General features: G+C 41.1%; 1 long non-coding RNA gene across 1 annotated transcript; it reads left to right on the top strand.

The window, feature by feature from the left end:
• The first annotated feature begins 57,293 nt into the window (after positions 1–57,293).
• On the top strand, positions 57,294–142,318 carry LOC148107038 (uncharacterized). The gene is made up of 3 exons (XR_015723152.1): positions 57,294–57,450; positions 60,302–60,645; positions 142,176–142,318. It is a non-coding gene; the product is annotated as an uncharacterized LOC148107038 (long non-coding RNA).
• The last annotated feature ends 1,861 nt before the right edge of the window (positions 142,319–144,179 follow it).

Below are 144,179 nucleotides of genomic sequence, written 5' to 3'. Positions count from 1 at the left end.
GTGATCCCGGCGTTCTGGGATCGAGCCCCACATCAGGCTCCTCCACTGGGAGCCTGCTTCTTCCTCTCCCACTCCCCCTGCTTGTGTTCCCTCTCTCGCTGGCTGTCTCTCTGTCTGTCAAATAAAGAAATAAAAACAGCCCACGGAATGGGAGAATATATTTGCAAATGATACTACAGATAAAAGACTGGTATCCAAGATCTACAAAGAACTTCTCAAACTCAATACACGAGAAACAAATAAATCATAAAATGGGCAGAAGATATGAACAGACACTTTTTCCAATGATGACATACAAATGGCTAATAGACACATGAAAAAATGTTCAAAATCATTAGCCATCAGGGAAATTCAAATCAAAACCATACTAAGATACCACCTTACGCCAGTTGGAATGGCAAAAATTGACAAGGCAAGAAACAACAATTGTTGGAGAGGATGTGGAGAAAGGGGATCCCTCCTACATTGTTGGTGGGAATGCAAGTTGGTACAGCCACTCTGGAAAACAGTGTGGAGGTCCCTTAAAAAGTTAAAAATGGAGCTACCCTATGACCCAGCCATTGCACTACTGGGTATTTACCCCAAAGATACAGACGTAGTGAACAGAAGGGCCATGTGCACCCCAATGTTCATAGCAGCTCTGTCCACAATAGCTAAATCATGGAAGGAGCTGAGATGCCCTTCAACAGATGACTGGATTAAGAAGTTGTGATCCATATATACAATGGAATATTACTCAGCTATCAGAAAGAACGAGTTCTCAACATTTGCTGCAACATGGACGGCACTGGAGGAGATAATGCTAAGTGAAATAAGTCAAGCAGAGAAAGACAATTATCATATGATTTCTCTCATCTATGGAACATAAGAACTGGGAAGATTGGGGGCGCCTGGGTGGCACAGCGGTTAGGCGTCTGCCTTCAGCTCAGGGCGTGATCCCAGCATTGTGGGATCGAGCCCCACATCAGGCTCCTCTGCTATGAGCCTGCTTCTTCCTCTCCCACTCCCCCTGCTTGTGTTCCCTCTCTCGCTGGCTGTCTCTGTCTCTGTTGAATAAATAAATAAAATCTTTAAAAAAAAAAAAACTGGGAAGATCGGTAGGGGAAGAAAGGGATAAAGAAAGGGGGGGTAATCAGAAGGGGGAATGAAGCATGAGAGACTATGGACTCTGGGAAACAAACTGAGGGCTTCAGAGGGGAGGGGGGTGGGGGAATGGGATAGGCTGGTGATGGGTAGTAAGGAGGGCACGTATTGCATGGTGCACTGGGTATTATACGCAACTAATGAATCATCGAACTTTACATCAAAAACCAGGGATGTACTGTATGGTGACTAACATATTACAATAAAAAAACATTTTTTAAAAAATCTTAAAAAAAAAAAAAAGAAAGGTATATGGCTTGGCAATGGCCTTGAAAGTTGGATAGGATTTTGTTAGAAGCTAATGGAGAGTCAGGGAGGGAAAGATAAGATAGAAAGAAGCAATCATGTATAAAGTGCTCAGCGTAAGCCACAAAAGGCAGACAAAGAATGGAAGACAAAAATAGAAACAATGAACAAGTGTAACAAAAACAGTCACAAATATGGTAGCTATTAATCCAGCTATATCAATAATCACTTTGAATATCAATGGCCTAAATGTACCAATTAAAAGAGATTGTCAGAATGATCAAAAAATAAGACCCAACTATATGTTGTCTATAAAAAAATCCACTTTAAATATTAGACATTTATAGATTAAATGGATGGAAAAAGATGTACCATGCTAACAGTACTCAAAAGAAATCAGGAGTAGCTACATTAATTTCAGATAGAGCAGACTTCAAAGCAAGGAAAGTTATCAGGGATAAAGAGAGTCATTACATACTGATAAGAGGAGGGTGTCAATTAAAGAAATAACAATCTTTAATGTGTGTTCATCTCACAACAGAACATCAAAATATGTGAGCAAAGACTGACAGAACTGCAAGGAGAAATAGATGAATCCACTACTTTAGCTGATACTTTAACACTCTTCTATCATAAATGGACAGATCCAATGGGCAGAAAATAATTAAGGATGTAGTCGAACTCAGCAACACCATCAACCAACTAGATGTAATTGACAACTATAGACTACTTCATCCACCAACAGCAGAATAGACATTCTTTTCAGGCTCACATGGAACATTCATTAAGATAGACCACATTCTGAGCCATAAAACACAGTTTAACATTTAAATTTAAAATTTAAAAGAATATAAATCATACAATGTTTGCTGTCAGACTGTAATAGAATTAAACTAGAAATCAATAACAAAAATAACTGGAAAATTCCAAAATACATAGAGACTAAACAACATACTTCTAATTAACACGTAGGAGAAATCTTGAGATAATTTTTTTTTCCTTCGGTTGTCTCCACACCCAGCATGAAGCCGAACATTGGACTTGAACTCACAACCCTGAGATCAAGACCTGAGTTGAGATCGAGTCAGATGCTTAACCAACTGAACCACCCATGTGCCCCTAAATCTTGAGATAATTTTTAAAATATTTTGGACCAAAAAAAAAAAAAATATATATATATATATATATATATGGCTAAATGAAAATGAAAAAACTTATTAAAATTTGTGGGATGCAGTGAAAGCAATAATGATTAGAAGAGAATTTATAGCATTGAATGCATGTATTAGAAAGAAGAAAGATATAAATCTAAGCTTCCACTTTAGAAAACTAGGAAAAGGGAGCAAATTAAATCCAAAGTAAGGAGGAGAAAGGAAATAATAAATATTAGAGCAGAAATCAATGAGAGACTATGGACTCTGGGAAACAAACTGAGGGTTTCAGAGGGGAGGGGGTTTGGGGGATGGGTTAGCATGGTGATGGTATTAAGGAGGGGACGTATTGCAATGAGCATGGGTGTTATACGCAAATGATGAAGCATGGAAGACTACACCAAAAACTAATGAAGTATGGTAACTAACGTAACATAATAATAATTTTAAAAAAGAATCAATGAAATTGAAAACAGGAAATTGATAGAGAAAATCAATGAAACCAAAAGCTGGTTTTTCAAAAAGATCAATAAAAATGATAAGCTTCTAGCCAGGCTAACTAAGAAAACAGAGAGAGACACAAATTACTGATATCAGAAATGAAAGACGGATATCACAACAGATCCCATGATATTAAAAAGATAATAAAGGAATACTATGAGTACTCTATGCCTACAAATTTGATAACAGATAAAAATGGGCCAATTCCTTGAAAGACACAGTCTGCTAAAATTTATACAAGGAGAAATATATGCCTATATAGAATATGCCTATATCTAATACAGAAATTAAATGTATAATTAATTACCTTCCGAAACAAGAAACACCAGGCCCAGATGGGTGCACTGGTGAGTTTTAGCAAATATTTAAGGAAGAAATCTTCCCATTTTTCTACAATCTTTTTCAGAAGATAGAAGCAGAAGGAATTACTCCTCATGCTACAGGTCAGCATTACCCTAATACTAAAATCAGACAAAGACATTACAAGTAACACAACTATAGACCAATATTTCTCATGAGCATAGATGTAAAAATCTTCAACAAAATATCGGTAATTAAATTCTAATAATGTGTAAAATGAATTGTACATGAGGACCCAGTGGAATTTATCCCAACTAGGCAAGATTGGTTCAACATTTGAAAACCAATTATGTATTCCATCACATCAACAAGCTAAAGAAGAAAATTACATGATCATATCAATAGGTGCAGAAAAAGCATTTGACAAAATTTAACACCTACTGATGATAAAACTCAGTAAACTTGGAGTAGAGGGGAACTTCCTCAATTTGATAAAGAACATCTCCAAAAATATCTACAGCTAACATCATACTAATGGTGAGAGACTAGAAGTTTTCCTACTATGATCAGGAACAAGGCCACAGACTTGGAGAAAATGTTTGCAAAGACATATCTGTTAAAGAACTGTTACTCAAAATATACAAAGAAGTCCTAAAACTCAACAATAAGAAACCAAACAAACAACCCAATTAAAAATGAGCCAAGACCTTAAAATCCCTCCTCAAAGAAGATGCACGTTTACTAGAATGACCAAAACCCAGAACACTGACAACACCAAATGCAGGTGAGGATGCAGAACAACAGGAACTCTCATTGATTGCTGGTGGGAATGCAAAATGGTACAGCCACTGCGGAAGACAGTTTGACAATTTTTTAAAAACTGAACACACTTTTACCATACAATTCAGCAATCATACTCCTTGGTATTTACCCAAAGGAATTGAAAACATGTCCACACAAAAACCTGCACACAGATGTTTATAGCAACTTTATTCATAATTGTCAATACTTGGAAGCAACCAAGATGTCCTTCAGTAGGTGAATGGATAAACTGTAGTACATTCAGACAATAGACTGTTGTTCAGTGCTAAAAAGAAATGAACTATCAAGCCATAAATGACATGGAGGAAACTTAAATGCATATTACTAAGTGAAAGAAGCCAATCTGAAAAGGCTACATACTATATGATTCTAATTATATATCATTCTGAAAAAGGCAAAACTGTGGAGATGGTAAAAGTATCAGTGGTTGCCAGGAGTTTGTTGGAGGAATGGAGCACAGAAGATGTTTAAGACAGTAAAAATAGTCTGATGCTATAATCATGATACATGTCATTATGCATTTGTCCAAACCTATAGAATGCACAGCACCAAGAGTGATCCTTGTGTAAAATATGGACTTTGAGTGATTATTATGCATCACTGTAAGTTCATCAGTTGAAACAAATGTACCAAGCTGGTGGGGTATGTTGCTAACAGGAGAGATATGCATGTGTGGAGGCGGTGGATATATGGGAAATCTTTGTACCTTCCTCTCAATTTTGCTGTGAACCTAAGGCGGATCTAAAAATGTCTTTAATAAAAAAAAATTTTTGAAGAGAAGCAGTCATGTGAGCAAAGATATGGAGTCAAGAAAACTGGGGCTTTTTTCATGGAACTGAGAATTTGGCTAGTTTCTGCATACAAGTAGAATCCAGTGCTCAGACAACAACAAAGTTTCTGCATGACAACAATGGGCTGGAGCGAAGGAAGTTGATAGATTCTTTGGGGGACTTGAACTCTCGAGTTTTTTGCAGTTCCTTGTAAACCAACCACTTCACGCATCCATGTAACTTGTCCTGTGCATGTGGTCCCATGCATGTGGTAGATAAGAAAGAATAATTTTAAATGTGTTTGAACTACTGTTTTTGATTTTGGAGGATCTTGATTGTCCTGATTAAGCATTGGTGTTCTAGTTTTAAGTGTTTCTGTACACATAACACCCCACAGGCTACATACGCTATCTTGATTTTGAAATTATAGCACAGCAGCAAGGAGCTATCACTGGATTTCCAGAGCATAGGTGAGCAGACTGGATGTTGAGTTTAAAACTTTGCCCCATTGAGCTACAATCAACCATTGAGATAAAGAGGAAGTACCTTTCATCAGAGAATAAGCATCTTTGGGCACTAGGAATAAATGTATCTCACACTTACTTGGATCTTTCATAATTCCAACAGAGTTCTACACTTGGGCCCCAATCCATACCTTTACTAAGGCCTGTAAGACCCTAAATGACCTGGCCTCTAGTTATCACACCTTTTTGGATTGCTTGAGTTTATTTGTTTTCTTATATCATTATTTTCTCTCTCCAATTTGGAAGTGATGCTACATCTATTCTTATACTGGTTCTCAATCTTATCATGAATTGGAAAGTATAAAATTCATTAATATTTTAACCACTTTTCAGAATAATACAAGACTACTTTGATCAAATTACTCCCTTTCAACTGATGTAATATTGTTACTCAGAAGTATGGATGCTTTTTAAAACTCATTAGACATTATTTTTTTTATACAGATAAATAATTACATAGTTTACCAATTTCTTTGATCATTTTTCTTTCTTATATGTCAGACCTTTCTTCTGACATTATTTTCCTTCTTTCCAAAGAAAATCAGAAATTCCTTTTAGTGAAAGTTTGTCGAAGATAAGCTCTCCCCATTTCTATTTCTGCTTTTAAAATCAGAAAATATGCTTAATTTGTTCTCATTTTTAAAAGAGGATAGTTTTAAAACTTAGAAAGATAGCTTTGGTGGGTACATGATTACAGGCTGACATTTGTTTTTTGCTCAGTTCTTCAAAGAGATAATAATTCACCATCTCATGGTTTCCATTGTTGGTATTTACCTAATTGTTATTCAGTGGGGATGCTCTGTCCTTTCTCTCTTGCTGTTTATAAGATTTTGTTTTGTTTTGTTTTGTCTTCAATTTGTGCAATGTTTTGTTTTGTATTGTCACCATGATACATCTAGGATTTATTTAATATTATTAATTTGTTTGGTAGTAGCTATGCTTTTTATATCTACGGATTTACATCTTTCATCCATTTGTGAACTTCTCAGCTGTTTTCTCTATTGTGTTTTTTCCATTCCAATTCTATCCTTCTGTAACTTTGTTTAGACATATATCAGATTTCTTCTTTTCATTTTTCATTTCTCTTCAGTTCTATTAGTATTGTCCACCTCTTTGTCTCTATGTTGCAGTCTGAATAAATCCCACTGATCTGTATTCTACTACACTAATCTTGTGTTAATCTGTGTTCAATATGCTGTTTAATCCTAAATTCATTTTTTTCTTTAGATGTTTATTTTAAAAATCAACTTTATTAAAGTATAATTTGCACAAATATACCTCCCAATAAGTATACAGCTTGGTTTTTGACAAATACACTCACTTGTGCTGTCATAACAAAAAATAATATTAAGCATATTCATAACCACAAAAATTCCCTTTCTCTTTTGTTCTCTTTTCTTCCTACTCCAACCCTTGGCAACTACTCATCTGTTTTCTATAACAATAGTTTAGCTTTTCTAGTCTCATGCTTTACATAAAGGGAATAATATAATATATATAGTATGTTGAATTTCTTTCAGCAAAATGCTTTTGAGACTCATGCATATTACTGTATGTATCAGTAGTTCTATTTTATTTCTGAGTAGTATTCCATTCAATGGATATACCACAAATGGGTAGTCCATTTTCCTATTGATGGACATTTGGGATGCTTACAAATTTTTGGCTCTTATGAATGAAGCAGTTATGAATATTTGTGTACAAGTCTTTATGTGGACATAGTTTTTATTTCTCTTGGATAAATACATAAAACTAAGCATTACGTAGATATGTGTCAACTTGACTGGGCCACGGAGTGCCCAGACATTTGGTCAAATATTATTCTGGGTGTGTCTGTGAGAGTATTTCTGGGTGAGATTAACATTTGAATGGACAGACTGAGGAAAGCTGATTGCCCTCCCTACTGTGGATGGGCCTCATTCAATTAACTGAAGACTTAACTGGAACAAAAAGGTTGAGAAGGAGGGGAGCTCCCTGCCTTACTGCTGAACTGGAATGTTGGTCTTTTCTGGTCCCCAGACATGGGCTGAAACAGTAGCTCTTCTTGCATCTCAAGCCTGCTGGCCTTTGGACAGCAACTTCCATCATTGACTCTCCTGGTTCTCAGGCCTTCAGACTAGGACTGGAACTATACATCAGCTCTCCTAGTTGTCAGCCTACATGATCATTTAAGCCAATTCGTAATAACAAGTCCCTTTATTATACACATGTGTGCACGCACGTGTACATGTGCACACACACACACACACACACACACACACACACACACTGTATTGATTTTGTCTTTTTGGAGAACCCTGACGGATACAGTCAGTTATCTTACAGTTACCTTTCTTTTGGGAAGAAAGGAGTCAATATATGTGAAGACTTGGCTTAGTTTCTACCACATAGTATGTATTAAAGGTTAGGTAAAGTTAACTTTATTTGAATTATTTTTTGCTATTCACAAATTTTACATAGTCAAATATATTAATCCTTTCCTTTATGACTTTATTAGAAAATTCAAAAAATTTTCCTAGTATTTGTCAAATGCCTGTACTTTTTGTGTTTAAAAAGTTAATCCATTTGGAAATTTATGTGTCTATCTTGGGGTCTAATATTTTCTCCCAAATGGAAAGCCAGTCCATGCTATTTATTGAATAATCTAATCTTTCGATGTTCTCTAAAAGTACCATTGTCAAGAGTCTTTTAAGTCAAAGGGAAAACATTTCTGTTACCAAGATTATAAATTGTGTATCTGTATATCCAGATAGAAACATACTCCAAATAATCTGTTTCATATTTCTTGTCCTGACACCCTAGAGGGAAAGAAAACAAAGAGATATTAGTATTTTTTTGTTCACACACTTGTTTATGTAACACACAAGATGTTAAACCTGACTGGTGTCTTAAAAGCCACTCAGGAGTCAAACATAATCCGGGCAAACAAAGGCAGTGTAAAGACACTGATTGTGTGTTGTACAAATGTAGGTGGAACATCAAAGCCTTAAATAATGCTCCCAGGGCACTTTTGGTCTAATCAGACAAAGCCTGAGAACACACCATATTTAATGATATGAGAACTCGTTTCTCTGAGGTCAGTGATATGTGCTTAACCTTTATGATCTCGCATGGCCAGCAGCCCCAGTGGTTTTTGGAGTGGAGGCCGACATGATTGGGGATTTAGGGCAGTGATGACTTTGTCTCTCCATGCTCAGTGTTCTCACCCAGGAATGGTGAGCAAATCCAAGGCAGTGGCTGCCCTCTGAGCTCTTATGAGCTGCACATTCCCGTCTTTCATTTCAGACTTAACCTCTTGAGGTAGAAGGAGCACATGCCTTTGGAAAACAGGACTGCTCACTTCACTGTGAGAAAAAAAAAATGTTTGTTTTTAATTTAGCTTTTAAAGTCTTAAGCAGCCTCCAAAAGGCAAGCACAAAGTCTAGATGATTCTAGATCAAGACTGCTTTTGGTTTTATTTCTCATTCTGCATAAGTTTCCACCTTGTGCATTTAGTGTTTTCCAAAGCCGGTCTGAAAAATGCTAGTCCTTTGAGACTCTGCTAGGAAGGAGGAAGGAAGGAAGGAAGGAAGGAAGGAAGGAAGGAAGGAAGGAAGGAAGGGAGGAAGGAAGGGAGGAAGGAAGACAAGTGAAAGGAGAGAGGGAGGGAAGTTAAGCTAGCTGAGGTTAATCATGTTTAGGGCACAGGATACCCCTTTTTGGAGCTCACCATGCACATTAGCAATTAAAGGTTAACTCCATCAGTTGAAAAATGTGTTTTCTTTAAAATCCACAAGTTCATAATTGACCCTACAACCCGTTTTTTAAAAACATGTAATACCTATTCTCCTATTTGGTAAATGCTACCTTAAAATTGTGTGTAAAACAAAACCGCCTGTTGAATGCTGTTTACCATTAAATTTTTTAAAATATTTTATTTTTAAGTAATCTCTATACCCAATGTGGGGCTCAAACTCACAACCCTGAGATCAAGGGTCACAAGCTCTACAGACTGAGCAAGCCAGGTGCCCTTACCATTAATTTCTAAAATCAGCTGGTGACTTCTTAAGGAAGGAAAAAATCAACCATAAGACATAATTGAAATATCAGGGAGGAATTCCAGTCTCCATATTAAAGCTCGATATTCCACCTGTGTCAATGTGCAGTTAATGCTGCCCTGTGTATCTTTAAAAGTAGTTGGTCAAACAGAAGAAACATCGAACTGTGGAGTGGACCGGAACCTAACTAAGGCATAGAATAGCTTCTCCTTTCTTGGATGAGCACACTGAGGCCTAGAAAGGCTGAGCAGCCTGGCAAAAAACCACAAATGTATTTGTGTTGGTGTTTGGACCCTGGCTCCATTTTCCTGTATGTCTCTTCGGTTTTGTCCTTTTCTTTTTGATAGCATAATTCTTAAACTGGAGTCTTCCACAGGTATGGGCCACACCACTCACAACAATGCTCACCAGAAGTGTCACTTTGAGAGGCTTTCCCTGAAAAGCGAGGAAAAACAAATGCCCCATCTCCTGAAGCCCTAAGATCTGACAGACTGAGATGAAACCTCCCAGCCTCGCCAGGTTAGCATTACCTGACAGACAGATTGCTCATTCCCAGGGGGTGATGACTTCCTGAGCCCAGAAGGACCACATCTGATGAGTGCAACTATTTCAAGGGGGGAAAAAAGGCTTTTCAGCATCTAATGATATGAGCATGTAACTTTTCTCCTTTAATTTATTGATACCATGAATTATGTTGAAAGACTTCTTGATTCTGAATTATCTTTGCATTTCTGAAGTAAAACTTACTTGGTCATAGACCAGAGTTATTTTGATAATGCTGCTTGATTCTCTTTGCTAGTACTCAATTTAGAATTTTGCATTTAAATTTCTAAATGAGATCAGGCTATAGTTTTCTATTTTTATACCATTTTTATCAGGTCTTGGTATTAAGGTTGTGTTGGAATCATAAAATGAATTGGGGCACTTTCCAACTTTTTATTACAGTCTGTAATATTTTGAATTATAAAGGAATTATCTGTTTCTTAAAGGTGAGACAGAACTCAGCTGTGAAACTCTAGTTCTGGTTCTTTAAAAATGATAGATCTTCAATCATTTTTACAATGTCTTCTGTGAAAATTAGTCTGTTCAAGTTTTGTCCTTTTTTGTAGACCAATTTCTTTTACAAACTTTTTAAAAATAGCTTTATTGAGGTATAATTTACATGTCACAAAATTCAATTACTTTTAGTAATGTACCATTTTATAAGTGTACAATTCTATGACATTTAGTAATATAGATCAATTTTAGTCACTCGTATTTTTCTGTAAAATATCCATATCCTCCAGGTTTTTAACTACTTCCATCAAATTGCTCATAATATTTTTTAATAATTATATACTTATGGAAATGTTGGCTTTTCAAATGAACATGCCAGTGTGAGAGAAAGAGAAGGTAACGGGGATAATGCCAGAGGCAGTAAATGAACTTGTGGGAGCACATTTATTGAGACAGCTGAGCAGTATGAAGTCAGGAGCTACAAAGTGCCATGTTCTATGTCCCTGATTGGAAGGGCTTTCTAGCTGCGAGTCTAGCTTAGATGCTCAGAGTTCCTTGGATCAGAGCCAGGACTGAGAAGTTTCAGACCTGGTAGGCAGAACTACAACACCTGGCACTTACCATTTCTTTGTGGTTTTTATTTACTTTTTTTTCTTTTTTTAAAGATTTTATTTATTTGACAGAGAGAGACACAGCGAGAGAGGGAACACAAGCAGGGGTAGCGGGAGAGGGAGAAGCAGGCTTCCCACTGAGCAGGAAGCCCCATGCGGGGCTTGATCTGAGGACCCTGGGATCACGACCTGAGCCAAAAGCAGACGCTTAGCAACTGAGCCACCCAGGCACCCCTCTTTGTGGTTTTTAGTTGGCCACTTCTTCAATTAAGAATTCTCATAATAACGCCAGTGTGTTTTACCACTTGTGTCAGGAAAATTTCACTGTGGTTGTGACCATATGTCAAACAATTTTCAATATCAAAAATCCAACCTGAATCCTTCACATTAAAATTAAAGTTGTATATAAAATGCTTAATACCACTAAATAGTAGAATCATAATTTATTTGGACATGTTAGATAGAATGTAACATGAACCAAAGCAAGTGTAAATTTATTCCCTATTTTATTTTATTTATTTATTTATTTTTATTTAATTTTTTTTAAGATTTATTTATTTATTTATTTGACAGAGATAGAGAGAGCCAGCAAGGGAGGGAACACAAGCAGGGGGAGTGGGAGAGGAAGAAGCAGGCTCCTAGCGGAGGAGCCTGATGTGGGGCTCGATCTCATAACGCCAGGATCACGCCCTGAGCCGAAGGCAGACGCTTAACTTGCTGTGCCACCCAGGCGCCCCTATGCCCTATTTTAAAAATCAGTCTTATAGAGGTATAACTTACATATGGTAGAATCTACTCTTTTTGAGTTCAGTGAGTTTTCATAAATGTATTAGTCTTGTTACCATCAAAATCATGATACAGAATATTTCTCTCATCTCCAAATTTTCCCTTGTAGTCCTTTCTGGTAATTCTCTCTCATAACTCATAGTCTCTGGAAATCACTGATCTGATTTCTGTACCTATAGTTTTGCTTTTTCAAGATTATTATATAAATAGAATCATACAGTATGAACTATTTTGCGTCTGGCACCTTTCAGTGAGAGTATTTCGAGATTTGTTCATGTTGCCGCATGCATCAGTTTCTCTTCACTGCTGAATACTATTCTATTGTGCTGGTGTACCATAATTTACTTATCCATTGACCTTTTTAAAAGATATTTGAGGTGTTTCAGTTTATGGAAATTATATATAAAGCTGCTGTAAACATTAACATACAGGTTTTTGTGTGGACATTATGTTTGCATTTCTCTCAGGTAAATACCTGGGAATGGGATTGCTGAGTTGTATGGTTATAGTGGTTCACTTTATAAGAAACTTCCAACAGATTTCCAAAGTGACTGTACCATTTTGCATTCCAAACAGTAATGTAACAGAGTTAGAGCTGCTGCATCTTCTCAACAACCCCTCACGTTTTCAGACTTGTTAGCGCTCAGCCATTCTCATATGCATGTAGTGGCGTCTCGTTGTGTTTTTAATTTGTATTTTCTAATGACTTATGTGTCTATTTGCCATTGTGTCTCTTCTTTGGTGAGGTATCTGTTCACATTTTTGCCCATTTAAAAAATTGATTCATTTGTTTTATTATTATTGATTTATAAGAGTTTTTTATATATTCTAGATACAAATCCCTTATCAGATATTTGTTTTGCACATATTTTTCCTAGTCTTCTAGTTTGACATTTTATTTTCATAACTGAGTGTTCAGAAGAACAAACATTTTTAACACTGATAATCTAATTTGCTGATTTTTTTTTCTTCTGTGGATTGTGCTTTTTGTGTTCTAAGAAATATTTACCTAACCTAAGGTCATATATTTCTTCTAGAAGTTTTGTAGTTTTAGATTTCACATATATGTCTATTATTCATCTAAGTTATTTTTTTAAAGATTTTATTTATTTGAGAGAGAGAGAGAGAGCCAGAGAGAGAGAGAGCAAACAAGCAGGGGGGAGCAGCAGAGGGAGAGGGAAAAGTAGGCTCCCTGCTCAGTATGGAGCCTGATGTGGGGCTAGATCCCAGGACCCTGGGATCATGACCTGAGCCGAAGGCGGACACTTTAACCAAATGAACCACCCATTCGCCCCATCTCAAGTTAGTTTTTATATATAGTATGAAGAAAACATCAAGATTCATTTTTTGACGATCACTCCCACACCATTGTTGAAATTTCTCCATTGAGTTACCTTAGCACCTTTGTTGATTATCAATTGACCATATTTCTGTGGGTCAATTTCTGGACTTTCCATTCATCTACATGTCTATCCTCATATCAATACCACACTGTCTTGATTCTTGTAGCTCAATAAGTGTTGAGATCAATTAATGAATGTCTTCCAATTTTATTTTTCTTTTCAAAATCATTTTGGCCATATAAATTCTGCTTTCCCATATAAATTTTAGAATCAGCTTGATAATTTCTACCAAAATACTTGTTGATGTTCTGACTGGGATTTGGATGATCATAAAGATCAATTTGGAGAGAATTAAGATCTTAATCTTGAGTCTTGCATTTTGTGAACACGATACAGCGCTCTACTTATTTTGGCCTTTTTAAATCTCTCCCATTGATATTTGGTAGTTCCTGGCTTGCAGCTCTTGTACTTATTTTGTTAAATTTGTCCCCACTTTGTAATGCTACTATAAATAGTACTGTTTTAAATTTTTTTCCAGTTGATCATTGTTAGTATATAGAAACACAATTGATGTTTTAATATTGTCTCATCTCCTGTGATGTTATTAAGCTTACCTACTAACTCCAGTAGGGTTTTAGTAGCATCCCAATGCTTTTTTGAATGAGTCATATCCTGGTGCCAAAATACAACAGTGACCCTGGGGGTGGGGACTATTTATTTTTTGTCTGATACCCATGGGTGCCTGATTAAAAGTAATAGAGATTGTTGTAAGCCTTACAATGACCATGAAATACTTACCACCCTTTCAGGCCTGTTGAGTACATCCCCTGTGTATAAAATAAAGCATAATGTACATCTTCCTTACTGTATTAAAACTTGTTACTTCTCCCAAGTTGCTAACAGTTATTTCCAGGAACTTCTGGGTTAGGGTGATAGAAGATTGTATGTGTGTATAAGTATGATGTATGTGTGTAAAGGTAAGGTGTATAGGTATGGATGTTGATGCTGACTGTAAAATTCGTGAGGTAGAGGTGGGGGTGGCCTTCTTTCAATAGGTAGCAGAGAGGGGTGGTGAGGGCAGAATTTGGAGACCCTCCAGGAAAGATTTAAGATCCATTGATATATGTCCTAATTGTCAGTGTGAACCGTAAGCCTTGGACTTTAGATTGGCATCTCCTTTTCCCTTCTCAGTAAAAATTTCACAGTCAAATAAATTTTGGAAACACTTCATACCATATCCTCCTCTTAGAGTTTTACAGCATCCCTTAGTGTATTAAAGGCTATGAGAAAACCTAAAGTAAAGATACATATTTACACAGCTTTGTTTAATCCAGCATTCTCCAAACTCATTTGATCATGGAACCCTTCTTTAATATAAGCCCTCCTAATATCCAGAAGCTCTTTAGCTTATGCTCTGCAAAATCACTCAGGAAACGACTGCCATGAACAGTTCTAGGATCTCTTTTTTACCTTCAGTATGAGAACAACACTCGGGTTATTATATAAGAAATAGCCGATTGCTGCAAAATGCTCTGAGCAATAGAATGTGGGTAGAATTCTAGAACGGAGAGAGGATTATGTTTTAGGTGTCTTTATCTTTTTTGTTTCTATTTACAAATAATGAGCAAATATTCTCCCAACATATGCTGCTGAACTACGTCAAGGGAATGATCCTCCCACACACTTCAGTGTTTCTTGGTCTCCCCTGATGTTCTCCTTTGCTTGTACTTCAAACTCCCTTTATTGCTTTGCTCTGATTTGTTGCAAAACTGAGCCATCAAACTGTAAAAAAGATTTTCTACAGGAGGCATTATGCCACCTGCTTATATGCTTTGTGTAGTGATCAGAGCGATGGGAGAAAAACAAAGTAGATACTCTTCATTTTTCAGAGAAAATAATTTTCTAATGATTGACAGCATGCAATTAAAGCAGCACTAAAATAAACAACATTGCAGTTTTTAGAATGAAGCAGCTCGTGTTGTAATTGATCATATTTGACACAACAGCTGATGACAGGATTTGTGTTGATTCTTGATGCGAAGTTGTAGCTTTTAAGGAAAGTACAGCTGGAAACCTGCTCCAAATTGCCTTCCTTTGTAATTAAAAGTATAAATGTTTCAAGTCGAATACATCCTATTAGTAAGATTTTAGGAAACAAAAAGTTAATTTATTCACATTCGATATGGTCTGTAAATGCCACCATAATATGCCTTCCACTGGCCTTTGATTAGCTATGGATTAATAAAACTTTTATACCTCCTTTGTCAGCCTCATTTTGAACTCTGTTTTTGCATACTGTTACTATTAAATAAATGAATTAGTGTCCAGAAATGTGTCATGCATATTACCTAGCAGCAGGAAGCATAATACAGTGGTCAGCTCCCCAGGAGCGTTATAAATCCTAATGCGCTCGGTAACCTGCTCACGTGGACCTATTAAAAGCATGATGATTTAGTGGAGCAGTATTTGTGCTTAACAATGGAATTTTAGTTAATTCAAAACAATGTAAATCATCTCCAATTACAGTATTTGAATATTCACAGTTGCTTCACAAGTACATGTACTGTTGCTAAGGCAAAAAAAAAAATTTTTTTTTTAAAGCATTATACTGAGCTACTTGCCTGGAGTACCATTCAGACAGATTTTTGGTGGCTTATGTTAAAAGTAACCAACCCTGGAGAACAATGTTTATGTGGAGCAGCTTGCTAATTCTCAGACAAAACAATTTAGGGTGTCCAAAACACAGAAAGCAGGGAAGCAGGAGCAGAGCCCCCAATGCCGATGCCGTTGCACCTGGAGAGCTCAGGTGAGCGCCCTAATTGTGCTAGTGAGATGAGGTGGCTGCTTGCATTCCTAGAGGCGGCTGAGAGCTTTTTTGTGACTGCTGTTATCAAAGTCATCTCAGACCTGTGTCAGTAGCTTCTTGATACTGCGACTGCTGCTGCGTCCCTGTGGGCATAGCACAGACCAGAGAGGATCCTTTGGTTGGAAACAGCCTCTTTTATGTTCAAGGTCTCGAGGGGCCTTTCCAGGAAATAATGATGAGTTGCTGTCCGGCTGGCAGTGACTGCTTCCAGCATCGCAGGTCCTTGGTGCCCTGTCGGGACCAGCTTGGACCTCGGCAGCAGAGACAGCCCACTAGTCTGCCAGTCCCCAGTCTTTGTCATGAGGTGAAATCAAAGAGGAATTAATGAGTAACAGGGTGAGCTTTACTGAAGGAATTTATTCTGTGTGTTGTGGATCTGGCCATGTAGGGACAAAGCACAACTTTTCTGGCCTTCCAAATAAAGTTGGGATGAACCAAGTACTTTCACTCAGTAAAAAACAAAGCTTGGAGAGAATGCTGTTGCACACATTCGCCCAGTTTGCTGAGGCCAAGTCCACTTTGTGTGATGTGGTAATTGTGTGCAATGTCATCAATTTTTGTCAGTGATAGAGTTAGTGACTTTGCAATCAGCAAGCCTAGACTTAAAACTTGATGCTGTCTGTTATAAGCTGGGTGTCCTTGAGTGAATTACTTCCCCTCTCTGAACCTCACTTTATCCACCTGTGAGGGAGGTATAGGCTTACGGGCAATAACATGTTGCTCTGTGGTGATGAAGTGTAGATTAATTGAAGCGATGTACGTAAAACACTCACAGGGTAGTTCCTGCGGATTCTTAAGGTGTATGATTGTGCCGAGTAAATGCGGTCTTGGCTAGAGGTCGTTTGTATAGTCTGACCAAGTTGATTTTTGCTCTGATTTCATGTAATAGCAATAGTTCTCTATCGACTTTGTCTTATCCATTCCATTTGTCTGTTCATCCAGCCATCCAACCATCTATTCTGCACACATCCAATTAGCGATACATATTCATGATAAAAATGAATGAATGAATGAATGAAACACTACCAAACTCCTGTCTTCAGAGGTGACTGTGGTTACTAGGTGTCTCTACGTCCTTCCAGAGGTATTCCCTGTACATACGAGCACATATGGCATACCTCACAAGCAGGAGAATATTGTCCACGCTGTTCAGCCTCTGAAAAGTTAGCAATACATCTTGTGAGCCCTCCATATTAGCGTATACCATCTGCTTCACTTTTCTTAATAGCTGCATAGTATTATGTACTGTGGGTTTATCTTAATTTATTTAACCAGTCCTCTGTTGGTGGAAACTTCAGTTGCTTTTAATTCTTTGCAGTCATATAAAGTGCTGCAGAGAATATCCTTCTATGCACGTGGGTGAATATGGCTGCAGAGTATTTTTACAGCTGTAGGATAAATTCTTGGAGATGGATTATCTAGGTCAGATTTTTATAGAAATTGCCAAGATTGCCCTGCCCCCAAATTGTACCAATCTACCTACCCGCCAATAATATGAGAATACCAGTTTTCCCACACACTTGCCATTTTGTGTTGACTTTTAATAGAGACTCAATAGTGTTTTGAAACTTCATATAATATCCTGACTAAGATAATTTGCTTTTTTCCAAATTACTGACTCTTTTCAGAGCCTACAGATCTACACAACGAAGTGTAGCAGCTAAACGTTAAAATTACATAGAAATGAACAGAACCATACAGCTTTAGAAATAAACAGGCCTTTGAGATGGTTTAGTCCAGCAGAAGAAAAACAAGGCTTTCAGTGCTTATGGGACTTCTCTAAGGCCACATATTTAATGGCGTTTAATGGCAGGTAGAATGGGGGTTTGATTCTCTTGATCCTCTTTTTATCACATCAGACTGTTCCCAGTGTGTGAATACCCTTATGCAACATGGATCAGACTGTTCTCCCACATCTGTGACACTAATCCTGGTCACATTCAAAAGGCAGTTGTGATAAAATGAAATGAATGTTGAATTCAAAGTCAACTGACCCAAGTTCAAATACCAGCCCCGATTGTGTCTTTGGGCAACTTACCTAACCTCTCGGAGTGTCAGAATTGTCATCTATAAAACACTGATGGCACAATATATTCCACAGTAGTGCTCTGTGGTATATAAATGTTGAGTGTTTTGTTTTCTAATTGCTCATTAGCACAAGTTATTAGCAGTGTTTTTTTAATCCGTTAATATTATTTCTAAGCTATTGTTTATACTATTTTTTTAAATTCTAAAACAGTGTCCTGTTTCATCAAATATAGATCAAGAAGTAAAGGCAAATGATAAGCTCTCCCTCTTTTATTGATGGCAGTGAGAGATATAGAAGAAACTATACCTTATTTTAAGTAATGGAGGCCACCTATTTCTAGGATGCTTATTTTGCTTGAGAATGACCAATAGCCAGTACCCTCATCAGCATTTCAGGGAAGGAAAATCTAGTGAATTCTCTCTTGCCCCTTTATTGAGAGGTGGAACGAGAAGGGAAGAATCTCAAGTGTTATCAGTTTTGACTATGGAACTGGAGATACTTGGGTCAATTGGAAAGTTACCACAATCTCACTAAATGTTTATTCAGAACTCCCATGTGGACACGTTACATAGCTGTGGGCCTAGGGACAGAAAGGGACAGGTCAGCGTAAGAAGAAAAGGTTCTACTGAGACTGCTGCCACTCGTTAATCATGTGATCACTCAATAAATTATTTAATCTTTTAGCATTTCAGTGTCTCCATCAATGAAAGAGAAGATGCTACCGTGGTAATGACTTATAAATATTCAAGGTACGATGTATCAAGCACAGTGATAACTTTTCATTTATCAGTCACTTGCCTCAAGTTAGGCATAGGCCATCTCTGCTCTTTGAAGCAGGTACTATTATTATCATTATCCCTGAAATCACCCCTTCTTTATCGATAAAGAACTGGGAACTTGGGAGGTGATGTACTTTGCTTGTCGTCACATAGCCGGTCAGTGGCAGAGCTGGGGCTCAGACCCTGGGTCTCTTTTACCTCAAAGACTGTGATTAACTATCTGTCCTGCCTCTGGGGCCACTTTGTGGGGTATTATAGCATCATCCCCATTTTCTAATCAGCTGAGCTCAGCAGGATGGTGGGTCGGCATTACAGATCGGCTCACAGGCTTTGGAAAGGATTGAATGAAAGAACACCTAGGAAAATGCTATGTAGACTCAACCCCTTTATAGATGTGAGCTTTGTGTAATTAGACTGTCGCAGATGGGTCATGCTGATGGATAGAAACCCACACACTGTAAGTGAAATCAATTGGATAAAGGGGAGGGGCATTTACTAGTCATTTGCTTTGCTTGAACAATGCCTAGCAACAATTTTTATTGTGTTTTTATATAAATTTACTGGATTTTGTGACATGATGTAAACATAGCCATAAATGATTACTATAAACATTGTAAAGTACTGTTTTACATTTCAGATTGCAAATGACTGTGCAGAAATTAATATATATTCACACATGTATATACACATACACATCATTATACACATACGTGTATCAGTATACATATATGTATAAACGAAGATACAAAAAATCCCCATGGTGTCTTCTTTCTTAAACCTTCTTATAATTCCTTAGGTATAAAGAATAAGAATGTGTGCTAGTGCTTAAAAATAAAGTAGTAGGGAGTTATTAAGGCAGTAATTTACCACTACAAAATCAATCAATCAATAATCAATCAATCTCAGGCTGCCATTTCTTTGTGAAAACAACCCGTCCATTCAACAAATACGCTGCTAAATGTAATAGTTCCAGCTCCTAGTTAGTGTTTCCAATAATTCTGTGTTTTATTTTCAAATCAGAACACAAACTAGATAAACACGCAGCACCTCAAGGCAATCATACAATTAATAGTGTTTTCCAAATGAAAACATGGGAATTGAAAAAATGGACCTAAAAGTCATCCATTATCTGACCATCTACTGATAACTGCTGTTGATGTTGGTGCATTTTTTCCAATTTTCTTCTGTCAGTGAATCGTGAGCATCTCAACACTAGAAATTTGGTGCCGATCCAAGGAGAATAGATTGTGTATCAAATGCCACGCAGGGGAAAATAAAGGAGATGACGTTCAGTGACTCATGTATAAAGGACTCACATATAAGTGAGAGTGCTGGAAATCGTTGACCAAGCCTTGCTGTAGTCATGAAACAACGTGAAGTCAAACCATTTGTAAAATCTACATACAGTCATTTCCGTTCTTGGTTGTTAGAAACCTAGTACATTTCAGAATTCTCATAAAACCAGTAAGTAATTATAATAAATGTGAAACTGCCGGAAATATCCTGGTGGGTGAATTTGCTCACTTTCCTCGGTATCTAACTGCAGTCTCAGCCCGTCTTCATGAGATGTCCCAACTTGTCATCTCACACTTAGTGTGTCCAAACTGAACGCTGGCTCTCCCACCCCTAACCTGCTAGTCCCCTAGTCTCCCCCATCTGTTACTGACACCTCCACCCTCCCACTACTTGAACGAGAAATCTAAGGAGCCATCCTTGCATTGTTTCTCTCCTTCATTTCCACATCCAGTCAGTCTTGTCATTTCTGCACCTGAGCCCTGTCTCAAACATGTCCACTTTAACTCCTTAGTCCCTTAGTCCACTTTAATTCCTAGCCATGGTCATGTTTTGAACCGTGGAGATAGTTCACTCACTGACCTCTTTGCTTCCTCTCCAGCTAGCCTTCAAGACAAGCAGCCGGTCAAGGGCATTGCACTTCCTTAGTGGCTTCCCACTACTTTTAGGGCAAAATCCAAGGTCTTCAGTATGGCCTCTGAGGCCACTTGCTCACTTTCCTGGTTTTATCTTTTTTAAGATTGATTATTTATTTATTTATTTATTTATTTATTTATTTATTTATTTATTTGTCAGAGAGAGAGAGTGAGCACAAGCAGGGGGAGCAGCAGGCAGAGGGAGAGGCAGGCTCCCCACTGAGCAAGGAGCCCAATGCCGGACTCAATCCCAGAACCCTGGTATCATGACCTGAGCTGAAGCTTAACCAACTGAGCCACCCAGGCATCCATGGTTTTATCTTTTGCACTCTTTCAATTACTTTGTCCAGCCACACTGGCCCTCTTTTAATTCACTGAGATTGGCAAGTCCTTCCCTGTCAGGATCTTTGCATATGCTCTCCTTAAGACTTAATTCCCTTCCCCGTGGCCGAGCTCACTCCTGTTCCTGTTTTAGATCTCATTGTAAATGTCCCTTCCTCAGAGACCTTCCCTGAACTCCCATTCAAAAATGTCTTTTCTTATCCTTTCTTATAAAGTCCTGTAATTGCCTTTGCAGCCGCCATGACAATGTATTAATACATACTTATTTACACGAATATTTAGTGTCTATCTCCACATCAGACTATAAATTCCCTGAGTACAGGGATTCTCTGTTTTGCTAACTGTTGTGCCCTCAGAAGCATAAAGCCTGGTACATAGCAGGACTCAAATGTTCATTGATTAAGTGAATGAACAAATGAATGAATGGGTATTTTCTTCTGTTTCTGCATCTCTCTGGGACTAAAAAAAATTACACAAACATAGGAAGCAGAGGGGAAAAGTTTCTGGCAATTTTTTCCAACATTTTCATCTTAATAGGCTCCAATTATCTTCAAGAGTGAATTGCCGGCATATGTAACCTGTGATTGAGAAATTTCTTATGAGAACTCCCACTTTCCCATCCGCTTGTCTGCACAATCACTTAAGTCCCATGTTACTTCCCTGCTGCCCAGAAACTTAGTATTCTCTTTTGTGGTGCTTATGATCTCTCTGACTCAAATGGTATGCAGTATTCATAAAGCTCAGGCCTTAAGATGTGTACCTGAAACAATGATGTGGCATAAAGGACCAGCTAACCCCAAATGTCTTAGGAATAATACATGGTGCCCACATACTTCTTTTAAAATTCTTAGTATTGAGCCAGTATTATTTGAACAACTAAAAAAGTACACACTCACATGTGCTCATGAGGATACCTCCTAAGACTTCCTGTGGAATATGAAGCAGACCAGTGAGACACTACACCTGGCCTTTCTAAGGCCATTCATTTTCCTAATGTCTTTTTTCCAAGAATACCACCAATAATGCCATGTAAGGACCTCCATTATTCCCTTTCTCCAAGCTACAGGTGACTTCTATAGGAATATATGACCTAATGGGTTATATAATTATACAAATTGGGCCTAATACAAAATCTGGTGTGGACCCCGTTCTCCCTTTGCTTTAAGCCTAGACTCTCAGTGTCATAAGTGACAGAAACTCGAACTAGCTTGAGCCAAAAGGCAGTGTATTGGCTGGATCAGCTGGGAAGTCAGGGGGTACACTGAAACCCCATCCCCAGTGAAACAGGGGCACTGTCACTAGAAGCAAAATAGCCACAGTAGCCTGGGACACTAAAACCAAGCACAGTCCCATATAGATCCCCAGGCTACAACCAGAAGTTGATGTCGCTGAGCAAAATGAGATTCTTAGGTGGAAAGCAGATGTTTGTTTGTTTGGACTTACCAAAGATCAGAAGGAGACTGCCTCAAAGTCATAGTTTCTGGAGCTCCGGGTGTTACTTTAGGGGCTTCTATAGATGCCCCAGTTAGCTGGGTCTTGTACCTTCTCTGACTGGTAGGCACTGCAGGGGTGAATATGATGTCCAGATTTTTCCTAATAAGGCCACCATGTCTGGAGTCATGGGAGTTTTTCCTCAGCCAGGGAAGGAAGAAGAGGGAGCAGTAAGACTTTCATTCTTGGACACATTCCTGAGAGAAGGAATTGCCCTCTTGTGTGCCACTGAGTCAGGTACAAGGACACCTTCCCCAATGCTGTAAAATGTTGGGACACAGCAAGAGGAATTGGAAGTTGGTCCCCTGCCTTGGCTGCTAAAACGCACCTAATTGATAGAAGCTGGGGCCAAGGCTATCTGCACATAGCCTGTGCGTCTTCATCTGGAGGCTGCTGGTAGGGAACCCTCAGAGTTTCCGCCTCTGAGCGGTGTGTTGGCTGCTTTGGGAGGCTGGTTTCCCCCTTGACCTAGCCCATAGCAAACAGTATGGGGGCCTCTTCAACTCCAGGATGGGCGAAGCAAAGCCTCTCTCTCTATTCCTTGCCATATGCTGTTAACCTAAGCCTCTTTGTGCTTTGTAAGTCAGCGCCTGCCATAAAACGTGGGCCTGTCCATTTTCAGACCACAGGCTCTTCCCTGATTGGTGAGCAGCAGACATAGTCTGCCAGTCTTGCATTGGCCTTTTTGCCCCCTTCCTAGTCTGTGTGTGGCTGTCCCAGCTGTATGTGATTGCACATCCTCTTGGTGATTCCAGGTTTGAAGGAAGCACCACTTGAATCCTATAGATTCAGATTCTTTTCTTACCCCACCTTCCTTTCCCTCTTAGCTTATAATTAGCCATTTTTCTTCTTAGTTTTGAAGTCTGCTTATTTGAAATTCATCAGTGAGTTAGTCCTCTGGGAGTTACTCTCAATTACAAATTGAAGACTAATTGTGCCACAATCACTGTTGCTCTAAGATGCCTCCACTGTAATCACTTCCTAAATTAACTCTCGCCTCTTATTTAACACAAAGTTAAGTCTTTTAAGATGAGCTGTGATTCGTAGTAGGGAACACAGCAGCTGGCGAACTGTGGAGCCACAGTTATATTGTTTTAAAAATTCCTTTTCCTTTACATTGAAATTCTGGATTATTTTTAAAATCTAAAAGTAAAATCTGCTCAATGGAAACAGCGTATGTTTTGCTTTTACTGTGAATGGTTTATCAAATAAAATTGAATTTTTTTCCTGATTGTTGCCAGTCTTGTCCTGAAAAATAGTTTCTGAAAAACTTAGATCATACACGACACTCCCACTCTTTTTTATATTGCCTTCATGTATTTTCTTACTGGGTGTGCCTTTTTTTATTTGGGGGCCGGGTGGGGGAGGGAGAGGTTCAACTACTGATCTCCTGTTCTTTGAGCTTCTATCTGACCATTGCCACTCTGAGAATCAGGTGACAAGCAGCAGGCTGGAGAGAGCTCATTGTAAATGCATGGGAGAGGGGAGGTATAAAGGTGTGTACACAAGAGGAGACGAGAGGCAGTGGCTCTAATCAAGAAGCCACAATGGAATGAAGAGGGGCTGTTAGTACAGACAACATCCCAAATGGTTGAACAAAGATCGGGCCCCTCGCAGATGCTATCTTTGGGACACTTCCATCAAGGAGTTGAAGAGGTGACTTCTATAAGTTTGACCCGAACTTGAGCTGAAATTCAGACTTTGAATTAAGAATACACTTTTTTATTTTATAGCAAAATATGGCCATGTGATTTTAAATATAAAGTAAAAGTTTACTCAAAAGACTTCATAAAAAGGTCTTTTGGTCTTAACCAAGCGATGATGATATAAAAAGCTTCCAGTGGGCTTTCCCCAAAAGGACAGGCAGGGGTTAAGCCACTTGATCTGCTGTTTCTGCTAGTGTGCTCAGTTGCAAGGACATACTTGTTCTGCTTTAATCCTCTGGTTAGAGCACAGGCAACAGCTCAAGCTTGGCCTTGAAGACAGTTATCAGATGCCATGAAAACCAAAAGGAAATAGACAAAAGAAATGCAGGAAGCATAAAACCATCAAACTTCTCAGGGATAGGTTTCAGGTCTAGCTAAGCCCCCACCCAGGCTCTCCCCACTGGGACCCTGCTGGGATCCTGCTTGCTCCCTGTGGGCCTCTTCTTCATGGGCACCATCTGCCACTGCAGAGTCACCTTCTGGGTATTCTGGTCTCTTCTTTGCTGAGCTCCAAAGTCCTTACTTAACAGGTCAGCTCATTTGGTCCCAGATCTTCCTCAGAGGGACTCATCCACAGGCAATTAGAACTCTGTAATAATAGGCAAAGAATCATCTTATGTTCCCAGCTCAGATGATTATCCATGGACTCCTCCCTGAGAATTTTGATTCAGGTCAGATGCTCCCCATCCCCCACCCCATACAGAAAATTATTCAGAGTTAGAAATGGAAGGGTGATTTCCTTGAGCTGCCAACACACTAGGATCTGACCCTGGCCCTGAAAGGAATGTGACTAATATGGATTTGCCAAATGGTAAACCAGAACTTCTCTCATCTCTCTGCTGACCACCTCTGGCAGCAATAGCAAATGTGTTTGCCCATTTATTTTCCAAATTAAACTTTATTTCCATATTATAATCACCACTCATTGTGGATAGACCATTAGGAAACTATAGAAGAGTAGAAGGAAGTGGGAAAACTCACCCATAGTTTCAAACCTAGAAATAAATACTGTTAACATTTTGGTCCATTGATTTGCAATCTTTTTCCTGAAACATACTAGAGATTGCATTACTTACACAATTTTAATTCAACATTGTAATGCACGTATTTCCTCCTGTTAATATAAATTTGTAAAATATTTAATAAATATGTTTTATTTATATAATTAACATACTAGTAACATTTATCTATTACATATAATAATTATATACAAAATATAAAGTATTTCTAAATAGATTTACAAATTTACATTTGTAAAAAACAAATATAAATTTGTTAATGTACTTAATGTATTTGTAAATATATTTAATGAATCATGATATTTCATTGGATATATGATAGTTTACTTAACCTAAATGAGTCAAAATAAAGGAATCCATTTCCAATTTTCCCTATTATTATTAATACTGTAACTAACATCTTTTTTTTTTTTAATAATGATTTTTTATTATATTATGTTAGTCACCATACAGTACATCCCCGGTTTTCGATGTAAGGCTCGATGATTCATTAGTTGTGTATAACACCCAGTGCACCATGCAATATGTGCCCTCCTTACTACCCATCACCGGTCTATCCCATTCCCCCACCCCCCTCCCCTCTGTAGCCCTCACTTTGTTTCTCATAGTCCATAGTCTCTCATGTTTCATTCCCCCTTCTGATTACCCCCCCTTTCTTTATCCCTTTCTTCCCCTACTGATCATTCTAGTTCTTATGTTCCATAGATGAGAGAAATCATATGATAGTTGTCTTTCTCTGCTTGACTTATTTCACTAAGCATTATCTCCTCCAGTGCCGTCCATGTTGTAGCAAATGTTGAGAACTCATTCTTTCTGATTGCTGAGTAATATTCCATTGTATATATGGACCACAACTTCTTAATCCAGTCATCTGTTGCAGGGCATCTCGGCTCCTTCCATGATTTAGCTATTGTGGACATTGCTGCTATGAACATTGGGGTGCATATGGCCCTTCTCTTCGCTACGTCTGTATCTTTGGGGTAAACACCCAGTAGTGCAATGGCTGGATCATAGGGTAGCTCCATTTTTACCTTTTTAAGGGACCTCCACACGGTTTTCCAGAGTGGCTGTACCAACTTGCATTCCCACCAACAATGTAGGAGGGATCCCCTTTCTCCACATCCTCTCCAACAATTGTTGTTTCTTGCCTTGTCTATTTTTGCCATTCTAACTGGCGTAAGGTGGTATCTCAGTGTGGTTTTGATTTGAATTTCCTTGATGGCTAATGATTTTGAACATTTTTTCATGTGTCTGTTAGCCATTTGTATGTCATCATTGGAAAAGTGTCTGTTCATATCTTCTGCCCATTTTTTGATTTGTTTATTTGTTTCTCGTGTATTGAGTTTGAGAAGTTCTTTGTAGATCTTGGATACCAGTCCTTTATCTGTAGTGTCATTTGCAAATATCTTCTCCCATTCCGTGGGCTGCCTCTTAGTTTTTCTGACTGTTTCCTTGGCTGTGCAGAAACTTTTAATCTTGATGAAGTCCCATAAATTCATTTTGTCTTTTGTTTCTCTTGCCTTTGGGGATGTATCATGAAAAAGGGTTGCTTTGGCCGATGTCGTAGAGGTTGCTGCCTATGTTCTCCTCTAGAATTTTGATGGATTCCTGTCTCACATCGAGGTCTTTCATCCATTTGGAGTTTATTTTTGTGTATGGTGTGAGATAGTGGTCAAGTTTCATTCTTTTGCATGTAGCTGTCCAATTTTCCCAGCACGATTTATTGAAGAGACTGTCTTTTTCCCACCAGATGTTTTTTCCTGCTTTATCAAATATTAGTTGCCCAAAGAGCTGAGGGTCCATTTCTGGGCTCTCTATTCTGTTCCATTGGTCTATGTGTCTGTTTTTGTGCCTGTAACTAACATCTTTGTACATAAACAGTTTTTAGGTATTTAGGCTAACTCCTTTGCAGTAGTTTCCAGTAAAGGGGGATAACTGGGTCAAAGGTTATAAACCTTTTTAAGACTTCTTGACGCTCATTGTCAGAGTTCCCTGGACTTTTTTTTTTTTAAGATTTTATTTACTTATTTGACAGCGAGAGAAACAGCAAGAGAGAGAACACAAGCAGGGGTAGTGGGAGAAGGAGAAGCAGGCTCCCCGCTGAACAGGGAGCCTGATTGGGGGGAGGGGGTGCTGGATCCTAGAACCCTGGGATCATGACCTGAGCCCAAGGCAGATGCTTAACGACTGAACCACCCAGGCACCCCTTCCCTGGACTTTTTAAAGGGACATTAGAAAAATGTTTTGTGACAGTTATAGAGACTCTTACTGATTCAAGGGAAAGGATTTGCCCCTTAGCTGATTTAAAACAAAAGAGAATTAAAATTTTTTACATGCTGAAAAATGGCTTACTAGTGAGTGACCCGCATGCAGAAGTGCAGCCTGCTTCCTTCATTCCTGAAGGCAAATTAACATCTAACCAATCTACCAAGGACGGGCTTGTATGATTTCAAGATTTCCCCAGAGCTATCTTCCAAATGTTAAAAACAGTGATTTTTAAAATTTATGTCGGTGTACATTAATGACACTTTTTTTTTGTTATCTCACCTAGATAACTGGAAAACAGGCCTTTTGCAAAAACAGTCATATATATATATATATATATATATATATATATATATATATATATACACATGTATATACATATACATGTAATGTATATAATTTGTAACATATTTATATTGTAATGGATACATACACAGACTCAAATGAACTGAATGAAAATGCTTATCATATGTCTTTGATGAAGCAAACTTAATTTCTCCCTTTTCAACACACACAATGTTCAGTTGCATTTCCTTTAGAAAGGATAGGTGATGTTGCCTGCTGTTCCTGGAGAAACAAAGGCTCTTCTCCCCTTTGTGATGTTATGCACTGATGAATGGAAGCATCGGAATTTGCTAACAAATGACTATACCTGCTGCTTGGTGCTATTTCCCCCTCCTTCTGCCTTCCAGACAGACCTTTCTTCCTATCCAAAGCCATGTGAATTCCCAGTTCAAAGAATCTTTGTTAGATGGCCAATTTGTTCCCAAGAGCACTGGAAACAGCCATAAAAAGAGACTCACACTTCATGTGTGGTGGCATCATGCCAGTCTGAGACTGCAAACATTGCTTTTGAGAATGCTTGCCAGTGTGAACAGGAGGGCTGTGGAGGTAAAGGGGAGGGTGGTTTAATGCCTATCACAAGGTGTCTCAATCTTCGTGAGGTGTACTGAGTGCCCACTGGGTAGTTTGTATCTCTGTTAAGAGCAGACTGGTGGAAACTCCAAGGGAAGCAAACATACTAAAATATTGTAATCAGCCTCCTAGGGCACAGTTTTTTCCTGGCTCAGCAATTAGAGATTTCCCCATGGAAAGGTTATTAATATGAAAGTCTTCACATCAAAAATATTGTACTAGAAGAGGCAGGGGTTACAGAGAGATCTGCAGTCAGTCCAGAAATGTGTGTGTCTCCATCTGTGTGTGCGTGTTTTTGCGCACACTCACATATGCCATAAACTGCATATATACGTCAAACATACGCATTAGAGAGCAATGCTGTTTGTCCCACCCGTCTGTGCGGGCAAGCACAGGAAATGGCTTGTTCCCAGGTTAGATATCTCTGAAGGCTCTTTTAGCTTGGGACCTGCTCATATGCAGAAATAGGCTTTTCACCAAGCGGACAACTAATTCATTCATCTTGATTGATAATTAGAACCGACAATGAGCAGATCAACACAAATCACAAGGGCAAAAACATCTGGGACTCCGTTTAATGAGAATACCCCAAAACCTCTTTAGTGTAATTGCATTGCAAGCACCAAACAGCTTTCACAGTTGTTTTTGCAAATGAGACAAATTAGCACCCAAGATCTGAAAAGTATACTGACTATAAAAACATGGGGGAGTTTAGCAGGGCCCTGTGTAGCTTGGCCAAACATATGTATTGACCTAGATATACTCTGGCATATAATTTTGGGGATTTTTTGTGGCAAAAAAAGTTAAGACTGGAATCCTACCGCTATTTGCACTTGGAACTCCTAGGTGGGCAGTTTCATCTGTAAGGCAGTTTTCTCATTTCCCCACAGAATCCTTTACCAATTTCCCACAAATACCATGAGAATGTTTTAATATCCAAGATGCTTAAAGTCTGCAGTTTACATCTTTTTCTTTGTTAGGAAATATAGATAGCACACAAACAATCTGAAGGTTTTATGGGTACTTAGTGATACCTAAAAAGTTCAGGAAAGCTGTAACAATTGCATGTCTGATTAGATCTAAACATACCTAGTGAAACAATAAGAGATTTTCAAAGCAGTTGTCTCTGGTTTTGGTTTATTTCCTTCTTAAGGTACCCCCTGCCTGAGTCCAACAAGAAGTCAGGAGTGAGTGCTTGTTATACCAATCCTGCAGAAGGAAATTTCTGACACATATCCCAAGCTGGAGGAGGAAGCCTTCATTAAAAAAAGAAGAAGAAGGGGGGGAGGAGGAGGAGGAGGAGGTGGGGAAGAAAAAGGTTGTCATCAACTGTGGAGTGATGAAATGACAATGCCTTGCTCACTCCGCGACTGCTCTTCCCTCCTTCTGCTTAGCTCTTTCCTCCTACAAGACTTTCCTGGCTGCTGCCCACCAGGGAATATAGGTGTTCCAGCCTACACGGCATTTGCTTGCACTGCTTTTTAGCACTTAGCCTACTGTTCCTCCCCTTACTAATTTCTGCCTCCTAAGCTTAGAAGATGCTCAGTACACGTGTGTTAATGGAACCTCTTTAATGGAATCACTGTCCCTTGTACAAAGCATTTCCATACGCAGTTTTCCCGTGTGAGAATACCCCAAGGTCATCAATGCAATGTCCCAAGGTCAGCAAGGCACATTCTGTGAACCCACTTTACAGAAAGTTGTTGTGGCTCAGAGAGGTTGAATTACCTCCCCAGAGTCATCCACCCACTAAGATGCTATAAAAATTTCCAAACAAGCTTCCGTGGCTGCTAAAATGGTACGGGTTAAATCAGACTCATTTTTTTAAAATGATCTTTTTTTGTCTTTTGGAATTCTCTAGCAATATTAGTGGAACAATTTGAAATGAATACATTTTAGGCTCCTCATCTTTTACCTGTGGGGAATTTGTAGAAAATTAAGCGCTTATTGAAACATAGTTATCAAGCCCCATTGGCGATGGTTCCAGCTGCCTTGTCAGGGATAAAGGGAAATGAGTAATAATACCCAACTGTATATCTGCAAAACCTTCCTGAAGAGATTTGGGGGCTTAGAGTCATTCTACAGAATACGAATGGAAGAATTGCACTTTGATTTTCAACCAATTCCCCTTCCCACAACTATAGTATTTTTGCTTCAAATGAAACCAAGTTCAAGTAAAAATAATTTAGAACAATATTCAATAGGGAAAATGTCACCAAAAGTGTTTAAGTGAACGTAAGGCAGCTGAAGCTGGAGGGGTCCCAACTCTGCCCTGCAGACTCTTAAAGGTGCAGTAAGTATCTCATGCTTGTATATAAGTCTCTGACCTTTTTTTCTTTTTCTTTAACCCCGCTGAGCCCCCGTCTAAGTCCTTGCTGCCCCTGTGCCTTTCGGATCTAGTGTGTGAAGTGACTCTGTAAGCAAAGAGTAATCATTATGAAATTGATACGAAATTGTAAATGACAGGTTATAAAATGGACTTTGAAATGGCAGAGTTGGAAATGTGTCTCTACTAACTCTCAGAAGCTGCCTGTCCCATAATAACTGGGATAGGGGTGGGGAAACCATGGCCCAATCTGGTTGCCACCTGTTTTTGTACAGCCTGTGAATTAAAATGCTTTTAACCTTCTAAAGTGTTTGAAAAAAAAAATCAAAAGAAGAATATTTCATGACATGCAAAAATGATATGAAATTCGAATTTTAAAGGCCATAAAAAGTTTTATTGGGATACAACCATACCTATTCATTTATTTCCATATTGATTCTGACTGCTTTCCTGCAAAGCCTAAAATATTTAGTCTCTGACTCATTACAAAAAAAGCTTGAGTTGGAAGAAAGCATTGCTGAGGCAATATGAAGGGTTATAGGACCAATAAATATATGCTTTACATATAAATTCAACACTCTGGAGCAAAAAAGACCACACCCTTTTTCTAAACTGATGCACAGATTTTTAAAGTATGAATGACTGCTAATAGGACATGCACGCACAGGCTGCTTCCCTGCCCCGTCCCTAGCCTCTGTCTCAGCATCTAGTGCGATGTAAAAATTGTAACTAGGTGGCCCTATTCATTGTCTTTTGCATTCTTAACAATTTGATCAATTATTTATAGCACCACTCTTCCCCTAATGGTTTTTAATCCAGTTTAAACATGTCAGTAGCACAACTAACTGAATCCCAAAGTGTTCACATAATACTAATTAAACTTAAAAAAATCAAGCAAGGGTGTGGAAAATTCCAAAGAGGTAGCATTAATAGTGGCTCAGTAATGAGAAGTAATCTGGGAAAATACAGTCTATAAACAATTACCTTCCTACCTAATCCCTCCCTCATTTGCAATATACTAGGCAGAGATTTTAAATGGAAAGACTGTCTCATTCTATAGGGAATCTACCGAGGTTAGCACTTAGAATGAATTCACTTGGGGGTGTTTAAAGGGAATTTTTATCTCGTCGAATTTGTATTAAAAAACAATTAAATAGTGAAGAGGTATTTTGTATCACATGGTGTGTGCTACGTCTTTTGAATTCCATATTGTTAAAATAAGTAGACATGTTTGCTTAAAAAACTCAATTACTGTATTAAAATTTGTTTCAGGGAAGGTCTAAAATATCCTTTAGCAGGCAAACCTTGGCATATTAAAATTAACATGAAATTCAAATGTGAACATCCCTCTGAACATTAGAGTTATTTGAGCCAGCTCATTTAGGAAGAGATATGGAAAGAATTTGTCTTACAATCTTTAAAACACAATCGCTGTATGGTAATTGTGATATCTGTTAGAATTAGCTGGGGGGGAGGGGGAAGAGGTATCTCATAGCTTAGTCAATACTGTAATTACAATAGTACATTTCCAAAACATTCACCAGACCCTCTGAGGGCCTCTGCCTTGAAAACTTGCAACTGCTGTATTCCATGACAAATCCTGTATGTGTGGGTTTTGTTATTAACTTTGGTTTGAATTAGAATTCCCTATCTTACAGCTTGGAGCTAAACTCTGTTTACAAAACAGTATTTACACTTGACTAATTTTGCAGATCAAACTAATTAAATCAATTAAACTGGTGATTAACCAAATGAAGGCTGATTGCAAAAATTAGTGGGTTTATTTTGGAGGACTGGAAGTAAGCTAATTACTGCAGTGATTACTTGAACCTGGAGTACTCTAAATGTGGTATAAATTGAAACCTCATAGTGAATTAGACTGGGAATTCATTACAGTTTAAAGCACTGTTAATACTATTCAGTCTGTTCCTCCTTGGGGAAAATTTCCTCTCTCTGTGTTTTGTATACTGATAAACAATCACTTGGGTTATGTGCTTTTTGTGGTGGAACCTAGTAAAATGGGAGACACTAAAGAAGTTATTTACTTTTACAGTGATATACGCCAGTGCCTGTCAAACTTTAACATGCATTTGAATCCCTTGAGGTTCTTCTAAAAGGAGGATTATGATTCAGTATGTTGGGAGTGGAAGCAGTGATTGGGGCAGAGACATGGGGGCATGAGGTGTGTTCGTGTACATGGGTGTGCCTGGGCACGAGTGTGCACAAGAGCTAAGATCCAGACCATCAGGTTTCCAGGTAATGGTGATCCTGCTGGTTCTCGGACCACACTCTGAGCAAGAAGCACAAATACTGACATAGACATATAAACTGTCAGAATTACGTTTGATGTTTCAGGATGGGCTATAGAGAGCAAGCTATCATTACATTCTTTGGTGATGAAAACTGACCCACTATTGCTAGAGATGCCCGAGGCTCAGCTGATTTCAGTAATGGCTGCTACTGACGGGTCCTTATCGAGGGGTTTTTCTCCTGATCTTCTCATGCAGGCATGTGAGTAACAGAGTACTTATGTCCATACGTAATGCACTCTACTAATTGGTTCTTAAAGCATATCATTTTAACAAAATGTGAACACAGCTGAATGTGTGGTCTACATTTTGCTGATTTAAATATCACTGAACTTTCGATTCTCTGTTTTGCCTTAGTTTCAGATTTATGAGATGGTATTTACAATAATAAAAGAAAGACTTCAGGTTCTGTTCGAGGACACAATTAAATCTAGCAGAGAGATGCTGGTTTTATGGAAAATTTTAAAGGGAAGCAAGCAGCTTCACTTGGCAGCCAAACTGGAGGACAGGCATATCTTTATTTCCGTCGTCACATCCACTTTCAATGTTGGCAGAAAAAGTTAATTTTCCCGGTTAATCAATGAACCTGTCTTGACATTGGGTTTCCTGCGTGTTGCAGTTCATGGCAAGAAACACCTTATCCCTAGAGGAAACCCCACAACCTTTCGCAACAACTATTCATTGCCATTTGATAAGTAATGCCCCCGTGTGCCAGGGGCTAGAGAGTACAAATTTGAATAAATTAAGACCACAGACTGTGTTTTAATAAGGACAGATCTTGCAAAAAGTAGAAGGCACATCTGAAGAGTTTCAATCTGGTGAAAGAAGAACAATGGAATGGTTACAAGAAACAGCTTTAACACTACATCAAAAACTAAGGATATACTGTATGGTGACTAACATAACATAATAAATTATTTTTTTAAAAAAAGAAACAGCTTTATGCTAGGAATAGATTGCTCAGATTAGTTGCCTGAAAGTTAATCAGAACCACTTTTGATTGCAACTCTTATTGAAATGCTTCGTGTCATATTTTTCCATGTTATAGTCCTGTGAAAGTACTTCAGTTTTTCCTTGATGCTTGAGATATTTGCAAGCTGCTGGTTCCCCGGTCCCAGTGTGAACTAGCACCTCTGAGCCGGTGGGTGGGGATGCAGGAGGTTGAGCTGAATCTTTATAGATCCCAGAAGAGGGTTTTAAAAAACAGAACACTTGATATATGCTTCTCTGACTAGTTTCTTTAAAAAGCAAAAATAACCACCACCACCACCACCTAAAAATAGTAAACAAAAATTGTAGGCTGTCATTTTAGTTGAGTAAAGTTTAATGATGTCGTTTTGTAGATTCTGTCAGGTTGAATTAGCTGAAGACATTTGGCACAAAATTTGAAGGGTTTTCTTATTAAACAAAAACCAGAATATTTTCATTACTTACTTGTTGGCAGTCTGGAGAACTCCTAGTTATAGATAGTACCAAGAACAAATGACTTCATAATCAATTGAGAATTTGTGCAGGGGACACCTGTTTCAGTAAACTCACCACCGCTCAGGACTACGTGTTTCGATTTTATTCACTGCTGTGGAGTAGATCGCTCTCTTAGGGAGAGATGACAATAAATGAAAAAAATGATATCAGCTGGCATTCGGGTGTGTCTGTATATACATACCTCTTCTGAATATACACAGGAGTCCTAATTATCCGCTACAGTATCAGGAAGTCGGTTCATTGTTTGACAATGAGAAGTATCAGTCCGTTTGGGCTGCTGTAACAAAGTAACATAGATGGGTGGTTCATAAACAATAAACATTTACTTATCATAGTTCTGGAAAGCTGGAAGTCCAAGATCAAGGTACCAGCAGATTCAGTATTTGATAAGAGCTGGCTTCCTCTTTGGCAGCCATCTTATTGCAGTAACCTCACACAGTGGAAAGGGCAAGGGAGCTTTCTCAGCCCTCTAGAGTGAGTGCCTGCTCCCCTGTGGGTTACTTACCAAAGTCTGGTCCTTCCTTCTTTCTTATAGACACAAACTCAAGTTTGTTTAGGTGTCTACTCCTCAGGGAATGTGACCGCAGCTCAAGGGGAAATTCCGATTAGGCTAACTCAAGCCTGGCAATCTCCTTTCTATTGCCTGTGATTAATTTAGAGGAAGGCACGTGGCCGGGTTTCAGCCAATGCAACTGGAGCAGAAATCTGCCTCAGGCTTCTAGAAATGATGTCCTATCTTACAAATAGACTGGAGGAGGAAATGACCCACTTCTTCCCGTGAAAATGAACCTCTATTTGTTGGCCCATGAAGGGAGCCAGTCTGAAGGCAAAGCTGACATGCTGACATGGGCAAAGGGAAAAGATGGGAAAGGAATGGGGCTCTTCATGACAGCCCAAGCTGCTGAGGGGTCGCCCAACTCAAGACTTCCTCATCATGTCATACGCTTCCTTTTTTATTACGTGATTTGACTTAGGTCCCTGTTAGGTGCAGCTAAAAGCAACAGAAACTTTCTTTTCTTGATGAAGAGAGCTACATTTTTTCCTTATGCAGCCTATAATTTTTTATTCTTTCCATCGTCCTGGACAAGGACTGGGACTTACACGTTGCCTAGTGATTCCATCTCTCTACTTTTCTGATAAACAAATGGCTTGAATAAATGAATGCAGGGGGTAATGGATACACAAAACTGTACCAGAATTCTCTCAATTCTTGTCAGCCAAGGTGACCCTTCCCCAAATCTTTCCCTTGTTGGATCATAGTTCCTGAGAAAACGTTTTCTGTTAAAATCTGAGTAGGCTGAGCCGCCGTTCCCATGTCAGTTCTCTGCTGCAGAGGCCAGGTGAAGGACATACTTATTTTGGCCAGATGCAAACTCTGAAGTGCACTGCCAGTGTTTGGAATTAACAAAGCCTACTTAACATTTTAACCAAGTTACTTTTCCATATCTCTGCACCTTTGCTGGGTATGGCATTCAAAATGTTAAGCCGATTTGCATTTCATTATTTGATTATTTCAAAAAGTACACATTCAGGGACTGAATTACCAATATGAGATGTTAACACAAACAAGGGAAATAGCACACGGTAAATTATAGTATGGTGATAAATGGACAGATCCACAGATTAGAAGAGCAAACATGCTAATGAAATTTATAGTAATCTACAGTGGGAAAATTTACTGTTAGGAGTGAGGTCTCCTATAACCTGGCAGTTGGGGAGATTCTTTTCTGAGGATTGTTTCAGGATCTGACTTATGTGGAGTAGTCTATCCATTAGCCCACCTTGCAGCGAAGTAGATTAAATTATCTTTTAATGTTGCTTGATTTCAAGTGTGAAAAGAAGCAGAGAGAAATCCTCTTTTCTTGGGACCTTAAGGAAGGCTGACCTTTTGAAAGGTTTCACAGGAGCTTTTGGGTAGACACATTTGTGCAACAGTTTTGAACAGCTGATGGGTGAAAGGCATCAGGCATCCTGGGAGGTGCTGGGGAGTTTGTGAAGATGAGACGGACATACATTCTACTCCCAAGAGGATCCCAGATAAGATGTTAACTTAAGACAGTGACAGAAAAAGAGAAAAACGACTCCCAAGATTTTGTACTTGGAGAACTGCGGGGAGATGATGCTGTGGGGCAAATGGAGAAACTGGGAAGGGTTTCTGGTTTTAGATGGGCTTAGATTTCAGGTTGTTTAATCTCAGTTGTAGGACAGGTTCTGTGCCACTGGAGATCATCAGTCTGATTTTGAACTTCCATTTCTATGCAGTACTCTGATTGCCTTTGTTTTAAGAAGTTCTCGCTGCATTGATAACTAGACCGTCCTTCACAGGAAAGCCCTTTTGGTGTGGAAATTTACAGTGTAATACAATATTAGAAGAGGGGCATGGTTTTCAAATCAAAACTGGAAAGGAGACACCCAGCAGATCATTTTGCTTGACCTTTGGCAAGGGCCACTCCTGAACACAACATTGGGAAATATCACAACCCAGTGGAAAGAGCACTGGCTAGGGAATGAGGAGGTGTGAGTTCTGTTTCAGACGATCACCCTTGGACGAGTCACTTTCTGCACTCTACGATTCTCATCTGTAAAGGTAGATTGGTCTAATTAGCTCCAAAGACTCTTCTAGTAATTTCTATAATATCTTAAGGTATCGTTCATATGCCAGTTTTGCCCTTGTCACTCACCTTCCATCAAAGGTGTTAATAAAAATTTGTACCATTTTTTAGCTTTCTAAAGCTTAGTCATTATTTTCACATTTGTTCCTTTCTGAGCTCTGAAATGGTGGCATTATGGATGATATCTTCGGTCAGACAAGGAAATTAGGGTACAGAGAGATCAAGGAGCTTTTCCAACGTGCCTAGCTGGTGCATGTCACAGCCAGTACTGAGACCAGGCTCCTCCTCTCCTTTTCCTCCTCCCCCTACAAATCTCTCCCTCCCCCAACACACTCCAGTCTTAAGTTTGTCCACTCTTGAGTGGACTTTAATAGGAGAACTCTGATAAAGATACCACTAGTTTTGAGTATCACAGATAGAAAGATTTTTTAACTTTTTATTTTGAACTAATTTTATATATCTATATAAAAGTTGCAAAGATAGTACAGAGGGTTCCTATATACCCCTCATTCAGCTTTCCCTAATCTTTCTTTTTAAGATTTTACTTATTTATTTGAGAGAGAGAGAGAGAGTGAATGAGAGAGAGGGAGGGAGAGAGAATGTCCAGCAGACTCAACCACACTAAGCACAGATCCCGACATGGGGCTTGATCCCACGTCCGTGAGATCATGACCTGAGCCAAAACCAAAAGTCAGACGCCCAACCAACTAAGCCACCCAGGTACCCCCAGCTTTTCCTAATCTAATGTCTTATATAACCATGGTACATTTGTCAAAACTAAGAAATTAACATTGATATAATAATATTATGAGCAAGCTAGAGATTAATTTGGATTTCACCAGTTGAAATTTTTAATGGACAAAGTAAATTGGAGAGTGAAAATAGGGTTAGGGACATAAATCCTTCTGGCCCCCATCAGATAACACCATGTACGACATGGGTGCCCCAAGGGCTGACCTTACAGCAGGCACAGACTTCTAACACTGAAGCATCCCCATCCTTGATGAGAGAGGCAGTGGACGTTGTCAATGGATAATATGAGAAAACCAAAGGCCACAGGGAGCAGTGACATCCCAAAGTTCCAAATGCTTAGGTTTCAGAACTATATACCAGTTAGCAGACCAAAGACATGTCTCAGATCTGGTCTTTTATGGACAAGATGCTCTCAGTCACCATCCATCACTTTCTAAGTACAATCCTTTCCTGGAAGATATTGCAGTATTATTCAAAACGTGCCAAAGTGGGCAGGAGATCCCAAGAGTAATTGTGAGTTATGAGGTCATGGGGACCTCATTGCAAACTATTTGCAAAACTTAATTGGGGTAATAAATAAACTAAGCATGTAAATGAGATTGAAGACTATAGTGTGAATTAGAAGGAGACCATTAGCCTACACAGTCAAAATGCCTTCTTCCTGTTTGTAATATTTGCTGAGTTGAACTATTAATCAAAGAAGCATTAAATTCAAATATCCTAAAATTTCACAACCAAAATACCTTGGAAATAAAACCATTTAATGAGATTTTTTTCTGGACATGATGTGAACTTTATTTTTATGATGAAGTACTTCAGCACTTTTCAAATAGAGGATGGTCTGGCATTCACATCAGAATCTACCTGCCCACCCTGGGGTGTGAATTCATCTTAACCAGAGTACTTAGAAGCAAATGCAGAAGAAAAAAAATACAGCTCAGAAGAAATGAAATAAGGACACCATTTCCAATCATAGAAAACAAATAGATTTGTAGGCTAAAATGGGACTACCCTCTCCTTTTTCTTGTTTTCTTTTTTAAACTAGGTGATCCAAAATAACTTCAGGCCTGACATTTCTTTTTTCACATATCTGAAGAATGAGTAGAGGGGCCTCTTGCAAATAAATATAAATATTATATTTAAAAAATAAGAGAAACAAAGCGCCTATACACTGCATCTAATCATCCAGCCCAAGTCAAGTCTTACAGCAGCTTTTTTTTTTTAAGCAGTTGATTGAATGAATACAAATGCCTCTCTGTTGTCACTTGGGATGCCACTTGATATATCCCATTTTCTAGACTCTAATTATTCCATTTGTAGACATGAATGCCATTTAGATGTGAGCTAATTCAGCATGGTAACTCAATTAGATTTGTACCGACTTGGATTTATGAAACATCAATGGGTTCTTGGTGAGACCAATGGGACTGCGGGCGATTCATCCGAAGTCTCACCGACGCAACCTCTCAGGAGCTCAATTAAACATGCCAGCCACGAGGATGTTTTTTAACTGGAATGTTTCACAATTAAAATAAAAAAGATTTCCGTGTTCCTCAGCGCGCACAGCCCAGCAGAAAAGAAAGACCGGTAATGACACGGGCTGCAGTTTTCCTTGAGGTTACATGTTATCTCCATCAAAGAAGGCTCCCTGGCGGGCCGGGCTGGGAGCACTGGGTGGGTTGCGCTCGGCATGGCTGGCCTCAGCCGCTGACCCACGTGGCGAAGATCGTGGGGTTTCAGAATGCCTCCCACTCAAGGGCACTCAATAAATGTTGGTTGAACTAAATTGCCAAGTTCATCTTGGAGCCTGTAGCTGCACCTTGGTTCTGAAAGCCGAAAGGCAGATGCTGACTGCCAAATTAGATTTTACAAAAAGATAAGAAATCTCAAAGTGCTGAGAATTATGCTAACTATATTCTCAGCATAAAAAAACGTGGCCCATGGTCAGAAAATGAGGGAAAAGATTTTAAACCGGGACTGTCCCCTAATGGACACCTTGTAAAAAAAAAAAAAAAAAAAAAGAAATTTTTGAAGACTTTGTGCCACTGTGTCATTCTGTGTGGGGCTTAGGAAGGCAGGCAAACGCCTGTGTGTGTGGAATGCCCTTGCGTGGCAGAGACTTGCCTCATCTTGGTCCTCTTCACCGTGGGCGTGTGTGATGCCTAAAAGGCTTCGCTGGTTCTCAGCACTGGGTCTGACGCAGAGGGCAGACTTGCAAATCCGGTGGAATTAATGAAACAACATCGTAGGTGTGAACTCACTTTGTCAATGATGAGCAACCCCGACAATGTCTGCCATCATTTTCCTCAATCAAATCTTAGATAAGAAAGACAATTGCATTTGTTTTTCCAATACCTAGATGAGGGACAATGTAAAGGGGGAAGAGTCTCAATTTTATTGTATCTTCATATTTCCTTTTCTAATACTCTTGTATTTATATCTGTTGTGATGTTGTTATTAGTCGGAGAAGAGCAGTAGCAGTAAATGAGGAACATGTGCATGTCATGATTTTCAAAGTGCAGTTCCATATACCTTGTTTCATCGTATGTCCACAACACTCCTACAGAACAGACATTATTTCCTTCATTTCCTGGTTGATGAAACTGGTCCAGAGAGGTCTTGTGTCTTGCCTGAGGCCACACAGCTAAATCTCAGTGGAGCTGGTATTTCGACCTTATCCTTTCCTGTTAAATCCTTCTCATGTGGTGTAGTGGAAAGAGCATGGGTTTTAAATCAAAAGACACTGTTTTACTTTCTAGTTTTATCATTTTGGATCTTTTAAGCATCGACAGAAAGATGGATTTTTGCCTCAGCACATGATGAATCTGGGGGGCATTCTTGAGTTTGATTTGGATAAAAGTTCCAAAATTTAATCCTTAAAACTAATCCCTGGGACTGTCTGATTGTTCTGGCATAGATAGCATTAGCAGAATTAATGTTATCCAGGGAGAAGAGAGGCTCCATGCCTGTGCACCACCCTTTCTTTAATCCCATGGGAACCTTGATTTAAATTGGAAGCACAGGTTAGGACTTCCTTTTACCGTTCCTGTAGCAATTCCCTTTTTGGCTTCTGATTTCCTAGGGTAATGGTCTCTGCAAAGATTTTCTGAAGAGCCACCTGAAAAAGAAAGGCCAGGAGTTTATTTGTATTACGTTTGCATCCATTAACGTACATATAATTCGCTGTAGTCTTGCTATATCCACACAGACCAACCAACTCTCCTTGGCTCGCCTTTATTCCAGGAAATGTCACCTCAGGTAGCAGAGAACACTGGAAAGACCACAATGCCCGGAATCAGGGGATGCCTCGCCCCCACCATCCCGCTCTGTGGCTGAGCCCTGTGGGATGAGGTCAGCCATGGTGGCGGGTGGGGGGAATGATGTGTGCTGGCAGTGTTGGGCAATCCACCCAAAATCTCATCCTTATTTTCATCACCCGTACTAACAGTGATATCCTCCAAAGCCGTTGGAAGGTTTAAATAAAATATGTGCAGGATCATTTTGTAAACCATTAACTTGTGCTTTTTCCAAGAGACGCTGTACCAGAAGATGCAGTATGATTTTTTTTTTAATCCATGTTTGTAAAACACCACACCTTAGAAACTCACAGTGTGCTTTGTCATGTTAAAGGATCTGTGAAGTCCTTAGATGTGATTTCTGTGGAAATTTGTCTAATGCAGTGTTTCACAAACTATTTGGGGACAGAATCCATTTTTCATTTAATACCTGATGTCAAGCTGTGCTCTAGTGAGCATGAAGGCACTGGATCAACACTGCTGGTTCTCAGGGCTCTGTGATGGGCAGGCGTTCCAGCTCTGTACCTCTCTGGACTTTGGTCTGCCTCAGCTTTCTTCTGTGCTGGCAGGCTTCCACACCCATTAGTAAAGGCTGCCAGCAGCCCAAGACTCACACGCTACAACTGAGGAAGCCAGGAGAAAGAGTGCCTCTTCCCCAAGAATTCTAGACATGGACTATTTTTGAGTCACATGCCCAACCTTGAAGCAATCACGGCGGGCAGGGGGAAGTCATCTCATTGGTTAGGCCCAGCATGTGTGCCTCCTTCTAGAAGAGCCACTCATATCTAAGCCACGTGGACTGAAAAATAAGAGAGAGTGGTTTTTCAAAAGACTGATACTACAAAACATCAGTTTTGTCTTTAGTGAAAGAATTGAAGACAGGTTAAAAAAAAATATAAAAACAGGAGCACCTGTTATTCCTTCTCTGTCATTCCTTTTCCTAAGGGCAGAGGTTCAGAAACTTTGGTCATAAGAATCCCCTGAGAAATTTATTGAAAATATGATTTCAGGGCCTAACCAAGATTCTGATTCCATATTCTGAGGTATTGCTCCGAAATCTGTCCTTTTTGCAAACATTAGATACATGTGGTCCAAGTACCATATTCTGAGAAACATAGGAAATAGGTTAAAGACATTTCTAGCACTTCTCAATCTTTGCTATATACGAAAATTACCTACCAAATCAACATTTACAGGGGTTAGGCTGGGGAAGTCTGTGTTGACATTGATCCTCGGGCTGTGAAATAATGCTTCTCAACCTTTACTGTGAGTATGAATCAGCTGGGGATCTTCTTAAGACGTCGTCGATTCTGATGCAGTAGGTTTAGGGGAAGGCCTGAAATTCTGCATTTCTAAGAAGGTCTCAGATGCACTATTGTTTGTGGTCCATGTCCCACACTTGGAGCAGCAAGATCCTAAAGGCTGAGAACCACCTGTGTATTTGGCTTGCATTTTTAAAGGCTGTCTCCTTCAGGTTACTAGCCTGCTGGGCAAGCATGAAAGGAACTTCTTTTTCTCATAGGATTTGTTCATGCTGATATTTCTCACTTTGTTCTGAGCTGTAGAGATCATCTTTAAGAGGCTCAAAGAGAACTCTGCCCAGACCCTAAAAACTGGAGTGCACATCTGCATGTTTTCCACTTAACTGACCCTTTGAGACTCCAGATCTCATTTAGATTCTGGAAAGACAAAGAAAATTGATACAGGATTCCTTAGGGTGTTCACACTTAGGGTGACCAGTTGTCCTGGTTTACCGGGACTGTCCTGGTTATAGCACTGAAAGTGTGACCATAGCTGTCATACTTTATCAAGGAAGACTAAAGAATATTATAGGTCCATAAAAACGACACAAGGTAGTGAATACAGATAGGGAACCAGCGAATTCAGCCCTAGCAGTGAAGAAAAGCCAGGTTAGAACTAGCCTTGGAGGTTGAATAGGAGTTCCTCAGATTGGGGGCTGAGAGTGAAAAGGGAGGGGGCATTGAAGGCCAAGGGCAAAGCTTGTGCTGAAATACAGAGATACATGCATATGATAATATCTCTAACTGCTCTGAGCCTCATCCATATTGAATACAATCTTGTCTTAATTTGACAGGGTTCAGTCATCTACACATGAATTCTTCCCACTGACTAATGCACATGCCGCCTTTGGGAAGTGAATACAGCCCCATTCTGGGGCTCTGCTAAATGCCTGTTTTCTGATAGCCAATTCCTTTCTTTAGCTTGGCAAATGTATAATTTTCACTTGTTCTTCAATATTTCTCAGGCCATGTTTCTCAGGCCCTGTTTTGGTTCATTTATCTGTTCAACAAATATTTATCCTACACTTATTGTGTGCCAGAACAGTTCTAAGTACTTGCAGGATGTCACCCAATACCCCTGCCCTCAGGGAGCATGCATTCTAGAAGAAAGAGACTAGGAGCAGTAAGCATTTAAAAAGTAAATGATATCTGCTGGCAGGTATAAGTGCTGTGGGGAAAAAATACTAGAAGGTAAAGATTATCAGGAATATAACTTTTTACAGGTGGTCAGGAAAGGCCTTTCTAATTCAGTGGTATTTGAGCAGAGGCCTGAAGGAAATACAGGAATGATGGGTGCTTAGATATCTGTAGGAGGCCACTTCAGGTCAAGGGAACTACCGTGCAAAGGTCCTGAGGGTGCCTGACATATTCAAGGACCAATAAGGAGACTAATGAGTTTGTAGTGGAGTGAATGAGGCAGTTGTGTGTAGGAGGAAGGGATGTCACACAGGTGGACACATGGGGTGTGGGGCCAGTGTAAGGATTGACACTGAGAGGGATGGGAGCCCCTGGACGGGGTCTGAGCTGAGGAGGACCATGTTCTGACTTATATTTTTAGAGTATTACTCTGGCCTCTAGTTGACAAGCAACTGTTTGTGGGCAAGGGTAAACACAGGGAATCTGGTTATGCAGTGATTACAATATGCCTGGCAAGAGATGACAGTGGCTCTGACAAATGTGGGTGCAGTGCAGCGGTGACAAGTGGCTCTCTGGGTCCACCAGTTCCCTGCACGATCACTGGTCTCCCAGAGTCCAGAGAACTTCTCCAAGGACTTGAGTGATCGAGACAGATCTCTCTATTCTTCCAGGGCTTCATTTTCCCCATCTATGAAATGATGCCAGACAGTAATATCTGCCTCACCAAACTCACCAGGTTCTTGCGAGAATTAAATGAGATCATAACTTGGAAAGCATGGAGCAAAGCAGGAAGTAAAACACATATGACTCAGAACCCACCAGCTAGATAATCTGCCAGTACAGAAAAAGAAGTGCTATTGTCTCATCACAGGTTCAGCTAATCCACAAAGGGGTGCTACCAAATTTAAAGGTTAAACCCCAAGTCACAGATTGAGAAGAGACATTTATGATCACCTGATCAAAGCCCATATCTCTGAGATAAGGAAACAGAGATGCAGAGATAAAGGTGGCTTTCCCAGGACAGCCCAGTGAGTGGTGGAGCCACGCAAGGGTCCTCTTTCTGAGTCTTCTTCTACCAAAGGGCCCATTCAAAAGTGGCAACAAAGGTCCCTATCTTGAAATCTAATCCAAACACAATCACCATCAAGGGAAAAGGAAGACTGTCACTTTCGGGTATGCCATCACCTTCAGTCCTCCCAATGGCTGCTTGAGCTTTTGAATATCCCCATTTTAGAAGAGGCTCTGAAAGATCCAACTCATACAGCCAGCAAGTGGCTAGGAAAGGATTTCTGCTCATATGTCTGGCACCTAACCTGTCACTTTTCCCCTGGCACTTAGTGAAAACCTTTGGAGAGAGAAGAAGTTGGTTTAATTTGGGGAGTTAGTATCTCTATTCTAATTATTCTTCCTGAATCCTTCAGTGGAGGATTCAGAGAAATGTTTTTATTTGTGAGTATAGTCTAGTGCTTATTAGAATTTCTGAGCTTTTACATTGGAAGTTTCAATAGGCTTATTGCGATACTTTTGAAGTGTTGAGTGTAAATGTAAGCCTAAAAACATTAACAGACCAAGTGCAGTGACATATTTTTAGATCATGGTTGGAAGAGTTATAGAAGTGGATACTTTACAGAGACACATGCACTGAGGTTCACATGCTGCTGTTTTCTGAACCATAAGAGCCAAGAGGGAGAGAGTGAGACTGAGCGAGAGAGAGAGAGAGCTCAGGAAAGTACAGAGTGGGTGCAGAGATCACTGGCAAAGCTTCATTAGAAAAAGTAGACCTGAAAGACTTGTCCTTGCTATTCATCTGCAATATGGGATGTGTCCTGTGGTTTTAACTTTAAATTGATATAATTTTTTGAATCAAGAGGAAGATTTTAAGAGGCAAAATCTGCTAGAACACAAAACACAGGATAGGGAAGCCAAAGTTTGAGATGTCTGTATATTCTATGAAATCATGGCTAAGGTCGATGTAGACTTTTTTTTTTTTTTTAGATTTTATTTATTTATTTGTCAGAGAGTGAGAGAGAGCACAAGCAGGGTGAGCAGCAGGCAGAGGGAGAAGCAGGCTCCCTGCTGAGCAAGGAGCCCAATGTGGGACTCAGTCCCAGGACTCTGGGATCATGACCTGAGCCGAAGGCATATGCTTATCCGACTGAGCCACCCAGACGTCCCAAGTTGATGTGGACTTTGAATCCACTAAGTGAATACAGGTTCCTTCCACTCCCAATTTCCCTTGGTAGTAGAGGCAGATGCCCAGGAGCTAATGGCTCTTGGTGGGATATTCGGGTCCTCGGGCTGTGAATCTGTCGGGTGAGCCCCCAAGGCACATGGCCTCAGAGCTGTGGTCCTTTCTGCCCCACGCTATGATCTGTCATCACCACTGAGCTTTCACTCTGTTCCTGATTGGAACCCTAAACCCAGAGGACTGAAGTCCCCTCATGAACACAGTAAACCTTCCCAAACTCCTCTCCTCTGAGACTGAGCCATCTCACTGACCCCAGCTAGTGGCTCCAGTCCACTTATGGTCAGTCAGATCTCTCCAGGCACCACCACAGTGCCACCTTCTGGCACATCAGAGATGTTCACGGTCAGGCTCCGGCACAATCCCTCTCCACTCCGTAGCTAGACTGTGGAGCGATATGATGCCTGCCTAGGCTGCTGTAGCCTGTTGGGATGTGGGTGCTGGTTACAGCCTAAACTGGGGCTACACCCTTCTCTCACTCATTCTTCCAGTGGCCACTCTGAGGTTTCATTAAGTGTCATGACTAAAACTATTGGAATTAAGACAATCAACAAGATTAGTAGTAATTATGATAATTGCCACTCTTCAAGTGAAGGCTTTCTCTAGTCAGACTGGGTTCCGGTCCCTATTCTAACTTACTAGCTGTGTGACCGTAGAGTACTTTCTTTACCTCTCTGATCCTCTTTTCTCATCTATAAAATAGGGGTCATAACAGTACCTACCTTATTCTGAAATTGAGTGGCTACATGTGTGAGTTACAGCTTTAGTTTTAAGACAGTTCATGCAAGGTGCTTTGCAAAGTAATGTAATGTTAGCTGTGACTATCTGTAGTGGTAGTACGTACAACTATTAACTAACCAGTAGTAGTAGGTGCCAGGTACTCTTCCACGGGCTTTACAAACATTATGTTATTAATTCTGAAAACTTGCAAGTAAAGCATTATACCCATTTTATGCCTCAAAGCCACACACTTGGTACATGGGTAAATGGCTGAAATTTGAGCCCTGGTGAGTTTGACTCCAAGCCTGAGCTCTCTGGTCTTGAAGATGTGGATGGCAATGAAAGTCTTGAATGACAGCTCATTATTACAATAGAAGGGTTGGTGGTCATGTCCTCTGTGATTAATTACCTCAGGAGTGGAAGAAATAGTGAGTGTTGCAAATAGTAAATACTTCAGGAGTGCAAAGAAAGAGACGATTGTTTAGGCAGGCTTATTAAAAAAGGTTTAAGAGAATTTTCCCCTAGTTTCTTTAAACCTTCTTTTCCTGCTTTTCAAAGCAATGTATGTGCATTATGTGAAAATTCAAGACTTCCTTTACTCTCCTTTCTTCTTAATCTGTTTCTACAATTGCATACACACCCTCTGACCTTGCACTGCTGTTTTTGACTCTATTTTTTCAAAATAAAACACCAGTATGTGAGGATATATGCGCAAGTACATTTTTGTAGCATTGCTTATAGAGGCCAAACAAATGAGAAACAAGACAAATGTCTTTATTCCTGTCAGTAAGGGGACAGTAAATAAACTGTAACCCATTAATTCTAGAGACCATGATGTGGCTATTACAAAGGCTGAATTCGATTTCTCTACAATGACCCAAATGAAACTGTCTGAGAATCTTAGGAGCTTACGGACTCATGAGCCACACCTCCTGCAACACAAGATAAAGTAATACAGGGAAAGTAAAAGTTCATGTTTGCATGTGATCTAAAGAAGACTATTTGCACAAGTGCAGCCCTTGGGATACGTAACTCGTTAGTATCTCGTGTGACATGGGGATAAGGGTTTTTGTAGACCGCGAACTCAGTATGACCTAGCAGAATGGGGGCAAGGAAGCTCGTGGGCATCTTTGGCAGATTTAGAGTATTTAGAATTGGGAAGGATAGAATCCTGTTCTTCTCTAGGCTGACCACATCTAAAGAATCATGTTTAGTTTAAAACACATATGTTCATCAGAGTAGTGAGGTTGAAACCATGTCGTTGGAGAAATAGCTGAAGGAACTGTACTTTTTTATTCGGAAGAAGAGCAGACTCAAAGGGTGGACTGTTACTGTCTCAACTTCATGTTACAGGAAATATCAGATTGTTTCTGTGGAGCTTCAAAGCTAAAATAGGATCAGTGGGTGGAGAGCCAGCAGGAGCTGAGGTGTAGCCCAATATAGGGAAGACATTTTTAACCACCAGAGCTGGTCAAAAGTAGTAAAGTGGGGGCGCCTGGGTGGCGCAGTTGTTAAGCGTCTGCCTTCGGCTCAGGGCGTGATCCCGGTGTTCTGGGATCAAGCCCCACATCGGGCTTCTCCGCTGGGAGCCTGCTTCTCCCTCTCCCACCCCCCCTGCTTGTGTTCCCTCTCTCGCTGGCTGTCTCTCTCTGTTAAAAAAAATAAAATCTTTAGAAAAAAAAAAGTAGTAAAGTGGCTCGCCCTGGAGATTCCAGGCTCCTATCTTGTCTCTATAGGTGTTGAAGAGACCTGGTGGGAGTAGTGAGAAAGGAGCCAGGTCCTCGATGGCAGTGTGGTGCCTAATACCATCTCCCAACCCATCAGCAACCCGAATCAGGGAATATTCAAGTTAGGCATTTGATCCCAAGATCTGATTTTCAGTCCTGAGAGATTGGGAGAAGCAATGTGTAACCATGCCTTTAACCCCAGCTCTCAAGTTGAGCAGACGCAGGTATAAATCCCTCATGCCTGCTGTGTGACTCTGGCAAATTACTAACCTCTCCAAAGCTGTTTGCTTATCTGTAAAATAGGAATAGTATTGGTTCCTTCCTCAAAGAGCTGTTATGTAAGGACTAATTGAGATAATAATTCATATATAATGTGTTTAACATGTGGTAGCACATAGTGAATTCTCAATGGGTATTTTTGTGTTAAATTATGTAAATTATTATCTTTCTTATTATATAGGTTCATGTTTCACAGAGTAAAGCGAGTCTATTTTCTAATTAATCATGGAAAGTACCATAAATTTCCCCAAATTAAAATGTCTTATTTCCTAAGTTTTTCGAAGTCTATAAATAAGAGTGTATCTTGTTGACCTAGTGTATTTATTTGGTTGCTTTCCAGGTAGATCTATGCCAGAAAAAGAACACGGAGTCTGGAGTCATTGGATCCAAGTTCAAGGGGTCTGGCTGTCATGTCTTAGGCAGGTAACTCTAACATCTCTTTCCTCCTTCATGACGTAAGGATGGGCACCCAGATTTGTGTGGAAGAATAAGTGGTATAACAAATGTAGAAGTGCTTGTCAAGTAATAAAATACGAGGCACTTGGAAATTATTTTTATTGTCACGATTTGCAAAATGGGAAAGGGGTATGATTTCTGAAAAAACTAAGACTGCCAAAGGCAGAACCATTCTGAGAATTTAATCCTAAACCCTTTAGGGTATAGGAGTACATTTGCAAAATAAAATGAGACGCCATGTCCTATGAAAGTAGGCATTGTCAACTTTCCAGAAAACCTTATGGAACCTTAACTTAACTGTCCAGGTGGAAGAAGTAGAAAAGGAACTTGGGTATAATGAAGCACTTACCCAGGGTTTTTCTTGAGAGTAGTTTATTTATTTAGTTATTTACTTATTTACTCAGTTCCAACAGATCGAACTTTTTAGTTGCTGATTATGAAAGCAGAGAGGCGTGCACCTGAAGAAGGAGGGCTGGGGCAAAGCAGAGTAATTGCAGGTCTATGGATTCAAAGATCTTAAGCACTGGATAGGATTTTGAGATGATTTTACCAAAGAGGAGGATCTGGTCAAGAGGTAAAGTAGCTAGCCTGTAACTAGAGTGTTCAAGCAGTGGCACTGGTGGTGCTCTCCTAAGGTTTGTGCTTTGGTCTTTCTGTTTAGACTTCTAAGTAGATTCTGAGGGGGAAATATGAGAACGGAGAGAAAGAAAGGAAAAGAGAGAAAATACCCTTTAAGAGGATAGCATTTCTGTCACTCCCCTCTCAATAAAAAATCGAATGCATTCATGAATGTGTGTGAAATGCTTGAGTTTTAATGGAAGACAAAGCTTTTTCCCCAAGGAAATATAATAGCAAAATCTCCACCATAGAGTCCATTTGGACTCTATTCTAAGGGAAAATAATAGTAAAAGTTTAATAAAGGTTTCACGCTCCAAAATTTTTATTATAGTACCATTCCTAACAGTGAAGAATTAGAACAACCCAAGTGTTCAACCAGTGACAGGATATTTAAGTAAATTATGACAATCTATTATACATTATACAACCATTACAAATGGCATTACCAAAATGATGAAATAAAATAAGCAAATACTTTTGTTATAGTGAGTAAAGGAAGGAGGACAGCATTGGGTGGACAGGATTGATCACAGGGAGGATTCAGAGTAGGAATCTTTGTACTGTGGGAGGGAACGGGATATATATATGAATTAAATTAGTGAATTAGTAGACTGCATAAAAGGTGTGAATTTCAACAGGGCTTTACAGGGAGACAGACAAATCAAGGAAAGGTGAGCCAAGTTGGAACAGTTTGTACTTTTCTGACTGCAGGAGTAAGAAGGCCAAGAATGGAGTGGGAGCCTACAGGTTCAATACAGGCCACAGTGAGCACTCCCCACGCCCAGTGACTTTGACAATGAGCTCCTACCATATGATGAGAAATACCACATGTAAATTTGTTGAAGGAGAAGGGATATCAACATTATAGCCTGTATTACAGCCTTTTGGGTTCAGGCGATTCTCAACATCATGACAGGCAACTTTATAACTGTGAACAAAAAATTGTACGTATGTGCCAACTGACTTGGGATATTTAGTGGTTCTTTTAATTAAAATTCAGACAGGAATTTTAGATTTGTTACCAAATAACCATTGATAATGCCAATGAATAGTTCATTCTGAATTGATCCTATCCTGTAGGAAATTGCTATTTATAATTGAGCAATCGCTTTCCTCCCCACCTCTCCCCATCCCCATCTCTACTCTCATCTACTCTCATCTTAGCATGGACTTCTTTGCCTCTTGATTAAAAAAAGAGAAAGAAGACGAGAAAAAAAGCTTTGTTCACTAAATACTCCATTATTGTGAAGTATATTGAAAATTTATAAATATTATCATGGAACTGCTATTTCTCGATAAATTCAGTGTGATTCAACCATTAATATGAAGAGTGCCAATATGTGCCTTGCAGTGCACTAGGAGCTGGGGGCACAAAGATCATGCACAGTCCTTCCTCTGTGGGGGAAGTGTGAATTGGTAATATATAGTATGATGTGCGAAGTATAACAGAAGTGTGGGCACACTATAGGGAAGCGTAGGGAAGGAAGTGACGAGAGAGAAGGAGCTACGAGGGAAGGCTTTGTGGAAGAGTAGGTGTTTAGGTGGGTTTTGACGTATGAATAAGATAGGCAATTGCATGTATCTGCCATTTAGTGATAATGAAGTGTGAGGGGCAGGGGAAAGGGGGGTAGAAATGGGAATGGATAGGTTTTTAGGGGTTACACTGTTAGAACATGGTTTTAGAATGTTTATTTACACTTACTATGTACCAGACACTGTTGTTTCCCAAATATGAACTTTTTTTTTTGAAGATTTATTTATTTATTTTAGAGAAAGAGAGAGCAAGAGACAGAGAGAGAGAGAGTGCACCTGCACAGGTTGGGGGGAGGGGCAGAGTGGGAGAGAGAGAGAGAGACTCTTTTTTTTTTTTTTTAATGATTTTTTATTATATTATGTTAGTCACCATACAGTACATCCCCGGTTTCCGATGTAAAGTTCGATGATTGATTAGTTGCGTATAACACCCAGTGTACCATGCAATACGTGCCCTCCTTACTACCCATCACTGGTCTATCCCATTCCCCCACCCCCCTCCCCTCTGAGGCCCTCAGTTTGTTTATCATAGTCCATAGTCTCTCATGTTTCATTCCCCCTTCTGATTACCCCCCCTTTCTTTATCCCTTTCTTCCCCTACCGATCATCCTAGTTCTTATGTTCCATAGATGAGAGAAATCATATGACATTTGTCTTTCTCTGCTTGACTTATTTCACTTAGCATTAAGAGAGAGAAACTCTTAAGCAGACTGCTCTGAGAGCAGAGCCCAACACGGGGCTCCATCCCAGGACCCTGAGATCATGACCTGAGCCAAAATCAAGAGTCAGATGCTCAACTGACTAAGCCACCCAGGCACCCCCACATACAAACTCTTTTAATCCTCATAACAATTTAGGCGGACTGTTGGACTGCCGAATTGGAGTAAGAGCTGACCTCTAAAATCTGGGATGATTGATCGAGGGAAACAACAACAACAGCAGCATGGTAAATGTTATATTACAGAACCAGCCTCAGGAAATTCGAAATCTGTATGTAAACCTCCTCCAGCAATGAGTCGTCATGCCCCATAAGGAGATTTTGACTTGATTCTGGGATAGGGAAAAGGGGTTGTTGCATTTACTGCATACCTGAGCCTTTTCATGCATATGTCATTTAACCCCCAACATCATCTTGGGGAGTACATGGCACTCTCTTCGTGTTACACATGAGGCTTGAAGAGGTCAGCCAAGTTATCCAGATCACACAGCTAGTAAAGTGTAGGAGCTGCAATTTGTCTAACTCAACATCTGAGGTTTCTCCTTTCCATCCCTTCCTACAGAACAGCCAGAGAGAGCCACACACCAGAAATTTTCCTCCAGCTACTGGACCCTGGTATGACTACAGGTAAGGATCTGTGTGGTGCTTTCTTGGACATTTATTATAGAGCATGGCAAAGAGACGTGGGAGAAAAGGCTCTATCCTTTGGACACTTGGTATTTAAGACAGGTATCTGATGATGCTCATTAAATATTTTCTGAGACAGTGTGCTGTCTTTTTTCTGGAATTCCATCACAAAATAAACCTTTAGATAGGGACAATTTTATAACATCGACTACTTCTTCCCTCTCCCCCCAGCCAACCAAGTCCTGATAGATATGAGACAGAATAAATGAAATTAAGCTGTTCCAGAAGAGTAGGGATGCATGGCCTTGATAGTTATGATTTTCAGGACTAAAGATGAAAAATGTTGAAACCCACATCCACAGGGTAGGTTTTTGTTTTTCCTTGAAGTTCCTTATATTGTACCTTGGTGATTAAACAGCCTAGACATATATAACGTCTCTTCCTCATCGGTTCCATCTCCCCTTTCTACACCCTCTTTTATCATGTCAATACCCCTCCCTCCATTAATCGAACTCACCTCTCAATTATTGCCTTATATGCCCCTGGTACAGAAAAAAGGGAGCTGGTACATTAACTCACACAAGGCTTTGGTGACCAGTTCCAGCTTTATCTGGTATCACTTTTTAAGTTATACAACTTGCATTTTTTTTTTTTAAGATTTTATTTATTTATGTGACAGAGAGACAGCCAGCGAGAGAGGGAACATAGCAGGGGGAGAGGGAGAGGAAGAAGCAGGCTCATAGCGGAAGAGCCTGATGTGGGACTCGATCCCAGATCGCCAGGATCACGCCCTGAGCCGAAGGCAGACGCTTTAACGACTGCGCTACCCAGGCGCCCCTACAACTTGCATTTTTAAAAGGAATCCTAAGATGGTGGTGTTTATTCCAAAGGAGTGACTCTCTAATGGTAAAATTTCTGATAATCTACTTGGAAGAAATAATAATGATAATGATCACTGGCATTTTGTGCGGTCTTTTATGAGCCTGGCACAGTGCTAAACACTTGCATGTGTGACTAATTCTCCCAACAAACTGCCAAGGGGGCGTGATCATCCCCATTCAGAAAAGAAAACTATGATTCAGATAGGTGAAGTTATTAAGCTATTCACTAAGGCTGAGGGAGATTAGAATCTAGATGTATCTGGCTTCCAAGCCCTAACCTTTTCTGGTATTTGGGCTGCTTCCCTGTAAGGAGATTATAGGGTCCTTCTGGTCAGCTGGTCTTTTTGATGCTGGATGGTTTCCTCAACCTACCACACCTGGGACAGGTACGTCATGCACGTGGCAATGAAAGGAGAAAGAGGCGGGACTCTGCATGTTCCTCCCCAACAAGTACCCCAGAGTCTTGCCAGCAAGCCTGGTCACTTCACTTCACCCAGTTTGGAGGACTTTCTGCTGCTCAAGTAGGGTTTCTCACACAGAAGGATTTCCTCAAATGAAGGAGTCAAAAAGCAGGACCAGGGACCCAGGACTTTCTCTGACATCTTTACGCTGACCCGCGGCAGTAAACCATTTCATGGTGAGTGGTCTTTTCAAATTGCCTTCCGGTGTTAGTTTAAGAGAGCAGATTAAAAAAAAAAAAAGTTAAAAAGATTTTTAAGGTTTAGTAAAGGGAGCGATAGATACACATCAGGCCCGGTAATAATGCCCTACAAACCTGTCAGTTTGTAGTAAAGTGACAAGAGTAGCTGAGGGGAATCCTTGCGCCATGGTTTATGGTCACAGACTTGGTTCACTTTGATGAATCAACTAGTTTGAATTATTAGAAAAACGAAATGAAATGTTTGCCCTGGCTCAGAATTTCCAAATGCCCCTGCAGGATGAAAAGGTCCCTTTTCTGTGTCTGTTTAATTTTATAATATGCATAATGGTCTCCATGAAGCATCTTGTCCGGAATCTATCAGAGCTTTAAACAAATGCCATGATCTGTTTTAATGTAATGATTAATGTTATCCATTTAAATATCGTAAATCTTTTCTCGTCCTTGCTAAACTTGCCTACGGTCAGGACTTCCTCGTTGTAAATGCAGCAGACACCCAAATACCATTTAGAAAATAGAAGGAAAAAAATAAGCGTGTCTACAATAAATATTGCAGCCAATTAGGCTTCATCATAGGAATTTCTCTGGTTTTGTAGTGTTTGTTTACTGGGTTTTGTAGGGAAACTGTTGCCATTTCTGACATCCAGAATCATCAAAACTCCATCCTTGTGTTTTCCTACAATGGAAAGTTGCGAATATGGGAAATATCTTCTTCCTAACCAGACCCCATCTCAGTTCTGAATTAGACATTCAGATATCCAGACCCAAACATGTAAATCTGTTTGTACACACTCAAAGAAAGCTCTCATACATTTCTTAAAAACCCACACATTAATATTGCTTACTTTTCAGTGGGGGTAAATGGGGGTCTCAGAGACCTCCTCAGAACAGGCTGGAGTTAAATAATATTGCATGTTTTTCATTTTACTGTGATGAATGCAAAGCTATTAAATAACCTTTTAAAGAGTTGGTGTAATTATCTGTAAACAGTAATGTTACAAAAAAAAAAGGTCAAGTTGTCCTGCCATTAGATGTTTATGGATATAAACTGGATTTATGTTTCCATAAAACAGGCACCGACTAACTAGATTAATTCTCCACAAACTAAACCAACTGTAGTAATATTTAGACACAATAAAATGATACCAATTAAAACAATTTTATTTTTTGTGTCATATTGATGAATGGTGCACTAAAATTAACCAGAGACCTTAAACTCCGAATGGTTGGCAAAAGGCATCCACATCTCAATATTATTACCAACAAGAAGAGCAGTTCAGTGAGATGGCTGTGCAATAGTATGAATATTTAATTAATAATTAGTCATGTAATTTCTCCTCAGGAATTATTATCCCTCAAACTGGTTTGTGAATTTAATTATTAGCAGCCTTTTTGTTTCCATGTCCCCTCATTACTGTCAGGATTGATGTAACATAAACTTCATTAAAAATTAAAGCAAGAGTCTTAATTACAAGGCTACCCTGACTGAAGTTAGAATTAGCCAAGTCAGTGATGTGCAAATGAGTGCATTATTTAAGAAACATGCTGGAAGTAGTTATGCTAATGTACACGGTTCGCGGTAGCAGACCTTTTCACTTGCAGCTGCATATTCATTAAATGCACTATGCAAATTTAATGTAGCCGTCTTAGTAATGCGTTGTTAATTTATTCAGATTTATTGAGTACGACTTGTAAAAAAAAAGTACAAATTTAATTACTCTATCTAGTAGGGATGATATTAGGAGCTAGCAGAGGTTTAAAATGTGTTGATCTGGATTACTGCAGTTTGATGGAAGACGTGGTATCAAAGGACACAATTTTGATAACTGGGCTTGAAAGAATATTTGATTTACTTATGGAATGATCTAAGAAATCACTAAAATTGCACATGTTCCTTCCCAATAGGAAAGTAAAAAAGTCTCGGTTGTATTAACTTAAGAGCTAAAGCAGTGCTGAGTCCACAGCCTAATGGTCGTAATGACTCTACAGAGACCAGTAAAGGTTATGGATTGGGATCCGGGTGAAGCAAACTGTCTTTGTGGGAAGTTCATTGGTGGTTGCCGGTGCCTCCGCAGCACGCGGCCGCCTGGCGGGTGGAACGCCTGGAACGCTAGGCGCGCTCGCCCTCTCCAGCTGAACGCCCCGGTGCCCGGCCCGTGCCGCCTTTTGGGCTCCATTCGAGGGAGGCCAAGCAGAGCACACGGTGGAGAAACTGAGCTCTTTGAAAAGGGGAAGGAAGCTCTCCCCGCCCCCCCCCCCCCCCCCCGCCAGCGGCCTCCCCCCCCCAGCAGACACGCTGGCGCGGACACTCCCCGAGCAGGCGCACCAGGGCTGATCTTTACACAGCCGCGCTTATGGAGTTCTCCGAAAACTCCCGCAGTGTAGGTCTTCTCGTCCCATTTTACAGATGAGGAAACTCAGGCTGTTAGAAGAGTAAATGATGCAGGTGGCAGCGCTGGGATTCGACTCCAGACTGGTGTTCCTCCTGGAACCTGAGCCACCGCTGTCTTCCTTCCCCCTTCTCCCTCTGCCGCCTCTCCCCTCTCTGCCCTCTTGCCTCTTTTTCTCTACTCCCTCTGGCTTCTCTTCTTTCCTTTTCCTCCCTCCTTTTCCTCCTCTTCACTTGTCCCTTAGTATCTTCTTTCACTCCCTGATTCACGCATAATCAAGAATGGGACATATATATATATATCGTTTGTATATATAATTAAAACACTGAAAATGGCTGACCTTTTTCTGTTAAAACAAGTGCTACAAACAGGTTAAATTGGAATAAAACTGTTTAAAGTTCAACAAAGCAACCTTGACAACCCCATTAAGAATGTGCTGGGGGAACAAAACCTAGCATCCTCTCTTCTACTAGCAGCTTGGTTGGCTCAGAACTCCCCACCTATCTTTTAAATTGTTTAAGAGTTTCTTGGCCTTTATAATCACACAAATGAGTCCAGTATATTTTTAATACCATTCATATTTTATCTTGGTTTTGGGGGTTACTGCTTTCAATTGGTAAATCTTTTGCAGAAAAATCAATACACACTTTACTGAGCTCCAGCAATGAACAGGACAAATTACTACTAACCATGGTGACTTCCTGGTTCTCGGCACCCATCTTTGGAGGCGTTCCCAGCCCTCTGATAGATTCAGTCTGACCTGTACATATTGATCTGATGGAGGGAGAAGCTAAGCACCTCACCTGAAGGTAAGTGTACGAATTGATCACAGGCTGAAACTTGGTGCCGACATAAAGATCTTCCTGAAGAATTAATAAGGATGAAAAAAGTAAGTTAGGTGGCAAAGCAGATGCTCTGGGTCTCCTGTGTGAATCTTTTCATCTTATGTTCCACATCCAAAGGCAAATCAGTCAGATCCGAGCCACCCCCTTCTGGCTGCTGTCCGTTGCTCCATTTAATGCATGCCATTCTGCCTTGGATCACGCTTAACCGTGTGAGTGTGCGTGTGCGCGTGTGTGTACCCCCGGACTGCAAACTTCTGGAAATCGGGATCGACCTTGGTCATCTTTGGTTAGTGGCTGTCATGTACTGGTAAATCCTTCAAAATAAGCTCCCTAAAAAAATCAATAAGCCTTGGTTTGTACCATTTGCTGATTTCCTTGGTAAATGCTTCCACCATGTTGATTTCAGGCCCCCAACATGATGTCACTAAATGCAGAGTCGGAAAACGAGAAGCAGGTACACACCATTATACAGCATGTTCACCTATCACACAGATAATGATAGATGTAAATAACCTCAAGAGTGTAGGTAGTAGTAAAATCTCTTTACATAAATAGGGAGTGGTGAGTTTTGCATATTTATTACCTTTGCGTTTAATATAATTTACGTAAGTATATGTTTGTATAATTTTTAATAATGTCTGAGTCTAACACTCAGCTCACAGAATTCCCCAAAATTCAGCAATCTTCTCCAGGTCACCACCGGTAATGAGAAGAAAAAGGTTTGCTCTTAAAAACTCCACTACAACCAGGGCATCTGGGTGGCTCAGTCTATTAAGTGTCCCATTCTTGATTTTGGCTCAGGGCGTAATCTCAGGGTCATCAGCGGGGGGGGGGGGGGGGGGGGAGGGAATGTCTGCTTGGGATTCTCCTTCTCTCCCTCCCCCCACCCACTTACATGCACGCTTTCTCTCTCTCTCTCTCTCTTTCTCTCTCTCAAATAAACAAATCTTTTTTTTTTTTTTAAAAAGCCCACCACAAACAATAATATAAAAATTGACTGGTTATGTTTCTATTAAAGTAGTGCTTTATTATTTCTATCAGGGGAAGGCAACCAAACTCAAAAATAAGAATTTGAATTGGCTCAAGCAAGAGAACATCTATAATTTCATAGGCTCTACTGGGATTTTTGTTGCAAAAGGATGGCATCTTGGAGTAGATATAAAAGTTTTTTTAATGATGGCAGAGGTGTGGGTACATCTATTGCATGGATATTTGGCACAAGAGAGAGAAGGGAATCGATGCATTATTCAATATTCAGCCAAAATATCTGTGGTTCTGGTAGATGCAATGCTAAGTGCCTGCGATACAAAGATAAATGTGAGTGGAAGTCTTCTGGTCTGGGGATTGAGGGTAGACTCCCTGCAGAAGGGACAGTTAAGAAGTCTAGGCAAAAGGAGGGGCAGGGGTGGGGATAGAGTGTGGTCCAAAGTCAGATAAGAACTTGGTCTGTTCACTGAACAGCAAAGAAGCCTAGTGGTTGTCATGCAGTTGGCAAGTGGGAGAGGGATGTGAAGTGGACCTGGTGGGTGTTGCTAGGAACCAAGTGACCCAGTCCCTTGTGGGCTGTGTTGAGGGTTTGAGATGGAATTGGAAAGAATTTTCTGAGCACTCTCAGATTACCTCTGGTTATACTCACCACTCACACTGTGTGACCCTTGCTTGTTTGTCTGTGTTACTTGTTAGGTAGTAAACTCCTGAAGGGCAGGACCAGGTATCCAGAAGGCTAGCACAGGGTCTGATCCATTGCAGGGACTGAAAAAAAATTTTTTTGGAAGTGAATGAATGGATAAGTCCCCGCCGTCCCCCCACTTATAGGTTTACGTCCAGGGTTTAGGCTTGAGCTGACTTAGAGGTAGTACTTCTGACTGAGCCAGACCAGAGAGCTGCTAGAGAAGCTCAGACCCAAGACTTCCCAACTCTTGAGGTTAAGGGGACAGTCCAGCCATAAGTGGACACTCCTTCCTGGCTCTCTGCTTTCCATTACCTGTGGGAGCTCTTTAAAGTCAATGGACTTGACCCGAGTCCTCATAGGAACTGTGGTCACTCTGACAGGCTCAGATGGGACCTGGTGCTGCAGAGATGAGCTCTGTGTTCCAGGGAGAAGTGGGGGCCCATGCAGCTTGGAGGTCAGGTGAACTCTTCATTGCTTTACCTGCCCCTGAAGGGGTGTGGGGTATGATTTTAGGAGTACCTAAAGCCTCCTGAGACCTTCCCTACCAATTGGTTCTTGTACCTACTGCCAAAGGCTGAAATTTCCCCCTGAATCCTCTGGAATGTAAGTTTCTGGAGTACTAGAAATAACAATACAAGAAAACTTCATATTTATTGATCCATGCCTCCATGACAGGCACTGTGATAGGTACTTTATATGCTTTATCTCATCTACTCCTTGGAACAACGCCATGAGGTAGACACCATTATTATTTCCATTTTATGGAGAGGAACACTGAGATATCAAAAGGTTAAATAACTTATTCGAGAATGTATGGTTGGTAAGTAAGAGAGCAGGGACCAAATCGAGTGTTTTTTATATAAAGCCCATATATTCAAAGCCAGGTCTCTCTGACATTGTGCTGCCATTTAATTTGGGGGCTGAAGGAGGTAGCAAAAGATCATTTCTATCCAGCATTCCTAAATTTCCCTGAGGAACAGAATCATACAGGGGTACTTGTTAATCATGGTGCTTTCTAGGCCAGTTCCATGAGGTTTAGAAATGCTTGAGTACAAGCTGGGGTTCTGGAGTTTTGTGTTTGTGATCGTTTTCAAGGAAGTGTGGGAAACACTAGCAGGAATGACCTATATGTACTTTCCTCAGGACTGAAGCATATAACGATGTTGGCCCACACACCTGTTCTCTCTACAATGGAAGAACTGGATTAATCCACCCAGAACATTAATTCGAAAATCCATTCAGGAAATCGGTTTGTCAAAGTCACATGTGCAGTCAGAGAGAAGATGGGAGGGTGAAGACCATCGGAGAGAAAATACTGAAGAGCTCTGCAGGGGTAGCATCTGGGGACGAAACAGCTGAGGTGTTGATCTCAGGCCAATTCTTCCACTTCGCTGAGACTTGGTTTTCTAATCCGCAAATGGAGAGAATAATATCACCGTGATAGAAGTGTCACAATTCAGCGGGGACTAGCCTGGCCCAGCACAATGGTGAGTGTTCACACTGCCCCGGGTCATGCCTTAGCCATGCCATTTATTCTCTGTGTGCCTTTGGATAAGCTATGTAACTTCTCTGTGCCTCAGTTTTCTCTGCGTAAACAGGGAGTAAAAATAGGACCCTCCTCCTAGGGTTGTTGTAAAGGCGTATTGTAGGGGCACAGTGCTGGGGGAGTAGTGAGTATTCTGATCATAATGGCTAGATTACTCAGGAGGCTTGGCGCATGGGTGAATATTCTCTGTGTGCCTTTGGATAAGCTATGTAACTTCTCTGTGCCTCAGTTTTCTCTGCGTAAACAGGGAGTAAAAATAGGACCCTCCTCCTAGGGTTGTTGTAAAGGCGTATTGTAGGGGCACAGTGCTGGGGGAGTAGTGAGTGTTCTGATCATAATGGCTAGATTACTCAGGAGGCTTGGCGCATGGGAGGTGCCACGCGTGTGATGTTCCCTTCAGATGATGACATTGGACCTAAAAGCCAGGGTCGGCACGTCATCCGTCTACCCACTGACTGTAGTCAGAAGTGAAAAGTGCACATCGGCTTTTCAGTAATGATTTTAAAAAACAAAGCAGAGGCCACCCAGAGGTAGTTGTTTCAACCCTTGACTCATTCTGCTCTTGAGGCTGAAGTGGAGAGGAAGCTGGTCAAAGAGCACGCCTGCTTGTTGTCACTGTTGAACAAGTCATTTCTCCTCTCTGAACTTAGCTCCCTTGTTTATAAAAGGTTTATTCTAGCTTTGAAATCCTATGAGTCAATGAAAAATACTCCTTGAACCTCACCTTCAAATGTCGGTCGCTTTACTGGAATTCAGGGACTGGGGAGAAATCACCAGAGAGGTTGGGTCGTTATGACTTTATTCTCACAAGTAACCTTTTTGTTTAAGACCCTCACTCATACAGATTTTCCAAGGTGCATGGCTTTGCTTAGCTGGTCCCCCTGAAATGATGGTCTTAATCATAAATTCTAATTGGAACAGGATCCACCTCAATTTATTCCTAATGCCTCAGAAAAGCAGAACTGTTTCTAGGAATAAATTGAGGTGGATTCTGTTCCAATTAACAGTTTGACTCAGTTAAAGGGTTGTTAACCCACTGTTGTCCTCTGATAACCATCCAATGCATGGGCCTCACCAGAACTAGCAAGGAGATGAAAGCCGCTTAAATGTGCTCAGCGCTTTATGTGGTGTGGACTTGGTTCTCTCCTTTCCACCCCACTCCTCCCACCTCGGTGACTTAAAGGACGCTCTCAATGAGTTCGCTTTGAGCTGTGGTTGGACTGGGCTACTTTCTCTAAACCATAATTATGCTGTTCTCATCTCAGACAGATTTTGTATCAGTCAGGGTTCTCCAGTCAAATGGAGCCAAGAGGATGCATATATATAGAGAGATTTATTTTAAGGGATTGGTTCTTGCAGTTGTAGGGGCTGGCAAGTCTGAGAAATACTGTGTAGGCCAGATTACAGTCTCATCTGTAGAATTCCTTCTTCTCCAGGAAATTTCAAATTTGCTCTTAAGGTCTTCACTTGATTGGATGAGGCCCACCCACATTATGGAGGGTAATTTCTTTTACTTAAAGCCAGTTGATCATAAATGTTACTGACAACTACAAAATACCTTCACGGCACCATCTAGACTAGCGTTTGACCAATGGGGCCCTATCGCCTAGCCAAACCTGACACACAAAATTGATGATCGTAACGTCCATGGATTATATTTCCAAATCCAGGAGGGGTTTGCCTAAACTGGAGACTGGGTATAAAGAAAGGCAGCAGGCATGGGGCACTGTTGCTCTGAGGTCATCCAGTGCCACACAGAGGGCTCAGTATTGGTGTTAGATGCCGCTTCTCACATCACACCCTTTACCTTATGTCTTCAGGTATGTTTTTTTCCAAGGCAGGAGTCATGATGTTGTGTTGGGCAAAGGCAGGGCTGCTTCTCTTTGATGGCTCGTTGATGTCAGGTTCATAGCAGTTCCTAAGCCCGGCCAAAGAAGGGAGAGTAGACACTAACTGCAGATTTCTGTAAACAATAGGTAAATATGCATGATTGAACATGCAGCCAGGCAGGCACACTTGGGAGATTTTGGCCAAAATAGAGCCTCAGAATTCCCATTTCCATTGGGCAAACAGGAAAATGAGATGATGCAAAATTGATGTGTGTGGAAAGCAGAGTGATTGGGCATTTACATCTATTTAATTAAGGAACACGTTGTAACCTCTATTTACTTCTGTTTAATTAAGGGATTGCTCATTTCGGAGGCGATATCATGCTGGGCCTTCTACTACTTTTGTGATTCAAAGCTCAACTAGGATGGATGGGAAATAGTTTGGTGATCTTAGCTCGGTCCCTAATGGCAAGAACTTCATGTTACAAAGCCAATAAACCACACTGCCAGACTTGCAAAAAGAGAGTCAAGGGGCTTATCAAGAAAATGATCTCTTCAAGGCACAGGAGGTCATTTGTGAAAATGTATGTTATTCTAGAATAATTCTGATTGAAAGTTAGAACCACAATGGATTCCTTGTGGAATAACCAACCGTATTTGAGTAGGAAAAGAAAAAGCCAAGGAAACTTACTAGAGCTGTATAGGCTCCTAACTTACATGAAATTTATTTAGCATGTTGACCAAACAATTGGCCCTGCCTGGGCAGAGGCAGAAAAGGTAAGATGCCTCCACTCCCAAGGCTTCTGACCTCTGGCTCCGCTATCCTGGGTCACATCCCAGCTGTGCTTAGACTCCTGAGTCTCTCTCCTGTAGCTCCTGTACACTTCTGCCATGCCCCTCCCACGCTCGCCAGTTTTTACTACAAGATGTGTGAAAGGAGGGAAGGGAGGGAAGGAGGGGAGGATGGAAAGTCCAAAGTGAGGAGATATGTTCTTCTATATAAATGATAGTTGTCAGCTTACTGAAGTGTCGATTACACATTTCTCCTTGGAGGAGGCATTTCAGAACTAAGGTGACTCATTATTTCATCTGACATTTTATTATCCTTTCTGACATTGCCCTAAGAAATACCCTTTGGGTAACTCTATTCTTAAGTCCTGTGAGTCATGGTGAAGCAGCAAAGGAGATTGGAAGGAAAGCTATTCCATAAAGAAGGAGGGCAAGAGATTGAAAATAATTCTAGAGTGTAGAGTGGGGAGAGGAAAGTTTGGGATGTCTGTCCAACTTGCCAGGCCCTGATTATCTAGCTACATACACTATCCCTGTTGACCATCACCATTTAACATCTACCAAGGTATTAGCTGGCTAATGAGAGAGTATTCAGCTTCCTCAGTGTCATCCTTCCGTCACCAGGCAGCAAAGGTGATTGGTAAATGTGGTTTCCTGGAAACAATACTCTTTACCTTGTTTAAGTCAAAGCAGAGGATGGGATGACCTTAGGAGATGAAATGCCTTGATTGCTCCTTCTCTTTTGCACATGATTGTAACTTCTCTGCAGCAGGGGCCGCACATTATACCCACGTGATAACCTCCCAGCGCCTCGCCAGTGATCTGCACGTGGGGAATGCTAAATCAATACAAAAAGGATGGGGGAAGGCTTTGCTCCTGTAAAATTGGTTTGTTTTTTCTTAAGCTCACCATACATTCTTCTTTCACTTCCTGGAATTCCCGCCTACTCCCTCTTCTGCATGTACCCAAGCCCCAGCCACTCACCAAGGCCCAGAACAAGTCCCTCCAGTTCCACAATGTCTTTCTGTCTTACCTGGCTGTAGTAAGCAATACTGCCTCCAAAGACCTGATTTCCCGGTTGGTAAGGAGCATGATAGTTTGATTAACGTATATTGTGAAGTTACTGCCACAATAGGTTGGGCTAACATCCATCCTGTCATATAGATACAATAAAAAGAAAAGAAAGAGGAAAAGAAAAAAGTGAAAAAAAAAACACCCTCCTTCTTGTGATGAGAGCTCAAGATTTACTCTCTTAACAACTTTCCTGTACATCATACAGCAGCGTTAGCTCTAGTCATCTCATCCTGTTGGACATGACATCCCAACAAATGGAAGTTTGTACCTTTTAACTGCCTTCCTCCAATTCTGCCTCCTACCACCTTCCACCTCTGGTAACCACAAATCTGAGTTAAACAATAAGATCACAACTCCAAAAAGTCTGAGAATGATTGGTCTAATTTGGATTATTTGAAAAGAACTGATTATTTTGCTTCCAAGCCCATATGAATGGCTTTGGATGGCTTATAGTCTGTGAAGTGGGGTAAGAAAGGACTATTTCTCCAAACAAGCTGGATATTATCATACCACCTTATCATTACTCAAGCCCACCCCTCAGCCTGGTGTATCCTTCCAGTTCCCTTCTTTCTTCCCTAATGAAATTCTGCTCACCTTTAAAGCTCAGCTCAAGGGTGACCACGTACGAGAAGACTTCCTTGGTCTCCTCCCCTCTTCCACTCTCCTACTCTTCTTTATCCCCACAGAATTTGGTTCAAAGTGCTGGGAAAGCATCTTTCATAGCATTTTCCAGTTAGTTGCTGTTCCGTGCTAGATCAGCCATGAACTGCTTCAAGGCAAGGATAAGATCTGCATCCTTCGTTCTTGGTGCACACCTGACATGGAGCAAGTTGCCCATAAATAGTTGTTGAATTAAATGAATGTCCATTCCCAGGTCTGATCCACTCCCTGTACCCAAAGGAGTAGAGCCATTTGGGTGAGGGGAGGGGTAGCCCTGATGGCAGCCTCCTCTGGGTAATTATCCCCTTCCAGTGAATAATGGGGCTTCAGCTCTGTGTCTGATTCTTTGATGAAGATGAAACTATTTAATCAGGTTTGGTTGCTCATCTCATCATCTTCCCGTATCACACCCTTCCTGACGAGTTCATTAGCTGGAAGAAAAATTGATGACCTCGTTAGTTCTGCACATTGGTTCACTTAGGACAAATTGGAGCTTTAGAATGTTGCTCAACTCTGACCCATGGTGGGACAAAAATCTCACTCTCAGGACTGTTTGGATACGCTGTGTCCTTGGTGCCTTTGTGTGACAGGTTGCCCAGGAAATTTCCATTTGAAATAGTGTCTTTTCCAATATAAATATCCCTCTCTTAGTTTCTTCTCATCCTGCTCAGTGAGGAATACACCACTCTCCCACAGAGCATGCCTTTTCTCTATCTCCCACCTCCAATTTTTTTCTCTCTCCCACCCATTGAAATCTTACCACCTTCCAAAGGCTTGGTTTACTTCCTGGTCATGTCCCCATGCAGGAATCCTTCATTGCATCCTCAGAGTGATGACTTAGGTGAATTTAGAAGCAGAACCTGTTGGGATCTCAACTGAAGGACCATAGGCAAGGCCTGGAGAAAGGCACACACTAGCAAGGACTCTTAGCCAAGGATCCAAAATACTGAGTGCAGACATGGAAGGTGTGGCCAGTTCTGTTGTTGTCCAGGGGACCTGTTTTGGCAAGTAGAGCATAGCAGCCAGTGTAGCCCGATGCTGAGTGATCCTGAGGGACAGGGGCAGAGGTTGAAGGGTTATGGGCCTGAGTGATGCTCTACTCCCTCTTCCTCAAGTGATCATCTTCACCCTATTTTCCTGACAAACTCATTCAGTTTTCTAAAGTAAGCTTTTTTCTAGAAAGCCTTTCCGGTCATCCTCCCTGATGCTGTTAGTCTCCCCCATCTCGGTGCTAGCTCTCCATCTTGAACATATTTTAAAAAGCTGCATTTGTCATATAATGTTGTGATGGTTCATTAAAGGGTAGGTTTCTTTTGCTTTTCAGAGAGCTCTTGAAAGTATAGATTTGGTTTTTTCTCCCTTGCTTCTTCATGCCAAGCATGGGTCTACCATCCAATAGCCATTAAATAATTCCTGTTAAATAAAATAAGTGAATGTGTTGTGGGACACCATCTTGCAGCTGGGAGGTATGTCCCTGGAAGAGGGGGTGAGCATGGGCCCAATGGAGCCTCAACGTTCTTGCCAAAGTTCAATGCACAATTTTGGTAATACTGTCAGAGTGGAGTGTAATGCAGGGAAACGGAGGCAGAAGGCCAGTCTGATGACTTGGACCAGCACTCTATCTTCTAAAACTGTTGACTTGGGTTAAATGTTTTTGACAGATGATAACGTTGTTGACCCTGGTTTCAGCTGATTCTTTACGCCAGGGTACTGTTTATACTGGATTAGCTCTACAATAGCTTATTCTCTTACATGTTTTCCATTTTTAAAAACAGCTACAGCTTTATATGCTGCAGTACACAGACACATAGGTCATTTTTGGGCTAAACCCAGACACCTGGGACATTATAGGCTAGCCTGGGGCCAGTGCCCAAGGGCCATGCTTGTCTGGGAGAGGATGTCAGACAGATTATTTGTTCACAAGGAACAGAACCCCACTCATGCTAATGGAAATAAAACAGACAGTGCCAGGAGCTCTCCCAGACAGACAGGGGGGCAGCTCTGGGGACACACCTGTTAAAGTGACAAATTTCCATTCTGGACTTGGCTGTTTACAGGCCACCCCTTCATGTCCCTCCTTCAATGTCTAAGTTCTGAATTCCTGGATAGATGCTGTGTCTGGACATTGGCTCATCTTGGTTCGAGAATCTATCCTGGACCCAGGAATAGAGTCTCAAAGTAGAAGAGCTTCCCTTTTCAGGAATTCTCTTCAATAAAGATTAACCTGCAAGAGAAACTGGAAACTTCTCTGCTCTCAAGGGAAGCTCATTTAGAAGCCATACCTAGAAGTGAGTTAGAAGAAAGGAGTTGGGCCAAGAGTGAGTAGACTAACACTACCTAGAAGAATAAATCTAGAGGATGACCACAGGTTGTGCAACAGGAAATGGAAGTGGCTTCCCGTTGTGAAGTGCTCTTCTGTTCACAGAACACATTCCTGTATGTTGGTTTCCCAGTGAGTTCCCAAGGGTCAGAGGTGAGTCTAGTTCAAATCTGTATTCCTTCATATCCTTCTCACCTGGACACCCATGCTGATACAAAGAGGGTACCTGGCAAATGTCCGGCAGATGAAAACACTCGGTCCTTATGGTAAACTGTGAGGCAACGCATAGCATAAAGTTGTCCTTCGATGGTGAAGGAAAACAGAGGCTCAGAATAGATAGTGGATATGCCCAGGATCATACATATTATAGATGATGAAAACAGAACTCAAATCCAGAACTTTTGTTTCCTCACAAAAATGGTCTTTCCCCAGTACCAAAAGGAAACATGAGCTAGCATTAAAGATCAGGGAGTGTGAGGGGCGCCTAGTTGGCTCAGTTCTGGATACGCCGTGTGTGGAGCCTGCTTGAGATTCTCTCTCCCTCTCCTTCTGCCCCCCCCCTCCACTACTGCTTTCTCTCTCTCTCTCTCTCTCTCTACACACACACACACACACACACACACACACACACACACCAAACCAAACCAAACCAAAACAAAACAAACATTCAAATTCCCATCTGGGGCACTTGGGTGGCACAGTTTGTTGGGCCTCTGACTCTTGGTTTCAGCTCAGGTCATGGCTTCGGGGAGCTGTGAGATCTAGCCCCACATCGGGCTCCACGATCAGTGGAAAGTCTTCTTGAGTTTCTCTCTCCCACTGTCTCTGCCCATCCCACTCGTGCGTGCTCTCTCTCTGTCTCTTGTTCTCAAATAAATAAACAAATCTTGAAAAAAAAAGATCAAGGAATGTGAGAGAGAACTGGTAGGGGGTGGGGGGATAATTTTTACGGAATTACTGTTCTGACAAGATGCCATTTAATTTAATCTCAACCCTTACGTGGTACACTTAGAACTTAATTGTAAACTATTTATAGTAAGCACTTTGTCTTTTTTTCTGGGAAAGGGTGTCCTCAAATGTCTGTAAAGTGAGGGTGGAAGTTTAGGTTCATTAAAACAAATCTTCTATCCACCTTTCACTGGGCTTGTTACAAAGACACCTCTTTAACACTTAGTGCCAGAGAGTGACATCTGCTTGCATAGCTTTCTTGGGAATTGCAAGGACTTTGTTCAGAGCCAATTAAGCCCACCTGTTCTATCTCCCCCGTAGGAGCTGGAACTGGCAAGAGGGTTAATGTGCTTTTCTAAAGCAGTGTTCGCCCAGCACTTATCAAATGCTACTCTCACCTCTTTCCTGCCTGCACCTATAAATGTTAACTAGGCAGGAAAGGTTTGACGTTGAGAGAGAGGAATCAAGATTCCCTTCTTGACAAGCTGACAAATTGGGGAAATTCATATATTATACGACTGGGAGCAATGTCTTTCTCTCTAATTTATTATACTTGTTCTTATCCATAGCTTTCTCTCTTTTTTTTTTTCCTGAAACATACCTATCTTCCAGGGCAAATGTAGGTGCCCTGATGCACCTTTCCATCTTGCTTCAGCTGCGATGTTTTTAACAAGCCACTGTCTTAGAGTAAGGGCTGTGCACTGTTGGATGTCCTGACCTTGTCCCCCTTCCACCCTTTTGGGTGATCTGGTCCGTTTTCCTGACCTGGAGAGAGTCTGATGTACGCACAGTTGCCTTTGATAGGGTCCAAACCTGCTGCTGTGTGTGCGTATGTTGTCTGCCATCGCGGGCATCCATGTTTCCCGAAAACAACATGGAGAATTTACTATAGTGGTGTCCTTCTCTGGGCTTCGCTGTGCCTTAGCCTGTCACCAGGGAGGACTTGGAACAACAAAAGCTGCTGCCTCTAAGGTGTGGTGAGTCCTTGCTCCGTGTTAGAGGTTTACATTGAAGTGACAAAACTTCTTTTTTTTTTTTTTTAAATGATTTTTTATTATATTATGTTAGTCACCATACAGTACATCCCCGGTTTCCGATGTAAGGCTCGATGATTCATTAGTTGTGTATAACACCCAGTGCACCATGCAATACGTGCCCTCCTTACTACCCATCACCGGTCTATCCCATTCCCCCACCCCCCTCCCCTCTGAAGTCCTCAGTTTGTTTCTCATAGTCCATATTCTCTCATGTTTCATTCTCCCTTCTGATTACCCCCCCTTTCTTTATCCCTTTCTTCCCCTACCGATCATCCTAGTTCTTATGTTCCATAGATGAGAGAAATCATATGATAGTTGTCTTTCTCTGCTTGACTTATTTCACTAAGCATTATCTCCTCCAGTGCCGTCCATGTTGTAGCAAATGTTGAGAACTCATTCTTTCTGATTGCTGAGTAATATTCCATTGTATATATGGACCACAACTTCTTAATCCAGTCATCTGTTGAAGGGCATCTCGGCTCCTTCCACGATTTAGCTATTGTGGACATTGCTGCTATGAACATTGGGGTGCATATGGCCCTTCTCTTCACTACGTCTGTATCTTTGGGGTAAATACCCAGTAGTGCAATGGCTGGATCATAGGGTAGCTCAATTTTTAACTTTTTAAGGGACCTCCACACTGTTTTCCAGAGTGACTGTACCAACTTGCATTCCCACCAACAATGTAGGAGGGATCCCCTTTCTCCACATCCTCTCCAACAATTGTTGTTTCTTGCCTTGTCTATTTTTGCCATTCTAACTGGCGTAAGGTGGTATCTCAGTGTGGTTTTGATTTGAATTTCCTTGATGGCTAATGATTTTGAACATTTTTTCATGTGTCTGTTAGCCATTTGTATGTCTTCATTGGAAAAGTGTCTGTTCATATCTTCTGCCCATTTTATGGTTTATTTGTTTCTCGTGTATTGAGTTTGAGAAGTTCTTTGTAGATCTTGGATACCAGTCCTTTATCTGTAGTGTCATTTGCAAATATATTCTCCCATTCCGTGGGCTGCCTCTTAGTTTTTCTGACTGTTTCCTTGGATGTGCAGAAACTTTTAATCTTGATGAAGTCCCATAAATTCATTTTATCTTTTGTTTCTCTTGCCTTTGGGGATGTGTCATGAAAAAGGTTGCTTTGGCCGATGTCGTAGAGGTTGTTGCCTATGTTCTCCTCTAGAATTTTGATGGATTCCTGTCTCACATCGAGGTCTTTCATCCATTTGGAGTTTATTTTTGTGTATGGTGTGAGATAGTGGTCAAGTTTCATTCTCTTGCATGTAGCTGTCCAATTTTCCCAGCACCATTTATTGAAGAGACTGTCTTTTTCCCACCGGATGTTTTTTCCTGCTTTATCAAATATTAGTTGCCCAAAGAGCCGAGGGTCCATTTCTGGGCTCTCTATTCTGTTCCATTGGTCTATGTGTCTGTTTTTGTGCCAGTACCATGCTGTCTTTGTGATCACAGCTTTGTAGTACAGCTCGAAATCCGGCATTGTGATGCCCCCAGCTTTGTTTTTCCTTTTCAACAGTTCCTTGGAGATTCGGGGCCTTTTCTGTTTCCATACAAATTTAAGGACTGTTTGTTCCAGTTCTTTGAAAAATGTCCTTGGTATTTTGATCGGGATAGCATTGAAAGTGTAGATTGCTCTGGGTAGCATGGACATTTTAACTATGTTAATTCTTCCGATCCATGAGCATGGAATATCTTTCCATCTTTTTATGTCTTCCTCAATGTCTTTTAAGAGTGATTTATAGTTTCTAGAATATAGGTCCTTTACGTCTCTGGTTAAGTTAATTCCAAGGTAACGTATGGTTTTTGGTGCTATTGTAAATGGGATGGATTCCCTAATTTCTCTTTCTTCGGTCTCGTTATTCGTGTATAGAAATGCAACTGATTTCTGAGCATTTATTTTGTATCCTGCCACGTTACTGAATTGCTCTATAACTTCTAATAGTTTGGGAGTGGATTCTTTTGGGTTTTCCATATAGAGTATCATGTCATCTGCAAAGAGAGACATTTTGACTTCTTCTTTGCCAATTTGAATACCTTTGATCCCTTTTTGTCGTCTGATTGCTGTTGCAAGGACTTCTAGTACTATGTTGAATAATAGTGGCGAGAGTGGGCATCCTTGTCGAGTTCCTGATCTTAAGGGAAAGGCTTCCAGCTTTTCCCCATTGAGAATAATATTTGCAGTAGGCTTTTCATAGATGGCTTTTATGAGATTGAGAAATGTACCTTCTATTCCTACACTCTGAAGGGTTTTAATCAGGAAAGGATGCTGTATTTTGTCAAATGCTTTTTCGGCATCGATTGAGAGGATCATATGGTTCCTGAGTCTTTTCTTGTTGATATGATGTATCACGCTGATTGATTTGCGAATATTGAACCACGCTTGCATCCCAGGTATGAATCCCACTTGATCGTGATGGATAATCCTTTTAATGTACTGTTGGATTCTATTAGCAAGTATCTTGTTGAGGATTTTGGCGTCCATATTCATTAGGGAAATCGGTCTGTAATTCTCCTTTTTGAGGGGATCTTTGCCTGGTTTGGGGATCAAGGTAATATTGGCCTCATAGAATGAGTTTGGTAGCTTTCCTTCTGTTTCTATTTTTTGAAATAGCTTTAGGAGAATAGGTATTATTTCTTCTTTGAATGTTTGGTAGAATTCCCCAGGAAAACCATCCGGGCCTGGAGTTTTGTTATTTGGAAGGTTGTTTATCACTGACTCAATTTCTTCATAATTAATTGGCCTGTTTAAGGAATCAATTTCTTCCGGTTTCAATCTTGGTAGTTTATAGGTTTCCAGGAAGGATTCCATCTCTTCCAGATTGCTTAGTTTATTGGCATATAGCTGTTGATAAAAATTTCTAATAATCCTTCCAATTTCAATGGTGCTCGTCGTGACCTCTCCTTTTTCATTCATAATTTTAATAATCTGGGTCCTTTCTCTTTTCTTTTGGATAAGTCTTGCCAGTGGTCTGTCAATTTTATTGATTCTCTCAAAGAACCAGCTTCTAGTCCTGTTGATCTGCTCTACTGTACTTCTGGTTTCTGCTTGATTGATTTCAGCTCTAATTTTGGTCAACTGCTTCCTCGTGCGTGGATTAGGCCTGTCCCTCTGTTGCTGTTCCAGCTTCTTGAGGTGAGAATATAAAAACTGCATTTTAGATTTTTCTATTCTTTTGAGTGAGGCTTGGATGGCTATGTATTTCCCCCTTAGGACTGCCTTTGCAGTATCCCATAGGTTTTGGACTGTTGTATTTTCATTCTCATTGGTCTCCATAAATTGTTTTATTTGATTTTTGATTTCCTGGTTTATCGAGTCATTCCTGAGCAGGATGGTTCTTAGTCTCCAAGTCTTTGAGTTTCTTCCAAATTTTTCCTTGTGGTTGAGTTCCAATTTCAGAGCGTTGTGGTCTGAGAATATGCAGGGGATAATTTCAATCTTTTGGTATCGGTTGAGACCTGTTTTGTGTCCCAGAACATGGTCTATTCTTGAGAATGTTCCATGGGCATTAGAATAGAATGAGTATTCTTTGGTTCTGGGGTGTAGTGTTCTATATATATCTATGAGGTCCAACTCGTCGAGTATGGCATTCAAAGCCTTTGATTCTTTGCTTAGTTTTTGCCAGGGTGTTCTGTCTATTTCTGATAGTGGAGTGTTGAGGTCCCCTACTATTAATGTATTTTTATTTATATGTCTCTTTATTCTGGTTAAGAGTTGGCTTGTGTATCTTGCTGCTCCCCTGTTGGGGGCATATATATTTATAATTGTCATATCCACTTGTTGAATACTTCCCTTAAGAATAATATAGTGCTCTTCTGCATCTCTAACTATAGTCTGTAGTTTAAAATCCAATTTATCTGATATGAGAATTGCTACCCCAGCTTTCTTTTGAGGTCCATTTGCGTGAAAGATGGTACTCCATCCCCTTACTCTCAGTCTGAATGCATCTTTGGGTTTGAAATGAGTCTCTTGTAGACAGCAAATGGATGGGTCATTTCTTTTTATCCAATCTGCAACCCTGTGGCGCTTTATGGGATGGTTCAAACCATTTACATTAAGACTGATTACTGAGAGATATGATTTTAATGTTGCCATGTTGCCAGTAAAGTCTTTGTTTGTATTGGCTGTGACTTTCTGTTCTGTATCACTCTTGGGGCCTTTTTACTTTTATAGAACCCCCCGTAATATCTCCTGTAGGGCTGGTTTCGTGGTTACAAAATTGGTTAGTGACTGGCGATTCTGAAATGTCTTTATTTCTCCATCAATTCTGAATGAGAGCCTTGCTGGATAAAGGATCCTTGGCTGCATGTTTTTCTCTGAAAGAGCTTTAAATATGCTCCCCCAACCCTTTCTCTCATTCCAGGTCTGTGTAGACAGGTCTGACGTAATTCTGATGCTTTTGCCTTGGTACGTGAGAAATTTCTTTGCCCTGGCCGCTTTCAATACTGTATCCTTGCATCTAATATTTGCGAATTGCACTATGACGTGACGTGGCGTAGGTTTGTCATGGTTGAGCTTGGGAGGGGTCCTCTCTGCCTCTTGGACACGAATGTTTGTTTCCCTTGCTAGATTAGGGAAGTTTTCAGCTACAATTTGTTCAAATATCTCTTCTAGACCTCTGTTTTTCTCCACCCCCTCGGGGATGCCGATGATTCTAACATTGGATCGTTTCATTGAGTCAGTAATCTCCCGTAACCTACATTCGTGGGTGTGGATTTTTTTAAGACCATCTTCTATTTTCATTTTTTCCTCTATTAACCCATCCTCCAATTCACTAACCCGTTCCTCTGCTTCTGCGACCCTGGCCGTCAGAGCCTCTAGTTTTGCCTGCATTTGGCTCATAGAATTTTTAATTTCTGTCAGATTCGCTCTCATTTCTGTCCTTAGGGATTCTATATTCTCAGTAACCTTTTCGTTAATAGTTTTTTCAATTCTACTCATCATTTTGACCATCGTTACTCTGAATTCCATTTCTGATAATTTGGTTACATCCATATCCATTATTTCTGTGGCAGAGGCCACAGAATCACTGTCTTTTCTTTGCTGGGGGGGGCTTCTCCTTCTTGTCATTCTGATGAAGAGAGGTTGCGGGGTTTCCAGAGCCCAAATTATTGACTGGGTCCCAGGCCGTGCCCCTTGTTTTATAGGGATCTTAGGGATGTGGGCTTCTTCTTTAAAGATTTTATTTATTTATTTATGTGGCAGCCAACCAGCGAGAGAGGGAATAGAAGCAGGGGAGTGGGAGAGGAAGAAGCAGGCTCCCAGCGGAGGAGCCCGATGAGGGACTCCTTTCCGGAACGCCGGGATCACGCCCTAAGCCGAAGGCAGGCGCTCAATGACGGCGCCACCCAGGCGCCCGGGTTGTGGGCTTCTTGATTTTTCAGCCTGCCTTCTGTGTTCTGGGGGAGGGGCCTGCCGCGCCGATACTCAGGCAGCCATGTTTGGGTAGAGTCTCGGCGTCCCCTGCGAGGGGGGATGGGGATGGGCACTCCCTGAGCCGGTGTTTCCAGGCTTTTGTTCTCTGGCGGCTTTCCCTGGCGGTTTGCTGTGCCTCTTCTGAGAGTCAGAGCAGCAGCGGCCAAATTTCAGCCTCTGTCACAGAACAGAGGGATTGCGGCCTGTTCTCTACTAATGTTCTGGCCACTTTAACTCTGTTACTGTTGGTGCTGCTCAACCCTGCAGCGTCCGGGATGTGCGCCCCACACCCGGCGTCCCAGCCCTCACTTCCAGGGCCGGCGCGTCTCTGTCCTTTGTGTTTCTAACGCCGCCAGCTGCCAGCCGCCCCGCGCGCGCTCCCGGATCTCCCGGTCTCAGTCTGGATCCAGTGAGCGCACCGGGATTCCGGTGTTCCCGGAGATGCCTGGTGGCGCGCGCACCCGGCTCACGGTCTCAGTCTGCTGTTTTGCGGGTGCTGATCCGTCCGCGAGCCCCGCCCGCTCTCCCGTGCAAGTGGCTACCGCTTCCCGGCGCCCGAACACGGCGGCTCCCTCCCCCTTCCGTTTATCTTCCGATATCTGTGCACAGTTTCATGGCTCCCCGCTTCGTACCTCAATACTCAGCGCTGGAGATGTTCATTTGTAGAGATCCAGATGCGTCTTCCTGCGTCTCAGGCTGGTTCCGTGGTTGTTTAGGCTGGTCTGGTACCTATCCAGCTCGACTCGGAGGACCGGCTGAAAACGGTGTCTCCTACTCCTCCGCCATCTTAACTCCCTCCTCTGAAGTGACAAAACTTCTTAAGAACCTCTCAAGAGAAAAGGGGGCGCTGGTTAATGTGAGGAGTCATGTAGACTAGAGACTGCCACAGGAACAGGGTACTTTTCCAGCTTCCCAGTAGGATTGATTTGGTTAATTACTGTTGCCTCCAATACACGTCACGGAGTCACCTGCTAGCCCATAGACGGACCACTCTTGGGTCATGTGCGTCTCTTCTCCAGTCAGTGGCTACCCCTGGGCAAGGAAGAGTCTAGTGCTCCCTCTTGGTTAAGGGAGCTGAGAACAGGACAGTCCTGGCTAGAATATGACAGTGGGCATGGAAGACACCCCTATTGTCATAATCAGAACATATAGCCCATGAGTCATGCAGCCAGTGAGGAACGGGAGGAGGTTGAAGAAGAATGTGGCTTTGTTTGCTGGTGGAAACCCAAAAGACCTAAGACTAGAGTGAGCACAGCTGGCCCATAATGTCACTCTTTTTTGCTTCCCCAAAATAGCTGTGGAATGCCCTTCTCTCTTTCACACATCCACGGTGAATATTTTCGGTTACTCCTGTCTCCTTCAAACTTGCCCTTTCTGATCATTTAAATTAGATCTTATGTGCATAACATCATAGCGCATAACTATTTTGCTTGCCCAGCTTTTCTTCTCTCATATTTTGACATCACTTCCCAGTTTTCCATTGGAGAATCACCCCCACTTTCAGTCCATGTGCTTTAGGTGAAGTTGCTGACCAATCTTGTTCTGTGGAATATGGTGATTGGTACAGGAATGGCCACATGGCCCAAGCCCGATCATTGAGAAGCCACTTGCTACCTTTGCTAACATTTTGGAATAAAGAGTCTCTCTTTTTCTGAGATTGCAGACTCTGAGGTCTGTGTAAATATGGAATCTCTAGGGCCATTTTTGTCACCATGTTGGCCCAAGAGAAGAGAGCCACCAACAGTTAGAGACAGTATCCTAACAAAACCATCTGAGCCCCTTTATTTAGCCCAGCCTAAAGATAAGTAATGAGATCTCAATGATATGCACAAATAATCTCCTCTCTCCCCCTCTCCAATTTTTGTGGTGAATGTCCATTTCAATGAGTTTCTGCCGTTTGCAACCATAGGAGCCTTGACTAATACAACAGTGTTCCAAAGAGCTGGAGATTGGAGGACAGAATGGAGAGATTTGTCCTTCATCCAGCCCCAGTGTTACCTAAGGGGGTCTTTATGATTCCACAGACCCACTGAAAATCTCAGTCCTGGAGAATGAGTGCTAAGCTCTTCTCCCCTCTCTCTACTTCCCACCAAGGTTGGGGGTTAAGTCAAAAACACTGAGGTTGGCTTTTTCAGTGGAGACTCTTAGAGTCTCCCTCTTAAAATTTATCTCTGGAATCTCTGTACTTAGGCTCTGAGAGTCCCGATCTCATTGTCTCATACTACTGGATTGTTCCCTATGCTGTAATGGGTGTGATGAGATGGCTCTGGGCTGCCCTCTTCTCAGAGTAACTGCATAGGCAGTTAGTTTCAGGTATGGGGGATCTTGTCTTCTTTTCCTTGGGGATCTCATTTCTCCTGGTCTTATGAATGGTAAGATTGAGTTAGCGGGTAGGTCAAGGGGAATAAGGCCAAACAGATGACAAGGCCGGCTTGGCAACTGGCTCATGCGTCTGTCTACCAGCTTCAGTCACCTCGTCTTCTCTCCCATCCCATTTCACTGCTCCGACTCTTCCTTGCCAGTGTCTTACCCGCACAGCTGACTTTTGAGTGCCACTCTGATGGCAGTACCCTAGGGAAAGGCTGGTTCTGGGCCCGGGCACTGATGCTCCTGAACCAAGTGTAGTTCTCCCCTCAGCTCTGTGCCCCCCACAGCACAGCTTATGCTCAGAGCCTCGAAGCACCTTTCCTGGAGAGAGCTCCTTCCGCTTCTGGCCCCACCCCTCCCCTCTAAGGCTGCAAGCCAGGCCAGGGGAGTGGGGCCAGGTGACACGTCGTCTCCCTAAAAGCCCAGTCTTTCTCCTCTATACCTAATAGCTCACGTACACAAACAACTCATGTAAAGAAACTGCCAAATCCAGCGATCAGGCTGGAATCGGCTAGAACAGCCTGCTCCATGGTACTACGAACATTAAGAACAAGAAGCTTGGGAGCTGGAAGAAAGTATTTACTTTTTAGTTAAGTACAGAGTCTACTTTGCAGATGTCAAAATGCTTACATAAGAAAGTTGCTTGTTATTCACTTGTTAGCAGAGGGGCCTTTTCTACAACAAGGTGAGTTTTATTTTTCAGCTCTGAGCTAATTTCTCTCTCCCCTAAACAATGATTCCCTGCTCTCTCGCTCTCTCCTGCTTTAGACACTATTAACATCCCACAGGAAGTGGTGTTTGTACAGTGCTCCTTGATTAACGAATCCCTGGGGAATGAACCTTCTCTATGGGATGTGGGGCTGGGCTCAGAAACACTTCATAAATCATGCAGCCTTGTTACCGCGCTGGCAAACCCCTGTGCACAGCTCCCCTTGGTACCACTGTGCTGTAGGTAAGGGGACAAAAGTTGTTCCCCGTTCCCAGGCTTTTCTTATCTGTATCCTTCCATCTCCCCCAGGTAGGGATGGTCCTCCCTCTCCATCCTCCTCCCTGCTCTCTCTCTTCAACTTCCCTTCTCCTCCCTCAGATCCTGTTGTCCGCCCCCACCCAACAACCCCCCCACACAGCTTACAAAGAACGAGAAATGAAACTCATTTACACTGAAGATTTAATTAAAGCAAACATTTGCATTTTAAGCGGAATAGTAGAAAAATGGGTTTCTCTATTCCCAGGTACTGGGTGAATTTCAGAAAGCAGGTAGAAAGATGTTGTGGGATGGAATAAGTCTCTTGAATAAGCACAAAATCTACTCATCTGGGTCTGAATGCAGATAACAAAAATTTAGACCTTTGCCATGGTTACTGGGTGGGACCAGAGGGGCTGGTTCAAGGCGTCTTCCCCTCTAACCTTTGTCTCTTGTCCAGTGGAGGAAATCCAACCTCAGGAACAAGTTTTGTGGGGCATGATGTTTATACGGTCTGCGGAATGGGATGGGGTCCTTGCCAAAAAATACAAAATTACAGATACAAAATTAGGTATGAATGTGTATATCTGTTTAGATTGATAGTACAAATCAAAATAAATGATAAAATTGAAAATACCGCAAGCATCACAAAACCTAGAAAGAGAACATTAATTAGACCCGTCATTAATTATCTGCTTGGCATATTTCTATAATACTTTTCCTCCAATATTTTCTAGCTGCAAACACTTTGCCTTCTCAAATGACAATTTTGTGAAGTTTTCTGTAGAGAAAAACTATTTCCTCGAAGATAATTTCCTTTTAATATGGTTGACAAAAATTTTTCGCTTATTGATCATTTAGAGAACTTTTTTTTGAACTTCAGAAATTATTATTGCAACGTCACATACGTTTTTAGGATTGTTTTTAAATTTGGGAGGGACTTCACTCAGTTTCTTTCCCTGAAGACCTGTAAGACTTCAGAACATTTGAAATTTTCTTGTGCAAGGACTAGTGCTAAATATTCTTCGAAATGTTAACCATTAACCATTTTGTTGCTAAAGCCCTCTCTAGAGTATATGAATTTTGTGGTATTCTCATTCACGTTGTGTCTTGTAGACGCATAAAATGGATGACTTGATTCAATATTGTTGTGAAAATGCATACAGCATACTACTTGTCATGTGGAAGTCCCAGCTATTTGTAGTACTGCTAAAGATTTGTGCCTTAAACACAAGGGGTCCTATACATCCTAAATCACATGATTATTACCAGAATTCTAGAAAATATATAGTAACTGTGTACCTTGCATTACTGAGTTTATTGCTGACAGGAGAGGCAAATTCTTTTTTTTTTTTTTCAAAGATTTTATTTATTTATTCGACAGAGAGAGAGAGACAGCCAGCAAGAGAGGGAACACAAGCAGGGGAAGTGGGAGAGGAAGAAGCAGGCTCCCAGCGGAGGAGCCTGATGCAGGGCTCAATCCCAGCACCCCGGATCACACCCTGAGCCAAAGGTAGACGCTTAACGACTGAGCCACCCAGGTGCCCCAGGAGAGGCAAATTCTGTTCTGACTACGTGGTGAGGAGAGCTGAATCCTCTCATAATTTTCCACATCTGATGATTGGAAGGATAGCTCCTATAACTACTTCCTGGCTCTATTTCCGAAGGCATTTCTTCTCCCAGACCCACGTATGTCTGTGTCAGTTGGCAAAGGACACTCTCACATGGCTCTAGCACCTCTGAGCCAGCAAAGTGGGTGAGAGGAGCATTCCTGGAAGACATTCCTATGCCAGGGTGGTAAGCCATACTGGCGTAACTGCACATGGAAGAGACCTTGCATTTAACGGACTGTAATCCGTTAAATGCAGGATGGATCCCCAACTCAGCATCTCCTTAGCCGGATCTCCAGGATGCTCATTACCACTTTAACACCACAGAACGCAAGGGTCAGGATGAAAGGGGAAATCAGATTAGGAAGAGCGTCTTAAACTTCTTATTAACCAACAATGGCTAACATATCTTTCTTTGCAAATTTTATGAACACATATGACCATGTAAGCAAATTACAGGAGCTCCTCACAGTATCAAGGGGCTTCTCCAAGTGAGGGGAACTGAAGCTTAATTTCTGTTAGCTTCACAGGTAATCTGCCTCTTATAAACTGCAGGATGTGGGTAAACCAGTGAGCTTCATCACCTGCTTCCTTCTTGATATGGAAGGCCCCTCTGCTAACATGAGTCTGACATGAGTCTGACAGCCCCTTCCTTCAGACCGCCTGCCAGAGCACCCTCCTCCGTCATCAGCCTTCCTAGCCTAAGCCCCCGGGTCAGGTCTCCCTCCTCCATCTCTCCTGACCCCAACTCAACACTTTGTTTCTTCCGCTCCAAGAATACCAGGTGGGGTTTTTATTGTCCCATTTGTTTTATTTCTTGGGTCATCGGTGACGTTTTTTTACACTACAAACCCCATTTTATTTCTGCCTGTATTTTATTGTATATTCTGCCTAGATTAGTAGTGCTTCTAGGTTTGAGCTTTTCACCAAGAGCTTCCCCAGAATTCATCCTCTCTTTTTCATGACTGCATTTCTTTGCTTAGATTTGGTAGCACTCTTGGGACCTCTACTTCGCTGTTATGACAATCCTGATTGTTATTTGGTTTTATTTTACTCTGTCTCTGGATGATTAATGCAATGAATTAGTCAGGACTCCATCAGTTGCAAATGATGGACATCCCAACTCAACGCAGCCAAAGCAAAATGAAGGGGAATATTTCTGGCTTATATAACTGGGTTGTCCAAGGTTCTGACTTCAGGCACAGTTGGATCCAGGGGCATAGACAGTTTTGTCTTCTTTATCTCTTCATTCTTGGCTCTCTTTCTCTCTACATGTCAGCCTTATTCTCTTCTACTGTAAATGGGAGTGGCCACTAGCAGCTCCAGGCTTACATTATCATAGCTTATGATACAAGAAGAAAGAACCTGTCTTTTTTGATGTGCACCATTAAATCTCATGGAATGACTCTGCCTGGCTCTGCTTTGGTCACACGCCCTTTCTTGGACTAATCATTATAGATCGATCAGACCAGAGTCGCTTGCCTACTCCTGCCTCCAGGGACTCGGGTACCACAGTTGGCACCTGCTCCTCAAATCTCCTGGAGTGGGGAGAAGTCCTCCAAAAGAACAAAGAGGTATCCTGGATAGAGTGAAACAACATGTTTTTACACATAGGTAAAGCTGATATTATGCACAAATGGAAATATTTTTCATTAAAATTTATATATCTTTCTTTCTTCCCTAATTTTCAATTTTATTCCATCAATATGAAAGTCATTTAAAATTTGCCTGGCATACAGTGCCTTTGATATTTTATTATTCCATATATATTTCAACTTGATCCATGTTGTATGTCACTTTCCAGGAAACAGATTCTGAGATTTATGTGCAGAATGGAGAGTGAAGGAGGTAGGATAGGGCAGAGGAGGTATTGAACTGAGGTAGTTGCAACAGAGGCTTCAGGTGATCTTATGGGAGCTCTGGAACTAGGATGGCCCTTCTAAGTTGTTCCAATTGAAGCAAGGGAGGTCAAGACTTTTTATCCTCCTTTGATGAGCCATTGAATGGAGCTGCCTCCAGGAGCAGCTCTGTGGCTGAAGGCAGGTCCTGGATAGGACTCAGCTGTGAGCCATCAGTAGCCAATACTCCCAGCAGCTGGAGAGTGAATTGCTAGGTCCTGGAGGGGAATGCATCCTGCATCCACTTCAGTGGGTTTCCAAAGAGTAAATAAGAGTCACCTAATTCTAATATTTCAATATGAAGGGCCAGGTGTGGGGCAGATAATACGTTTATACATATTATCACTTAATATTTTGCTCTTTAGTGACAGATACTGAATTGTTCAATTTAGAATCTATATTTTTAATGGCTCTTTCCAATGTGATGAATGTTCATTATTGTTTCAAAATGCATGATGCAAGTCCATATTCTGATGGATTCTATAGAATCTCTATACACATGACTTAAAGATACCAGGCAGGGGACTTCTGAGGGCCCATGGTTTTGTTGTAGAACTGGAACCCCTGCCCACCTAAGTAAGAACTAAGTGGTAATCCCTCAAATCTTAGGCTCTTTTATTTTTTATTTTTTTTATTTTTATTTTATTTTTTTAAATTTTTTTATTGTTATGTTAGTCACCATACAGTACATCTGTAGATTTTGATGTAATGTTCCATGATTCATTACTAGCATATAACACCCAGTGCACCATGCAATACGTGCCCTCCTTAATACCCATCACCAGCCTATCCCAATCCCCCACCTCCCTCCCCTCTGAAGCCCTCAGTTTGTTTCCCAGAGTCCATAGTCTCTCATGGTTCATTCCCCCTTCTCTTTCCCCCACCCCCCTTCATTCTTCCCTTCCTTCTCCTACCAATCTTCCTATTTCTTATGGTCCATAAATGAGTGAAACCATATGATAATTGTCTTTCTCTGCTTGACTTATTTCACTTAGCATAATCTCCTCTAGTCCCGTCCATGTTGCTGCAAATGTTGTGAAATCGTTCTTTTTGATGGCTGAGTAATATTCCATCGTATGTATGGACCACATCTTCTTAATCCAGTCATCTGTTGAAGGGCATCTCAGCTTCTTCCACCATTTAGCTATTGTGGACAATGCTGCTATGAACATTGGGGTGCATATGGCCCTTCTATTCACTACATCTCTATCTTTGGGTAAATACCCAGTAGTGCAATGGCTGGATCATAGGGTAGCTCAATTTTTAACTTTTTAAGGGACCTCCACACTGTTTTCCAGAGTGGCTGTACCAACTTGCATTCCCACCAAAAGTGTAAGAAGGATCCCCTTTCTCCACATCCTCTCCAACAATTGTTGTTTCTTGCCTTGTCAATTTTTGCCATTCTAACTGGCGTAAGGTGGTATCTCAATGTGGTTTTGATTTGAATTTACCTGATGGCTGATGATTTTGAACATTTTTTCATGTGTCTGTTAGTCATTTGTATGTCATCATTGGAAAAGTGTCTGTTCATATCTTCTGCCTATTTTTTGATTTGATTATTTGTTTCCCGTGTATTGAGTTTGAGAAGTTCTTTGTAGATCTTGGATACTAATCTTTTATCTGTAGTGTCATTTGGAAATATCTTCTCCCATTCCGTGGGCTGCCTCTTAGTTTTTTTGACTGTTTCCTTGGCTGTGCAGAAGCTTTTTATCTTGATGAAGTCCCACAAGTTCATTTTTTCTTTTGTTTCTCTTGACTTTGGAGATGTGTCATGAAAAAATTTGCTGTGGCTGATATCAAAGAGGTTGCTGCCTATGTTCTCCTCTAGGATTTTGATGGATTCCTGTCTCACATCAAGGTCTTTTGTCCATTTGGAGTTTATCTTTGTGTATGGTGTGAGAGAGTGGTCAAGTTTCATTCTTTTGCATGTAGCTGTCCAATTTTCCCAGCACCATTTATTGAAGAGGGGCGCCTGGGTGGCTTAGTCGTTAGTCTCTTTTATTTTTTAAAAAAGACTTCATTTATTTGAGAGAGAGCACAAGCGGGGGGAGGGGCAGAGGGAGAAGCGGACTCCCCACTGAGCAGGGAGCCCCTTGAGGGGCTCGATTCCAGGACCCCGAGTTCATGACTTGAGCTGAAAGCAGATGCTTAACCGATTAAGCCACCCAGGCACCCCAAATCTTAGGCTCTTTTAGAGCAGGGATAGCGAAATCCCTGCACTCAAGGTACCATGATCCTTAGCACTCTTTCCTCTCAGCTTCTCAGCCACCCTAGTAGCCTATTGGCCCAGTCCATTGGAACTTGCAGGTGTGATAAATCTTGCTTAGCATATGTCTTTAATCAGTTTGGGCTGCTGTAACAGAGTATCATAGACTGGGTGGCTTAAATAATAAACATTTATTTCTCATAGTTCTGGAGGCTGGAGGTTTGTGATTAGGGTGACAGTATGGTCCATTCTTAGTGAGGGCCCTTTTCCCAGTTTACAGGTGTTTGCTTTCTTGTTGTATCCTTGCATGGCAGAGAGGGAGAGGGACACAGGAAGAGGGAGGGTGGGCAAGCACATGTATGCCACACCACCAGCCAATCCCAGCAGGACTCCACCCCCATGAACTCATCCAAACCCAATTAACTCCCAAAAGCCACACCTTCAAATACCATCACACTGGGGATGAGGGCTTCAACACATGAATTTTGAAGGGACACAAACGTTCGGTCCATAAAAGCATCCTCATTTAGACCTTGGGCTATCTGAACCTACAACTTCCCTTCTTTAATGTCTTCAGCTACGTCTCTTAGTTTTGACCTCTTTGGGCTAATTACCCCCATATTCCTACTTTTAGGATAAGAGACATTTGAAACCATTCCCATAGGTAGAATCCTGGGATTTGCTCAATCTGCAGGCCTGTGTGGATGTGCAGGTTGAATTTCTCCCCAGCTGGTCCAATTATAGGCAGATCTCGTGCTGGCTCTCCACCATTCTTGATCTCCCTACTAACACTTCTAATTAGTCAGCTGACTCCCCATTTGAGTTGAGCTGTAAATGGATTTCAAGCAGAAATCACAAATGGCATCCCAAGGGCTCGATCTGATAGGCAGCTGAATTTTGTTTGCCTGTACCATGTTTTTGAAAATTTAGCCAATATTTAACCATCTGGAGATTTCACTCCCAATAAATTCCGTATTTCTCTTCTCTTTAAAAAAAATCAGACAATCCAGCCATGCAAGGAAGCATTTCTTCATAGCAACACCTGGTTTACGCTGAATCAGTCACTGCAGGTCCCACTACTCACTGTTGCAGCATACCTGCTCCCTTCACTCATTTATGATACCTGCCTGGATTCCGTAGTTTGTACCCCAGGTTTTGGCTAGCCTTTCTCCCAGGTGGTACTTGGCAGCCAGTGCAAGTGGTTGGCAGAAAAGAAGGGCCAGAAGCATGATGCAATCAGGACTGAAATGAAGAAGAAAATCAAACTCAGGGTTTTCAGTAACACCATGTTTCCTGATGGAGAGAAATTAGGCTTGCCTCCTTTACTGATTTCACAGAACAAATGACCTTTTATCTGTGGAATGCCACAGTGGTTTTGGACAAAGACAGGTCAGAGTGATTTGGTGGCAACCTCTGCCCCTTGTTACTTAGCTTTCGCTAAAGAGAAACTCCAGAAAGTTTAGGAAGTTATGTGACATGTTCTTTCATCCTGGATCATGGACGCTATTAAGTGAAATGTGAGATGTTCTGCCAAAAAGAGGAGTCTGTGGGGCTCCTGGGTGGCTCAGTCAGTTAAGCAACCGACTCTTGATTTCAGCTCAGGTCATGATCTCAGGTTGTGGGATGGAGCCCATGTTGGGCTCTTCACTGAGCATGGAGCCTGCTTAAGATTCTCTCTCTCTGTCTCCCTCTAACTCCCCAGTGCTCTCTCTCTCTCTCAAAAGAAAAGAAAAGAAAAGAAAAGAAAAGAAAAGAAAAGAAAAGAAAAGAAAAGAAAAGAAAAGAAAACGAAAGAAGGACCAAAAAAAAGAGTCTTTTGTTTAACACAAGGAAGAGCATAACTGTTTTCCTCCATAGACTGGTAAGGCATGCCAATAGGAAGTCAGGGCAGCCTGCCCCACTTAGACATTTGGTTATTTTAAGGCTAACAAAGAGAACATAGAAAGAGCATAGAAAGAAAGGAATTAAAATAGATTATTCCAGAGTAGCAGAAATACTAACGGTGGCAGGTGAATACAATTTTCTCAGTAAAATGTGAGAACTATTACCTGGTTTACACACAACTTACCAATTTTAAAAAGCAAAATACTTCCATCTGAGCCTTAGCAATTTTAAAAACCAAAATACCTTCATCCAGATCTAGGTTAAGTATGCTTTCAAATCAGTTACAATGTTTTCCTGCTTTAAAAAAAAAACAAAAGGTTTAAATTAAAGAGTTGTATGGGGGGGCGTGTCTTCTTTACAGGGCTGTGGGGGAGGGAGCTGATACATTTGCAGACTTCATTATACTGAGTACTCTGTTCAGAGGGTGGTTCCGTCTTTACTCCCCTGCCCCCACTGCATGCCTTCCCTTGGTACATTACTTCCTGTAACATACATACTTCTTAATTTAATGGTTTCATTAGTCTATTATAGCTTTTCCATAGCTAAAACAGGCCAGAGCAGTGATGAATGGTTTATCAGGAAAGCAGCTCAAGGGTAGGACTTCATAGGTATTGTGGCAGCACCTTAATCAGGAAATCCAAAAGAATGTTGGTCGGAGGGGAGAGGGAAGGACATTTGGATCACCAGAGAATTTCTTCCCCTGGGTCTCCTGACTCAGAAACATTAAAAAATCTAATGCAGCTTTATTCTCCATCCTCCTTTAAGCCTTAAATGTCTGCCTTTTGGGCATGGACTGTAATAGACTAGGGCTTTAGGACCAGTTTCTCTGAGAAGCAGCCGGTGTTCAAGAAGGGCCCTTGACACCATTCTGACTTAATGCTAGACACATCTGCAGCTACTTGGACAAAATTGACATTGTCTGGAGTGCAAAGCAATCGCCTAGCGCAGCATTAGGGAGCATTTACTCTTGAGCCGTGCTACCAGACAGCAAATCTTGACCTTTAGGAGTTCAGAGATTAGATTTCGTTGCTGCAGGCGTTGAAGATATTGTTAGGAATTTGTTGCTATTCAAAGCAGATTTCAGGGGTTACCTACGGGTTTAATTCATCGCATCAATCATTTTTTGGAAGGTTCTTTTAAAGCCAAGATAGCTTCAAATAAAAACTAGGATTACTTTTACATTGATTGTCAGTAGTTGGTGAGGAGCAAAGGGGGAACACTCTTGAGATGCTGTTAAAGTTTTCGTATTTGTTCCTTCTCTGGCAGGTGTTCTGTGGTATTGGAGAGAAAAGGCATGTTTCTTCAATAGACATGTGAGGCTGTTGCTGCAGGAACAGATAGGAAATGAGAATAAGGATTTGACTCCCTCTGGTGTAGATTTCTCAAGCCCTTTAACACATGCAGAGCACAGATCTCCTCCAGGTTATCTCAAAGTGCACCGTTTAAAAAAAGACTTGTTTAAGCCAACAGGGGTTAAATGGGGCTTATTTCTTTGAGCTAGCCCGTATAGGGACCCAATATCGTCCTCCATTTTTGTATGGGTGCGTATCTGTATATGCACATATGGGGCATGTGTGTGTGTGTAAGTGTGAGTGAGTGTGCATATAGGCAGCTCTCTTATCTGGAGGTCAGTTTCCCAGCTCCCTCAGCCTTCTTGATCCCAGGGCTGTATGGAAAAGATTTCTGAGGGTCTCTGGAAAGGAAGTTCCACACAGTGGCTGGACTCAAGCCGTGTACTTTTTCTTCCAGCAGACTTTTATTTTATCCGTATTGATTTTTATTTGCCATACAAGTCCTATTAAGCTCTTTTACTCAGCTCACCAATCCATAGTCGATTAAACACTTTGAAGAAAACTTCACTGTTTCTCTTCACCTCTCCAAATATGCTTCTTATTTCTCCAAGAGGGAGTTTACCCTGGATAATCCTATAGCCCTGATTTTTTGCAACTGGAAAGTACTAAGTATTGCTTTTCAAGGCCGGTACAATAGAGCAAAAAAAAAAAACAACTAGAACCAAGGAAGGGAGAGGGCACGCACGCATATTAATGCAGGGAGAGAGCTGTCATCCCACAGCACAATAATGGGGACCTGAGATGTCAATGAAAGTTTACACTCAGGTCAGTAAATTCAGTTTAAGAAGCCAGAATAAGGGGTGCCTGGGTGGCTTAGCTGTTAAGCGTCTGCCTTCGGCTCAGGTCATGATCCCAGGGTCCTGGGATCGAGCCCTGCATCAGGCTCCCTGCTCGGCGGGAAGCCTGCTTCTCCTCTCACATTCCCCTTGCCTGTGTTCCCTCTCTTGCTGTCTCTCTCTGTCAAAATAAATAAATAAAATCTTAAAAAGAAAGAAAAGCCAGGATAATGGATAATTATTGTAAGATATGTTTTAGAAAAATTTTTATTTAACATTGTCAGTGTTTGAAAGTTCCATTGCTGGAAAGAGGAAGCTTCATTATCAAGGTAAAGCACATCTTTAAAGCAGGCTGTTGCTTGAGGCTGCTGCAGACATGAGGCCCTTTCGTGGCAGGTGCATGTCCAGTGAACAATGGGCCTTGTTGCTGATGATCAACATCTGTGTGTGTGTCACTCTGCAGACTTCAATGGCACAATAAAAAGGAACCCAACGCTCGTCTCTTCCATTCAAGTGAAAGGTGCAATTGCCAGGTCATTCTCTCATTTGCAGAAGAGTTCCTGTGTGCCAGGCATAACAGCCCATGAGGAAGGCATTATTGCCCATCGGGCGGAGAGAAAAACTGAGGCTTGCAGAGTTAGGTAACTTGCCTGAGGTAACACAGCCACCAGAGCACATCCCTGGGATTCAAACTCAGCTTTGTCTATGTAAAGGTTTATTCTGGCTCCCACACAAATGAGTAAACTGAGGCCCATACAGCGAGATGGTCTCGAACAAATTGTAGATGACCAGAAGAAATATTTCATTCTCAGTGCAAGGGCCTTCTGCTACACCATACTTACATCTGTCTCTGTGAGTTATGTATGTGTTAATCGCCACCGTGAATTCATAATTTACCAGGTGTAAATATACACGCACAATATGTGCGTTACAAAGAATAATTACTATTTGCCTTTGTTCTCAAGGAAATATAGCCATATGTACATTACAGAATACTGCCGAGCATTCCTACCTGGCTTCAAAACCAGCCTGGTGTAGAGTCATTGATTCCCCTATGTGCAAACTGCCAGCAGACTGTGATTTTCAGGGTAGCCAGAGGAGTGACTTACCTTTCAGCCAATGCTGAGATAGGGCTAAGACTCCTAGAATTCATGGATAAGGATTCAGTTTATTTACAAGAAATACAGCCACACAGCTGCTGGAGAAGTAATTGGGCCAAGCACTATCCTCAGGACATGAGACATTAATGAATGGGTCGATTTGGACTTGTTTATTTATTTAAAAAAAAATCTTTTATTGCAAAGGCAATTCATCTTTATTGCAGCAAATTGAAGTACCAGTAAGCAAAACAAAATAATAAAATTCACCCATGGTTCACCAACTACAGATAACAAAAGCAAACATGTTGGGGTATATTCTCCCCTATATAAACCTGTATTGCTTCTGGAAGGATCATACTGTATATTCTGTTTTGTAATCAGCCTACTTCACTTAAAAAATATTGTGGCATGTCATTAAATATTCTACAATGCCATTTTCTTTGGCTGCACGATAACTTATTGAGTGGATGTCTCATCGGCTATGTTTATTTAATTTTATCACTTACCTCATGTGCCTCTGTTGAAACTGCAGCCGGATAAAGGGAGGTCTTTAAATACTGCTGCCCAGAACAATGTTCTCAGGCACTGTCCTCCCTCCAGATATTACTGAATGGTAAATGAAGGCTGCAGGCCACATCCCTTCAGGTCCTAACACCATCTGAAATGATCTATGAGAACACATGGGAACCTTTGCAGCAAGCCGTGGGCTGTGGTCAGGGCCAGGACTGGGAATTCGCACCTCCCCTCCGTCATGCTGTAACTGCCCCCACTGGATGTGGGTCATTCTAATTCTCCTTACGGAAGTGAGGCACCTGAGGCCCAAGAAGCTGTGATGACTTGCCACGGGGCACCCCGGCGGTGAGGCTCAGAGCCAGATTCTGAACCCTGACTTTAAGATTCTCAATTCACTGGGATTTCTATTGGAATGTGATGCTGCGAGGAGAAAAAGGAAGGATGGGAGAGAGGGAGGAAGGAACAGAAAAACAAAACAGAAAAGCTTAAAAGAAAAAAGAGGCTAAAAAGCTAGGCCCTGGGATTCTGGGGGGCAGGCAGGGAGGGCAGGGGGCATCCCCAGACCATCCTGCATGCACCTGTCTGCTTCTCTCCCACCAAGATAACAGAGGAACAGAGATGAGCAGCTTTCTTGGCATGGGCTTCAGACTCCGAGGTCTCAAAAGACAAAGCCATTTCTCCTGGTGCTTTTGCAGTCACCGGATCATCAACCACATTTGCTCATGGCTCTCTCCCGTCGCCTCCCTCTACTATCCTCACCCTGCAGGGCGGGGAAGCACCCACTATGGGGAGACACCTGGCCCTGGGATTACAGCTGAAGGTCCTCGGCCTGAGGAGGAGAGGGGAGAGATCTGTCTGCACACATCAGAGGGGCCGGCCTGAGCAAGAGCCTTTAGACCTGAGCTCTGAGGCCCCTGAGGGCAGACGCAGGACCACAGGTGAAAGGTTCAAGGACAGCGATTTCTCCCCACTCAGAAGGAATTAGAATCAGCCCCTTTGCAAGCACTGGGGGCCACAGACAGTGGAACGTGAGCCGACTTGGGAGTTTATATCTGAGTTTGTATCTCAGTCTCTTATTAGCCACGGGCCATGTGAAAGTCACACACTGTCACTGACCAGTTTCCTCGTCTGTAGAAAAGAGGGAAACATCGAGGTAAGTGGTTCTAAGGGTGTGAAATAATATAAACAGCGTATGTATATGGATACGTATACACACACAAGGCACACACAAGGAACTGCATAAATGTTGGCTTCCATGTTCCTGCACCTGGAGGTTACATCACAGGGTGTATGAAAACCATATAGGTGGTTTGTTCACCTGAAACTGAGAGTCTGTGATTATGTGATTTTGTCTGTGATGAAACTGTTTGCATGGGGGTGGGGAGACGTCGTAATAAGGTAAACAAAGCTCCAAGGAAAAAACTGATACTTTGAATAATGATTTCTCTAAATCTCTTTGGCATGTGAATGGGGTAGGCTATGTTTCTCTAAAGCAGTGGCCGCACGTTGGCTAATGAGCACCTTCACAGTCCCTTCTGTGTCTCCCAAGACAACCCAAAGAAATACACAAAGCACAGATTGCTTGTGGCACAAATTCAGCATCAACACAAGTCACTTCCCTGCCCCTCACCCCAGTCCCTAAGCTGCTCTCTGGTAGAAAAGTGGGAGCTGCCTTGCCCTCCAGCTTCGTGAACTTTTTTAACATGGTAACACCCCAAAGATAAAAATGTATGCTCTGTTCTAGTCTTGCCAGTGGTTAGTGATTCCTTGGACGAGAGTCCCATAGCAAGAGGCTATATTCGTTTTCTAGGACACCAGGGTACCATTCCACTCATTCCTAGAATCGGCTCACCTCTCATTTCTCCTAATGTTGGCTATCCACACAGAGAAGCAGGTACTTAGAAGAACACATATCATTTGGGGTAGCATGAGGAGAACCCAAAGAAAAGTATCCTTCCTATGAAATAATTTTTTATCCTAGAGCAAGCGTTGGTAGTCTTTGCAAAACAGTAAACTATCAAACTACTTGTATTTGGCATTCAACTTACTTGTTCTTTCATCCATTCAGTTAATCAACTGTATTTATTGAGTGGCTTGCTAGGCCCTAATATAACATTAATTCACAAGGTTCCTGCCCTTAGGAAGTTTGGACTCTAGGGAAGGAGTTGCTCTGCAGCTCAAGGAGATAGGCTGTGGTCTGCCCAGCCATGGTGGACTGTCACATCATTGTCACCAGACTGAGGTAAAAGTCTGGCTGTCCTGGGCATAGCACGATAGCACCCTGGACCTCTGCTGAGCCAGGGTTCCACTGAGGAGGCGGGAAGATAGTGTCGCTCACACAGGGCATCAAAGATTAGAGAAGAACAGGTGGTAAATCTTTTGCAAGGCTTTATAAATTTCTGCAGGGTACTTCTGAAATAAATAAACAAGCCAAATAAATGATCTTGAACTTACTAATGGTCTGAAATGTTCGTTTTTCTGCTTCCTGTGCTTTTTAAGGATATATCCATTATCCTGAGTTAAAACATTTTGATCCTTCCTTCTCTCCCCACTCCATCATGAACAGTATTTCTTATTTAAATTTTCCATTTTGTCCTATTTTCTTTCAGCATCTCATTCTCCTCTAAGCTCAGTAGTAACAGAGCAAAAAAGTCCCATCTCTCCCCAAGCTTGGTCCACAACTTCAGGGTCTCCCTTGGGAGAGGCTGTTAGAGTCCCTAGGGACATGGGGAGAAGCAGGGAAGCAGAAGTAACAAACACTAAAGCTACTATAATGTCAAAGGCAAGGTCATGATGACTGTGATGACAAAATACCCATAACCCCAAATCTCTGTTCCTAAAACTCCAAAAGTCTGACAAACGAAGGGTATTCTGAAGTTTGCAGCAAAATCCCTGGGTGGCAAAACTGAGCCGGAACTGACATGAGTCTATTTATAGTCTTGTATTTATCTTGCTTAGTATGAATATTCATACATTTCATTAAAGAAATATTAATGTGTTTAATTATGAGATGCTGCCACATACCCTGTTGGGGGTGTTATGTAATTTATGGAAAATGCCCCATATTACCTTTCTAAAATTCAAAAGAGTCTGAATTCTTAAACACATTGGTCTCATGGATTTATAATTTTAAGAGGTTGTGGAGCTATATATTTTCTTCAGTCGGCCTTATGATCTAATTTTTATCTCTCATAAAGTTGATTTTTTTTTCTTTAATTTTCTTGAGAGTACAAAGCAGAATCTTTTCTGAAACTCCTTTTGCTTCTTAACCACATATACTTTCTCCCACAACACCCCAAATTAGGCCTTATTTCATGTGTACTATGCTTAGCACCTTGGGCTTTTTCCGTAATTAAAAAAAGGTCCCTATGTATTTTTTTATCTTGCTTTTTTTAACAGCTTTATTGAGGCATAATTTACATATTATAAAATTCGCTTGTTTTGAGCCTACAGTTCAATGACTTTTAGTCCATGTACAGAGTTGTGGGATCATCACGCTCTAATTGTAGAATACTCCCATCACCCCCAAAAGAAGCCTCCCACCCATTTGTAGTCCCCCGTTCCCACCCCCAGGCAAACACTAACCTACTTCCTGTCTATTTTGAGACCATGCTATATGCCAGCCACTGCAAACAATATTTTTGAGGAAACTGAGGCTCTAGTAACTAGTAAAGGGTGAAGTTAGGATTTGACGCAGATCCTTCTGACCCTAGAATCTGTGATCTTTCCAAGGGCTTCCAGAGGAGGTCAAGAGTGACCACTTGCTGGACAGGATCAGAAACAGTGGTGGCCCAGGCATGGGTATTGGAGAGATGAGTGACCACCAGCAGCGTGGGGAACTGGATGACCTTTAGGCTCCAGCCAGTTCTGAGCTTCTATGATTCTGTAAATCCATAAAATGCCTCCAACTAAGCCAGGGACTTATTTTAATGAATAGATAAGAATGATGTGTCATGAACAGACTAATTGCATATAAAAGGAACGCTTCTGAAGTGCACAGTGTGTTCCCTTAAGCACTTTAAACGCCCCCCAGAGATGCTGTTTGCAGTCACAATTTGCATTATCAATGAAGAGGCAGTTTGCCAAGCAAAGGGGAGTATCAGCCTCACCATGATTCAAGTCACCACACATTCCAACATATTGATGTCCAAATTAATGAAACCTTTTGATAGATTTATTTTCTCAGCTTTAAAAATTTAAAGGTGGTGCTTCTGATGTAATCCCTGGTATGCTCGTGTTGAAGCTACGTAAGACTAGTTGATAGATGAAATACTCGGTACCGTAGTGGAGGAAACATCTATTATGTCATTGCTGCTGTTGTTGTTGCTGCTGCTGTTGTTATCAAGAATTAATTTCCTCTCTGTCCACTAAAAGAAGTCCATTCTCAAAGCCAGCCAGCCTCCAGCCCTCTCAGCCCTCCTTTTTGCATCGCACCTGCTCTGTGATCCAGACTGTTACCTGCTCCTCCCATCTTCTCCAGATTTCGGAGACTGTGTGTTCTTTCTGTACCCTCTGCCTGAGCAAAGCCTAGGCCTAGGGAAAGACTTACGACCCATTACTTATGCCTTGCTATGATAGTTGGATCGCTAAAATCTCCAGACAGAGATGCCAGGCCCATGTCTTTTAAACCCTGTGGCAATTTTGGAGTAAAAGATCATTTGAGCCCTGGGTATATGATATTTCAGTGCACAGACAGGAATTTTGTAATCCATCGACTTTTCTGGGTGCTTCTAAAATTTTATTGCACATTGTTAAAAGCTAAACTTGAGGCATATTAAAACTGTTAAGGGTTTATTTGAGCAAAAAAATCAATTTGAATTGGCCAGCATCCAATCCAGCAGGTAGAAGGAAGCCCTGAGGAGCTATACAGAATGAAAGACTCTTATAGGCAGAAGGGAGTGGGAATAAGGAAGTAATAATGGACAAAAAAGCAGGTTGGTCATTGCAAAGTTACTTTCCTTCCGGGGACGGCAGGGGTCACCTCACTAGTGCTGATCAGGTGTTTCCTGATTGACTGGTTTAAGATTTCATTCCTGGGAGAGCTGAAACTGTAATCAGGTTAAGTCTTGGTTTGGTGACGTGGGGCTTAGCATAAGCAACTCCATTTTGGGCCTGTTGTCTTATTTTTAACAACTTCCCCTTTTGATTAGACTTTTAGCCTAACTGAGAGATGTGGTCAAAATTGAAGGCATTAGCACTACTCTCAGCTACCACTCTGGAGTTCTTACAGTTTTTTGCTTAATCTCTGTGTGATATTCACGGACATGATGTCTTTTTGCTGAATCTCTTTGTGGCGTTCACAGATCACAACACCAGGTTCACATGCTTTAAGTTGGTCATTTTTCTTGTTCATTTTTTGATGTTCTAGTCTTAGGGAGATCATTTGCTTGGTGGTTAGTGGCCGCAAACATGCATTTAAAACCTTTGAGAGAATACAGTGTGCCAGGGAGACTACTGTGATTATTATAAGCAGGATAATTTCCAATGTTTGGAGTGTACTTCAGAGCCATGGTGCTCAGACCCAATCCAATCAGAATCAAATAAGTCAAAGGAAGATCTCATTGAAGGAGTCACTATCGTAAGCCAACTGGCTTATTCAGTGATGTAATGTAAGTGGAGTCTCAACTTCCCCGGAAGTGTCAATCCACGTGCAGCAAATGGTGTTGGCCATAGCACAAACACCACTCTGCTCGGGTAAAAAGTAATCAAGGGCTATCCTGTTATCAAGAACAACTTTGCCCAGAGAGTCAGGATTTTCTCTGGGCAGCTGTTGCTTTAGCAGCAGATTCTGCAGTGTCTTCACGAGTTAAGAAGAGGTTCCTGACCATAGACTCATTTGTACACACTCCTATCCAGGGCAGTAGGGATCTGCCAAAGGAAGCATATTTTGAATCATGAATGACTCCTGGTAATTCCCATTTGAGTTTCTGGCTCAGGAATAGAAAGGTGATAGCCATGGAGGCCAGTAAAATTCAAGGGTCTATAGATGGCACAGGTGGTTTTATTCTGGTTACCCTTGCCTAGTGTCCCTTTCTTTGCACAGAGTTGAATACAAGGTTGCTAACCAGAGACAGGGAAGTTGACCTCTAGGTTTTGGATCCTGCCCCAATAGAGAAAGGACCGAGTTTTTTCCAGAGACACTGAAGTATTGGAAATCAGGGAGAAGTTTGTGTGAAGAATAAATATAGGATCACCAGCATTATGACAAATCCAACAGCCGTTTGTAGTTTGGATTACAAACCTCCTTGCCATGGGCTGAGATATATGAACATTGGCATTGTCTCTCCAAGCCAGAGCAAGCCAACAGGTGAACAAAAGAATCATGAAGACCTTCATGGTATAAGGATTAGGAAAAGGATGATCAGAGAGGGAAGGAGGAATGGAAAGAAATGCTCTTAATCTAACATCTTGGGAAGAAGCAGTTTACCTTGTGTCAGCTACTTTTGTTCCCAGCCAATTTGATTTTAAGGTCTCTCAAGCACTTGCATAGGACCAGATGTCAGGGAGAACCCTCTTTAGTAGTGAAACATGTCCCCAAGTTCTAGCGCTTTGTAACTGGGGAGCAGTGTCAGTGGTCAAGAGTACTTAGTAGGATCCTATCCGTGAATCTCACTTTTCCAAAAGCATCAGAGTAAAACAGTTACTGTAAATGACAAAGGGCTTAAAAATGCCTATGGTTAAAGATCTGATGAGAGTGTATTATAATGAAATTGACAAGGAAATTTGTTTTTTTCTGTGACATACAACATTTTAAGATAATAACTGGAATTATGACTGCTAACATTATACCAAGACAGATTCTTAGGAATTTCATGCAATTTTTAGGACACTAATATTAATAACATGCAAAAATAACCTAAGAAAGTTTATCATTACTTATTTGACAATGCTTCTCATGTAATTAAACATGCCAAATAAACCAAATTAGTTTAACACCAATATTTTATAAGGTGAGAGACAAATCCTTTGAGATTTTGCAGACACCCTCTGGGACATCTCAAAGTTAGTTTGCAGTCAAAAAGACTCCATTTAGAATTTGTGAAGAACATGTCAAAAGGTTTGGGGGCACCTGGGTGGTGGAGTCGGTTGAGCATCCAACTCTTGGTTTGGGCTCAGGTTGTGCTCTCAGGGTTGTGAGATCAAGCCCTGTGTCAGGCTCTGTACTCAGTGTGGAGTGTGCTTAAGTTTCTCTCTCCCTCGCCCTCTGCCCCTTCCTCCCCCCCCCACCACCACACCTGTGCGCTCACGCTCTCTCTCACTTAAATAAGTAAATCTTAAAAATGTCAAAAGGTTTGAACATTTGACAAATAGGATAACAGATAATTATGAAATAATACCTAGTTGTCTTTTTAACCAAGGTGGCAATAGAAGATGTTAAAGGCAAATACAGGAAGTTACAGAGTAGTGAACAAAACAGCTCTTTGAAGATCGAGAAGACTGGGTTTTCATAAGTGATGAAAGACCTGAAAAAGACAACATGAAGAACAGTAAATTATTTTAGTAAGACATGAAATCTTTGCTGTCCAGGCAGATCACTTGAAAGATAAAGAAAAACCCTTGGTTGTAATTTCTTATTAAGAGCAGACCAATAATCTAAGAAAACTTTGTCCTTTTAATAGAAAAACAAATTCTACTTTTGCATCAGTGTACTTCTGATCTATTAAATTCATTTCTTTAAAATGTAAATAAATTACTTCCAATCTTAGCCTAACCACACACAAAAAATTCCTTTCCCAAGATTTCTTTTCCAGAAATATTCTACAACTTTTTTATATTCATTCAGATTTTATCCTAAGTGTTCTTCTTCTTTTTCATTCTGGAACAAGCAATCATTTTGCTTCCATTATCTACTTTTCATACACAATTGTTTCCTTTCAGTATTATTATTTCTAAGTGGTTTAATTACATATATTGATTAGAATTTTTAGCCCTTAGATTCTTTAATTTCTAGTGAAAACTAAGAAGTAAGCAATGGTAGACTATTTGTTACACTAGCATTCTGTGGATTGGCAAATTTATAAAAATATTTTATAACTTCTAGCAGCATATTACATAGTAAATTTTACAGTGTGGTATAAATGTTTATTAATAGACCCAAACGTCTTTAGTTCCTCTGTAAAAGGAAGCCAAAATATTTAAACCTATGTTCATTAATTAATGTTTCAGTATTTTATATTATTTGGAAATGTCCTAGATACTCAATGAATATCCATCATTTAACTTATATCAGTATAACTTTAAGGTTTCAAGTTACCAAAAAGATTTTGGAAACTAGTAGACATAACAAAAAGCATAATTATTGTTGAAGTGTTCACTTATAATCTTTAATCTTACATCTATTTTATTCACTTGTTCTTAATAATTATGTTTAGATTATGTGAAAATTTCATGGAAATTTCACAAGACATTAAACAGCTAAACATCTTTTTTGATGACAAATTCTGTAACAGAGATAATATGAGTTATTTGACTTCTAGTGAACATAGGTAGAATGAAATTTATATTTAATAGTGATAAAGATGTGTGTTTTAATTCAACTAACAAGCTTAAACTAGCTTTTATTTACCAAAGATTATCCTAAATCATGTGACCTTGAAAAACATTTGGGTTATTTTCTATATTTCTGAGAGTATACTTTATATAAACACTTGTTTGTCTTTAAATCAATTAAATAGAGCTCTTTCCAAATTAATTTTGACAGTACTGACCAGAGGTAGAAAAATCACACATTTATAACATACATATATAGACACATATGAATAGACAAACAGATACAGATACAAAGAGAGATCTTATACCTTTCATTTAAAAACTGTAGCCACACTGGGTTAAGCATCTGCCTCTTGATTTCAGCTCAGGTTGTGGTCTCAGGATGGTGAGATCAAGGCCCCCCTGGAGTACTGCACTGGGCATGGAATCTGCTTGAGATTCTCTCTCTCCCTCTCCCTCTCCCCCTGCACCACCCTCTACCCCTTACTCTCTCCCTTAAAAAAAATTAAAAAAATAAAAATTGTAGCCACAAGACAGGAATTATAATGCAAAACTCACTTGTTTATAAAGAATAATTGGATCCAAATTGTGCTTCTGGCTGATGGCATAAGTTGAAGTAAACTGCTTAAATTTTTTACCTATATTTGTGAAAGAAACTTTATATTTTTTATAGGCTGAGTTTTCAAATAGTCTTTCCTTTTTCTTTCTTTTTTTCCCCCTCCTGCTGATAAGAATTACCTTGTTTCCTGGAGAAGACCACATAGAATACTTATATCTCAAAAAGCACAGAGAAAGAACGCAAATTCCCAAGAAGGACTTTTGTTCCCTAAATTCAGATCTTTTTACAATATCTGCAAACCTTTTGAGATGAATAGGGAAGTTCAGGGATTGGTAAAAAGGATAGTGGGCTTTGAATTATTTCTAGAGCCACATTTCTGTTCTTACAGAGACTGAATTTGTAAGACAAGTACAATTGTCTTTAATTCCTCAAAGAATTGGGTTGCAACCTGAATGCTATCAGGAGGCTGACACAGCCATCCAATTACATTATCCTCAACTTCCTTTCTTATATCAGAGAGAAAATCTTTAATCAAAAGTTTGTTATGTTCTAGATTCAAAGCTGTTTCTTTGGAGTGTTTTAGTAAATTGTTTCACTAAAGTACCTTCAGGGCACATAGTTTCTTCCTTCTGGGCACATAGTTTCATTTTAGCTTAGGGGAGAAGGCCTGGGAAAAAAGTGTCTGTTAGGCTTTTAATATCAGCTTCTAATTTGGCCAGTTTTGAACCATAGAGCTACTTTAAAAAAAATAATAATCCTTTCAGATATCTTATCAGGTTAAAAAAACACAATACAAAACAAAACAGGTATCTTGTCAGGTTACAGCCAGTACAAATAGTAAATAGTCCTGGCAGTATTAAATGAACCCGTGGATTGAAGAGGTGTCCCCAAAGAGGGGTTAGAAGATACTACAGCCCCATGATCCAGAGCCACTCCCAAAGAGAGCCAAAAGAAGGACTTAGTTTCCCAGAGAGCTGACAAAAGTCAGTAGGACCCCAGCTGCAAATGGAATGCAACCTGCATTTCTGTCTAGCCATATTTTGGGGGCCCCCAACCTGACGGTTGCCACATCAAGTTCTCAGGACACAGAAAGAGACAAAGAAAGAAAGCAATGGTTGTCCCTGGGAGAGGAAGGATCAACCCAATGGGTACCTAAGAGTAAATTTTAGATCTAATTCTTTTTGCGGGTTGCTTTTTTTAAAGGTATATATTCCAGTTAGTTAACATACAGTGTGATATTAGTTTCAGGTGCACAATATAGTGATTCAACACTTCCATACATCACCCGGTGCTCATCACAAGTGCCCTCCTTAGTCCCCATCACCTGTTTCACCCATCCTCCACCCACCTCCCTTCTGGTAACCATCAGTTCGTTCTCTATAGTTAGGAGTCTTTTCCTTGGTCTCTTTTTTCCCCCTTTGCTCATTTGTTTTGTTTCTTAAATTCCACATATGAGTGAAATCATATTTGTCTTTCTATCACTGACTTGTTTCACTTAGCCTAATACCCTCCAGCTCCATCAATGTTGTCTCACATGGCAAGATGTCATTCTTTTTTATGGCTAAATAATATTCCACATCTTCTTTACCCATTCATCAATCTATGGACACTTAGGCTGCTTCCCTATCTTGGCTATTGTAAATAATGTTGCTATAAATATAGGGACACGTGTATCCCTTTGAATTAGTATTTTTGTATTCTCTGGATAAATACCTAGTAGTGTGATTGCTGAATCCTAAGGTAGTTCTATTTTTAACTTCTTGAGGAACTCCATACTGTTTTCCAGAGTGGCTACACCAGTTTTCATTCCCACCAACAGTACAGGAGAATTCCCTTTTCTCCACAACTTCACCAACACCCGTTGTGTCTTGTATTGTTGATTTTAGCCATTTTTACAGGTGTGAGGTGATACCTCATTGTACTTTTGATTTGCATTTCCCTGATGATAAGTGTTGTTGAGTATTCAAAGATCTAATTCTTACAGATGTTTTTTTTGCCTGCCAGTCCAAACTTGGAAAGGAAGAGATAACATGAAATTTTACCTTTCTCTCTCAACCAGGCACTACAAATACAGATCTGGGAGAACTGACTTTGGTAAGAATTCTTACCCTTTGTCAGTTCTTGCCAGTTTTCCCAGGATCCTGTCTATAGGCTCTGGATGAGGTGGGGTGTCCCAGTGGGTCTCATCCTGTTCACCAGAAACTATAGAGGAAGAAAAGTAATTCTTCCTCTACCCTTTATGGTGAGTACGTGGCTGAGACCCCTTCTTCTCTAGGACACCTAATAAATGGATAAGCTTATTTAGGTTGAAAGTTCTTCACAGTGACCACTGTTTTTCAAGATTACCTTTGGTTAAGGTTAACCTACTTTTTCAGCCTTAAAACAACATTTTATTCATCTGAGGCCTCACATTGGCCTCCAGCTTAAGTCAGACCCATTCCAACCCCAGACCTGTTCGGTTTCTAAGTCAGAACCAGTGACCCTGGATCTGGTCCTACTCCAGCCAGTTTCTGGACCCAGTCTAGAAACAGAAATTCTCAGATAAAGCCTGAAAGTTCATAATGCAAAAGCCGTGGAGGTAGGATCCTAAAGGGATGTGCCCATGACCTCCAGAGACAGCAACAAAGCAATGGGCTCAAGGGACTCAGCAGGTGCCTGTGTCTGGTTTCTTACTGTGCCTGGGGACCCCTGAGGGTTTCCTTTTGTTCCCTCTTCTGATACTAGAACTGTTGAAAGATAAACTAAGTCACATTAAAAATTTTAACTTTGAGCAAAAATTGAGTTGAATCAGGCAGCATCCAGTCTAGCAGATAGAATGGAGCCACACAGGAGCTATACAGCGTGAAAGAATTTTAGGGGAAGATGGGAAATGGGAGCGAGGAAGTTATACTAGGCCCAAAAGCAGGTTGGTTATTGCAAAATTATTTTCCTTTAGGGGATGGCAGGGGTCTATTGGGCAGATTACCCTACTAGTGCTGATCAGGCGATTCCTGATTGACTAAGGTTTCATTCCTGGGAGAGCTGAAATGGTGATGAAGTCTCAATTTGGTGACGTGGGGCTGGGCTTAGTATAAGTGACTCCATCTTGTTATTAACGATATGTTATAATTAACATCTATGTATATCTTTTTGGTTGGCAAAGAGTTTTAACCTATTTTCTATCACTTAATCATGATGATCCCATAAAGGCGGTATTATTGTCAATTGTTATTAATTAACTTTATACGTTATGTTATGAATAGTTAACGATAATAAGCGAGAAGACGTATGTAATAATGCATTTAGTATTGAGCTTTCTGATTTAGAGAGTACATTGAATAAGTTAGCCATTGTGATTTTTAAAATCTTCACCCTTACTTTTAGAGACAAGGAGAATGAGGCTCAGATATATTAAGGAACTCACCCAAGGTTCACAAAGCTGTAAGGGTGGGGTGAGGATTGAAATTTGATGTCTGTTTTCTCTGGGACACACTGTCCATAGCAGTGTAAGTAGTGTGGCCAAGGTGACCAGTGAAATCCAAGACCTCAGGGTCAAGGACCTGAGCTGAAGGCCTGGACTTGATAACAAATTTCCCAGATCATGGAGTTCTTCACCTCTTCCTGGTGAAGTAGGGAAGAGTTCACAGCTTTCCTTTCACAAATGGCAGCAGAGTGGTTTTATTTAGACTTAGGAATGTATACTCTTGAGCTATTTTACTGGTAGAATTACTTTCTTACACGGTAGTGCCCAAAGAGATATTTAAAAATGTTAACAGACTAGTAACATAGGATTTTCTCAAATGTTCTCTTCTGCGATCTCATTCCAGTTCATCCCCTCCACTTCTCCACACAGCACTGTGAGATGTGCCTGCATCTGTCTATGTTAGCAAAAAAAAAAAAAGTTCCGATGCTTCCATCTGAGCATATTTTTGTATGAGCGTGCTCATCTTGCTGGATAGTAAGGTTGTCTGAAGACGTACTTTGGGGTGCCTGAGTGAACGTGGCTAGGAGCACAAGATTATGTTTCGCTTTCAATTTCCTCATTTGCGAGAGGAGTATTTCCGTAATAAAATGCAGCTGGAATTGGTCTATGTCTGAATCAGTATCCTGAGAAACCAGCAGTAATGAGGTGGAAAGGGAAAAGGTAGGGGAGAGGATATGTTGTGGAAATGTGCTCCCTCTGAGCAACCTCATTTGCCAGGAAATCCTGTGATGAACGTCTTGTTGGTAGTTGGACTGCAACTCCTGTTAAGCATTTGCTCAATACTGATCGGTGCCCTTTTTTTCTCCACTAGTTTTTCTGTCTTGCTAAACTGTAAAATCCCTCTCACTTCTTGCCCACTTCCTTGATCATTGGTTTTGAAATTTACACGTATTTTAATGGAGAATTTGTGATAATTGTTTCCTTTTTCCAAATAATAATGTTAGAATGACAAACACTGTCTAGAATGAACAAGGTGTTTCCTCACTGTGTGGTGGGAGCAATGAAGCCGAGTCTGTTACTGGTAGGAGGGCTGTCCTGAGGTCCTTCCTACCTTATCACGTCTAGCACAGGTATGTTATCTAGACCAGAAGTTGCAAAGTGAAAAGCCAAGACCAAATAGACATGTTTTATTTGGCTCACATAATTGAAAAAAATATTTTTTGTAGTTGCCAACTTTAAGGCAAATCAGGATTGCTCACATAAAAATCCTTATTTCTGGCTTCTTTTGAAAAATTCGGAGCTCACACACTAGGCCCACAATTGCCTATGGTAAAATGAGGTGCTGGTCATGTAGCTGTCTTTTTAGAAGTGACATATTCCTTCCTAGGTGCCCTGGTCCTCACCTCTTCCTGATGTCTTGAAAAAAGCCTGGCCCTGTAGGCATTTAAGATTACAATCCTAGGAAATTGGTCACTGGCTGCCAACTCCATACCCCCAAAACATCAACCCCCAGGTAGGACCGATTTTTAATATTTGTTACAAAAGCGAACAATGATCTATTGATATTTGGGAGAAGGTGTTCCACAGTCAGCCCACACTCGAGTGTGTGCATATTACTTTGTTTCTGGGGTGAGTATCCACAGTGCTCTATGTGGCCATGCACTCTCTCCCCTCCTCTTGCCCCAGCAAATCCAGAGAGGGCAGAGCATAATCTCGGATGGGAGGCAGACCTACCTTTGGATTCTGGTTGTGCCATTCGCTTAATTGCGTGATGTTGGACATATCATTTGACCTGTTCCAGTCCCAGTATCCTCTACTACAAAACGAGGATCCTTTGTGTGTAAAATGAATAGATGCCTATTTGCACAGATCTGACCCACTTTAACACCAAACGCACGTTCCCTGTTTCTGTTCTCCTGCTTAGAGCCAATCACTAGATCGAGTTGACAAGCTCGCTCACTGCCAAATGGGTCAAAACAGTTGCTGGAAAACACAGAACCCTCCATGAGGAGAAGTGGTGGGATAAGGGACACCATTCAATACAGAAAACCCCTTCTGGAGCAGCCAGGGCATTCTGAAGTTCAGGTGCCCCCAAGTCAGGAGGGTATCTCAAGGTTGTATCTTCTGTCGGGAAGGACTGGACATGTCCCTTGCCATAGTTGTTGCTGGTGCTGAAATACAACTGCTTCAAAAGGAAGTATGGAGACCATGAATGTGAGATCAGATTTCGGAGTGGAGCCCAAAGGCTTCCAGTTAAGTGTGAACACTGTAGACAAAGAACAAAAGGGAGTGAGATATGCTAAAAGTGTGATTCATGAATTTACATTCAATAAAAAACCCTTCAAGCTATAATTATCACATTTTTGCTAATATTGAGATTCTAGATGACAGACTTAATATTTGAGTAAACTAATTAAAGAATTTTTTTTTCTAGCCTTGACAAACAGTCTTTTTCATTGAAAGTTTTCAAACGCACTTTTTCCTCCCCGAAACTGACCGATCTACATGACCAGCACTTGGGGGTAGAACCCCATCTCACCTCTGGTTTTCCTTTTCTCCTTCCCTCCTCCTCCCCCCACTCCCAGGTCCGTTTTGTGTTCTTTTGTTAAGGGCACTATTTTTCAGACAGTGTTAATGTGCCTTTTTTATGCATTTGCCAAATAGTTCTAGGTGGAGTTGCCTCTTAAGATTTTCTCTTTGGCTGTGGCACATTCAAACTCAGATTGTTGTGCTCAGTAGGGCCATTGTCACATTATAACAGGGAAAATGCTTCATCATGTGTTATAGAGCAAGATGGAATCTTTGCTAAGGAGCTCAGGGATCAAAGCAGAGAGAAAAGATTAATTTTTATGCATCAAGTCATTATAGAGGGAGAAGGAGACATTAAGATTGCCAGAGAGGAGATTTGCTCTCATCTAATATCGACATAGAGAATGTGTTGCGAGGACCGTTGACTCTGTTCTCAGATTTGTTTTTACTTTTAAAGTGCTCGGATCTAGGCCATAAGCTTGTTTACACATATTTCAAGTTTTATAAAGGGCCTCCGTTAAAAAACAAAGAGATCATTTCCCCAGGATTTAGGTACATCTAAAAATATTTTGATTGTTTTTACTCCATTAAAATGCATGGCTACATTTCAGACAGTTTTGAAAATAAAAGACAGGGAAAAAAAGACAAAGAAATCACTCTTTACCCTATTTCCTTATCTGGCAACTCTGGTGAAGTGTTTCGTGTTCATCTTTTAAACGATGCTACTGTTTAACATGCTTGCGGAAACACACACATGATTTTATATCCCGTTTCTTTTGTTCACCTAACGTTATCCTCCACATGATTTTCCACACCCTCACGGAGATTCTCTCAAGCACAAGTGCCCAGGTTATTAAGCTCTTCTATTATTAGACATTTGGGTGACCTCCTTTCTTGTTTCTTCTCTAAAAAATATATTTCCACACCAGGATTTTGCTATATTTTGATTTATATTCTTGGAATGAATTCTTAAAGTGGAATTTCTGGATCAAAGGTTATAAATATTAAGATTTTGATGCAAACTGCAAAATTGCTTTTTAAAAGAATCATACCAGGGGCGCCTGGGTGGCTCAGTTGTTAAGCGTCTGCCTTCGGCTCAGGGCATGATCCCAGGGTCCTGGGATCAAGCCCTGCATTAGGCTCCTCTGCTGGGAGCCTGCTTCTTCCTCTCCCACTCCCTCTGATTGTGTTCCCTCTCTCGCTGGCTGTCTCTCTTTCTGTCAAATAAATAAATAAAGTCTTAAAAAAAAAAAAGAATCTTTCACCACATCAAATGTACCTTTTGAACTTTTAGGAAAAGATTATTGTTTTCATATTTTGCTTAAATTTTTTTTTAAAGATTTTATTTATTCATTCGACAGAGAGAGAGACAGCCAGCGAGAGAAGGAACACAAGCAGGGGGAGTGGGAGAGGAAGAAGCAGGCTCACAGCAGAAGAGCCTGATGTGGGGCTCGATCCCATAATGCCGGGATCACGCCCTGAGCCGAAGGCAGACGCTTAACCGCTGTGCCACCCAGGCGTCCCTGCTTAAATTTTTTAGATGAATCATGAAGCATCATATACGGCAGCAGTTATCATTGTTACGAATAATTAAACTCTGTGAATAAACACTGCAACATTGAATGACAAAACATTAGGATGTCAGAGTGTCCTTAAGAGCAGTCCAGAGTGATGAAGAATGCGGACTTGGGGATCAGGCCACCTGGGCTCAAAACTGGGCTCTAACTTACCAGCTAAGTGATCTTAGCTCAGGATTTCTCAACCTCAGTACTGTTGACATTTGGGGCTGATAATTTTTTGCTGTGGGTGCTATCCGGTGCAACAGAGGGTGTTTAACAATGTCCCTCACCTCTACTTCCCTTCTCCTCAGGGTGACAACCAAAGATGTCTCACAACATTGCCAAATGTTCTTGGTGACAGTGCCTTTCCCACTTAAGAATCCTTGCCTAAGCAAATTACCAAACTCTCAGTGCCTGGTTTCTTTGTGTGTAAAATGGGGATAAAAATAATACCTGGAGAGGTTATCAGGAGGGCTGAGCAGACTGGCCCCTAGAGACCATGAGGAGGGGCCGTCACATGCCAGGTATGCAGCCAAGGATAGCCTTTATTGACCTCAAATCCCTGAAGATGACGACTCTTCAGCAAAATGCTTGCTTGTTATTTTACTATTTTTACTATAAAAACTATTGCTACATGTAATTTGAAATTTTAGAAAAGCATTAGAAGATAATAAGGATTTGCTATAACCGTAATAGCCAGGAGCAATCCTGTTAACATTCGAGTGTATTTTCTTACACAGCTATAAGAGTTCATGGCACATTATAGTTGCTCAATAAATGTGTTGAATGTCTGTAAAAAGTGAAATCAAGCCATATTTACCAAGTATAAAGTCTTGCATCCTGTCTATCTCCCTTCCTACTGCGTTGTGACTATTTGCCTATGTGTTTAGAAACTCCTTGAAAAGGTGTTTAATTGGGGCATCTGGGTAGCTCAGTCGGTTAAGCTTCTAATTCTTGATCTCAGCTCAGGTCTTGATCTCAAGATCATGAGTTCAAGCCCCATGTTGGGGTCCATGCCCATGTGGAGCCTATTTAAATAAAAAAGAAGAAGAAAGGGTGTTAATAAGTGCATAATATCAACTCCATGAAAGTACCCCAATTTAATTAACCATCATATAATTTTGAGTTAATTTGTCCAAGATGTCAGTTTTTAAAATATTTTTTCTAATTTTTTATTATGAAAAATTTCAAGCATATATAAAAGTAGAAAGAATAGTAAAAGCATACCCATATTTTAAATGGTTTTTAAACATTTGCCATATTTTCTGTGTGTGTGTCTGCCTGCAAGATATAGATATGTGTACTGAGTTGTTTTTGTTGTTTTGTGGGACCCCTTAAAAGTAAATTGCAAACATCATGGGATTTTATTCATAAAGACTTAAGCATGCCTCTACTAAAAGGAAATGCATTCTCCTACATAATCACAACACACTTATCACACCTAAGAAAATTAGCAGTAGTTCCCTAATACCATGTAATATCTGGTCTATATTCAGATTTTCCCAGTTGTCACTGAAGTGCTTCATAGCTACCTTTTTCCTGCCAGAATTCCATGAAGGATTCCACACTTCATTTGGTTATGATTCTTTCATCTCTTTTTGTCTACAATAGGGCACCCACCTTTTTTTAGTTTTATTAATGACTTTTTGAAGATTCCAGGCCAGTTGTTTTATAGAACATCTGCATTCTCAATTTGTTTGATTGTTCCCTTGTAATGCCATTCAACTTGCTCTTCTAGCTTCTGGATTTCCTGTAAACTAGAAGTTAGGTCTAAAGTCTTTTTTTTTTTTTTTAAGATTTTATTTATTTATTCGACAGAGATAGAGACAGCCAGCGAGAGAGGGAACACAAGCAGGGGGAGTGGGAGAGGAAGAAGCAGGCTCATAGTGGAGGAGCCTGATGTGGGGCTCGATCCCATAACGCCGGGATCACGCCCTGAGCCGAAGGCAGACGCTTAACCGCTGTGCCACCCAGGTGCCCCAGGTCTAAAGTCTTAATTCGATTTAGGTAGACAGTCTTGGCGAGGATGCTTCATAGGCGACTGCATCATCAGGAGACGTAAAGTGAAGTTTGATTACTTGATGCAGGTGCTGACTACTAGAGATCTTTACTTAGAGGTATGTTTTTCCCTCTGCAATTAGTACATACTCTATGGGGTGCTACTCTGGTATTATGACTATCCTATTCCCCAACAATTTTTCACCTGATAGTTTTTTGCTTCCTTGGTGATTCTTGCCCCAACCAGTTGTTTTATTGGGAGCTTCAAATGGTGATTTTTCTAATTCTTCTATTTCACCTACATTTAATAGCTGCTAGCCTTCTGGAAAGAAGTTTTCTCTCTCCAAAGGCAGGATAAATGCTTTCTTCTCATGTTCTAAGTCTTAACTGAATGAGTGAGATAAATGCGTTGTGTTTGTTTTTCTCTCTTTTATTTTACAATTTTTTTTTTTTTTAGTATTGCCGTGGACTCATGGATTTGTCTTGGTATTTTGCAGTCAACTATAATAACTTTCTGATGTTCAAGTTTGTCTAAAGGGCACCCATCCACGCTGACTTCCATGTCTTCTGGCATCTCTCCATTAGTCTTTGGGTTTCCTTACTTTTTTGGCTCAGTGTGTTCCAGGCTTACTTATGCATTTCCTGCCTTTGCTCTGGAACCAGGCCTTTCTCCAAGCCTTGTTTCCTTTTAGTCATGAACAATAGAAGTAATCTGTTGATGAATATCTCTGTATATAATATTTTCACCAGAATTTCTAGATTTGAAAATTTACGAAGATCGTGAACTTCTTAATACCTTTAATATACTTGCCAAATTGCTGTGCAGAAAGGTGGTAACAATAATATACATTCCTGTTTGAGAATATCGATCTCACTCAATTCTCAATCCACTGATATTAAGTACTTTATGTAACTCTCCTTATTATAACTAAGATTGATTAGTTTTATGGATGTTTAGAAGTTTATTAGTTCGCATGTATTTTACCTTTATTCTATTGTGGTATTTATTTGAAAGCTTCAAAGTATATAAAGACCTTAATCCTCTGTCTACTGTACATGTTACCAACAATTTTTCTAAAGTTATTTTGCTGTCTTTTTGACTATGTTAAATGTCTATTTTTAATCTTTAAGTGGTCTAGCATATTTACCTTTTCCTTGGTGATTTCATACATTTTTCTGGTGCTTAGGCATTCCTTGCCAATCTAAGAAAGGTGAAATATTTCTCTATATGTTCTTCCCATTTAAAAAATTTAAATAAGACTAAGTTTTCAATATTTACACTTAGTTTTCAAACCACATAGTATATATTTATAGCCACAGTTTGAGATGAGGAACTAATTTAATATTTTTCCAAAAAGCCAACTTTCCTAATACCAAAGGAGGGATAATTCATCACTTTTTCACTAGTAAGTGACTGCCCATTCATCATATATGTAGTTCTATATATATAGAAATATATACTTATATGTATATATATAAATATATTTACATATTTATGCTTGTATAAATTCATATTTATCTGTTAGTTTTTGCACCAGTACCATACTATTTTAACTATGAAAACTTTTATTTTATTTTTTTCAGAAGTAAAAAGTAATTTTATTTAGGTTTTATAATAATGACAAATGTCCATTTTCATTCTCCTGAGTTAAAGAAGGGGATCGATAAAATTTCCCTTACTCAATATAATAAATTAAGGAAATGTACTTCAAATCCACATTAAGGAAAGCTTAGATCAGTATTTCTTTTCTTTTTTTTTTTAATGTTTTTTATTATATTATGTGAGTCACCATACAATACATCCCCGGTTTTTGATGTAAAGTTCGATGATTCATTAGTTGGCGTATAACACCCAGTGCACCATGCAATACGTGCCCTCCTTACTACCCATCACCAGTCTATCCCATTCCCCCATCCCCCTCCCCTCTGAAGCCCTCAGTTTGTTTCTCAGAGTCCATAGTCTCTCATGCTTCATTCCCCCTTCTGATTACCCCCCTTTCTTTATCCCTTTCTTCTCCTACCGATCTTCCTAGTTCTTATGTTCCATAGATCAGAGAAATCATATGATAATTATCTTTCTCTGATTGACTTATTTCACTTAGCATTATCTCCTCCAGTGCCGTCCATGTTGCAGCAAATGTTGAGAACTCGTTCTTTCTGATAGCTGAGTAATATTCCATTGTATATATGGACCACAACTTCTTAATCCAGTCATCTGTTGAAGGGCATCTCGGCTCCTTCCACGATTTAGCTATTGTGGACAATGCTGCAATGAACATTGGGGTGCATATGGCCCTTCTGTTCACTACGTCTCTATCTTTGGGGTAAATACCCAGTAGTGCAATGGCTGGGTCATAGAATAGCTCAATTTTTAACTTTTTAAGGGACCTCCACACTGTTTTCCAGAGTGGGTATACCAGCTTGCGTTCACATCAACAATGTAGGAGGGATCCCCTTTCTCCACACGCTCTCCAACATTTGTTGTTTCTTGTCTTGTCGATTTTTGCCATTCTAACTGGTGTAAGGTGGTATCTTAGTGTGGTTTTGATTTGAATTTCCCTGATGGCTAATGATTTTGAACATTTTTTCATGTGTCTGTTAGCCATTTGTATGTCATCATTGGAAAAGTATCTGTTCATATCTTCTGCCCATTTTATGATTTATTTGTTTCTCGTGTATTGAGTTTGAGAAGTTCTTTGTAGATCTTGGATACCAGTCTTTTATCTGTAGTGTCATTTGCAAATATATTCTCCCATTCCGTGGGCTGCCTCTTAGTTTTTTTGACTGTTTCCTTGGCTCTGCAGAAGATTTTTATCTTGATGAAGTCCCACAAGTTCATTTTATCTGTTGTTTCTCCTGCCTTCGGAGATGTGTCATGAAAAAGGTTGCTGTGGCCGATGTCGTAGAGGTTGCTGCCTATGTTCTCCTCTAGGATTTTGATGGATTCCTGTCTCACATCGAGGTCTTTCATCCATTTGGAGTTTATCTTTGTGTATGGTGTGAGAGAGTGGTCAAGTTTCATTCTCTTGCATGTAGCTGTCCAATTTTCCCAGAACCATTTATTGAAGAGACTGTCTTTTTCCCACCGGATGTTTTTTCCTGCTTTATCAAAGATTAGTTGCCCAAAGAGCCGAGGGTCCATTTCTGGGTTCTCTATTCTGTTCCATTAGTCTATGTGTCTGTTTTTGTGCCAGTACCATGCTGTCTTTGTGATCACAGCTTTGTAGTACAGCTCGAAATCCAGCATTGTGATGCCCCCAGCTTTGTTTTTCCTTTTCAACAGTTCCTTGGCGATTCGGGGCCTTTTCCGGTTCCATACAAATTTAAAGACTATTTGATCCAGTTCTTTGAAAAATGTCCTCGGTATTTTGATCGGGATAGCATTGAAAGTGTAGACTGCTCTGGGTAGCATGGACATTTTAACTATGTTAATTCTTCCGATCCATGAGCATGGAATATTTTTCCATCTTTTTGTGTCTTCTTCAATGTCTTTCAAGAGTGATTTATAGTTTCTAGAATATAGAACCTTTACGTCTCTGGTTAAGTTAATTCCAAGGTAACGTATGGTTTTTGGTGCTATTGTAAATGGGATGGAATCCCTAATTTCTCTTTCTTCAGTCTCATTATTCGTGTATAGAAATGCAACTGATTTGTGAGCATTGATTTTGTATCCCGCCACATTACTGAATTGCTCTATAACTTCCAATAGTTTGGGAGTGGATTCTTTTAGGTTTTCCATATAGAGTATCATGTCATCTGCGAAGAGAGACAGTTTGACTTCTTCTTTGCCGATTTGGATACCTTTTATCCTTTTTGTTGTCTGATTGCTGTTGCAAGGACTTCTAGTACTATGTTGAATAATAGTGGCGAGAGTGGGCATCCTTGTCGTGTTCCTGATCTTAAGGGAAAGGCTTCCAGCTTTTCCCCATTGAGAATAATATTTGCTATAGGCTTTTCATAGATGACTTTTATGAGATTGAGGAATATACCCTCTATCCCTACACTCTGAAGGGTTTTAATCAGGAAAAGATGCTGTATTTTGTCAAATGCTTTTTCTGCATCTATTGAGAGAATCATGATTTTTGAATTTTTCCTTCTGGATAAAATCTATGACACTGATAGATTTGCGAATGTTGAACCACCCTTGCATCCCACGGATGAATCCCACTTGGTCATGCTGGATAATCCTTTTAATGTACTGTTGGATTCTATTAGCCAGAATCTTGTTGAGAATTTTGGCATCCATATTCATTAGGGAAATCAGTCTGTAATTCTCCTTTTTGTTGGGGTCTTTGCCTGGTTTGGGGATCAAGGTAATATTAGCCTCATAGAATGAGTTTAGTAGCTTTCCTTCTGTTTCTATATTTTGAAATAGCTTTAGGAGAATAGGTATTATTTCTTCTTTGAATGTTTGGTAGAATCCCTAGGAAAACCGTCCGGGCCTGGAGTTTTTTTATTTGGAAGGTTGTTTATCACTGTTTCAATCTCTTCATAATTAATTGGCCTGTTTAAAAAATCAATTTCTTCCTGTTTCAGTCTTGGTAGTTTATAGGTTTCCAGGAAGTCCTCCATCTCTTCCAGATTGCTTAATTTATTGGCATAAAGCTGTTGATAAAAGTTTCTAATAATCCTTTCAATTTCATTGGTGTTGGTTGTGTCCTCTCCTTTTTCATTCATAATTTTATTAATTTGGGTCCTTTCTCTATTCTTTTGGATAGTCTTGCCAGTGGTTTGTCAATTTTATTTACTCTTTCAAAGAACCAGCTTCTAGTTCTGTTGATCTGCTCTACTGTACTCCTGGTTTCTAATTCATTAATTTCTGCTCTAATCTTGGTCATTTGCTTCCTCGTGCATGGATTAGGCCTGTTCCTCTGTTGCTGTTCCAGCTTCTTGAGGCGAGAATATAAAAACTGCATTTTAGATTTTTCTATTCTTTGGAGTGAGGCTTGGATGGCTATGTATTTCCCCCTTTTAGGACTGCCTTTGCAGTATCCCATAGGTTTTGGACCATTGTGTTTTTATTCTTGTTGGTCTCCATAAATTGTTTAAATTGATTTTTGATTTCCTGGTTTATCGAATCATTCCTGAGCAGGATGGTTCTTAGTCTCCAAGTGTTTGAGTTTCTTCCAAATTTTTCCTTGTGATTGAGTTCCAATTTCAGAGCGTTGTGGTCTGAGAATATGCAGGGAATAATTTCAGTCTTTTGGTATCGGTTGAGACCTGTTTTGTGACCCAGAACATGGTCTATTCTTGGGAATGTTCCATGGGCATTAGAATAGAATGAGTATTCTTTGGTTCTGGGGTGTAGTGTTCTATATATATCTACGAGGTCCAACTCGTCTAGTATGGCATTCAAAGCTCTTGTTTCTTTGTTGATTTCTTGCTTAGGTGATCTGTCTATTGCTGATAGTGGAGTGTTGAGGTCCCCTACTATTAACATATTTTTATCTATATGTCTCTTTATTCTGGTTAAGAGTTGGCTTGTATATCTTGCTGCTCCCCTGTTGGGGGCATATATATTTATAACTGTCATATCCACTTGTTGGATACATCCTTTAAGAATAATATAGTGCCCTTCTGTGTCTCTAACTATAGTCTTTAGTTTAAAATCCAATCTGTCTGATATGAGAATTGCTACCCCAGCTTTCTTTTGAGGTCCATTGGCATGAAAGATGGTATTCCATCCCTTTACTTTCAGTCTGAATGTATCTTTAGATTCAAAATGAGTCTCTTGTAGGCAGCAAATGGATGGGTCATTTCTTTTTATCCAATCTGCAACCCTGTGGTGTTTTATGGGAGCATTTAGGCCACTACGTTGAGACTGAGTATTGAGAGTTATGATTTTAATGATGTCATGCTGCCAGTAAAGTCTTTGTTTCTATAGATTGTGACTTTCTGTTCTGTATCACTCTTGGGGCCTTTTTACTTTTATAGAACCCCCCCTTAATATCTCCTGTAGGGCTGGTTTCATGGTTATGAAATTGGTCAATGACTGGCAATTCTGGAAGGTCTTTATTTCTCCATCAATTCTGAATGACAGCCTTGCTGGATAAAGGATCCTTGGCTGCATGTTTTTCTCTGAAAGAGCTTTAAAAATGCCCCCCAACCCTTTCTCTCATTCCAGGTCTGTGTAGACAGGTCTGAAGTAATTCTGATACCTTTGCCTTGGTACATGAGAAATTTCTTTGCCCTGGCCGCTTTCAATACTGTATCCTTGGATCTAATATTTGTGAAATGCACTATGACGTGACGTGGCATAGGTTTGTCGTGGTTGAGCTTGGGAGGGGTCCTCTCTGCCTCTTGGACACGAATGTTTGTTTCCCTTGCTAGATTAGGGAAGTTTTCAGCTACAATTTGTTCAAATATCTCTTCTAGACCTCTGTTTTTCTCCACCCCCTCGGGGATGCCGATGATTCTGACATTGGAACGTTTCATTGAGTCAGTAACCTCCCGTAACCTACATTCTTGAGAATGGATTTTTTTGAGTCCAGATTCTATTTTAGCTTTTTCATCTACTAACCCATCCTCCAATTCGCTGATACGTTCTTCTGCCTCATTCACCCTGGCCCTCAGAGCCTCTAGTTTTGACTACATTTGGCTCATAGAATTTTTAATTTCTGTCAGATTCACTCTCATTTCCGCCCTTAGAGATTCTATATTCTCATTAACATTTTCGTTAATACTTTTTTCAAGTCTACACATCATCTTGACCATTGTTACTCTGAATTCCATTTCTGATAATTTGGTTATATCCATATCCATTAGTTCTGTGGCAGAGGCCAGACTCATTGTCTTTTCTTTGCTGCGGGGGATTTCTCCTTCTCGTCATTCTGATGAGGAGAGGTTGCAGGGTTGTCCAGAGCCCAAGTTATTGACCGGGACCCAGGCAGTGCGCACTTGTTATATAGGGATCTTAGGGATGTGGGCTTCTTGATTTTTCAGCCTGCCTTCTGGGGAAGGGCCTGCCGCGCCGATACTCAGGCAGCCCTGTTTGGGTAGAGTCTCCGTGTCCCCTGCGAGGGGGAATGGGGGTGGGCACACTGTGAGCTGGTATTTCCAGGCTTTTGTTCTCTGGCAGCTTTCCCTGGCGGTTTGCTGTGCCTCTTCTGAGAGTCAGAGCAGCAGTAGCCGAATCTCAGCCTCTGTCTCAGAACAGAGGGATCGCGGACTGTTCTGCACTGATGTTCTGGCCACTTTAAGTCCATTACGTTTGGTGCTGCTCAACCCTGCAGCGTCCCGGGATGTGCATCCCACACCCAGCGTCCCAGCCCTCACTTCCAGGGCCGGCGCGTCTCTGTCCTTTGTGTTTCTAATACCGCCAGCCGCCAACCGCCCTGTGTGCTCCCGGATCTCCGGTCTCAGTCTGGTTCCAGTGAGCACACCGGAGCTCCGTTTCAGTCTGGTGGCGCACGTTCCCCAGCTCACGGTCCCAGTCTGTTCTCTCGGGGGTGCCGTCCGCGAGTCCGCCCGCTCCCCCATGTAGGTGGCTACCGCTTCCCAGCGCCCGAACACGGCGGCTCCCTTCCCCTTCCGTTTATCTTCCGATATCTGTGCGCGGTTTCAGGGCTCCCCGCTTCGTACCTCAATACTCAGCGCTGGAGATGTTCATTTGTAGAGATCCAGATGTATCTTCCTGCGTCTCAGGCTGGTTCCGTGGATGTTCAGGCTGGTCTGGTACCTATCCAGCTCGACTCAGGGGACCGGCTGAAAAAGGGGTCCCCTCCTCCTCCGCCATCTTAACTCCCCTCCCTCCTGTATATCAGTATTTCTCCTACTATGGAAACTTTTAAGCACACTTTAAAATATAGGGCCTTCTTTTTCTCTTAATTCTTTTTTTTTTTTTTACATTTTTTTTCCTCTAAGATGAACTTTAGAATAATTTCGTCATTTTCAGAAAAGTGTTCATTGCACTTGAAACAATTTCTCATTTTCTAGATAGAACTTTTTTGCATTAACTAAAAACTGCTTTTTAATATATAATAATATATAATATATGATTGGGATGAGTTAATATATAATAACATGAAAACATTTGAAGTGATGAGCCTCCGAGCTAGAGTATGGTCAATGTCAGTTGAGCTTTGTAGCATTTAGGTCAAGGTAAAGACAGATGTCCCCTTTTTATGGCTTAAGAAGATCAATGTGGTTATCTCAACCATAGTTTCTAATCCAGCAGTTGAGACATGTGGTCTGATAAGTGGAATGACAGTTATGGGAATAGAGGGAAATTATGTTATGAATTTGAGCTGTCCTGGAAACTTTGAGATCTATATGGCCATTGGTCATGCTGCCACTAGACTGACATGTTTCATTTAGGGTTATGTGTTTCAGTCCAAGTAGTGTTTCCTTTTAATATAGATGAAACTGTCTAAGATTTGACTTACATAGAGAAAGCCATCATGGATTCAGTCTATGAATACTAAGCTATGTGATGGCTCAGATCCTTACAGAACAATACAGTCGTGAAAGGCATGTTCTTTGGCATCAGACCTTGATTTGGATCTTCGCTCTGCCTCTTCCCAGCAGAGTGACCTTGGATAATAATGGTATACGTGCCTTGTAGAGTTAAGAAGATGAAATGAGGTGCAGTATGTGGAGTACTCAGCAGCGCCTGGCACATACTAAATGCTTAATCACATCAGCTGTATTATCTCTGTGGCCAATACAGTTACTCCTGCTGCCGTTATTATGGTTGTTGTTTTGGTTATTGTTCAGGATGGAGATGACAGAGAACTCCTTGTGGACGTTTGCTTTCTGTCATATTTCCATACAGAATCTCAGTTATAGTCAGATCAAAGATTCAACTGACTGCTTTATCCCCCTAATAGATGGTGAGTTTTTCTGTAACAGAGAGTTGATACCAACTACCAGTGCCCACTATGGGAAGAAGAACAATGCCAGTATAATACCCATAAAAAAAGCCAAAGAAGGGAAAATGGCATCACGTCAGAGTTCTAAGACCAAGGCAATTAAAAACAAAAATAAAAACAAGGATCTGCATTCATTCTTAGACCCTCCTGAGAAGGTACTTTCGATCTAGGACTAAGTGTAACTGAAGTCAGAGCATTAACTTACATTTTTGCCTATTTTAATAGTGCTCTTTCTTGGCATTAAAAGATAGTATTTCTATTCTTTCTCCTAAAAGCAAATTAGGTCTGATTACCGTCCTTATAATATAGCCTTTACAACAGAGAATAGCCTTTTAAAGATTCAGCCTCTAATTTAAATGTGACATTATAGAGCTGTCTGGGCGTTTGGATAATTCCTTTAGACATCTCAAAGTGGAGTGTATAGGGTCATTAATCAGCAGCTCAATATTTTATTCATATACTAGCTGGGAAAAAGCAGGAGCAAGATTGGGATCCAAGTAGAGGAAGGAATGATTAGTAACATCTCGCATCAAAATAATCAGGTTTTTAAGTGAACAAAGGAAGTTAAACAAAGAGTTAGCATGGCCAAGACATTAGATTACCTAAGAAGAAGCAATTATAGATCTAATTAGTGAAAAACACTAAGCTACAATCCAAGGTATAGTTGGACAGTCTCCTGTCTCTAGATCAGGTTAAATCCACAAACTGATCACAAGAAGGGGGTTAGAGTCCCCATAAGGTACCACAGGTAGACCAGGGTACCAGGTGGACTCTCTTGAATATGGTTTTTCCTTTCCCCACCCACTGCCAATATCTTTGTTCAGGTCTTATTTCTTTCTCATCTCACACCTGACAAACACCTCAATACTAGTCTGCCTTCATCTTGGCTCCTCATACCACTCCCCTTTCCTCCTAGCTGCAGGGACTATCTTTCTAAAACACAAAGACCTGTGAAGGTCTTCTGTGCCTTTTCATTGCTCAGGATTTGTTAGCTTTCCTAATACTAATGTTATACCTCATTTAAAAATGACAGGAAGGAAGTAGCCATGTTGAGAGGATCTAGGGAGTATCCAAGTGGCAGGAACTGCAAGCTCTAAGATTGCAAGTGAGAACTTGTGTGATTACATTAAGGGGCAGAAAAAGGCCATTGTGGCTGAGTGCAGTGAGCAAGGAGAAGGCCAGACAGAAAAGAGAGCACAGAGGTAGGTTTGTACTTTATTCTTGGTGAAGTGGAACCCCACTGGAGGTTTTTAAGGTGGGGGAAGAAATATAGGGAGCAGAAATGAGGCAGGAAAACAGGTTAGGAAGCTGCAGCAGGGTTCCATGTGAGAGGTGGTGGCACCCTGGACTAGCACCCATTCACCACAGTGTGTTTATCCATTGAACTCCTGATGGCCATTAGGTTGTTCCCACTTGGGAGTTATTGCAAGTCCTGCTCCTAGGCATATTCCTGTACCTGCCATTTGGGGCACAGATACATGCATTTCTGTTGAATATATACCTCAGAGTGCAGTTACTGGGTCCAAGACTGTAGCAGACCCCGACACTAACATTAACTTTATACCCTTGGCACTCTGGAAGGTGCTTACTGAAAACATATGCTTCTCTCTACTGGGAAACTTTTGTTTAACCATGGCTGCATATTTGGCCCACATGAGCCTGAAGTGACAGAAAATTAATGCCCCCCTGCTGCGGACTGAATGTTTGTCTTTCCCCCAAATTCATACTTTGAAACCTCACCCCTCAATGTGATGGCATCTGGAGATGGGGCCTTTGGGAGGTAATTAGGTCTAAGGGTAGAGCTCCTGTGACTGGGATTAGTGCCCTTATAAGAAAACACACAGGAGAGATGATCTCTCTTTTCTCTTAGCCATGTTAGGATATAGTGAGAAGGTGGCTGCTATAAACCAGGAGGAGGGTCCTCATCAGACCCCAGCCATGATGGCACCCTGACCCCAGACTTCCAGCCTCCAGCATGGTGAGAAATAAATGTCTATGGTGTAAGCCACCCAGGCTAGGGCACCTTAATAGTGGTCCAACTAAGACACTCCTGGAAGCAGCCCTCAATAGACAGATGGTGGGTTCCTCACTCCTTATTTGGGAAAACTCCAGGCTTGTTCTACATGGTCTCTCAGAGTTCCCCAGCAAAACTGATGCCTGTAACCACTGTAGTAACTGACATGGTAAGTCACCTTCCTGACTTTATTACCTTCCCTCTTACCACTTTCAAATTCCCTACTGGCATTTCTGTGTCTTTTCTAGTCCTGGCCACCTTGGTTGCTCTTGATACTTTAAAATAACGAGTTTTGTTTGTTTCTAATTTTATCCAGCTTTCCTAGGGGAGAAGGGCTAGTCTGGAACACACTACTCATCATAGTGATAACAGTAGGACCTCTGAACATTTCATGTTAATTATTTCTATTATAGAATTCAGTTTGCTTGGGAGTCGTCAGCCAACACCCTGGATTGGCTCTTTCCTCTAGAATTGTCAACAGTGAAGAGTGGAGACAAGCTAAAAATGTAAGACAAGAATTTGTCATGGTGTACCTCCAAAGGAATATTGATGCAGGTCAGCCCACTCAATATTCTACTAACACTTCAATGTGTGGAAATAGGGCTAGAATGACAAGCAATTAGACAGCCTTTGCCATCAGATTTTCTGTAAGGCATTGATATGTTTTTATACCTAGTGTCTTGCATAAGAAAAAACACTATATATCAACATGCTAAAGCAAATTTGTTTACAGACATTTCTTACCTGGACTCCATTTTTTAAAGAACACTCTTCCAGATCCAAGTGTTTTCCCCCATAATTTATTTTCTTTCCATTGAGCTTGAAGTCTACTTCTAACACACTGGCACACTTTCTTTAAACATGTCTTATTTTCTTTCCTTTTGCCTCCCTCTTCTCTTTCATGAAATGTTGTAAAGCAAAACCTGGGTAATTTATTATATTTGAATTAGAAATTTAACCAAAACAGACTATACTATAAAAAGAGGACCTTTAGATGATGCTGATATTTCTTCATTACTTGGTTCTTAAAAATAATTTTTAAAAAGATATTTTTTTAATATTTTTTATTATATTATTTTACTCACCATACAGTACATCCCTGGTTTTTGATGTAAAGTTTGATGGTTCATTAGTTGTGTATAACACCCAGGGCACCATGCAATACATGCCCTCCTTACTACCCGTCACCAGCCTATCCCATTCCCCCACCCCCCTCCCCTCTGAAGCCCTCAGTTTGTTTCTCAGAGTCCATAGTCTCTCATGCTTCATTCCCCCTTCTGATTACCCCCCTTTCTTTATCCCTTTCTTCTCCTACCGATCTTCCTAGTTCTTATGTTCCATAGATCAGAGAAATCATATGATAATTATCTTTCTCTGATTGACTTATTTCACTTAGCATTATCTCCTCCAGTGCCGTCCATGTTGCAGCAAATGTTGAGAACTCGTTCTTTCTGATAGCTGAGTAATATTCCATTGTATATATGGACCACAACTTCTTAATCCAGTCATCTGTTGAAGGGCATCTCGGCTCCTTCCACAATTTAGCTATTGTTGACAATGCTGCTATGAACATTGGGGTGCATATGGCCCTTCTCTTCACTACGTCTCTATCTTTGGGGTAAATACCCAGTAGTGCAATGGCTGGGTCATAGAGTAGCTCAATTTTTAACTTTTTAAGGGACCTCCACACTGTTTTCCAGAGTGGCTGTACCAGCTTGCATTCCCACCAACAATGTAGGAGGGATCCCCTTTCTCCACATCCTCTCCAACAATTGTTTCTTGTCTTGTCAATTTTTGCCATTCTAACTGGCGTAAGGTGGTATCTTAGTGTGATTTTGATTTGAATTTCCCTGATGGCTAATGATTTTGAACATTTTTTCATGTGTCTGTTAGCCATTTGTATGTCTTCATTGGAAAAGTATCTGTTCATATCTTCTGCCCATTTTATGATTTGTTTATTTGTTTCTTGTGTATTGAGTTTGAGAAGTTCTTTGTAGATCTTGGATACCAGTCCTTTATCTGTAGTGTCATTTGCAAATATATTCTCCCATTCCGTGGGCTGCCTCTTAGTTTTTTTGACTGTTTGCTTGGCTGTGCAGAAGCTTTTTATCTTGATGAAGTCCCACTTTTTTTTGTTTTGTTTTGTTTCTCTTGCCTTTGGAGATGTGTCATGAAAAAGGTTGCCGTGGCCGATGTTGTAGAGGTTGCTGCCTATGTTCTCTTCTAGGATTTTGATGGATTCCTGTCTCACATCGAGGTCTTTCATCCATTTGGAGTTTATCTTTGTGTACGGTGTGAGAGAGTGGTCAAGTTTCATTCTTTTGCATGTAGCTTTCCAATTTTCCCAGCACCATTTATTGAAGAGACTGTCTTTTTTTCCACTGGATGTTTTTTCCTGCTTTGTCAAAAATTAGTTGCCCAAAGAGCTGAGGGTCCATTTCTGGGTTCTCTATTCTGTTCCATTGGTCTATGTGTCTGTTTTTGTGCCAGTACCATGCTGTCTTTGTGATCACAGAGATTGAAACAGTGATAAAAAACCTTCCAAAAAACAAAACGCCAGGACCGGATGGTTTTCCCGGGGAATTCTACCAAACATTCAAAGAAGAAATAATACCTATTCTCCTAAAGCTATTTCAAAAAATAGAAACAGAAGGAAAGCTACCAAACTCATTCTACGAGGCCAATATTACCTTGATCCCCAAACCAGGCAAAGACCCCATCAAAAAGGAGAATTACAGACTGATTTCCCTAATGAATATGGACGCCAAAATTCTCAACAAGATTCTGGCTAATAGAATCCAACAGTACATTAAAAGGATTATCCATCATGACCAAGTGGGATTCATCTGTGGGATGCAAGGGTGGTTCAACATTCGCAAATCTAGCAGTGTCATAGATTTTATCAGCAAGAAAAAAGCCAAAAATCATATGATTCTCTCAATAGATGCAGAAAAAGCATTTGACAAAATACATAATCTTTTCCTGATTAAAACCCTTCAGAGTGTAGGGCTAGAGGGTACGTTTCTCAATCTCATAAAAGCCATCTATGAAAAGCCTACAGCAAATATCATTCTCAATGGGGAAAAGCTGGAAGCCTTTCCCTTAATATCAGGAACACGACAAGGATGCCCACTCTCACCACTATTATTCACCATAGTGCTAGAAGTCCTTGCAACAGCAATCAGACAACAAAAAGGGATAAAAGGTATTCAAATTGGCAAAGAAGAAGTCAAAATGTCTCTCTTCGCAGATGACATGATACTCTATATGGAAAACCCAAAAGAATCCACTCCCAAACTATTAGAAGTTATAGAGCAATTCAGTAATGTGGCGGGATACAAAATCAATGCTCAGAAATCAGTTGCATTTCTTTTTTTTTTTTAAGATTTTATTTATTTATGTGACAGAGAGACAGCCAGCGAGAGAGGGAACACAGCAGGGGAGCGGGAAGTAGGCTCCCAGCGAAGGAGCCCGATGTGGGACTCGATCCAGGAACGCCAGGATCTCGCCCTGAGCCGAAGGCAGACGCTTAACGACTGCGCTACCCAGGCGCCCCCAGTTGCATTTCTATACACGAATAATGAGACTGAAGAAAGAGAAATTAGGGAATCCATCCCATTTACAATAGCACCAAAAACCATACGTTACCTTGGAATGAACTTAGCCAGAGATGTAAAGGATCTATATTCTAGAAACTATAAATCACTCTTGAAAGACATTGAGGAAGACACGAAAAGATGGAAAAATATTCCATGCTCATGGATCGGAAGAATTAACATAGTTAAAATGTCCATGCTACCCAGAGCAATCTACACTTTCAATGCTATCCCAGTCAAAATACCAATGACATTTTTCAAAGAACTGGAAAAATAGTCCTTAAATTTGTATGGAACCAGAAAAGACCCCGAATCTCCAAGGAACTGTTGAAAAGGAAAAACAAAGCTGGGGGCATCACAATGCCGGATTTCAAGCTGTACTAAAAAGATATTTATTAAGCATCTACTATGTGTTGGCAGCTGAAGGTACAGTAGAGAACAAAGCACACCAAGAAGAAAAAGAAATCCTACCATCATGAGACTTATATTTCAGTAGGAGGAGACAGAAAAGACAAACCAAAAGTAAAATATATAGTATGTCAAATGAGAGTAAGTGCTGTGAAAAGCAGGGAGAAAGTAGATTCTTTCCACTAATCAGGCTGAATCCCACTTGAAGAGGTAGATGATCCCAGTGGGGTCCATTCCATGGTAGGAGAGTTTCAGTATCCAAACCAGGAGGGGGGTTTCTCCAGACACCTTCAGTTACAGAGCTGAGGAGACCTAGAATCATCTCTGGGAGGAGTTACTGTGCTACGTGTCAGGTCCAAAGAGGAAAGAGAGAATAAAACCAGGGAAGGAAGAGCCAAGTTAGGAGCTGAAGAGCTGGAGGCAGGGCTGAGTCAGGTGTAAGGAGTATGTCTTGAGAACGGATCAGAATCAAGGTCAGGAAGGATGAGCTTGGGAACAATGAATTCCATAGTGCAAGCATAGGGCACTCCTGGTGAGCTAATGAAGTCATGCGGGACTGGCAAAATTGATGACCAGTACTTGCTTCTAGACCATCAACTGAGGAAGACACTTGCTAGGAGTCCTCTTCCTGACACATATTTTATCTCATGATCTCATTTGCTACTATTTATTCTCATGGTAGAATGCCACAGATGTGATTTTAAAATATGTTTTTGATTTACATTCGAACATAGAGTGGATCTCCTGCCCCCAGAAGCACAAGGAATATAGCAAGATGAGGACGCCATAATTTGAAGTCCTGACTGAGGGCCCATTGAGTCTCCTGAGTTCCTCTGTACCTGTTTAGCTCTTTCTTCTCCCCCACTCTGTGCTGGGGATGGACAACATCACGTCTGCCAACTTACAGGAACTGTCTCCTCTTTCAGACAATTATAGGAAGCCAAAGAAGGGTGTAATCTCAGGCAGAACCCCACAGAGGGTAGCTTCTGCCTGATTCTGCTGGAGATGTCTGGAGTGTGAATTGTCCCAATCCGAGATGGGGGAAATGAAGTTTTCATACCTCTATCTATCAGTTGTTGGCTAAGAGCTGCCCAGAAGGGCCCAAATAACTAGACAGTGCTGGCTGTCAGATGTGAAGCAGAGAGGGCTGAGGGCAGTCTCCCCAGACTATAGTGGAAGGTGTGGGCTATTGGAAATGAAAACCTAACACCCAGGAAAGGGCGCTCGCTCTCTCTCTCTCTCTCACAGTAAAAGAGAATCCGAGGCATTCTAGTCAGGACACCAACACTTTCTACTATCAGGCTTCTGCTTAATAATTGAATTCAAGAAGTTCTACTGCTAAAACCAACACACACAAATTGTTTTGGTTTAAATACTTCCCTATCAGCCTCTACAAGGGAACATGCCATGTCTTTGAGCAGAGGTGGTGATCCTGTTAACAGTCAACTCAGAAAAAATAGGTTGGTCCTGGACAAGGAAAAGTCACTGTTTATATCATCCCCTGGAGATGGTTAAGAGTTGGCAATATAAATTAACAGGTAATCCTATACAGATCACCCCGAGAGTTACCACCCCTTCTTTTTTTCTAGCGGAGAGGCCCCAGTATGATTATTTCTAGTTGTACTTTCACATGTGCCTCTTTCCTGTCTCTCTCTGTCGGATTGAGGGAACAGAAGGTATGGGCAGAAATAAAGTTATTTTTTTCATAGATTTAGGCAGGGCTTATTTACAGTGGTGATCAACACCCTGGATGTGAGGATAACTGAATATCCCTAGTTCACTCTTGTCCCCATTATCTACTTCATTAGATAGTTTCTACTAGCCATGAGCTTGCCAGCAAAACCAGAAACAACTCTATAGCTTATGAACATTCATTTAACAAATGCACACAGTGAGGTCCAGCACATGCACGGCCAAGACTTTGCCCCGCAGCCATTGGCTCTAGCACATTCTTCCCAGGAATATGTCTGTCTAAAACAGCGTCTGCTTTCATCTGTTTGGTATTTGGATTTCATTTTGAACAGTGCCTATAAGTACCACTGCATTATTACTTTGTGAGGGATAGAGCAGTCATCCAGAGAGCGACAGGGCCAATTGGCCAGGCCTGAACAGTAGTCTCCATTCTTAGAACCGTAGTTCAATTCTCACAGACCTCTCCTTCCCTCTGTTTTCATTTCCAACTAAGCTGTTTTTCTTTTCTTTTTCTTTTTTCTTTTTTTTTTCACATTTGTGGAGTGATGGCCCTGCTATACAGACCTGTCATAAAAACTGCACTTCGAAATATTGAATATCCATCTTCCTTACAGATGAAATGTCTCTGTGGGTGCCAGGTGATTTAGCTGGCTGACGTATTTAGATCCTTTGCTAGAAGTGATTAGCAAACTATGCCTTCAACTGAGATTTCTCTCACTAATAATTTGATGTAAGAGTTAATTTTTATTTCCAATTCCTGAGCAAACTGAACCTTATTTTGTAGAGGTGACTGGATACATCTGGGTGTAATGAGTTTAACCAGGAAGATAAAATCATTTTATACATAGATGTCAAAGTTTCCAAAAACAAGAGAGAGGGAGATTAATTGAGATTCGCGTCTTGGAATGACAGACTGCAGCTGTTGTTGACATCTGTGGAGCCAGCTGTTGGCACTCAACCACACAACCTCCCTTACTATGCACGGCGAGCCCTGTCTGTTCATTTCTGATGGAATAAGGGCACAGTCAGCATACGTGCTCAGTGAGCACCAAAGCATTGATTTGAGAGAAAAGTGATTTAACCATTAGGCAAATCCTCTTTTCCTCTCAACATAAGATCTAACTTAATCTGGACTATGGGCTGAAATATATACAAAAGTATTTTGGAATCCTGCCTCATTTGCTCTTAACATTACCCCATATATGAAACAACGTCTCCTTCCTTCCCACCTCCCCACCACTCTGTGCTTTTGACAGATTCATGCCCATAGCTGAAAACTCAGAGAACATTTCCTCCTTCACAAATTTGAGGATAACAGCACCTAGAGTGACCAGCGTGCTTTGTCATTGACAGTGAGCTTTGACATTGGATTCTCACCGTACCTTTATGAGGCTCCTTAGCTTGTCATCCCTTCATGCAGATGAGGAGACAGACTCAGGATGGGTATGACAAGTGAGGAGGTGACTTGCCCTCGGTCCAGGTGGAAGTGGCAGAGCTGAGGTGGGGACCCAGAGCTCCAACAACCCAGACTCCTCTTCCCCCTAATACTTGGTCTTGCATTTGGCTTTTACTGCCTGGTACATCAATACATTGCTTTGTATACCCCATGGACCTGTATGAATACATAGGAGCAATGAAATAAAAATAGGGTATTTTGATAATTTCTTTACTCAGCACCACCTTATCTTGTGGAGGATTCGTCTTTCAGTTCTGCCCAGAAATGACTGCCCTTAACATGGCAGAAGAGACAGTTGACTACCTGGAAGGATTTTACACAGGCATCAGAAGGACCCCCTCTGCTCAAAACTATCCTCCATCCACCATCCATTGTTTAAAAGTCCACCATTCTTTTGGGTACCTCGCTCTTTCGGATCTCTTTTAACACGTATGTGTCCTGGGCAAGGTGACACGTTCATTTAAGTCGTGCTAAGGTGTTAACTGATTCACCGGATTCCTAGACAAGAGAGACCTAAGACAGCCTGGGGAGAGACCTGAGCACTACAACAGGTGAAGCGGGCCAGTGAAGAAGAGTAAACACGACTGTTTCTGGAAAGATTCCAGTTGGCAGTTCTTGGGACTGAGAACCATAGAGCCTGTACTCCATCCAGCACCTCTTCATGCCGGGAGTTGTGAAAACCCGGCCCCACCTCTAAGACTCCTAGGGAGGAGGCGAGGATGAGGCCACTGGCAGGGGGTGACCTGGGATCCCTTGGATTGATCGCAGCAGTCTCCTAGGGGCTCACGTTGGGCTGCATTGCACGGGGCCAGGAGCACAGGTGGAGGGACCAGAACAGGGTATTCTATGCTCACCAGCACATGGAGGGTGACTTCCAGAGTCTTTGGCTGGAAGCCAGAGGTGGCTGCCTCCTTTTGGTGTCTGGCAAATCCCTGGGTTGCTCTTAGCACAATGCCTGATATGATCACTATGGTAACTGAGTGTAAAAACAGCAACTTTCAGGGAAATTATTTTTCTTGTGCTAGGAAAGAAAAGGTCCTGCTAATAAGGAAGCATTCACATTAAGGTTTAAATTGGGAACTAAGTCCTACCTTGTCTTGTTTGTGGAGTGTTGCCCTGAGCTGGACAAATCTGGAATTCGTGGCCTTATGATTAAAGCTATCAAGCTTAGCAGTGGGATGGTTTTGCTGCCTGGTTACTCTACTTATGAAGTTACATATTCCAAATCTTCCAATTTTCCTTTAATTTCTTGTTATTCACTGACCAATCTGGTAACGTTGTCTTGTGACATTTTCAGTTTCAAAACAGAGCAATTTTAACGCAGGGCAGCGTGTGTTAGATGCAAGTAGCTCCAAAATAAAAGACTAGAAACCAGGGAATTTGCCTTCCATGCTTCAGCTCCCCAAGTTAGTGTGTTTCTGGTCTCTCATCACCTGCAGTCAGGCTTGTATAGGTGAGCTTAGCTGACCTAAATTGCAGGACTTGAATAGTCCAGTGGGTGGCCCATGTGCTTCTGGCTGCCTAGCTGTGCCTCCTTCATGTGGATTTAGAAATTCCGATCTCTGGAATTTACATTCATTCTAGAGGGAGGGAAGTAAGGGGGGAGGGAGGGAGGGAAATCTTCTTGTATAAGCAACCGCAGACGCTCTAGAAACATGTAGCGTCACTGTAGAGGTACCAGCCTTCCTTCTCAAAACCGTAATTGCTCCTGACTAACTTATCTCTGATTTCCAAGTTCGAGAATGTCAAGAATTGCAAGTCAATCACCTCAGTTCCTCAATCCCCCAGAACCACCCTGTTTTTGAGAAAGCCGATCAGAGAGACAGGATCATAGACCGAGACAGATCATGTTTTCTATACCAGTAGTTGGGATTCATTGTCATGGGATATTTGAAACTGTACATCTTAGGAAAATCCAGGCAGCGTGGGCCGTAACTGTAGAACGTGACTCAGTGTGTATATATCCATCCATACACACACACTATATACTCAGTATACATAGAGAGTTCAATGTACGAATCATCCTTCAAAATACATCCTACAGGTATAATTCCATTTGTGATGATAGAACTTTACATGAAAAGCGAATCTATTTTAGTTTGAGTTTGCAATTTTGAAACTCTCTTATCCAGGCCACCCGGTCCACTCCAGTAGAGGGGAGAGGTTGGATGATAATGAAGGTATTAATAATAAACAGCTACAATTGATTGATTGTTTTCTGTGTGCTGGGGACTGTGCTCTGAGCTTTTCATGTAGATCTCATTTAGTCTTCAGAACAACCCTATAAGGTGTCCTCTTTTCTTCATCCTGTTTTTTAAATTGTGAAAGATATTGAAGTGGGTTCATGGGTGAGGAAAATGCACCTTGGGGACGGTAAAGAACTTTTCCCTGTGTCACAGTTAGTACATGGCAGCACCAGGATTCACTTGGGTCTCCCTGGATTGAGTCAGGCCATCTAACCACTAAACTTGGCTCTCTGAAAAATAGCCTCTGGTACAGTAATTAGGAGAGAAGAAATGTATTTATTCCTCATGGTATGGGGCCCAAGGAGGGTGATGGTCTCCCAGTAGAATTTGACCAAGAATTTCATGGCCAATATTGAAACAATGACTGTGAAATTTGTTCAGTATTCCAACAACAGGACTCCCAGTGAAGTCATTGCTCAAATATCTTCATCCAAATTAATTGAAAGCTCTCTGAAAGGAAGCCTTTTGCCCCCACTGTTTCTTCTGGCAGCCCCAAGCGTGTTGGTCAAGTGTATAGCCTGTTGAGGAAACTGCACAGGACTGAGAATAGAATGTTTCTAGGATTCTCAAGGATGCCTACTCCTCTTAAACTGGGCAAAAATCGTTCTTATTTCATAGCTCCAGCTTTAAAACTGGCAAGTCTGGGGAAAGTTGGCCTTCCATGGACTGAATGGAGCCCAGGGTTTGGCTCGCGGGAGGCAGCTGGGTAATGGCATCTTCATTAATCTTCAGCCCTTCTGGCGACATCCCATACCTGTTATTATAGAGGGTATCATGAGCAAAACAATGGGCAAATTAATTCATCTTAGGGCTGTCCTATCAATTATGCTGGCTAATTATGGACTTGGATGATGGGGGGCTGAGTGGAGTCTCCTCGGGTAGATTCCTGGATTTCTGCCTTCCTTCATTCTCTTCAAACAGAGGCCAGCTATAACCATCTCTCTCTCCTTTCCAATTTTCCCCCACCACTTTCCCTACACACTTCTACTGCTCCTTGTTTTTACTGGTTGAAGGAAAATTTAAATTAGAAGTGTGCAAAGGAGAGGATTTTACGGTTGATAAAAAGGTAATAGCTCCATCCCCAAAAGTGACCTGAGACCAATGTGTGTTCCAGCCAGAGATATTTGGATTCCTTTTACAAGTGTCTTTACAGACCACTGGGCACCCATTTGGATTTTTTTCAGAGCTGTGTGTGAGGTGACTTGAAAGAAAGAATCCCTGTGTAACTCATGGGCTCATTGTGAAGATTAAGTGACTTAATGCAGGTACAGCTGAGGACAGTGCCAGTCACATACGAAGTGATCAGTCAGTGTTAGCTGTTAATAATGTCAACCCTGCGGCACCTGGGTGGCTCAGTTGGTTAAGTACCTGCCTTTGGCTCGGGTCATGATCTCAGGGTCCTGGGTTTGGGCCCCACATTGGGCTCCCTACTTAGCCTGCTTCTCCCTCTCCCTTTGTTGATCCCTCCCCTCTGCTCTTGTTCTCTCTCTTTCTCTCTCTCTTGCAAATAAATACATAAAATCTTTTTAAAAAATGACGTCAAACACCCTATCGTCTTCAGGGACGATAGGGAAACTGAGACCCAGAAATATAAAGTGACCTCAAAATCACATGGAAAGCCAGTGGCAGGGTTGGAACTGGAATCCCAGAAACTTACGATTCTGTTTACATGTTATTCACAAATTCAACAACTGTTAAGTTCTTTTTCTGTGCCAGACCCTGGCTAAGGATACAAAAGTGGAAAAGAAACAAAAATACAGTGGAAAAACCAGCAGGAGCTTCTTGTTTATGCAAAGGGAAAATATGACCCACATATGTCAATAGGTGACAACAAGCTGGGGTCTAAAGGTGACTTTCAAGTTATCTAGGTAGTTTTGAAATTTCCACTGAGTAAAGTCAATAGTAGTGGCTCCTGATACTAACTTTTTAAAATTTATTTTTAAATATTAAATATTTTAAATTATTTACACATTTGTTGAGTATTTACGTAATTCTCTTCATATTCAGGTATTGTTTTTTTTTAAGGGAGATTGCATGTACCAGCAACATTCTGCCAGCACCCTCCTCCCAGCAGTGATCCTTGTGGAGACTTTCCATACGTTCATCCACCACTGCTTCTCCCATATGATCCATTTCATTTCTCAAGATGCCCCCCCTCCCCGAGAGGATACTGGGGGTTCTTAAGTAAGCATTCTTTCCTCCTTTCCTTCCTCCCTCCGTCTGTCCATCCTTCGTGCCCTTCTTTACTTATCTTTCCTCCCTCTCTCCTCTTTCTCTTCCCTCCCTCCCTTCACTTCCTTCCCTCCTTCCTTTCTATGATTAAGAGCCCCCATTTAATATGAGCCAGGACTTTGATTAATCAGAATCACCTTTGAAATAGGATTATACATTCCATCAAGCAAGACTAGCCAGACATGGATTTAGAAATCTAAATTTCCCTAAAATAGTAACAAGGAAACTTGGTAAGATACTAGAGAGGTTGAGGCATCTGAATTTCACTGTCCTTGCTTTGGAAAGAGGCATAAGTTTCCCTGGCATGGGTCTCCCATGAGGCAACCCGTAGACAGCTAGGAAAGATGTCAGCTTCACATTGAGAATCTGAAATTAAGGGCACGAGGAAAACGTTTCAGCCACAGATGGGAGAGGGAGGATAGAATTTATAGAGAGGGAAGCAGTTGCTAGGATAGGTTATGCCTGGCTGAGGTGAACAAGTTCCTCGACTTCCTTCATTCTCTGCTGCAGCCTTGCACAGGGCTGGAGCTCTGCGTGGGTTTAGACGATCCTTTTCTCCGGAGTTTGTCTCCATCAGACTGAGCCGAGAGAAATAGTTCAATGAGGAGGTATTTAAAGGGAGACCAGTCTTCATTCACTCATTCATTTCTTCATTGAGTACTTATTGGGTGTCATGAGTCAGCAGTGTTAGGAGCAGCCCATGGCTCTATTAAAGGGACTCCCCTGAGAGGTGAACACGGTGGGGGTGAGGGGGCCCTGCAACCCCACCAGCTCATCTCACCAGCTTCCTCTGTACCGTGGGTATATGATGACATTGCTTACCTGTGTGTGAGGAGGACATCCACCCGCCCTCGGTCCTTGCTCCTAACAACCCAATCCATCCTCCTGAATCTTGGTGTTTTGGGTGACAGTCGCATGAGCTGACATATGTGGAAAGTGGTCTGTAACTGGGAAGAGGCCTCTGAGTACAGGAAAGCATGCTCCATTGTGTGAGTGATGGTGTCTCCAGTGTGGGAAATTGAGGGTATGATAATGACAGCCCAAGGCATCCAAGCTCATTTCAGCTTCACCTGTTTATATATTTTAGGTGAAAGTGATAGATGGGTAACTATTTGCATGTGTGGGCAGGGTTCATGAAAGTGCAAGGAACAGGAGCTTTCAACGCTGCTAGGAAGACAGCACTCGCTCACTCTCCTGGGCCCTCAACCACGGCGGGTTAAACCCGTTAAAAGCCCCTACAGTTCTTGGAAGGAATGGCATTTGTTTCTTTCTATTCCTCTTGTGTGTTTTAAATGGAAATCTGTGTTTTTAGTAGTTGGTGTGTCTGTTTCTACAGATCTGCCTGTCACTTATTCAGAACAGCTCAATGAGGAGAGGAAGGAGCTGGTAGTAACCAGAACACGAGACTTCCTCTCCTGCTTCCTCTGGCCCAGAATTCTGCTTTGGACGGAGGCACTTCACGCCAGGGCATGCATGGCAGGAAAGGACTAGCGACTCAGGACGTGGAGACATTTTAGTTTCACCAACAGGCATTGAGTGCCCACGCTGTCCCAACCATTGTGCTAAATGCGGAGAATGCCAAGGAGGAGCCCTGAGGACAGACCTGGGGACAGGAAGCACCCAAACTGACGATTTCAAAATAATGCAGAAGGCACTATGCAGCAGTGTCTTCGCAGGATCCTTCCCAGGAGGGAGCTTCCTGGAAAGGTGACATCTGAAACTGAATCTTCAAGGACTAGCAGGGGAGCTGGTTGAAAGGGGTGGAAGGTGAGTGTGGGTGGAGGACTGGCAGGGACAGAGACACTAGGAAGGAAGTGTGGGGGAGGGGCAGGCCAGAGGAAACCTCCAGAGTTTGCTATTTTTGCTAGCTTAAATTCAAAGCCCGGGGAGGCTGGTGAGAGGCAAGGAAAGCTACCTAGAAGGGGAGGAGAAAAGATGCAAAATCTAAGGACTGTTAGCCAAAGCAAAGACCAGCAAACGGTTGTTTGCTCTCGATAAGCAGGTTCCCGTGTCCAAGACAGCAGATAGTTTACAAGGGCGTCAGCATGGTAAACGCTGGCTCTGGAGCTGTTGCTTTGCCCCCTTTGTATGTTCCGTGGTTAGTGTGGGATATGGACAAGCAGCCAGAGGGTGAGTCCTGCTCCAGATAATGGGAGGGCCAGAGATTCTGAGCTAACCTGAAGACTGCTTGGCATGTCCTCAAAAACTCTGTCCTTTAGAGATCTATGAATGTCCCCAAGCCCCTTTCAATCCTATGGGTCTGTTTGCTTAATCATGAGTTTCATGTTTACTAACAGAATTCAGTGAAACTGTAATGAATGAGAATCCTTTAAGTTAATCATTTCTCCAGATAAAAATAGATATATGATTACTTATGGAATATTCAGATAATGCGGGCAAGTCTGAGAAATCAATTTTAATTGTTACCAAATGGTAATCATTGGTGATATTTTATATATAGCATATATTTTTATTTCCCATTTTTAGACTTATCATGATAAAGTGAATGTTTCCCATACAGAGAAGGTGGGTGTACCAGTTACCAACTTCCACCTCTGAGCTTTGAATTTACTCTTCTTTTCCCTGCCTGGTGATACTGAAGCTGGACCCTGCAGACATTTCTCCTTCACCAGCTGTCTGGGTGATAGGCTCTGTTAATAGAAGGTGCTGGCATCCACTTTAAAGCCAAGCAGGAGGGAGACATTTCCCTTGCTGATCCTGGCGCTGGCCCTAGCAGGTCCGTGTAGAGGGACCTGGTCGTGTTCATCGCAGCATCCTGCATGGAGCAGCTCCACTAGCCTACACCCTCCCGCAAGTTCTCCCACTACCCAGAGACCAGTGCTGTGGACCAGCTCCCATCTGAAGCCTCTGGCCAGTTTCTCCACTTGGCAGGCTGCTCCTACAAGACCGTTTCCAGCCCGCACCTCTAGAAGGGCCTTTGCCACAAGCAGGCTGACTCTTACCCTTATAGAGGCCAAGTTCTTAGTTCCTTCCTCTCACTGCTCTTTGAAGGTGTTACTTCTGAACTCCATAAAGTTTTCTTTTACCCGTTAGTAATCACTCTTACTACTTCAGACATCTTTATATTAAATGTTTCTGTCCAAGTTCTTGGCGTTTTGCCTTCCTGACTGGCCCCTAACTGATGCAGAGTGGGAGGAGGAGAGGTGTCATATGTAATTTGGGACAAAACAACAGTTCCCCCCCTTTTCCCTGCAAAATTATATTACACACACACACACACACACACACACACCCTACCCAAAGGCCATTGAGAATCACTAGTTTTATAACTTCTTTTTTTGCGGGCCAGCTTTTCCAGAAAGCAGACCCAAAGCGGGCCCTTGTGTTGGACTTTATTAGTGAGTGCAATCCCAGCGAGCAAGAGTAAAGGGCAGGGCGGTTAAAGTGGGGAAGAAGGTAAACCCAATATGAAGACACGTTAGCAGATTGGCCGCCTCTACGTACGGCTGATTGCTCAGCCCTGCTGAACTTCCAAGAAGTGGCATAAGCTGCTTTCTCCTCCCCACTGGCTCAGAAAAATGCGCATACACGTAAAACTTTGCACATAATCCTCAGTATTCATGGCACCCTTGTGGAAACCTGTCTCTGGACTCAGGTTTTAAAAAATCCCTGACTTAGGTAAGACAAATAGAAAAACAGCCCAAGGCAATGCGATGGTCAGGAGATAAAATTGAATGGTACGTGTGTGACTGTATAAGCTATAAATGGGAGAAGGACTTTCAGGAAAGTGGCAGACATTGTAGATAGGATGTAAGAACAGGACCCAGAAGTTGTGTGATCTAGAAAGACACGTCCTAGATCTTTGACTCTCGACGGCTCCAAGAAATGGCTCTCTTGGTACTTGCTTCCTCCCCAAACAAACATTACACACTTAGTGTCTCAGTAGACATCCAATACATACGTACTTTGAGATGAACTGACTCGAATTCCCCATTTGGGCAGCATTTCTTTGTTGCCCTATAAAGCCTTACTCCCTCTGTGGCAATCACCTGGTTTGGTGAGAGACACACCAGGAAGCCAGTGAGTCAGCTTGGGGGTAGATGTGAAGTTTTGTTTGTGAAATGACTCAAAATCTTCCAGAGTTGGTGCAGAAGAGCATCTGAGTCGTGGGTAGAAGGAAATTAGAAAAGCTTGAAACAATTGGGAATAGTTTTGTTTGTAACAGCAAATACAGATGCAATGCCATCAGTTTAAAACCTCGAATTACACCACTCTTAATTTCTTCCTTCAGCGAGTATTCAGAGAGCCCACCATATTCTAGATATGTGCTAGATCCTGCAGATCTAGATCTTTGCAAGAGAGCACAACAGATCTGAACCCTGTCCTCATAGAACTGAACCTAGAAGATTGCGGAGACCACCACCCTGGTCATTCTGTACATGAAGAAAGCAAGGCCCAGTCAGAAGGGAAATGATCTGTCCAGGATCACACAGCTTATAAGGAACTGAATTAGGACCAGAGCCCAGGGCTTCTGGCTTTCCAAGAGCACAATCATGTAAGTAAGAATTTGGTGGTGAAATTGAGGGAATTGTAATATTATACAATAAAACACTTATTAAGTTTCTACTATATCCTGTACCAGTCCTTAGTTAAGGGCCAGAGATACCGAAATGTATAATTAACAGTTTGACCTTCTAAAATACGGTGTTACGTAAATTTGCTCGTAAAAGCCAATGACGTTAATAGGGTGGCTTTTTATATCGGCAAGAGCTTAATTTAAGGGACCACAGTCAATTGTTGGAAGGCAAAGTAGCAAGAAGGAAAACAGAAGGAGGAGGAGACAATGGCAGCAACAAAAATGTCAAACAAATTGAGTCACATTTTAGTGGTGGAAGTATTTTGCTCAGAGGAAATTGAGTTCCTCTCTGTAACCTTATAAACCACACTGACAAAAAGCACCTGCACCCCTGAGGACCCCCATATTTGCACAGCCCAGTCCGCATGGGAAGGGGTGGAGAGGAGAGGGGGAGATAGCATCAGGTAGTGCAGCTACCTGGGGGGAAGAACCCCTGGCCATAAATACTTGAGTGAGACAGAATTTCTAATACACAGTGTGCCCGGGGCTTGCAGGTGGGCTTTTGAAATTGTTCCTGCGGTATGGCAGCATGGGGCCTCTCTGGGGCCTTTATTGATGTACCCATTAGAAAGTGACGTGATTTGCTTACTAAGTTTCTGTTGAATTTGCATCTTAATGTCCTATCATTAGTATATAAGTACAGGCAAAGGGAATTGAGCACTGTAGAAATTCCCTCTGGGGATTTGGTCACTCAGCACCTTGCATTGGGAAGGCTGCAGCCTGGAGAGGCCGGTGTCTGAGCAGATCCACCCCTTGAACCCGCTGCAGGGTCGAATCTGAAAGCCGGAGGTGCGGGAGGGGGACTTCATGGCATGTGGGCTGTCTGAAGTTGGGGCTCACCGAGGTCAGTTCTCCGTGTCCCCAGGAGGCCCCTGGTGCCTTGGGTTTGGGGTTTCTCCTCCTGGGTTTTGGACCAGCTGAGGTTTGCGCCACAGCTGCTGCCTCCTGGCATATACAGTTCTGCTTCACCACCGTCTGACTTCAGTTTGGCACCTTCAGAGTGGAATCATCAAAGGAAACCCCTGAGAGCCAAACAGCCCTGAGTCTCTATAAATTCTGTCAAGAGTCAGATAACATGTCTGAGTCTCCAGGAACTTTTATCTGGAGGATGGGTGAATTGTTAACTTGAAAAATTGTGGTGAGGCCTAAATGAGATAATACACTGAAAGTGTCCAGCACAGTCCATGGGTCAGCAAGTGCCTAAAAACAACACGGTTGCCTACTTCTCTGTGAGTGCCTCGTTTGGTTTCTGAACTTCTCCAACTCCCAAATGGAGCTCTGTGGCGACCAAGCGCAGGGCTCCTAACTATCCAAAGTGCATTTTCTCTGGCCCACTCTCGAGAATGAAATTCAGTTGCCTAGATTGGCTGCTGCTTGCAAATGGGCAAAAGCATTAAATGATTTGTCTAAGACTGTTCAGGAAAGAATTCGATCCAGCCCTCCTCCTTCCTCTTGCCAGAGCTGAGAGCCCCAGCTGTGTGTACATAACACGAGGGCTGAGAGCCCACTAGAGAACTGCTAGTCCAACCCTCTCAGTTTTAAGATGAAGAAATCAAGGATAAAGATGAATGGATGTGCCCAATGCTGTAGAGCCACTTAGTTGCAGAATTAAGGACTGATGTCTCCTGTTTTTATGGAGATTTCATCATCTCCAAAGTGCTTTCTTTTATTTTACTCGATCCTCTCTACAACTTTGAGAAGAAGACAAAGTATTATCATCCCCATTTTACAGATGAGCAAACCGAGATTCAAAGAGGAAACAGTTCAAAGTCTCAAACCCGGGTCTCTGAATTCTGAGTCTAGTTGTCCTTTCTAGTGGCCCCAACTCAGCTGCCAATACTCTCCTGATTAGCTCTGAAAAGTATGTCCGTGGTCCAAAGGGGGGATACCTTATGTATCACTGGTCTCCCCTTTATCAGGGAGGAAATATTCAGGTCACTTTTTCTGAGAGCTCCAGACAGTTTACCAGAAATATTGCAGTATGAATGCTTTCCGTTGGAACCCTGTCTTCTCCTTCTTCTAGGACATTCTGTAATTCTCAGCACTCTTGGGGCTTGTGCTGGTGAGAGGCCCTGATGCCTGAACTTTGAGAGCTTCACAGTTAGTCCACCTCTGCTGGCGTATGTGTATGCAGGCTGCAGAGGAAGCCTTTGAAGACTGGTGGGAAAGATGTTGCTAGCTGTGTTCACCAGTTCAGGGACCACGGAGTTGCTGCTCTCGTGTTCCTGGAGACAGAAATTGGGCCCAAGGCAAAAACTGCAGCAAGGTGCATTTGGGCAGCGGTCTAAGAACTCCAACAACCAGAACTGTTCATCATGGAATTAGCTTCCTAATCATGGAAGGAGGAAAAGCAGAAACAGAGTCATTCCCTTTCAGAGTCCTGTAACCTAGATCCCTTACCAGGGGTAGAATTTGGTCTGGAATCTGAACTCTAAGGTCCTTCCAATTCCCAGGCTCCGTGTCATTCCGTTGTGATCATCTGTTCTCTTGGCCTGCCCTGTTTTCATTTATCCTTCTTTTTGGGACCCCTTCCCACTGTCAGCCAGTGTGGTTTGCAGCATTGTGGGCTCATGCCGGCCTCCTCTCCAGCCCCAGGATAGACATATGTTCTCATTCTGGCCACTGTGTAAGTTATCCAGGGAGGAGTATGATTCGAGTTAGTCTGATGAGAGAAGTCTCGGAACTTTTCTATTAGGAATAGAAGAATTCTCTTTTGGCTGGAGTTGCTGAGCCAGAGATGTAGGCCTGAGACCTCCAGTGGCCATCTTGCCCTCTTGAGAGAGAGGCACTGAAACGGAAGCAGAGCTGAGAGATGGCAAGATGCATGTTTGCTGGCAGTGTTTGCGGACCTGAACTGAGCCGTGCCTGAGGTTAGATCCCCTGGACTTGGGGCCAGTGAATTCCTACTTCCCCAGGCTCGTTTGAACTGGACATGACTCAGTAATTCATTAAGAACTAAAACGCATTCCAGAGACCTAACCTCCCTAACTTTTGTGAATAAACACCTCCTAGCTCTTTTTTCCAAGGAGATTATGGCTGGTCTCATTTATACCACTTTTGGTGTTTAAAAGTGTTGTTTGATGTGGTTTGGTTTGTTAGTATTTTGAAGGTTTAGCCCATTTTTGGCATCACAATGCTGTTATAAATTAAGGTTCTGGTTTGCAGTTTTCACTCACATGACATCCATAATAGAGTTTCATATTTTTGGATGTAGGTAATCACACTTTCCCACCCAGGAGACTAAGGTGATATATGTGTTTACCTTTGGAAAGTACGTGGAGAATTTTGCTATGGCAAGTATTCCAAGTCTTTTTCATCTTGATCACTAATACAAGATTTATGTTCGCACTCACAGAATATGACAAGCTAATAAATTAGACTTGCTGACAACCCTTCAATAAAGGAACTATTTTTCTACGGTTAACAGTCCTTTTTAGATCTTAATAAGCTTACTTAGTGTTAATCATCTTGTCACTGGCAAAACTGTCTCCTAAAGAATAGAAACTCTAGTGAAGACTAGACATATTAAAAATGCTTTTCTCCTTAGGCGTAATTCTTTCAGTGAAACCCACGAAATCAACATACTATAGAGACAGGCCTTACTTTTCATGGTAGCACAGAAGTATAAAAATGACTGAGCAGGTCATTCTTAATAACCGTGAGAAAAAAATTACACTTATTTTGGTGACCTTTAAAAATTTTTGTCAAAACATTAAAATCTGCCTTGTTGTTGATTGCAAATATATAAGGAGAATTTAAAAATAGTAAAACTAATACTTTATGTATTGTAATTTAAAACATTGGGAATTAAACTGTTTGCTTGTAAAAAACTGATCAAAAATAGTTCAAACAGTGCTGCTTTCTTTTCAACATGTAACTTAGGATGTGGAGCAGACATCTTTTCTATGCCTTGGTGAATTGTTAAAATTCTAAGTCTGGGTCAGCTTCCAATCTTTTCTCCTTCGCACTTTTAATGGTGTGAAATATCTCCAAGAGTTCCTTATGTGTGAAATTTTTGCTGGTATCACTTCCTCTGGGACTTCATCCTTTTTCATCATAAACAAAATGGCGGGGGGGTTGTCTGTCAAAATCCTGCCTATTAATCAAGTCTAGGACTCTGCCAGCATGGAATAAATAGACTTACTTAGACTCCATAGAGACTCATTTTGAAGCCTAGAATCCAGACCCAACTCAGAAATTATAGTGCTTTCCTGCATTTTCAGTATTTCTTATTTAGACCGTGCTCTCATTTTATGCATGCACTCATGTTCCTCATTATTCTCTGAGTTAGACTTGGCAGAAACAATTATCCCCACTTTAGAGATAAAGCAAATGAGGCCCAAAATAATGAAATTGTGGCAGCAATGAGCAGGGTGTTCACCAGCCCCATTTCCTCTTCTTGGGGACAGTGCTAAACTGCATTTCCCAGCCCCTTATAAAGAGGTAGGGCTACGGGACTAGTTCTCACCAAATGAATGTGAGGGAAGGAATGTGTCATTTATGCTCAAGGAGAATTAAGAGAGGGTGAGACTTCTCCATGCATTCCTTGCTGCCCCTTCTACAGTGACCTTGGAGACCACCTGTGAGGATGGTAGAACCACAGTGGGAAGAGCCTGGGTCCGCAAATCACCTTTTGGAGGAAATCTATCCAACCAACTTGCAACTGTGACATAAGTGACAAATCCTTGTTTGTAATGTTAAGCCACTGAGATGGGAGGGCTTTTTATTAGAACAGCCTACCCTGACTAGTGCAGAAGTGGTTAAATGATCTGTTCAAAGTCACACAGCTTGTCAGTAACAAAGGCAGATCATGAAAACAAGCCTCTCCAATAAGTGGTGTGTATAAAGACTTGACTATTCTCGTGGTCTAAGGAGTTGACAGAGCTTGTGAAGAGGTGGTTGTAAGTTAGAGAGCAAAACAAATACAGGCCCTCTTTTTCTAAACCCACCCATCTTGAGTTCCGCATGGTGACTATTCTTGGTAGCTGGTGAATGCATCCTTTGTATTCGGTCCACATCAAATATATCAAGAGATTACAACTACAACTATATTGTAAATTAGCAAAGACACTTAGGGTCTGTTGGATTTCCTCTGTCCATGGGAAGAAAGTGAGGTCTTTTTTTTTTTTTTTTAAACCAGAAAATGTGATACAAAGGCCAACAAATGAGAGTAAACTTTGTTATTAAAGCCATCCTGGCACAGTCTTGAGATCACATCTCAAGGCTGCTTTTAGGAAACACTTCTATGTGGATCTTGTTACATTTCATAGGGATGAGGCATGGGCTGTCTGTTCTTTAGTGCAGTAGAGGAAGGGAAGGAAAAATGCCGTTTCAGAAAGGAAGGATCTGGTCATAATAATACTGCCCTTCCTCATTTTTATTTTTCAAAATCAGCTGTTGGTTTATACTGGAACTTATAAAAATATGGAAATGAGAGAACTGACTCAACCAGGATATTAATTTCTCAGTGAAAAATTTTAGAAATTTGAAGAAGCTACATTATTTAGCGTGGTGCCAGTGGCGTTAAATAGATGATCAGTTCGGTGCAGTCAGGAGTAGCTTCGGAAAAGTATTTATCCTAGGACTATGGCAGGTTGCACAATGGGAAAGTTGGTCTTTGAAAAGGTCATATTTATTGCTTGGCATTTGACTTGCTAACAATCAGCATGATCTAGCATAAGACAGGGCTCGCAGAATCTCAAGTGGTTCACCCTCTCCAGGACCTCTCCTTAATTATCTGAAGTGTTGACAGGTCAATAACAATGGGTTGAAATGTCTAGAGGTGTTTTCCCAAATGCCATTTGTCAGAATGTTACAGAGTTCTCCCTACTCCCCTGCTAGCTCTCCTTTTTCATAATTTCTGCCCTAGAGGCAAACTTGTTGGTCATCAATAGTAAGAACATTTTAGAGTTGTCAAAAGCACTTTCAGAAGCATTTAATAACTAAGTTTGCTAAGTAGACAATCAACTTTCAGTCACTAGCTCTTCAACCACTTTTCCCTCTTGTTTAAAAAATGTGCACCATATATTGAATACTTACATACGTTTATTTGTATCAAATGTGTTAAGTTATAAAGAACAACAGTGAAGGGAACACCCATTTATAAACATTACCAGTATCCCCAAAAGTCCCTACTGCCATTCACCTCCCTCCCCACAGAAGAAACATTCATCCTGATTTTGTTTTAATTATTCCCTATGTAGGTAGCCCTAAATTTTATAGGTATGTATCCCTAAATCATATAATCATATAGTTTGACTTTGCACACTTTTGTATTTAGAATCAATATAATTATATTGTATATATTCTTTTGCTTCCCCTCCTCCATTACGTTATTTTATGTACCTGAGATTCAACCTGTGGATGCATGTAGCTCCTGTATTGGTTTGCATTGTATGAATTTGCCGTAATTATTTATCCATTCTACTGTTGACATATAATTGGGTAGTTTCTGTTCTTTTTTAAAGCAGTACAGCCATAAACTCTGCTGTATGCATTTCACACTACACACATGCAAGAGATGCCCCGAGCAGTAGATCTCAAACTTCAGTGCGTGTTTGCATTGACAAGAACACTTACAAAAGTCCCCAGACTTTATCCCCAAGGATTCTAAGAATCCTTCTGAGGTTGAGTCCAGGCATCTGCATCTTTACAATCCCCCCCATTGATTCTGAGACACATGGACTACAACTTTCCCTCTGAGAACCACTGCTTGATGTCCATACCTAGGAGGAGATGGCCACATCATAGAGTATGCACGTGTGTAACTACTTTGAAATTGAAAAGTAGCTTCTAAAGTGGTTACGCCTCTGATACTCCCACCAAAAAAGTGGAGGAGTTTCCATTGTTTCACATCCTTCCCGGTATCTCAGCATTTTTCACATTTGCTAATCCTGTGGATAAAAAGTGGGATTTCATTGTGGTTGTTATTTCTATTTCTAATTAGTCATGAGATTAGGCATCTATTCATATTATTTCACTGGCCATTCTTGTATTCTCTTTTCCTTAAGTACCGTCCAGAACTTTTTCCTAATTTTCTGTTGAGTTATCCTTTTCTTATGGATTTGTAGGACAGGTTTCTCCTGTTAGAGATGTGATGGAAGAGAAGGCAGAAGAGATGAGGTATGAAGAGAACCCTACCACCATTGCTGGTTTTGAAGATGAAGGGGCCCACGAGCCAAAGAATGTGGAGTGGCCTTTAGAAGCTGAGAACAACTTTAGCCCGACAGCCAGCCAGGAAATGGGAACCTCCCTCCTGCAACTGCATGGAGCTAAGTGCTGCCAACAACGTGCATACGAGCCAAGGACCACATTCTCCTCCAGAGCCTTCCTAAGAATAGCAATCCTGCCAGCTTGGTTTTAGCCTGGTAAGACCCATGTGGACTTCTGACCTATAAAACTCTGAGATGATAAATTGTATTTGATGTAGGCTGCTAAGTTTGTGTTAATTTGTTATGGCCGCAATAAGAAACTAAAACAAAAAGAATGTGAGCTTTCCAGTTGAGTGCAGTGTTTCATATTTATTCACTAGATGAAGTTTCTTTTTTTTTTTTAACTAACATTTTCTTTATTGAAGTTAGAGGCGTTTTCAAATGTATGTGTGAAAGCATAAGGAAAGTGCCACATACTTAACTGTAAGAAAGAACACTGTATAGAAACCGTCTTTCAGGTAACATCTTATTTCATGAAGATAGAGGTGTTTTCTTTTTTACAAAAACTTTTATTTAAATTCAATTAGTCAGCATATAGTACATCATTAATTTCAGACGTAGTGTTCAAAAATGAAGTTTCTTGATTATGTTTAGTTCATTGTACTCGTACCGCTCTTTTATGAATAATTGAGAAAGGTACAGGTGAGTTTTTTTCAGTTTCTCTTTGTAGCTCTGTCAATTTTTGCTTTACATGTTTTAAAGCTGTATTATTAAGAGTATAGTTATTAAAAATTGTTGTAGTTAGTTATACTTGTCATATTTTTAATCCATCCTGAAAATCTTTGTTATTTAACTGGATAGTTTAGTCTTTTAAATTTATCAAGATTAGTGAGATGTTTGGGTTCATTTTTGTTTCCTCATTTTGTGTCTCTCATTTGTCCTTCCTATTGTGTTTATCTTTTTTCTCCTTTCTTGCCTTTCTTCTAGGTTTGATCATATTTATTTTTCCCTCATTCTCTTTCCCCCTCTCCAAAGTTGAGTTTTATACCCTATTGCTATCCTTTTACTGACTTCTTTAAACATATGAAGTAATTAATGTTTTAAAATACAAAGTTAATATTTTACCCTTTTCAAAACAATAAAAGGAACTTACAGCATTTTAATTGATCATGCCCATCCTAACTTATTTGCTGTTTTCTTGCTATATATTAGTTATATCTCATTTTTGTCAGTCCCACAAATTAGACAATTACTGTCTTATGAAGTGAATTCTCACTTAGTTTTATCTATATATTTATCAATTTCTGTGCTTACATTTTTTTTCCTTGAACATCAAACTTTCGTTTGTGATCATTTTTTCCTGAAGAATGAATGTTCCTGCCTGAAGAATATCACTTAGAATTTCCTTTCATGCTGGTATTTTGGTGGAAAACTCTGATTTTGCTCATCTGAAAGTATCTTTACTTTGTTCCTAGAAGATAATTTTATTGGGTATAAAATGCTATTTTAACAATTACTTTTTCCTCTCAGAACAGTAGTTCATTTCCTTGTCTTCTGGATTGTGTTGTGGCTGTAGAAAAATTAGCTGTCAGCCCAAGTGAGATTCCTTTGTAGATGAACTCTTTTTTCTGTAGCTGGTTTTAATATCATCTCCTTTTCCGCAGTGTTTTGAGATTTTATTTTGTTGTCCACAGGTGAATTTCTCCTTATTTATCCTGCTTGAGGTACTTTGGGGTCTTGAAATTGAAGATTAGTGTCTTTTGTCAGTTCTGGAAATTTCTCATCCATTATCTTCTGAATCTCTCCTACGTTTTCTAGCACCTCTTTCTGTGACCCTGGTGACACGTAAGACATTTTCATTCTGTATTCAGTATAACATACCTTCTCTGTAATATTTACATCTCTTCTCAGTTGTTTTGATCC

The sequence above is a fragment of the Ursus americanus genome, chromosome 36 (genome assembly GCF_024610735.1).
Source record: "Ursus americanus isolate L20-20 chromosome 36, mUrsAme1.1.p, whole genome shotgun sequence".
Lineage (NCBI taxonomy): Eukaryota > Metazoa > Chordata > Mammalia > Carnivora > Ursidae > Ursus > Ursus americanus.
This window is presented reverse-complemented; position numbering and strand designations above follow the sequence as displayed.